This window comes from Xiphophorus hellerii, chromosome 22, assembly GCF_003331165.1.
Source record: "Xiphophorus hellerii strain 12219 chromosome 22, Xiphophorus_hellerii-4.1, whole genome shotgun sequence".
NCBI classification, from domain to species: Eukaryota; Metazoa; Chordata; class Actinopteri; order Cyprinodontiformes; family Poeciliidae; genus Xiphophorus; species Xiphophorus hellerii.
The window spans coordinates 15,320,698-15,464,876 of NC_045693.1; the positions used below are offsets into that span (position 1 = coordinate 15,320,698).

General features: G+C 37.4%; 2 protein-coding genes across 2 annotated transcripts; both read left to right on the forward strand.

The window, feature by feature from the left end:
• Positions 1-439: 439 nt before the first annotated feature.
• On the forward strand, positions 440-17,289 carry sfrp5 (secreted frizzled-related protein 5). The gene is made up of 3 exons (XM_032553841.1): positions 440-1,408; positions 10,607-10,684; positions 15,111-17,289. The coding sequence occupies exons 1-3, from the start codon at positions 859-861 to the stop codon at positions 15,437-15,439; spliced, it is 957 nt and encodes a 318-aa protein (XP_032409732.1). The 5' UTR covers positions 440-858; the 3' UTR covers positions 15,440-17,289.
• Positions 17,290-54,197: 36,908 nt separating this feature from the next.
• LOC116713541 (zinc finger matrin-type protein 4) lies at positions 54,198-119,994 on the forward strand. Its single transcript, XM_032553727.1, has 7 exons — positions 54,198-54,964; positions 75,283-75,399; positions 79,815-79,907; positions 88,120-88,297; positions 92,926-93,171; positions 101,982-102,078; positions 114,746-119,994. Exons 2-7 carry the CDS (start codon positions 75,289-75,291, stop codon positions 114,765-114,767), a joined length of 747 nt encoding a protein of 248 aa, XP_032409618.1. The 5' UTR covers positions 54,198-54,964; positions 75,283-75,288; the 3' UTR covers positions 114,768-119,994.
• Positions 119,995-144,179: the final 24,185 nt, after the last annotated feature.

Below are 144,179 nucleotides of genomic sequence, written 5' to 3' on the forward strand. Positions count from 1 at the left end.
CTCCATGCCAGCAGAGGCTTGCTGCCAGACTGTTTTGAGCTAATGAAGTGAACAGACTTAAATGCCAAGCAGACTTCCTTTGTTGTATGCAAAGGGAGCTTCTTTAGTGTGCAATGAGTTAATCAATGTTGGATAACCTCTATGACATCATCTGCAGAGTGTTCATCTAACCAAAAGATGTGTTTTAATTATATTTTGGAATAAACAGCTGCAGCAAGAAAAACGTGCGAAAAATTGCTGCCTTATTCTTTCTTGTTAACTTGCTTCAGAGGGGGAATTTTGTTGAGAATAAGTAGCAGAGGGAGTGTCCTGAAGACCAGTGGCAGCCTCCCTCTGTGGTTTCAATTGGCTGAGGCTGTTGTGAGTGAGTCCAGGGGAGGCCAGTAGGAAGATGAATGGTCTGGGAGCCTGCTGGGGGGGCAGGCAGCCGAGGAGAGCAGCTACCACCAGCTCTTAAAATCTAGGTACTCCTCTTCACAGCCACACACTGATAGAAAGTAGGAGTGGGCTTCAGACAGTATGAAGAGGGGGTGAAGGCAGTAGAGTAAGAAGCTTGGGGGAAATAAGAGGTCCTACCTGCGTGTTAACCTACTTCTGGCTGCTGCACCCCCTTCAACTAGCTGAGGCTCTCATAAAAAGACAGATTTTAAGGGCTGACTCTCCTGGAAAGAAGAGATTTAAAAACTTGTGCTTTCTTTCTGTTTGCGATATCCATACTCAGAAGAAGAAAAAAAAAGGATTACAGTTCATACGCCTGTCCACTTGTTGCAATCTCTCTGAAGATTGTCTTTTCACTGGGTTACTTTGGAGACTTCTGGATACATCCTTCTTAAATAGCAGGTCTGAACTCCAAAAAGGATGGCATATGGACAAAAGATCCTGAGGTTGGCATTAACCCAGGGTTTATTCAGCCTGGCACCGAGCCTGTTGCTCTTCTCCCTCCTCCCTAACATCGTAACCGCAGATGAGTATGACTACTACAGCTGGCAGTCAGATAACTTCCACAACGGCCGCTTCTACACGAAGCAACCACAGTGTGTGGACATACCAGCTGACCTGCGCCTTTGCCACAACGTGGGGTACAAGAAGATGAGGTTGCCCAACCTCCTGGATCACGAAACCATGCCAGAAGTCAAGCAGCAGGCAGGCAGCTGGGTGCCCCTCCTGGCCAAAAGGTGCCATGCTGACACCCAGGTCTTTCTGTGCTCGTTGTTTGCGCCCGTATGTCTAGACAGGCCCATCTACCCATGCCGCTCATTGTGCGAGGCTGTCAGGGACAGCTGCGCTCCAGTGATGGAGACCTACGGCTTCCCCTGGCCAGAGATGCTGTCCTGCGACAAATTCCCCATTGATAATGACCTGTGCATCCCCATGCAGTTTGCCGGGAACCACGCCACGCAACCTCCAGGTAGGGACCAACCTATGCATCCTCGCACATTTTATTACAATTTAACTAAGCCACCTGTCAGATTCAAGGCCCAAACTGTGGATAAACCTGCCAAAAGTGATTTTGAACAAAACCAAGTTTTCATTCTAACGTGTCTAATACCTAAAGGAGGCAAAAATGTTTTGCAAGTTCTTTATAATTTGTGGCATGATTGAGCACGGAGTACAAGATTATTAGATTAATCAAAGGTCAAAAAATGTCAAAAAACCTTATCTGATTTTTGACACTAAAAGTACATTAAAGAACATGAAGTTGTTGATGTGCTTATTAACAAAAATGTTGTGTTTTTAGTTTTAATGAATAGAACAAATTCAATTCAGATTATTGCAGTAATGGAGAATCTGATCACTGATCGTAGTGCCTGATGCTGCAGGATGACCTCAACCTGGAAAATCGATTGATGGATCTCTAAGAACAACTTTAACAAAAATTCTTAAGATATATTTAACTTTATTTCCGGGTCATAAAGAAGTGTGTTGTAGTTTAGTGTAGCTTTGATTACATATTGTTTTTACAAACAATTTTAACAGTCGAAAGTTGTCACAACATCAGCGCTGCAGTACTGACATGAAAGTTTAAGGCAGAAACTATCCAGAGGAGGTCAGGGAGGAGTGACAGGGGCAGGAAGGTTGTGTGTGTGTGCGTGCAGGGGGATGGGGTGTGTGTGTGTTTGTGTGGTTAGGGGTGGCTAAAGGGGAAAGTTCCCAAGTGGACAGTTTAGATCTCACATGCCTTCAGGGGAGGCGAGGATGGGAGACTCAGAGACTCCAGTTACTAGATTCTTTAGTAAGTTAAGATAAATGTCCTGTGATGACGTATCCATCTCCATGAAAAAAAAGGGCAACACACCCCTGCACATGAACACACTCACCTTTATCAGCAGAGATCCAGTTACACCTAATCAATCAGCCTAATAAATGGGTTGATGAGGAATGTTTAATGTCAATGTGAATGACTCAGAGCCTGGTCTGCTCAGAGTCACTGAATGAACAAATACACTTCAAACATTAAGGAATAAAAGAAAGAAGGTCACAAACGTTCTGATAGAGGTTTCTGAGAAGGTGAAATGTACAGGTCTGACGGGGTGTGTGTGTGTTAGCATTCCTCAAATTGTAAGGTCATTTTTCTGCAATTACTACATTGCGAGAACCTATTGTTTTCTGTTATGGGAGCCAAAGCCCATTCCCCATAAGAATTAGGGCTGTTTTGGGACTAGGGGTTAGACTTAGAGTTAGGCCTATACTCAATGATAAGATTTAGGGGAAGGATTTAACTTTAGAAATGAATGAAAAATGAATGGAAGTCAATGCAAAGTGTTTGTGAAGACAGGAAAACTTTGCGTGTGCCTGTGTGTGTGGGGGTGTGCATGTAGTACCTATGCAACCTCTTCACAAAGCAGTCGGAACTGAGGGAGCCTCAATGAGAAGGGACCGGTCCCCACTGTGTCCTGCTCTGCTCAACCTTTTGTTGGTTCTGGCAGACAGTGGGCCAATTAACTAGAAGGCCAATTACTGAGCTTCGATAATTAGTCGACATGACAGAGCAAGCGGGGTGGGCAGAGAATGGTAATCGCCAAGTATGATTGTTCCTGAGAGAGTCGAATGGAGAGGAGTGAAAGGAGGGGGGAAGGAGGAGAGTGAAGAGAGGCAGATGGAGCATAAAAGTGGAGAAAAGCTTCTTCCTGCTGCAGAAGAATTGTCTGGCTCTCTGCTTTCTTTAAGGAGCTTGAAGAAGGTTCTTTATTTCTCAAATAACTTACATTTCTATGTTGCTCCTGTCACTACATATTGAGTTTTTTGTAGATAAAAATAAACTTTTTTCCATTAGGTTTTACTCCCTAATATCCTAGACTGCTAAAGTAAATGAGCAAAGCATTTTCTTCCTGCTGCTTCAGAGCACATCTTTGCTTTTTATCACAAATGTTCACAGCACTCTGTTATGTAATTGTCAGTACTTAAAAGTGTGACAATTAATGCTGGGTGATCCTTAAAGAGAATTAATGCACAACTAAGTTGTTCCGTTTGGGGGGAAAAAATGGCTGTTCTGTTTTAATAGGATTGCTTTCAGCTATGCAACATTTTGGCTAAAGAGTCATAATTCATCCTTACACATATAGTCTCCAGAAAAAAAGGGAGGCAACTCAGACTTCTTCTGCCACCGTGCTAGGAGATAATCAGTTGTTTGTTTAAAGTAATTAATTAATGAGTCAAGACATCAGTTCAAATTCAGGTGGATGTTTTCTTTATTTCTGTTATTAATAACAATTAGAAATAAATATAATAAACCAGATAAAACACAACCAGGTCCTCAATTAAATTAAAGTGGAGCAGCGTTTAACAATACTGTTTTTGTGTGCATTTTTGTGGCCGTGCATGACTCTGTCTGTCTTTGAAACTGATATTAAACCCCTATCACTTCTCGCCTGAAGGCTCAGTGACATTTTCTTAAGATCCAAAGATTCTCAGGTGTTCCAATGAGGCCATCCCAAGGACAAGTTTTTGACTCCAAAAACACACCCCTACAATGCATACTTACACACACACACCCCCACACACACACCCCACACACACAGAGGCAGCCAGCAATAATAAAAAAGGAATTTCAGCTAAGAACTCTGAGAAGAGGGTTTTCTGGGAACCCTCAGTCACACCGGAGGACACTGACGATTCTCTTCTGTTGGGATCATAGAGGGAATGTCGAGTAATCCAGCCAAATGTCAGAGTAGAGTCAATCAGGGGAATTATGCACTGAGCTACCTGCCGCTCTCGCCAGATTGGAGGCCCAGATGCTGTCTGAGCTATTCTGCAATTACATGATACAGCACGGTTGGAGGGTTCCTGTGGAAACTCACAGCAGAGAGTCAGATTCACTTTCCACCTCAGTGCCACTTCAAAACAATGAAAAAAAAGTTTGAAAAACTCCCAAGACCACCTGAGCTCAGGTTGTCTGTGTGGATGATTTGTTTCTGGCATGTGTGTGTGTGTCTGTTTAAGGAGCCCATGAGGTGTTATTATTTGAAATAAAAGTATGTACATTGTATCAGGGAGGAACAGCAGACTGCTGATTAAATAAAAAGAGCCAGGAACACAAAATCCCAGCTCAGTCTGTGAGCCAGATAACGACTAATGCTACTCCATCAACCCTAGGGTAGTTCAGTTTGTTTGTTTCTTTCTCTCTTTTTTTGAGCTTTTGTTTATAAGCAGTAAATAACTCTCTTAGCATCTACATTTACAGTAAATCCAGATTAGATGGACCTGGAGTGTAACATAAAGTTAGTGTTTGCCATTTTTGTTATGATAAAAGGTTTCTCAAAATAAATGCAACAGTGCCTCTTGTCCAGAGGGAGGCATCATCTGTAATTTCAGACCATCGTGCTCAGCAATGTGCTTTCAGTCTACGACGGCACAATTTCATTAATCTATGTATTTACAATACTGTTACTGAATATTTGGACGGAAATATTAGTTACAAATAACCTACATTTTTCTAACTCTCTTTTTTTTCCATGATTAAAATTTTCGTGAGGTTTTTACATCTAGGCCACTGGAAGTAGGCATGTGGTATGAGAATCAAGGCCATTTGAAGACTGTCTATCTGGTCGTAGGAATTACCGCTATGGTAATGGTGAATGTGCGGTTTGAAATGTGTGTTGCATCCCAGCAGTGCTTTGCAATTGTGATACTGCAAACACTGATTTTGAGGTGATGACTGATGTGATGTAATGTGCAGCTGTAGTAGTGTAGTAGAATCTTGTTAATTTTTACTGCTAGATGTATGGTCTAATGTAAACCAGGAGGAAACAATTATTGCCAAAGGCCACATATACATAAAAGCTAACCAACTTTAATACATGAAGATGCAAAGAGATTTATGTACTCCAGATAAGATATGAACTGATTTCAACATTTCAGGAGAACTTCAAAAACTCAGAACCATTTCTTTAATCACCAGGTAGGTAAAACAGAATAGATTACTCGCAGGATGATCTATTTCCTCTGGTTTTCTCCATAGCCAAAGTTTGCTGATATATATCCTTAAAATATTGAATGCCGCTTAAATGTGCCAACTCAAAGTAGTGCCTGCGCTCTCTTTGATGTGGCCAATTTAGGTTGCAACCACGCTAAAGGAGACAAGTGAAACTGTCAGGTCTCCAGCAACACAATGGACTCTACTCATGTGGCCCTGGCTGCTATATGAAAAGGAAAATGTGATCCAATGCTCCGTGCATGGAAGACCGCCGAGGCCTTTTGAGAACATATTTTCTCGTCTGTATAGTATTCCTTCAGATGCAAGGAGTGTGCTTTGTTTTAGGGCCCTCAAGGGGGTTGCCTTTGGGCCATGTTTAAGCTTTCCTCTGTCTGTCTGCATGCCACATTTAAACAGATGTGAGGCCCTTGGACGTAAATCATATCCTGCATTTCATCTCCTGCACAGTACCATTTTATGTCATAAGTGTTGCTGTTCATAACTTAAAGGGCCCAGATGAGACATAAGACAGTGACCCGAGCATATTTTAAATGGAACATTCTTCTGTAAAAGTCAGTGTGGAGCTCAAGACTGTGAGACACAAGGCTTGAGACGTGTCAGGGAATCCGACCACAACGCCGTTAGATCAGGTTGCCCCTTTTTTTTTTTTTGTGTGACGACATGTGCGTGTTTGCCCCCAAGGAGAGAGACAGAGAGCAGAGTATGCAACATTGCACATACTCTGTCTAAAATGCATTCAGCTGCAAAGCTGTTGTCAAAGAAGCCCGTCAAAAGTTGCAAACAGAAGCTGTGATTTACTATGTTTTTGTTTTCAAATGGGCGTTCGCAGAAAATGGAAGAGATTGTCAAAAGTCATGCAAAGACAAAAAGGAGAACAGATTTCTCTTTTGCATTTCAAAGGCTTTAATGGGGTTCAAGATTTATGGTGTTGTTTATGAAAAATTGAGGTCATTCTTTAAAGTTATTTCAAATCATTCACATCAAATATTGACATCAAAGTGCTCTCAATGCCTTTTGTGGCACAAGTGAACAAACTTCATTTTTACGCCAGTGTACAATGGCAGGTTTGGGCAGTTTTTACCCCAAAAACGATGAAACTTTAAAGTGAGCTTTTAACATTTTGTGCTTAGTATTAAACAGTTTCAATATGTGTTTGCTAGAGATTTCTTTGGAGATATGACAGACTGGGAGAAAGGAGAGGCTGCGTCAGAGAAAGTGATATTAACTTTGGAGCTCTGACTTAGTGAAGTAGTGCAGTTAAATTCTTGGACTCTTGCCGCTCACCATTTCCACTCTGGCTCTCTGTTTGAAGATTAACAGCAGTGCTTTCAAACAGACCACCTCCTTACTCGTACAGCTCCCATCAACCTTTTCCTCTTACCCTTAATCATTGACTCATAGCTCTCTCATCCTCCACTGAAATAGTTCCGCGAGAGGTAACATAGATCTGCCAGAATCACTGATAACTTTAAGGGTTTGCAAAACAGAAGCTGTCATCTCCGTAACCAAATTAGATTTTTCCTCTTCTTTTTTTTTTTTTTTGCACTTAAAAATACTCCTATCTGTTTTGCAATGTTTGCAAAAATCAATACAAGAAATTAGATTCATGCACATGGATTAACCTTTGAGGCATTGATTCCCAACAGAACATGACAGTAATTCCTCTGACAGACTCGTGTTATGAGGCGGCATCCAAATTCTGGTTTTCAGTCTGAGCTCAGAGAGTTTCTTGGAGGCACTGGTTTCTCCTGACACATGCTCTGGCATCAGCACAGCTGGGCATCCTGCCAGCATACCACCCCAGTGAAATGATTCCCCATGGAGGCAAAATAACATGCAACTTCAAGAGATTTGTAAAAAAATAAAAATAAAAAAAAAAGACAGTGGTTTGCAAGAGTCTTAATATCCCTTGAACCTTCTTACATTTTCTGAAATTCAAACCACAAATTTTAATGTATTTTAATGAAGCTTCATAGACAAACACATCAGCGCAGAACTGTGACGTGGAAGAGAAAGGATGCTTGGTTTTCAACGTTATTTTGGTACAAGCAGAAATGCTAAGGGGAAGTCATACATTTATAACCAAGCCCAGTTCACTATAATTTTTTCTACATACAATCCAGTGCAACTAATTTCCTTCAGAAGTCACCTGGTTTGCAAGAATTTAACCATCAGTGCAGCTGTTCTGTGAAGGCCACAGGGGCTTATTAGGGAATAGTATTGAACCAACAGCATAACCAAGCAACATAAAATAAAGGTTTCAAAAAGTTGCAAAAGATTGAAGCACAAGTGGGTTATACTTCCAGGCCTCATAGAAAAGTGGCATTAAAAAGGTCACTGTTGAAAGAAAGGCAAAAGAAGTTTGTAATTCGGGGGACACAGCAAACATGGAAGGAGACAATCCGGTGGGATGACAATTTTTGCTTAAATACAATCCCTGTGTGTGGTTATAAAAACAACCTCATATTACTCTAAAGACATCACATTCACTGTGACGGTAGCACCATACTTTGGGGTGCTTTTCTTGAGTAAGAACAGGGAAGCTGAACAGAGTTCATAGGGACTTGAATGGGGATAAATACAGTGCAATACAAAAAACATGAGTACTGGCAAAAAAAACCTGAGATGGAATTTCACCTGCAGCCTGACAATAACAAAAAAAAAAAAAATACATCAAGATCTAAATTAAATGGTTCATCTCAAACCATTTTTATGTTTTGTATTTGGAAAAAGAAAAAAAGAAAAGAAAACCATGTTGTTGTTTTTTTTCGGTACTTTATTAACATGTGTTAGTTTATGTCTGTCACATAAAATTCCAAATAGTTTGAAAACCATGACACCATATAGATCCATAAAAGTTTGGTTGTGTCTTGTTCATGTTTGTGTGACTGGCAGTTCCATGTTACTACCCAGCCTTCCAGTAAGCAGCCGACAATTAGAAGCTGACCCTGCATGGCTACTTTCTGGGAAAGCATGGACTTCTCTCTGACGAGAAAACTGTCAATTACTCTACAAGAGCATGGTTCAGCTACCCTGGACATGCACACATGCACTCACACAGACTTGCACTCACTGATGGTTAAAGGGGTTCACCTCCCCACGATCCAAGCAGCAAAGCATGCAAAACTTTGACCCTTCTCATTATCTGTCCAGACACTGAGGTCTGGACGGGGGATGATAACCTCTGAACCCTGACTTCTAACCCCGGGCCTCAACTGCACTGCAGCTCTCCCATGAGTATTTGAATGAGTGTGTTTGTAAGCAGCAGTCATGGGGGAACGGAGAGGGAACAGTGAGCTGAAAGCATATTTTAGGTATAGCAATGAGTGAGCGACAGAAAAATGTAGCTCTTGTTTAAGCAGCCCTGTTAAAAAAAAGACTTCCCACTCAGGGAAAGGTCAGAACTGTTTTCCCTTCAGACGAGCTGAGTCGGATCAAATCTGTCTGCCCTGTTAGTGTGTACTGTACTGAAATTAGCAGCCAATATTTTTGGATCATGCGAAGTCTTGTGTTTTGTGGAAGACAGGCGCTAACTTTTCTGCATACAGTTCAAGCGTTCTTGTTATCTGTATTCTCTAATATTGTTTTAATTGGCTGAGCTTAAAAGATATTTAATGTTTAGCATGAGATTGTTAACATAAACCAAAAATCAAACAATTAAGATTATTCTTAGCACTTACACGAATTAAACTTTGTATAAATTTTTAATTTAAGATTTAAATTAGCTATTTTAATTTTTCTGTACTGAAACCATTAAATCAAATTTAATAAAATTCCAGTTTGCCATAAAAAAAATAACACTTTTAGCTCTATGGTTTGTGTTAAAATTCACGTCCTTATGGGAAGCCTCTGATGGCTAAGCAGATGCTTGGTTTGATCATGACTTGGGCTGGCTCTGCTCTTTCTCCAAATTAGTTTTATACTGCAAGTCCTCACTGAAACTGAAAATAACTAAATTCTCTTTTGTCAGTAACAACATCAAGACAGAAGAGTTTGTGGTCAGAGTGAACTAGTTGTGCTTATGTGCAAAACATGTAATGGTGCATTCAATGATCAGAGTAAAATCATACTTTCTGAAAATCGTTCAGCTTGGTTAAAATGACTACAGTAGCAAACTGTTTGGTGTTTTCCGAGGCAAAATGTAAATTCTTTAAAAACAAATTCTCTGACATTAACACATTTTTTTTTTAAGTCACGTATGTCAGTGGTGTTTGGGCTGAGTTTTCTACTGTACAGCTTATCTCTATGTTCAGTAAAACGGAATTGGCATTGTGTTAGTGCCAATTCACACAATGCACTTTGTGTGTGTGTAAACCACATACGCAAAAAAAACCCTAGGGAAAAGGGAATTTGTATTTTCTCAAATTTCTAAAGTCCATAAAAATCCCCATTTATTTCCAGGATAAATTAATATTGTTTAAACAAATGTTATGCTTCCAATTCACTAAGTTGAATTCAGATAATGGATACGGACAAGAAAAGGAGGAGCTCACAACCATGCATGAACTGCCACTGATTAGGAGTGTAGAAACAACTGAGCAGCTGTACTATTTTATTGAAAAAAAATTTATATTTTGGGTCATTTGCTTTTACTCTGTCTTGTTGTGTCTTCACTGTAATGACAGTCACAAAGCTCCATATCAAAATAAGCAAGACCAAACACGTTCTTAAGCACAACGTGCGTGACCATAAATTCTGAGTTCCAGATAAACAGGACTCATTGGTTTTGGTCTGCTTGCTGTTTCACAATGTGTGGCTGCTGTGTGTGCGTGTGTGGGTGTGTGTGTGTGTACTGAATCACTTTTCACCATGTTCAGCAGCTCCTTGCGCACCGTTTACCTTTCTGCACAGCCAGACCACGCCTGAACCACCAAAATATACAAGTGGGTAGAATAAAAACATTTTTTTCCAGTGTAATTGCAGGGCAAACATCAGTCAGTCTGCTGGACTTAGTATTTGCTCCACAGCAAATATACTTTGACAAGAGGACCCAGTGGGGGCTGCAAATATGTGACTCAACAGTGCTCAATGTTTTACATCCGCTGCTTTGGTTTTGCTGACTGCACTTGACTAACAATGTCCAGCTGTTAGATATTAGCTAATCTAGGCTTAAAGGCATCAGACAAAATGTATTTTATTCTAACTGATGAGAAATCATGTTTTTTCCTTCAGTGTCGAAGGTGTGCCCTCCATGTGACAACGAGCTGAAAACAGACAACATCATGGAGCATTACTGTGCAAGTGATTTTGGTAAGTAGGCAATTTTGAAAAAAAGACAAAAAAATACTCATGGAGTACTGCAAAACTGTACATTTTTCTTTATAGATTTATTTTGTTTTTCTTAAATAAATGTTTCACATTTTAAGCTAATGTTAATATAATCTACATATAACATGAATGATTTTAAGAGAAGCAGCTACCCAAACCATCCTTGGCTTGTGAGAATAAGAGATTAAATTATCACTCAAAAGTCATTAATCATATTTAGAAAGATGGGTTCAATTCCACTAAACAAACCCAGAATAAAATAAGCACAAAAGTGGAACCTGTCTGAGATGAAGTCTGAAAATGCAAAACATCAAGCTCCAATTAAGATTCAAATCAGATGTGAAAATATGTCATTAACATACTGTACATCAATCTGGAAAGTGTTACAAAGCAATTTATAAGGGACTGTGACTCCAGAGAACAACAATGAGAGTCAAAATTCACAAATGGAGAAAACGTGGAACAGTGAGGAACCTGAACCTGAAAGAAAACCTCCACAAGCCCTTCAATGACTCATCCAAAAGAGCCCTGGACAACATTTAAAGCATAGAGATTTCCAAGGTGAAAACAGCTAGTGACCAAAAATAACACAAAAGCTTCTTTCACAGGTCCCAAAAAATGTCTTACTGATGCCCCAAACATTTTGAAAAATATTCTGTAGATCAAGGAAACAAAAGTGGCAAAAACTAAGATAGCATTTTAGAAAAATGTCACACTTGTATTGGTGGTAGTAATATAATGATGACGGCTGCTTTGCTGCTACAGGACCTGAACAGCCTACTCTAATTGATAGAACTATGCTTAAAACACTGTGGCTCATTTTAAACAATTGTGCAAAAAAACGGTGCCTTGAGCAATATTTATTTACAACAATGTAAAATGACTAATTGCTAGTTATTGCTTTTAGGCCAACAAGTTATTACAGATAGCTTCCTTTTTTACTTAGTTTCTGCTTGCTGTGTATAGCTTTTTTCTTTCAATAAATAAAATCACCATTTTTAATTACTCAGTTTTCCTTTGACTGACATTATAAATTATCTTATATATATTTGGTATTTCAGAGTTTGTCCATGCTAAGACATTAATTAATAGTTAAGACAAATGTTTGAAGAAAGATTCTTGACACTTGCTTCAAAAATCTAAAAATCTTTTGTGGCATCGTTTTAGAACTTGTTTTTTTTTTTTTTTTTTAGAATTGCTCATATTTTTTTCCTCATTGTGTTGAAGCGTTTCTGTTTCTCTTCAAAGTTCACCGTAGCTTAATTTGTATTTTTGCAGTGTTGTGCACAGCATTTTAACCAAATTGCCTAGTTTTCATGCACCAAACCAGAATACTGAAGAAAAAAGCTAATCTTGAGATTCCTTCTGTGCCTAAGTCTGGTGCATAATTAATCACACCTAAAAAAAAACACTACCTGAACAAAATTATCCTAAGCCATCATAAATAAAACAAGCTAATCTAGAATCTATTAACTATGTCTTCACGCTGAGCTGAAACTGAAATGCAGTATCATCATCAGCAATCATAATTAATTGTGACATTTAACTGCTGAGGAATTGCTGAGGTCCTTTATACAGTTTCAAGAATCATACCACACATTTTTTCATGTTATTAGAATAAAGTAATGGTTGCATTTAAACGTGTATAGACACTCAAGTGAAGATATTTTATTAGTTAAGGCTGCTTACAGGTGATGTGTAACAAGATAAGGTAAGATAACTGTGATATCCTTGGTGATCAAGGGAAGAATTACTCTACAATGGTGTTTCAATGAGCCACAGTTGTTAGCAGCTTGATCTCATGGCCCTAAAACATTTTCACAATTTATTAAGAATCTGCTTTTGATGCTTAATCCTTAAACATTTTTTCTTTAAGATCCAGAAAAAGGGCATGTGCTGCATAAAACCAAGTCTGGCATCTCGCCCTTTCCAATGAGTTTTTTTCTTTGTTTTTTTTTTTTTATTTTGTTTTGTTTTTGCTTTAAAGAAAATCTGCTTCTCCTCATAATGACACTTCTGTATGCTCACAGTAAAGAAACTGAGTTTGTATAAAGAAACGGGCATGGCATGTCACAAAGATGCTGGCCAGGCTGTGCAGAGGGGCCTCTGCATACTTTGTTCTAAGCATGAATGCACACGGGTGGGCATTTAAAGCGAAATGAAAGAGGAAGGGTGGCAATTTAATGCTTCGAACCTGTGCTGAATGCAGTCATTCATAAAAAGACACATATGCACAGGCACAGAATCACATAAACTGAGCATGAGGAGGAGCTGGAGGACAGTCACAAAGTGCACGAGGAGCAATTCACTGAACATTGCTTTTGGAGCATGCCGTAACTTCACATGTATGGTACACGCATTAACGTACTCGGGATTGTTTATGTAACCATAGACAGGCAGACGAGAAGCAACATGGCGATCTTCCAGCAGGCTTAGGCAAACGGAGATGTCTCGTTTCAGCACTGTGCCTCTGCCCAACCTATGATTAATTCCTCCTGTCAAAAGGGGTTACTCTGCAAATTCTCCTTGGAAATAGTTGCCACTTTAATTTTAATCTCCGACATGAGAAAATATGAACCTATAAACACAACACTCAGTGAGGCCTAAAACTCAGCATTTCATCACGCTGACAAACTTGGCTTTGTCACATGTAATCAAAACTACGTGCAGAATTTTTCAGCTCTATTTTTGCACTGCAGGTTTGCATGAAAACACAAGTCTTAAAACAACGCGGATGATGAAATCTAATTGCAGTCCTCAAAAGAGTGATGACAAGTGACCTTAACAGAATCACAGCAAGTGTTGTCTTTTGCTCCACACATGCTTCAGTTTCATCTAGATAATCAAATAATTTCCAGCATCTACTAATTTTGCACACCTATCAGTTTGACTTGTGTGCAAAGTTGGAATATTCACTTAAAAGCTGATGAATCCGTTGAAAAAAGATCAATTGGTTATAGTTTTACTTGCCCATTCCTCTGATTCCATAACAACTAGATAGATTTTTCATACTTTATGGATAATTCAAAAATTTACCTGCATTATAATGCCAGTCACATTCTTGTGTGTCTGCCTTTCATTTAGTGGAGGAAAATGACATGAAGCCTAAGGAAAATAAGGTTTCTACTTCATCTGACAACTTTTGGATTTGTATTGTGATCAACCAGCTATGCCAGGCTACAATGCTGTTTCTTGACATGTTGAAATTCCACTACAGGATTTCCACAGTTCTCAGAGGCCATAAACCACACATGTGTGCCACTGGTTCAGTTCTGACGCAACTGCAACTTATATCTCAGTACTGACCCCAAAATAACATTATTTAATTTTATGCTATGTTATACAACATATTCACTCTCCCCAGTATTCTCATTGCTTAAAACTGAAAGTGAAGGCATCAGTTACTCTCATAGCAACCACACAACATGGAGAAGCAATTCAAGTTTCATTACCATGTCGTTACTTAAACCCCAAATATATAAACAAATTAATTAAAATGTGAAATCTCATAAAAGTAAAGTACCAAATCATGCCTATGCAGAACACTCATTTCCTTCCACACCACTGATCCCAATAAACATACACTGTTTTGAATTAAATGCATCCAAAATGATATTGATAATAAATGTTTATTTAACTATAACATGTAAAAAAAAAATTGCTTGTTTTGGTACTTTAAGCTCTTGGTATTTAACAAAATATTTATTTTTTACATGGTTCTTTCAAAGTAAACAACAGCTCTGTCAAGTTTACTGTTTGACAGAGTAAAATTTGTTCTAGCTGTAAAGGAACTTTAACCCTCTTTAACCAAACACAAAATGATTACATTACTGAATTGTCTTGTTGCTGAATTGTGCTATAAAAATAAACTTGACTTGACATAGTGCATATTTTTTGTTGGCATCTACATTTAGCATTGTTAGCACAATTAGCATGGTAGGATTATTGACTATAAATATCAGCCACTGTGCTTATTCCTTGTGGAGTTGGTATACGCCCACCTTAACCGTGAGATTTGCCAAAGACTGACATTTCCCAATCCAGCATGTGGGAAGACAAATAGAAGTGTCTATTCAAACTTCCTACTATACATTTGGCTTCTTGTTATTGTTTTACTTCTTATATGGATGTTGCAGCTTTAATCAATTGCCTCAGTAAAAAAAAGACAAAATAAAAAATAAATAAATTTTAAAAAAACCGCTGCCTCTAGAAGCAGCTTATAACTTTTTGTGTGAGGACTCTTTACAGAGTAAAACTTTTCCACTGTAGAATATTATTGTCAGCTCATCCTGGAACTGCCTATGTACACTGCAGTTACTGTTCAGAACAAATGTCAGACTTTGTGCTTGAGTGTAGGTTTTATAAGCACAATCCTAAATGAGAATAAATATCTTCTCTTCTTTTCCAGTCCTGAAGATGAAAATCAAGGAGGTGAAAAAGGAAAAAGGTGACCGAAAACTAATTGCAGCACAGAAGAAGAAGAAGGTTTTGAAGCAGGGTGTGCTGAGGAAGAAGGACCTGAAGAAGCTGACCTTGTACATAAAGAATGGAGCAAACTGCCCATGCTCACAGCTGGAGAACCTGGGCTCCAACTTCCTCATCATGGGCCGCAAAGTAGACCAGCAGCTGCTGCTCATGTCCATTCACAAGTGGGACAAGAAGAGCAAGGAGCTCAAGTTCGCCATCAAGTACATGAAATCCCATCAGTGCCCTTCTTACCACACTGTCTTCCAATGACACTGCTCAAAGAATGTTCTGCAGAATTTCCAGTTTCACTCGTATCTCACCCTGTTTAACAATAAATTGAATCATGCTTCAATAACTTAATAAAAATACAAAGTCCTGTATAGTGCTAACTGCATATGAAGAGTCGGTTACGGTCCTCAAACATAAACCCCATCAAAAAAGATAAATCAGCTTGCTAAGGGCTTCATTCTCACTGATTTAGCTGCAGCTCTCTCAGTGAGGAAGCTATTTCATTTTCAGCTTAGCAACACAAATTGTTCAAAACCAAATCAAGATGAGAAGTGAAATTTTCAGCGGTGGCATGATTGTTGAAATGTTGAATGGAATTTCAGGGGAAGTAAGGATTTATTTGTGTGTAAAACAAAACGGACCAGATAAAAATGTTCTTGTACATGTTGGTTGTGCAACACACAACTACACACAGCTCCTTCAAAGCAGAGCAAAATAGATGATCCACTTAACTGCATCTTATAATCATGTACAAAAGTAGATTATCATGAATAATAGAGAATTAGAAAACTGTTTTGTATTTTTCTTCTTTTCTTATCTGTGATTGGAAAGACAGTCGATGGAACAAGGAAGGCATATGGACTGGACAATCCTTCTACCGACATAACAGCACCATTATGGTGGTTTAAAACATGGAAACATGGTTGTTTTTTTTGTTTTTTTTACTTCTGAACTTTTTGAAGAAGGAAAGTAAGTTCCTACAAACAACTGAGGAGTACAACAGAAATGAACAGAGACTGAGACTCATAACAGAAAAAAACATTGGATCTTCCATACAGATGCTTCTGATACTATTTTTTTAATATTCAGCATTATAATATTTCAACTTTTGTACTTAAAAATAAAAAAAATCACATCACTTTTACTGTTATTGTATCAAAGAATAAATCATAATGCAAACATAGCACCTACGTATACTTGCTGTAGTAATGATTTAATTTCACCAATAATGTCTAAGCTATTTTTCTGTAAGTAGTTATTTTACTGAAATAGATATTGGTTTTTGAAAAAGGTAAATGAATAAAATTTATTTGAAATTTTTATAAATAATATGACCCCTGTGAGAGATTTGTTTTACATTATTGTTTACCCCAAAGTGTACTCTTGATGCCTGGAGAGAAAAGTATCACAATTTTACATCTAAAATATGTTTTTCCTTCAATTCCACTAGGTGCAAAATATTATTTTGTTTTAATTGTGGCAAGCGGAGTAGTCAGCAGTATCATATTAAAGCATCTTACACAATATTGAGTTTTGTAGTTATAATATGCATTTTTTATTAGACAAGCTAGGTTTTCTTGCCAGGCAGATTAAGATTAAGACACAGGACCTCATTAACACTCTTTATCAGCAGAGGGAGGCACAAAGTACTGTACTCAAAAATTCCCTTATAGATTGCTGACTTTGGACTTCTTAAAACACGATGGGCAAACACCAGCAGATGACATGGCACCCTAAGTCATCTCTGGCTTTGGCAGCTTTACATTATTATTACTTTACTTTACATTATCCATATGGTTGGATGCAGCACTCTGTCTTTAGCCAAGACGTTTTGTGGCTTACGCTCCTTGTACAGAGTGCGAGTGTCTGTTTTCTGGACAATTGTCAAATCAGCAGTCTTTCACATGATAATAGGGCAATACAAAACAGTAACATTACATTTCTGTATTTATGTAATCATTTTTGTTGGTAATCTGCAATATTCTAACTTTTGGCAACCCTAGCTTTTGGGCTTTTTTTTTTTTTTAGCTGTGAGTCATTGTCATCAAAATGAACAGAAATAAATGCTTTAAATATATCTCCCCTGTGTAATAAAGGTATACATCACATGAGTTCAGTTTTTCTTTCACTCGAATTTGTATTTACTAAGATGCATCCATAACCAGTAAATGATAGCAGTTTTCATAAACTCAGCTACTCTAGCAGAGAAAGTTGTCCAGCAGAAACTCATCTAAGCACAAGACATGATTTGCTTGCCTGAATAAGAGGAGCAATAAGAGTCCCAATGACATCTGAACTTTGATGGCAAATCAGTATGAAATAAAAGCAGATCAATGGAGTTCATCGCCAAAGGCAAATTGTCCAAAAGAGTAGAGTCGTAGTAAATGCCAATAAAGATTGGTCCATTGATTATTGGGATCAGTATAAATCATTTTAGCATGTCCTTTCAGAAAGGGGCATACTAAAATATTTCAACATTTAAAAAAAATCTAAATGAATACTCCTTTATTATTGTTTTATTAATTTTAAAAATCCACTTGTTTTGTTTTCTTTGAAATATAACATTATAGGTTGAATGAAGATAATTTAAAATCTATATCTGCCAACGATGTGAATAAATTTGGGCTTAACTGTATTCATGGCCCTAAATTCTTATCCAAACATGCAGTAGATTGGATCCGCACAGATCCAATCTACTGTTGGATGCATTCCCATTTATTACTTGTTCACTGTAAGACAAAACAATGGAATTAGACTTGGAAAAACAAGCTGTATGCAAATAGGTGCTATGAAGGCCTATTTTGGAATAAAAAAGGTATACTTACTGCCTGCAGCAAAACCACCTGTAGAAATAATACAGAGTAATTAAAAAAAGAAAGCAGGAAAACCCCATTAAAAATCAAATTGTAGGCCCAAAACTTTCATCTAGACCAGATAGTTTCTAATCAACCACATTGTTTCAAACTTTGGTGATTGTAATGATTGTAATATAAAATTGACTAGTAATAACATAACATGATAAAATGCTTACTATGTCCACTTTCATGAAAAAAGGGAAAATTGTGGAAAGACAGCAGGCTTCAATGTATCAGATCAACATTATTTAAAAAATAAAAAACTTTCTTTCAGAGCCAAATTGTCATCGGTGTGCTAACTGTGTTGCTTTACAATGTTTACTATCCTGCACTCATATTTCTCCCGATAGTGCAAACATTTGGAGGCCGCTTGAAGCTTGAATGCCGGTGCAGCAGTGGTGTGTTTCCAAGTGATTGCGGAGATAGTGCCTTGAGCTCCAGACTGAGGCATGACAGAAACAGGAAGGGACAGGCATAGTGGGTTTACATGAGTTGGACAGAGGCGGTTTTCTTGGAAACTCAAAATTCTATGTGCAATTAAACATTAGCTCGAACGTCATCTACCAGAGGGCAAGAGAGCACTCTGCAAATGTCAGCAGACACTGTAAGGGAAATCTAGAGGACCCAGACAGTAAAATATTTAAAATATTTAAACTTTCACACTTTTTCAGGCTCAAATCTTCTAGATTTTCTATATATTTACAAATTACAAAACAATACAATCCAAAAATCAGCTTCCAATTTCTGGTATCCTGACTAACACAGACCAACTTTATATGCAAATCTTTGACTCTTGCATTTGTCAATAGGTCAAAAAATATTATATATGATGTGGCATTTTATCAATCTTCAACTGAACTTAAATCTGTCTAGACGACAGTAAGTCAAATAAAACACTACTGATGGGTAAAACCAATATGTGATGGGGTAGCTCAAAACTGAAGAACAAAGTTAAATATAAATCAACTTAAAACCATTGCATTTAACAAGAATTATGGGTATATTGTTCTTCAGAAAAATGAACACAAAAAAAGAGTGCAAAATAAAACATTTTTCCATACAGAACTTAATTTTCTTTATTCCAATCTTTCCCAGACTCTTCAAAACTATGTAGGAACCCTGAAAATCATAAGCAATGTTTATATTTGGAGTTAAATGTAAGGTGAAAAAAAGAAGGAGGAAACTTGGCAAAGTCCCAAAGACACCAATCAACACTTCCTCAAAGGTCACTTGTGTAGTTAATAAGGGCCCGATGATCGACTTGCAAACTCATGAAAACACACACACACACCCTCAAAAGCACCAAATGCTACAATTTACTTGCTTTCTTCCAGAGGAATCTTGACGGAGCAACCTGCTGAATACAGACATAAACATCCTATTTAACACTGTTGGACTGTACTATAAGCAATAGTTAAAAAAAAATTAACGCAAAAAAAAAAATCACTTCACCCACATCCCCACAGGATCTAGAAGAAAGGCCACATTGTCTGTTTTCATTGCAGTGTGCTGATAAGCAGCACCTTTTCACAGCTGAATAGTGGCTGTCTGTCACCTGCCTGCATATACACACACACACATACGCGTGCACGCCCACACACCGTTCACACCGTTAGTCACACACTTTATTACACTGGACATTCCAGGACTTGCTTGAAAGTTTTAAAAACCCAAAGAGATGGGTGTGATCAGCTTAAAACTGCTTGCTTCAATATCTGAGAAAATATTTTGCTTGTGTGATAAAAGTTCTTTTGGGAAATGAGCTAATGGAGCTTAAAAGTATGTCTCGTAAATTAGATTTATGGTGTGGTTTCACTACTCTTACCAGCCCTGAAACCAGTGGCAATAAAATGTTGATCCTTTTAATCTCTACCCTTTAATGTAATTACCTTTATTAGCTTATAGCTTATGAAAGCACAAATATACAATAATCAGAAAATGGATTGTGTGGCTGTACTTAGGATGAAAGAAGTAACTTTGACTTTAGGGTAAGAAAATAAAAAAATTCTGGGGCCTCTTATTGAGAAATAACATTACTATTACAGAAGATAATGTTTAATTGATATTAACCACATTCCACATGAACAAGTCATACATAGTCAAGCTAAACTAAAAATCGATTTAGATATAAAACAATGCTGCCAAATACATGTTTTTGTGGCAATAAGCGATTGAACACCCTCACAACATTCATATGCATGACAATTGTGTTTGCCCAGTCTACTTCAATGGGAAAAGGCCATTATATAACCCTCTGGAGAGTCAAAAGAATTTCTATTAGTTACAGCAGGCCTCTATAACCACCACACAAGGTACCATTAAAACAGCATTAAACATTAAGCCAACATCCCTCTGGTCTGAACCACAAGACCACCTGTCTGGAAGACGGCAGGATGCAGAAAGTGAAGGAGAAATTTCAAAAATGGCCACACATGAAGCTCTGCTCTAAATTGTAGCCTGCCTTCCTCTCCGACAACGATGCTGTAGCTATTAGATGTGGAACCATTTCACTGTGTGTTTACATATATTATTGTCTGTGCAGAGTTCTTTAAAGGCTAAGAATGTGTGTAAGAAACTGGATTTTTCTTTTCATCCATAGCGCATTAATGTGCTGCTGCTTAAAAGACATTAGATCTCTGCTCTTCACAGATTTCATTCTGGATTTGTAATATAAAACTCTTGCGCAGAATAATTTATTGCTGGGTAAAGCGGAGTATGTCTATTAATGTTGTTTTGTTCATTTATCCCTTCCTCTATCACAGAAAGGTTATTGTCTGAGTTTCACTGTATGAGAAACTATTTAAAGTAGAAAAATGTGCATTTCCTGCAGTGCGAATGTTCCAAGCTGAATATTTTGAGTGAAACTTGCAGAAGCAATTGTGTTTGTAGAAATGTAAGAAATAGCCAGAAGAATAAAGTAGAAGCATGCAAAACACAAATGAAAAAAAGGTAGAGGAGGACAGAAAACTTACAGTCTCTGCAAAAATCCAACAGATGCAAAAATCTGTTAGAAATTCATACAGAACACTTTTTACAAAGGTAATGAGGGTTGGAATTAAACCCTAATTCCAACTTTTCTTCAAAACATTCTTCTAACCCTCCTTCAAACATTTTTTTCCAAAAATAATTCCAACCCTCCATTCCTTCATCTATAAATGTAACAAAAGGCAGGAGCTTATAAGAAAGCCCTGTTTAATAATTTTCTTAAATAAATAATTACAAATAATTATTACTGCATGATGTAGACGACGAGTAACCATTGTCACAGTAATGGGTAATGGAAATCCGAATAAAAACAATAAACAAATAAACATGAGTTGAGTGAAATCTCTAGATTTAAAAATTGTTTCAGATATGTGTTTGTAAAAAACTGATCAAATTATGCATGTTTTAGGCACTATGTCAAACCATTTTAAAAAAATTTTATTAACCAAATTAATACCTTGTTCGAACAGCAGATGAAATGGCTGCAATGATTTCCCAAAACATACTTCATCTATTGTAATATTGGCAACACACACACAGGAATTCCAAAGAAAGCAAGTATCCAAAGTACTTAAGAGCTCTTAGGTTAGGCAACTAAACATTTCACAAACTGAATTTCAGAACTACTTGGTACTGGCTGGTACTCATAGAAGACAAACAGTTGACAGTTTGTTGGGTTAAAAATGTGCAATCAGTCTACAGAAATGAAAAGTTAGAAATATTTCACTGTATATGCAATGAATCATTTATGAGGTTCACTTTCTGAAATGAGTGAAAAAAGTCAAACTTTTTTAAATTTTGAGTTTGTTTTAGATGAATGAGTGAAGCAATGAAGACTCACCTCACTATTTTTTTTTTAAGTACAGCTTACTTTGTAGATTTTAGTACAAAACCAACTAAAACATCATCAGTAGAGCATGTAATGTGCATCTAAAAAAATGGCAACCTCCATTGGTGAAGAATATAACAAAATATATGATTTAAAAATATATATTATTAGTTTTTTGTATCACAAATAACAAATTCTTAGTTAGTAGAAAAATTGCAACATATTCAGGCTAACATGTTCAACTAATCTTGGCTCTCTCTAAGACACTACAGTGTCAAACTATTATTACTGTAAAGACAAGACAGATAACTTTAGTGCCAGATAAAGAAAATCCTACTGCTTTTACACAGAATTGCATCCGAACCTGCAAAGTATATAAGCCAAAATATACTTTGGCTTACAATTGTGTAGTTGTGACAACTATCCATCCACAAAACGTTAAGGTGTTGTTTCATTTCTAGACAGATGATTAAGAGGCTGCATAAATCACAGGCTCAGGTGTGACCACAGGACAAACAAATGTACAACAACATAAACCTGGAGAAAAAATAGCAGGCCACATGGGGGTCTGGGAAAGTACAAGTTAGCAGAAAGGAGCGGAGAAACAAATAACCGGGCGTCTCTCAATGGCAATTAGCACTGGGAAACACTCACAATCACAACGGGCTCCGGTGTCTCATTTACCGTGGAAAATGAATAAATTAATAGGTGGAGTAAAAGGCCTTGTGTGGGCAACATTTCTTTAGCCATCTGTGAAGGCTATCAGGGTGTCCCAAACCTGCTGTTTCCCTACTGAACCAACAAGTCAGTCTGGAGATTTACGGCCACTTGGAAAGCACACACATACACACACACATGTCCACACACAGTAAAACATTGATTCTTTGTGCAGCCAAACCAGCATTTACAGAACAGATGACAGTCGGGGTACAATGGCTTAGACAAAAACAAATGATTGCACATACACATTAGACAAACTAAATATTCATCTACTCTTAACACATATGCTTTCAAGCTCAATCACTTTGCTGGTAAGAAGATTTACACTCGTTTGGAAAGACAAGCATCAGGCGATAAATAATTCCTCCTGCTCGGGTGGACCCTTTTGCCCTTCCTCTCTCTTCTTTATTTTCACACACACAACAGTGGGGGGTCAAGGGCAGGCAGAGATGAGCAGAAGGTCAGAGGGAGGTGAGAGTGTGTCAGTGTGTGATTGTGTGTGGTGGCTCACAGGCTGATAGCTGCATAAAGTCACAGTGGCAAAATGTTTGCAACCTCTGTGAGGTCGCGAACTCTGACCCCTTGGGCCCTGAGAGACGGGGCAGTCTAGCGAGGTGGGACTGTGGCCACTAATTGACATAATCTCCCATCTTCAGCTTGTCAATCTCCTTTCAAACAGACATAATACATTTGTCTGGACAAGAGAAAGCGTGGGTGGCATTCTGCTATTGTTAAATGGAAATATTCCCGGTGCTGTTGTTAGCTAAGCCTTCGAGAGCTCTTCTTCTTCCACCCAAAAGAAGTGAGCACACTGAGTTTGGAACAAAACCAGACTCCTTGGCAAAGGCTTTTGACATATCCACACTTAAGGTATCAAGTACCAAGACACAAAAGAACTTATTGGATAATTGGTGACTGCTTTAAGTTTTAGCTCTGATTTTCAGATACTGAACAAGAAAATATATTACAGTGCAACTTTAAAATCCAAAACTGTTTTACTTTGAACTTCTGATATTAATGTTATTGTTGGTTATATTTTTTTGATGTTCAGGGTGCATCTCACCTTTTGCCCAATGACTGTTTAGACAATAGATGTATGGACGGACATACATTTTGGAAGAATTTCTTACCAATTGTGTAATTGCTTCATGTAGTTAAAATATTTATCAAAATTCAAATGAAGTTTTCAAAACTGTTTTTGCTCTTACAGCAAACTTAAGGACACATTAAATGAAACTCAAGACTGTTGAATGAAAGTCTCTTTAGGAGCCCGAGAAAATGTGGAAGTTCAGATAATTCAACCTAAATGTTGTTGGGCTCAACTCCACACTTCACACATAATAAATGAAGTGAATTCCAATTACTTTGGTAGACAATTCAGCACATACTTCTACACTTGATGTACATTTGTCTGAGAGAGGAAACATCCACATATGGCAAAAGAGATTTGTTGCCAAAAATCACTTTTGGCAACCCACCCCCCCAAAAAAAACAAAACTTATGTCATAATTTTAGGAAGGCAACAATAACATGTACGTACCATGTGAAGCTTCTGATTTCCCTTAACAGTCCTTTGCAGCATCCATCTCTTAATGTCAGGGTTTAAAGGTCAATCTTTTGCAGAAAAGTTCTTAAAATCCCCAAAGCCAGATTAGATGCATTGACTTTGTTTTTCTTGATTAAAGCGGCTTACAAACTTTAACCAGCATGCAGCTATTTCAGGGTCAAATTCTTCAAATTCAACTTTGAGTCTTAAGCAACATCAATACAACAGGCAATACTAAACTTCTTTTACTGTAAATAGTGATACTCATGTCTACATTTGAGTTGAGTTATTGCCTTAAAGGGGCAGTATTATGTAAAATAAACTTTTTTAGCTTTATGTCATATAATGTTATTCTTTCATCAAAAACATACCTACAGTGTTGCTTTGATTCTTTCATATTCGAGAAACAGTTTTTCCTCAAAGCTGCAGTTTCCAAGTTTCTGATCTTCTGCCTCACAGAGTACCCACGACTATCCCATTCAGTTCCTTCAGACTAGCCAGCAGCAATTGGCAAACATCTCATGGAACTGCACATCTGCTAAGCTCAGTATATGAGCTTTTTCTCAGTGCAACGCTGGTAAAACCGCTGTTGAAGGATTAATAGAGATGTCATGTTGTGATGGCTTCCCGGAGGGAGAATTTCAGAAAGAGCAGGAGTTTTTAAAAAGACAGAGGCCCAATTTCATGTTTCTAATTTTTGAAGTTAAATTATTTTTAAATATAGCATTTATATAACATCCATTCGTCAAGTCATCCTTTATCGTACACACTTATCCCTCGCGGGGCAGCAAGGGGTGCTGGTGGCTATATAAAGCGGTCAACGGGCAAGAATCCATTGCAGATTTTTATGACAATTGAAGTTAGTATAGTTACTAGATTTTGCTGTAAAATGGTACTATGTGCATGAAAAATACACATACTGACCCTTTAAAATAGAATGTGAAAGCTTTAAAAACATTTGCATCATTGCACAGGCTTTCTCACATTAATGATGGGGCAATAATTTGAGCATATGTAAACTTTTAATATTGGATAACTTTTATTTCTCTCTCATTATTCAGACATTATCTAATTTACCAAAAACAGAAAAGTTTGGTTTAGTTTGATTTTATTCAAGAGTTAAAACTGTATATTTATACAGTGTGTGTCTACTGATTTTTACTGATCAGTTAAAATCAGTAAATATCTGACTTTAACTGAATATATCAAAAAGACCAAGGGCCACAATTGTTCTGTAAATACATGCTTAATGGCAAAAAGAATAGCGATGAGTCAATTTAACGTGTGCGAATGATGTGCCACTTGGTTGCTTTGACCTTCACCCATGTGAAAGAGCTGCCCTGCTCTGTCATCACACTGAGTATACACAACCTCTATCTCTGTCTGTCAGCACCAGCTTATAAAGAAAGAAGGAGCCATCGCAGGCAGACAGCGCTCACAATTGAGCACTCATTTACAGAGGCAGACAGTAACAGCTTGTAGACAAGGGCCGTTAACTCGGCAGTCACACAGAAAGTAGTTTAGGTGCACATGAATGCTCCTATTTTTTCCAAGTGGCACATTTCCTGATATGCAATGACTGTGAGAAACAAAGGCAAGATTCCTGTCTATGTGTCATTCAAGTAAGAATGGGACTGTGGTAATGTGAAAATGGCCTCCCACTTTTTGATCCCTTTGTTGTTTTGTTGTCCCTTTAATATGCTTTCCTGGAAGTAGGTCTCTTTACTAAGTAAGGCTTCTATGTATTTGACATTACTCACTGATGATTGGTACTGATTGGTGAGGTATGGTTTATTCACCACCCATGGCTCCTGACCAGCTGTTCATGTTGGTTTTGTCTTAAGTGGAACCCAGTGAACAAAGCCTTTGCCTGAAAGGAACAGTGCAAGATCTTGATCCTACTGACCACCCAAAATTTTGCCAGTTGTGAAATAGGTTTTGGAAATACTAACATATCTTTCTAAAACATTTTCTTTGCTAGAGTATTAAAAATACTTCAAAAATAATTTCTAATTGCCAAGTTAATCAAAATTGTAAATAGTTTTAAAAATAATTTTCTAAGAACACGAGTACATTTGTATCATGAAGCTTAAAAAGTTGAGGTGCATCGTCTCATTCAATGTCATTCGACATTGTTAAGTCACATGAATCTGAATTCCAAACTCCTTTCTTCCTGAAAGAAAACATCTGTTGTTTTTCCACCATGTTAAATTCTTGATTCACTTGCATACATGCAGAACATTTTCTGGCTCCAGCATCAATTTTAGCTTTTTGGATGAGTGATCTTTCAAATCATACCATTTTCACTTGAGATCTTGGAAGCTGCAGCACAACCCAAATGAATGATAAATGTCTATGTTGACAGTATAACTTCTGTCCTGTGGGAGTCGGTGTGTGTATGTTGCTCTGTTGATCTAGAGGGAGAAGTCAGCAAATCAACAGCTTTTTATGCCAAACTCATCACACAACGCTCAAACTGTGCTGCCAAATCTCTTCAGCACCAATACAGATTTGCACAGGGGCTCTTGAACTTGCACGCTATGCACAAACCCAGACCATTACAACTATTATTTGGCAATACAAAAATTATTTCAGGATTTTATAAATTTTTTCTGAGTTCACAAGCTGATAAGGTCTAAATATTAAGGTCATTGATGATTGCCTGGATAACACCTAAACTTATTCTTCATAGGCTAAAAATGTACTTTTAGAGCTATCATCACTTCCAATGTAAATATTTTACAAGAGGAAACAAAAGATTCTGGGAGACAAACTGGCTCAAGATAGGTTGGTAAGTTTTGCCATTATTAAAAGATCTTAAAAACTAACTAGAATTTGTGCATTTCCTATGAAAATGAAAGTGTGAATGCTGAATGCTCAATGCTGAATGCTTTTGGTGAAAATGGCAAAAGCGTTTGAACCCAACTGCTGAAGACTTGAAGAAAGGTAAGAAATAGTCCATGCAGTGTGAAAAACCCATGCAGGTAAAAGCCAAAATTAGCTAAAAAGTTAAAAATAGCTCAAATACTAATGATAGCATCTAAGATAACACTAGTATGCTGGATTACAATAATATATTAAATGTAAAAAAAAACTAATGTAAACCTAAAATTCCTAAACATGCCCTTTTCCTTCTGATAAAAGCAGTGGGTGAATGAAATCCATACCTTTTACGGTTCCTGAGACATCAACATTTATTTGGAGGCATTGTTTAGCACGGTGACTACAAAAAAGAAACGTCAAAAGCTCAAATTATTCCCAGGTGTTAAACAGCATAAAAGCTGTTAAACTGCCCAACTTCAAAATGGCCTCTGCTTTGTTTCCTCCATGACAGCCCTGAAACTGGAGGATTGATTGCCATTAATAGACAGGACCTAAAACATCCACTGTGAAACACAAGGGACATTTTATATTGTAATTCATAATTCTGCCACAGGAAGGAGCGGTTTTCACCATGGGGAGAAAAATTCATAAAAAGTATGAAGGTTATGAATACCAAGAGATATTGTCGGCATTAGGAGAGCAAGCTGAATAATATAAAAGTTGAATGGTGAAAATAACACAAAGTATGCAGGAGAAGAAGCGCGGCAAAATTTACGGAGCAACCAGAAAATTACATTTAGGTTTGTGTATAACTAAAGAGTTGACGGATGCACAAATACAGTGTGCAGCACATGTTAGTGCTCATTTTTAATTAAGTTCAGTTCACTTTATTTCCTGGATTCCAAGTAAGATTCTACTGAGCTGGTGCCAAGCTATCAACAAGCAAGACATGGGGTATAGAGAGCTGCATCAGGGTTTCCGCTGAGACAGAGACAGAGACACATCTATGCACATATATTTTAGTTGCCAGTTAATTTCAAATGCTTGTTTTTACACCATGGCACATAGTTGGTACTCATACATGAAAAATCAGAAAACTCCACAAGGAAAGATTCCAGACAAGATTTGGTTTGGCAACATGCTAACTGTGAAGCAGCAGAGCTAACCATCAGAAACACAGGGCAGCCACAAATCAATTTAGTTGCATTTATTTTAGGTTAAGCCTTTTACTTTATTTCAATTTTTGCCAATTTTTAAAGTACCTCTAATGCAATCCATTACAGCATTAAGTCTGCATGTTGCAGTGACCAGCTAGTGGTGAAAGTAAAGAGATTAGCTTGTATCAGAATAAGGATTTTATTAAAAAGAAAGCTGCAACTGAAAAAAGTACATATTGATTTAAAAATGAGGGCTACAAACAATTATTCACCTTGTCACTTCAAGGTTGATGATAGTTTGTTATCGACAAGCTGTCATCAACCATTGACTTTGGAGAGGTTGCTCCATAAGAAAGGGACCTTTGTTCTTGTGTGCCCACCTCCCTGTGTGTTTGTGTGTTGAGACGGCTTAACGTTGATAATAAATGGCAATCAATTAGGGTGTGTGCTGACTTTTTAAGATAAGTTCCAGACAAGGTAATATCTCAGACAAATATGAGACATGTGTCATAAAGTTGCAGAAAATAAAGAAAAAAGTCCAATAAATAATGACATAAAAGCATTCTATTGCCTTAGATGTCTTGTTAGTATCTCATCAAAGATAGCTATGTGTTGAAGGAACAAGCCTTAACCTTAAAGAATAGCTAGTGAATTGTTACCTGTTTGTGAAAGTACCAGCAGGGCGTCTCCAGATCCTAATGACAGCTTATGATAGGGCAGAGACAAGAGTTAACTACAGCACACTAAAGATAATGACTTTTTTCTGCTTTTACCACTTTCTTAACCAACTTTGGAAAAATAAGATGTGAATAAATAATTAAATAGTTCCTTGAGAAGAGTAACAAATTAATATGTTCCAAAGGGATTTCTTAATTTCAGCCTGTTATAATTGCATTGACAATTAAAAAAAAAAAAAAAATGTTTGTAGTACTGTCCCACCACACTTTAGTGAACTTTAAATAAATGTAAAACGAACTGGTAGCATAGAGCTTATTGTCAATCAGCTAACATCAACCTACAGTCCAAGTAGATATCAGGAAGCACAATTATCAGAGGGTTTATAAATTACATTTGAAGTCTATAAATGAATCTGCCTTCTCACTCAGGCCTAACAAAATTTTTAAAAAAAGGTAAGATTGGAAAAACGTTAAAAGTTGTCACCTCATGGCAGTATTTTTAGGAACATTTTGTGGTTGCTTTGATTTGTGGAAAAATGAACAAAACAAAGGGAATCGAAATTCAAGCTGTTGTTTTGTATTAACTACAGCATCAGGGACATTTGAAGCCAATATGCTTAGTTTTAATATTTTTCATGAAAAGTGAGAAAAAAATGTTATGATGTACAGGTTTTAAACTTTGCTGCTGCAAAACCACAAATGGGGAGTTTTCAGAGGATTTGTGGACACATTCAATATACAAAATCTTATAGATAAATGCTTAATCTTCACGGTTTACCTCATCAAACATCAGACTTTAAACTGTTTTGAGGACTTGGGATAGGTACTCAGAGTAATATAACATAATATTTGATTTACTTTTTAGCTAGGAGCAGAATTTCAGAGTTAGGATTCTTTGGTTACAGCTTACATTTGTTGGATCTAAAAAGCTACCTAAAATCTTTAGCTGTTTTGCAGGAAAGATGAAATAAGTCTGTAAGTGATGATGACTTACTACATCAACAAATAACTTCAAAGATAAGTTGGGTCTCTACGCCATAGCCTCAGGGAGACAACACAATCCTAAGGCTAGCACTGAGCCAGTGCCGTACATTCAGTAGATAACATCGTACGTAGATCAAACAAACTGTGGAAATACTACCCTGCTTTTTGTCTACAGAGCTTTTTGTCTACAGAAGAAAGTAGTTTAGGCTTAAACCACATAAAGCTTCATATGGAACTGTACATGTGGAATGCTTTAATAAAAAAAAGAAGCTATGTTTTGGTTTAAAATTTGTATAATCAACACCGGTAGAATCACAAAAAGATTGTGGATAATATGTGAAAAATCTAGTGCCAACATGAAAGCATGCACAGTCACCTTTTTAATCTTATTCTAATATTTTGAATGGGTCAGTAAATACTTCATACTTTGAATACTTAAGTTTTATGGCTCTAAAATACTATGTATTTGTCCTTTAGCTGAATTGACAACAGTTTTGTTAGTAAGGAAAAGAAGATAAAGACGAAACCCACACTAGCAATCTTTTTGCACAACAATGTTGATAAGAGCTGGATTTGATGTTCTACAAACAATGACCCATCAACAGTTTGTGGTGGTGGGAAGTGGATAAACAGGCACTTGAAACATTTAGGAAGATGAGACATGGAGGTGTTACATCCAGCCACATTTATCTCTCTTCAAGCCCATTACTTTGGGAAAGGGTCTAACTATTAATATCCATAAAGAAGCCACTGTATACACTCTGTGTCAGCATACAGATGACGTGTAGTATACACAGACTGCAGACCATTCCTGTTTGTATTAGAAGGGACGTGGCACCAGTAAATCCACATGCCACACACAGTGTCCATAATTCATATTTAGTGTATCAGAAGCCTCTTTGGGAAAATCATGTAATTGTTTCTTGATGGCCCCTTAAACACAAGTAATTTGGTTTACACCGTGTTTCAAATTATTATGCAAGTGATATTTTCTCAGATTTTCCTAAATGGGCAATGCAAATCATGGTCAGTATAATTTTCAAGTCATGAACTATTAGAGTATAAATCAAATTTTACTGAACAAAGTTACCCATGAGAACAGTATTTTTTTCAAAAAAAACAAACTCAAAATGCACTGTACCAAATTACAGTATTATGCACAGCAGATTTTCTAAACATTTTATGGATTATAAAAAAACTGCAAACGGTCATTCTTTGAATGTGCAGCATTAAGTGGTCACATGTACTAAATTCAAAAGCTATTTCAATCAAAAACAACTTAACTCGGTCTGTTAACATGTAACAGACCGAGTTCCATGTTAACATAGGAGCCCTTCTTTGATATCACCTGCACAATTCTGGCATCCATTGAACTTGTGTTTGTGGATAGTTTCTGCTTTAATTTCTTTGCAGGATGTCAGAATACCTTCCCAGAGCTGCTGTTTTGATATGAACTGCATTCCACCCTCAGATCTTCTGCTTGAGGAAACTCCAAAGGTTCTCAATACGGTTGAGGTCAGAGGAGGATGGTGACCACACCATGAGTTTCTCCCCTTTTATGCCCATAGCAGCCAATGACACAGTGGTATTCCTTGCAGCATGAGCTCTTCTTTTTGTACCATGAAAGAAAGTGAACAGTCAGAAAGTCCATATACTTTGTTGAGGTCATTTTCACACCTTCAGGGACTCTGAAGGGGTCGACCAATGATTCTGTCCCCATGATTTCGGCCCAAAAAATGACTCCACCAGCTCCTTGCTGACGTCACAGCCGTGTTGGGATGTGGTGGCCATCCACCACCAATCCACTACTGCGTCCATCTGGACCATCCAGGGTTGCACAGCAGTCATCAGTGAACAAGTTTGTCTGAAAATTAATCTTCATGTACGACTGGGCCCACTGTGACCGTTTCTGCTTGTGAGCTCTGGTTAGGGGTGGCCATGCTTGCGGTGCATGAACCTACGTTCATGCACCGCAAGCCTCTGGAGCAGGGGTGGGCACTCCTGGTCCTCGAGGGCCGGTGTCCTGCAACTTTTAGATGCATCTCTACTTCAACACACCTGAGTCAAATAATGAGGTCGTTAGCAGGACTCTGGAGAACTTGACTGCACTTAGGAGGTGATTCAGCTGTTGGATTCAGGTGTGTTGGACCAGGGAGACATCTAAGAGTTGCAGGACACCGGCCCTCGAGGACCAGGATTGCCCACCCCTGCTCTGGAGGATCCTCCACCTTAAGGTTCCAGAGGCACCAGCAGCTTCAAATAACTGTTTACTGCTTTGTAAGGGCATTTTAACTGCTGCTCTCTTAAACCGATAAATTTGTCTAATAGAAACCTTCCTCATTATGCCTTTATCTGTACAAACCCATCTTTGCTCGGAATCAGCCACAAATCTCTTCACAGTACGATAACGCTTCAGTTTTCTTTAAATATCTAATGTTTTCATACTTTGTCATACGGCACTACACTATTTGATGATTTTCGTCAGCAGAGAGATCCTTTCTCTTTCCCATATTGCTTGAAACCTATGGCCTGCTTAATTATATGGAACATCCTTCTTAAGTAGACTTCCTTTAATTGAGCTCACCAGACAAACTAATCAACCCAGCTCTCTGAAATTAATTGTAGTGACTCAAAGAGCCCTGACAAACAATACCATCTATAAATTTAATAGCACAAAAAATTAAAACTTCATGACACTTTAATCCAATTTGCATAATAATTTGGAACACAGTGTAAATTCTTCACAGATAAATACTAATAATCCAAGAAAATAGGAATAGAACAAGACTAACATAATGGATCTGGCATTGTTGTTTGTATTGTTTGACTGTAGTTTACCATCAATGGTAACCCAGTAAAATTAGATACCTGTTTGCTAATAAACCTACTAGGTTGCTTATAAAGAAGAAAAATTACATGGGTTAGGGTTAGGGTTCATGTGGAGAAATGCAGAAGAGAGAGAGAGAGAGAGAGCAAGAAACGGAGAGAGAGACAGAAAGAAAAAGAGAGAGAGAGAGAGAGAGAGACAAAATGGGGAAGGGGAACAGGAGGGAGAAGGGCAAGGTCTGAGTGTAGGAGACCTAGGAATGTTAATCCTCTTTGTATGTCTCCCAGCAATGATTAAACTTTTCTAATATCAGGCATGACAAGTAAAAACGGGTCAGAAATGGGTCAGCTGAGGAAGAAAAGAAAAAAAAAATCGCTAAAGCCAGTGGTTATGATCACAGCAGTAGAGCTTTAAAAATCACACAGTACAAAGCCACAAAAAGCATGGGCTACCGCCAGCAGGCATTCTTATACAGCAAAACATCCAGGCTGTGTTGTTAGTTACGGTGTCTCAGCTGCCCTGAGTTGCTTGCACATTGGGGAAGTGAATGTGAGATGTCATTAATAAATCCAAGGTTCATTACACTCATATTATGTCGGCCTAGCAATCAGTTTACCGCAAAAGTGAGCACCATGTGTCAAATGAAATGTGTCATGCCCACCACTACTGTGTGAGAAACTGGAAAGCTGAGTGAAAGAGTCACAGAAAACCACTTAGCGGCTACGCTAGGCTAATCAGAGGTGAGAGGTCGGCTCCAAAATGTGTGTGCTTAACCCCTGCGCTTCCTGGAACACCACGCTCTCTGGAGGAAGATGAAGACACGGCGAGTGAACTTTTTCCATAGTTTGGGAATCCCTGAACCCTTGGACTCTCTTTCTTTTTCCCTCTCAGCCTCTCTTTCCAGTTTGAATGGGCTGCATCATTAGTAGCAGATTTAATGGCGGGGCAGACGAAGAGTGAAAGCGAGGGGCACGAGCAGGGTTAAGGAGGTCTCGTATGTGTCAGTTCTGCGGAGGGTGTCGGCAAGGAGACAGATTGAAGAAGTATTTCTTTGAGGGTCAGAGGAAAGACCATGTCACTGGAGAGCTCAGACATCATAAATCCGCTGTGATTCTTTCCATGCTCTTCTCTCTTGGTCCTTCTCCCATCGAGCCCAGATTCTAGTCAAAGTGTTGAAAATGACCTGATTCATAATTTCCCCCGAGTGGTTCTGTGAATCAGCCCCTCAAACAGCAGGCCACGCTTTCACACAGCCTCTATTCATCAGTGTCTGCAGTGAAACAATCCAAAGCTGCATTAACATTCTTCCAAGCTTGATCAGAACAGACTATAACCACCTCCACTGATACCTTATTGAACTTTAACAGCACCGTTTGTCTTTGTTAGTCTGTCATGTCTCGGCTTCTTTTTTTATTATGCACAAATTCTGCTGTATTTCATAGGGACTTTACTGTGAAATACAACAGACACCCACTTGGACACTTTCACACGCTCTCACTCGGCTCTCTATATATATTCTTACATCTAAACTATCACAGCCCTAATCATTAACATTCTTATGCTGACTGGCAGTTTTATCACTCCAGCTGCACAAAGTGGACACTCCCTTTGAAGTTGAGTTATAGTCGGCATCAGATGAGCAAAAATAGTTAATAATTTCGTTGCCTAAAAAGAGAGACAGGCTCTGTCTATCCTCTTCAATATGTGACAGAGGGATTTACACCGTCACCTCTGGACCAGTTCAATCATCAGGCCATTCGCGTTCCTCAAATTCCTTGCAGGACAGACATGAAAGGCTTAGTAAGCAGAGTAAAAATAAAATACTGGCCCTATACATTTTTTTAAAATGTATAAAATACCAAATATAAAGGATGTATCTGAAAAGATGCAAGAGCAAGTTGACTATTTGTACTGCACACATCTGCCCCCTTCTGGTGAAGGCAGACATGTTGAATTTAGAGGAGAACTTATGAATTGCTGCAGCTTTCATTTCACTATAATATTTGTACATCCATCCATTTTCTGTATACCCTTGTCCCTAGTGGGGTCGGGAGGGGTGCTGGTGCCTATCTCCAGCTAACGTTCAGGGCGAGAGGCGGGGTTCACCCTGGACAGGTCGCCAGTCTGTCACAGATTATTGTATTTATAAAACTCTAAATTCTCATGACACTGATTGGAATATGGTGGTAAATACAGCAGCAGTCTTTTCTAAACAAGATATAGAAATGCTGGATATTAGAGTTAAAGATAACTGAATTTACAATGCTTTGTGAAAGGACTCGTATATGTTGAACCTCCATTTTACATTTTGTCACTTTCCAACCATTTAAATAAATGCATTTTATTGAGATTCTATGTGATAAAAATAGGTAATGCATAACTGTGAACTTTAAGGTAAAAAACATTATTTCAGGGCTCAATGAAAATATGTCACTATACTTGGATGTTTGTATTTTAATGATTTTGTTCATTATAGGCTGTGTCGTATTCAGGTAATTTTTCCTTGTTCATTTTTGATAGAAATATATTCCCATTATAACTTAATTCCTTTGTGTTTAGTTTCTTAGTTTAGTCTTGTGTTTTGTTCTTTGTTCATTTGCATTTATTTACTGGTTCAGAACTTGTGTACTTATACAACACACTGAATCATAGCCAAACCTCGAACTTAAATTTTGAACGTAATCAGATAGACCAAAACATGCAAAAAATAAATAAATAAAAAACAATTGTGCAAATGTGAACATTCATTGTCCCTTGAAATGTTCATATATGCATATATGCAGACAATTTACAAACAGAAGTCACAAAATAGATTGTAAATTATTATTAGTTGTGTTTTTATTGCATGGTTTAGTTACACAGGCCTACAGGGCTACCTGTGATTCCACAATGTTTAAATGGCTTGATTATATTTCATAAGTGACAGATATATACTTATCAAGAATCAAAATGAAAAAATAAAAATAAAATGAAAAGACACCAACGACAATGTCAGTTAAAATGGGGCTTAAGACGCCAATAAGCAGACACACAATGGACATAGTGTGTCTATGTCCATTGTGTCTATGACCCTTTGTAGAAATGAAATTGTGTCTATGGGCATTGAAGCCCTTTGTGTCAAAGGGCTTCCTCTGTGTCTAAGGGCTTCAGTGATTAAAATGACAGCAGAAGACACAAAAGACCCCTATAAAAGTCCGTTATGTCAGCAGAACTGTACATGCCTTTGTTAAGTGAAGGTGTTCATAGTACATCTCTGAATTTGCTGGCCCAGTCTTTTGATGGGTGACTTACTGCCCATTGGTTTCCCCCTCAGCCTTAGCTATTAACTTCTTCCTCCCTCAGGTCCGGACAGAAGCAGAAAGAGCGCTCTCTAAGCTGTCCCATGACACATACTACCTAAACAAGCACTCTTCAAAATATTTTTGGTTACCATGACAGTGCTACTGGCCTGAGAAAATAAGAGAGGGGAAGAGACCTGTCCGCAGAAAAGTGGAGTCAGGCACTTAAAAGCAAAGTAAAAAAGGGTTTACCTCCTTACAGATTTTTTTTTGGAGTTTGTCTTTTTGGAACGCTGCATGTTTAAAATCATAAAATAAATATTTAATTTTTAAAGGTCATTAGTCAAATATGGAGGAAATATGGAGGAAAACCCATTTGGCATTCAAGTCATAATTGCCAAATGACGAATTTGGTAATTTGTAATTTGGCTGAACCATAAGTGGTCATGGTTGTACTTGCAACCCAAATCAACTATCAAAGTTGATCTGGGTTGCAAGTTGAAGTCTGCTTCATGTGCAAACTTCATTGATAGGTTTATTTTGTCACAACCTGCAAAAGAATAATATAAAAAGAATAATATAAAAAGAATAATATGAAAAGATAACTTGTAAAATAAACTCATGAGTAAATGAACAGGAGGATAATTTTCCTAACATTCATCTCCCTCAGTTGTGTGTTGATAATGTAACAATTAAAAAAATGTTGGGCAAAAATGACCTACATGGCACACTTCCAACATGGAAACCATTGCTGATAAACCCTCCCGTAAAGAACCTTGTTCCATTTGCCAAAAACATGTTTATTCAAGATATCTGGTACAAAAATATATATTTATCATTAGACAAAAGTGGAACTTCCTGAAAAACATGTGCATCCCATTACATTTGGTGAAAAACCAACTGCATTTCTGAATAGCATGATCATACTGTACACTGTCAAACATGGAAATGGTAGAATAATTGTCACGAGGTGTGTTTTTATTTCAGAACCCGGATGACTTTCTGTAATGGAACCATGGTCTTGGTCTGGTCTTTACCAAAAAATACAGGGAACAATATCTTAACTATGTCATCAGCAAATCCTCAAATTAAAGGTTTACAAAATAGCCTAGTTAAAGTTTTCCTTATATCTGATTTTTATGCTGTGTTCCCATTGGACGCATTTTGTAGGCCTATAATGTGGCTGAATTTAAACAATTACACAAAGAAGAGCAAACCAGACGAGCTACATGCACTCTTCTCCAATCAATGCAAATGTTTTGAGGTCCTTGTTGCATCCAGCTTTATATTTTAGATGAACTTAAGTACTTTATTACATATGGACCAAGTTGTTTTAAATGGTATTTTCTTTTTCTCCAGTTTTCTTTGTCTGATATCAAATACTTTACAACAACACTGAGCGTAAAGCAAAAACATGTACATACACATGCATCCATCCATCTGCTTAACTGGTGGGTCAGTGGGTGTCAGGGTTCAGCAGATGTTCTGCAATGGCTTCTTAAGCTGAACTATAAGTGGTCATAGTTGTAATTACATATTTACTCATGCTTGTTGCAGCTTGTAGAAATGAAATATACCACATCGACTGTTTTCTTTCAATTTCCTCTGAATGCTGCAGTATTTTAAATAGCTTCAAATAAAGTTTTAAGAAAAGTTCAAAGCATCCAATTGTTCTAAAAAACAGTTGGGTCAGCATCAACTAATGAGTCACTGAATAGACACAAACACAATAAGCAAAGGCACACAAGCACACATATCTATTATGACTGACAGATCATTATAGTCTGAGGCAATGATGCTGAAATATCAGGCCATGAGCACATTTAGATTCCACAACATAATGCGCTAGTGTGCAAACACGGACACATCTATGCATTCTGGACTCAAGCACACTCATTTCTTCTCTGGTCCCTCATTAATAACACTCTGCAGTCCAATCGTTATAGCTTGAGCTGGCAAGAAGTTACTCACTAAAGGTCCTTATAAAGATAAACATTAAAAGTCGGGCGCCCGCATTCTCTTTTTCACACACACACACAAGTGGGAGCGCCACAGACACTAGCAGATTTCAATTAGACGCCAATGAAAGACATGAATACACTCAGAGTTTAGTTCTCTTCCATTTCCATCTTCAAACTCAGAAATATATGGAGCCTCCTGCAATTATTTTCAGCCTCATCCCCTTTATTGTGTGACATGTTATTTTTCTTTTAATCGTGTGTGGATGCTGATGTGGGGGGGGACAAGTTCATGTATAGTACAGTTTAGTTGAGTACATTGTGTGGGTACCACAGGCACATTACCAAGCTTTTTTCATTAGATTTACACAATTCAGTGATTAATGAGATGTTTATTGAGACCCAAATATAATAAATTAACTATAAACACTGCCTAGCCAAAAAAAAAAAACATTGCCACTGGAATTTAACTAATCAAATAGGTACAAGCCTCCTACTGGATAATCACAGCAAGGGCAAGTATCTTTCAGCTGGTATCAAGTTATTAAATTGCAATTGGCTTCTCACATTCTCAAACGCTCCTCGAGATCCTGAGAAATTCAGGAACAACTGAGAAGGAAAGTAGTTGAGATCTATCAGTTTGGAAAGGATTACAATGGAGTCCAGCTGAGTCACAACTCAACACAGCTGGTGAAAACTTGAAACAGTGGTGAACCTTTCCAGGAGTGGCTGGCTGACCAAAATTACGCCAAGAACTCAGAGACGACTCATCCAAGAGGTCACAAAAGACTCTAGAACAATATCCAAGGAACCACAGGCATCCCATGGCTCAGTTAAGGTCAGAGGTCATGCCTCCACCATAAGAAAGTGAGAAAAAATTACCTGCATGGCAGGGTTCCAAGATAAAACCCCGCTGCTGAGCCAAAGGAGCATTGAGGCTGGTCTTATTTTTCCAAAACACTTCATAATGATCCCCAACACTTCAAGGAAAACATTCTGTGGAGTGATGAGACGAAAATGTAACTCTTAGGAAAATGTGTGTCCCATTACCTCACACCACCACGTTTTTAGAAAAATAACATCATACCAGCAGTAAAATATGGTGGTAGTGTAATGGTCAGAGGCTGTTTTGCTGTTTCGAACCTAGAAGACTTATTGTGAAAAATGGAACCATGAATTCTGGTGTCTACCAAAAAGTTCTGAAGGGGAATGTCTGGCCGCCTGTCAGAATCTGTTGGTGACCTTGGGAGCTTAGCTTCTGCAGCAAACAATGAACCAAAACGTACCAGAAATTCAACCTCTGAATGGCTGAAGAAAAGCAAAAAGAAGTATTCTTTGGAGTGGCTTAGTCAAAGTCCCGACCTAAATCTCAATCTAATGCTATGGCATGAGCTTAAAAGGGCAGTTTATGACGGAAATCCTCTGAATTACAACAATTCTGTAAAGACGAGTGTGGCCAAAATTCCTCCACAGCTGTAGCAGACTTGTTGCCAGTTATCTCAAATGTTAAATTACATTTGTTGCTGCTAAGGTTTTAGCGAATCAGCTATTAGAATTAGAGTTTACAAACAGCCATGTAGGTTTATACTTTTTTCTCCCTTTTAAAAAGTTGCATTTTATGTTTACCTGTGTTGTCTTTGACTAACATCTAAATTAGCTTGGTGTTCTGAAACAAACATGCAAAACAATAGGTAATTAGGGCAGGGTCAAACAGTTTTTTCACACCACTGTAAGTAATCATATCATGACTTTTTTTAGGTGATTTATGGCACTTTTGGAAATCCATAAAAAATTGTCATAGGAATTGTTGAATACCATTTTAAAGTTTCAGCTTTGATACAATAAAGTATTTTTTTAATAAAACTTGTTACTGTAAGTCCATGTATTTGATTATCTTTCCAAAATCCAATTTCCTTAATAGTTGTTCTTCAAATTTACACCAATCTCTGACATCTAAAATGTGAACTTTATCTACCATAAAGTACCATAAAGACACAATTTATTACTTTAATACTTCACGTCAGTCTGCACTATGTGTCTTTCCAAGTCAGACTCATAAGTTCAGCAAAGATATGTCACAGAATTAAGTTAGCTAGTTCTTTGGTTACTGCTAAATGCACTGAAAACAATTCATAAAACACACCACACTGCACTTTACAGATGCATAAAATGTGGTTCTAACCCCCATTGGGCCGGTTCATTTGCATTTGCATGACAGAACTTTCTGTTGCATCATCAAAAAGCAATGGCAACCCAATCCATCCAACACATGCTTCTTTTTTTTAGATATAACCCAGTGAAGCCCTTACTTTTGGCCCATTGAGGACTCCTGGGTAAACCTTTGCCAAGTTCAATTGGCCCTCCACCATGTGGCGAAACATCCACCATACAAAGAGCACATCTGGAGTTGAACAAGCTGCAAGCTCTCAAAGCCTGAGGGGAGCCAGGGTGTAGCCCTCTGTGGTCAGTGCATGCTGGGTTGCAAAACTTCTTGCAAAAAATGTTCCCACCCCTTAAACCACTTTAAGAGGTGATATATGTTTTCTTTTAAAAGGAAATAAAAGGTTATAACGTGTTGCATGCATTTATGAGTATCTCACTTGAAGGTAAATAGTGGCGCCAGCTTTTTCTGCATTTCTCAATAATGTAATGCAAAGCAATATTAGTATTATTTTGTAAACTCTATAAGTTTGATGGAATTGTTACTATTTTGTCATGCCATTGCCTTCCAATGCAATTCTATTCGATTCTCATCTCCCTTCAGTGCTGCATCTGGGATTTCTCTTATTGACCTTAATTTCTCTGGTAGAATTTCAACCAGCTTAATTAGCAAACAGAAGGACGAATTGAGAATGACTTCAATTTTCTGCTTTAGAATTGTAGCATGCCATAGTTGTTTCAGAGTCATACTTTTTCCTACCATTCCTGAGATTAAATTATACCTGGCTAGATTCTGTTTCACAATTGATTTCTGAAGGCAAGTGGTTGTGCTGAATTTTATTTATGGACATTACAGTAAACAAGGCTAAATTTCCCAGATTTAAAAAAGTAAAAATATGTGTCCTTTATCTCCCACTACATACAATGGACTACCTTGGGTTGGTGTGTCACATAACCCCCCCCTCACCCCCCCCAAAACACTAAGAATTTATAACATGACAAAATGTGAACAAGTTTAATTGTTTCTGCATGGCAATGCATTTCTAATTAAACTTGGTCTTATAGAAGCTTGTGGTAATTTCAACATCTCATAAATCTCATCCCCTTTCCATCCATCTTTCTGTCTTGCAAAATATCTTGATCCAAAAGTTTTTCCAAACACAGTAGAAAAAGAAGAAAAAAACTATTTTATTACAAAAAATTTGTTCTACAAAAAAAGAACAGAAAAAAACAAGCATGCAATACGACCAAGCATGCAATACATCATAAAAGAAGAGTCATAGACTCTTCTTTTATGAGTCTCTGAGTGAACTGAAAGCGGACAGACAGGGGAGCAGCCAAATGTGGAAAAACAAGATGGACAGCAGCTGCCAAGGAAGTCTGCTGGTGTGGTCAGAAGTCTGTTGCACAATGGATCTGTGTGTGATTAAACAAACAGCATGTTATCAGCAGTTGTGATGGATGTACAGTGCAGCACTGTGAGAAGAACGTCCTTTCCCCAGGACACCTTACATCTACACTCACTTGGATAGCAGTACTGAAACATAAACACACACAAAAAGTGGCATTTCAGATCTCTGTATCAGCTGAGATGATTTCCTCAGGAACTGTACAACCACCTGAGAGGTATAAATCCTCAACCCGCAGGGTTGTACGAAGAGGGCCAAACAAAAAAAACACACACAGATCCTATGTAACATATCAGCACAGCTGTCAGTTGAAAGAAAGAAATTTTGAATTTGTTGAAAATGCATGTTCAGTGCAAACACAAGTGGGCACATACCCACAGAGAGGTTGCCCTCACAGGTAATTTTGTATGCCATGTTTTTTCATGTACAAAGAATCTGACTTGAGTTGTAATATTTAGTTGATTAATCTACTGTTATAGGAAAGGCAGTGGAACACCATGGAAGTAGTCAATACCATAAAATATTTTTTTCTCAGAATACTGTTAATTTAGATTAAACAATTTATCTTTAACACATAGAAGTAACTGTTCCTAGAAATTCTGGCATGAGTTACCAGCCAGTTTTCTACATAATCACATTGTCTACCAGAACAATGCAGTACCATAGATAAATTATAATAAATCTAAGTCAAAATAACACTTATGAATAAATGAAACCTAAAAAGCACACAAACAAGAATAAAATTCTCAGCAATAGACAAAATTGCGGTTACACAAAGATCCTGCATCACAAAGTGTCCCCCAAATGTTTTTGTTCTGTTACAACCACAAGAACACAACTTCAGCCTTGTTAGCTGGAAAGCTAAATCTCTTTTGTTTTGAAGAAAGAGAATAACAGCTTGTTGGAGAGGGCTACATTCATGCCAGTGGTTGTAAAGGATTTCTGGGGATTTAGAGTAAAGCCATTTGAGGATCATGGAAACTCGGGGAATGAAAGTTCTCAGGAACTTACAGCTGGTTGAAGTTCAAAACATTAGCAAATTACAATGAAGAGATTTATGTGTAAAGTCAAAAATCAACATGAAAGCATGTTCTTTAGCTTCTATGCAAATTGTTTGTACTTGTGTGCTCATGATGTAATGCGTTACACTGATTGAAGCTCATTAGAATCTGTTCCTGCAGTCCAAAGTCCCTGCACACAAACACCAAAGAGCTCCTGACAACATCTGCTTGACAAGATCTGATGAGTTTGTGTTATGTATTTTTCAGGTACATATTACAATTACCTAACCAATTAACTATGTTACCCTCAGTTGCACTTTACAGACAACACTCCAGATATGTTTTTGATGAGGAAATAACATTAAAGCATGATATAAAACTAGAGCAGCTTTAGGTTTCATTTCAGTGACAATTTACAGATTAGAAGTAAAAACTTTATATAAAGCTCAAAACAGATGGTCATCCTAGATCCCCCCCCCGTTTAGGAATAAAGATTTCCCCACATTGACAGTAAAAATCAAGACGACCTAAATCCGGATTCACACACACCTTTTGTCAGGGAGTCAGTAGGGCTAAAAACAGAACTGACACTGCAGAAGTACAGTATGTTCATCAAACAGAAATGAAACATGAAATATTTATGAACATGCGTACACACACACACACACACACACACATTTACACAGCCATAGGCAGAGACGAATGCACACAAAGTCAGTCAGCACAAGCTTTTTAATTCCAGGAGGACATCTGTAATGAAAACCGAGTCATTTGGATACAATTATAGGCAACGGAGTGGAAAGAATGGAGTAAATAAGTTCAAAGTGATCTCAGTAAAGAAAACTCAGTTTTAATGTGTAAACTCAATTTGCCATGAATTTAATTAATGCTGGTTTAAATAGAAGCATTCAGACATAAAAACCACTGTAGTTTTCATGCGACTCCTGCAACCCCTCTCTATGTTCTCCCTTTCTTTTCCTCGTGCAGTGAAGGAAAGAAAGCAGTACTTTAGCGCCATCTGTTGCCTCTGAATTCCTCCTACAAAATCTAAGACAGCTCTACAGTGGCTGTCAAAAATGTATGCCCCTTTGTTAAAATGTCAGGTTTTTGTGATGTAAAAAAATGACACAATTTCAAAATTGCTTCCACATTTTCTGTAAAGTAAAAAATGACAATATTAGAGAAACAAATAGTAAAATAAAATACCGCAACAAGTTGGTTTCATAACTCATTCAATTTACTTTCATCATTCAGTCTTCTTGATTTGACGTCGTGAAGGGATCTAAAGTATCTGATTAACCTGAAACAAATTACAGCTGTCCCATTAGGATTTTCCTGACATTTGCTCAAATGCATCCTTTGAGCTAAAGCCATAAACTGCAGAGCGGTCGCAACAAATCAAAAGGATCCCACCGGACAAAGGTATCAGTTTGGACAAGAAATGTCCACAGTATTATGCATACAGAATGACAGAGTGAAGGCAGAGGGTTTGGACACTGTTATGTTTATCTCTTAATATATTATCAGTATTTTATTAAGTGGTGTCAGTCTGTTTTAATGTGTTTCTTTTTTCTCTTTTTGAATATGAGTGGATGCGAGTGAGTGGATTCCCTGGAGAAGTCTTCAGCGTATGGATGTTATGAATTTTCTCTAAAGAGCAGTGTTGGTCAATTCCGGTCCTCAGGAACCACTGCCTGCCCTTCATATTTTAGATGTCTGTTCCTGAACACCTGATTCAAATGAGGATTGCATGCCATGAAGTGTAACAGAAGACTTTTAATTATCTACTTATTAAAGGCAGGTGAGTGGCAGAAGAGAAATACCTGACATACATACACAACTCTATAGCAGTGTTTCTCAATTCTGGTTCTCTGACCCTCCTGCCCTCCTGCCTTGAATGCTTTACATGTTTCCCTTCTGCTACACACCTGTCTTGAATTTGTGGGTGATTAATGGGCTACAGAAGAGGTCATGCAAATATTTGAATCAGGTGTTCTGGAACAGACACATATAAAATATGGGGACATTGCAAACCAAAATATTTGAACAAAATTGGTTTAAAAAAAAAACATGACTGAACTTGATCATGGAGGCTGCTTAGAGATGAAGACAATAATATCTTAGAAGCACTGGTTGTGTTTTACATCTTACAGCAAACTTGTGAATTCTCCTCATTGAGGGTTTTTAATGCAGAGTTATCTTTTTTCAAAGAAAACATTCAAGTCTTGCTAAAATTTCCCTAAGTATTGTGTTACAGTCCAATGAAACCACTCTCTAATTTTTGTCACAATTCCAAAAGGCAGGTTTTGCATACAACAACACTACATACCACTGAATACACTATACCACAGGTGTCAAACTCCAGTCCTCGAGGGCCGCTGTCCTGCAACTTTTAGATGTGCCTCTGCTGCACCACACCTGAATAGAATAATTAGTCATTAGCAAGGCTCTGGAGAACTGATCTACACAAGGAGGAGGTAATTAAGCCATTTCATTCCAGCGTTTTGTACCTGTGGCACATCTAAAAACTGCAGGACAGCGGCCCTCGAGGACTGGAGTTTGACACCCCTGCACTATACAGTCATTGAAAGATAGTGGTGTAAGCATCATTATCTGGGGTTACTTTTCATCTGGGTATACTGAGGATTTTGTAAAGATGGATGAAGATATTTATAGTTTCAACTACCTGTCAGTTTGGGCCCAAACCCTTTTCATTTTTCAATATCATGTTGAAACCAAGATTATATGAAATCAACACACAAATGGTCAATGGAAAGAAAATTAATGTTTGTTGTGACAAACTCAAAATTTAATTTTGGTAATCTAAACAGACATTGGCAAGTAAGGGATGTTGGATGCTGTTAGAGTCTAAACAAAAAATACAAAATGCTGAAATTAAATCAAAATTTCATTTCATTTCTATAACTATTTTACAAGAATCATGTATTTATCGATCTAAATTAACTTTCTTTATTTTCAAAACATTTAAAGAAAATAGTATGTTTATTTTCTTAATCAATAAAATGTCCAAGAAATAAGTTACCTTATGGCCTGCAAATTTTTATACAAATTTTCCAGCAATACTCTTTATGAATAAAATAATCCAATTGTATTTATTGAGAACATGACGGAATCACCTTTATTAAACTAAACTGGTGGCATTGTTCTCACGGATATTACTTATTTCTCACAATGGAGCCTAATTTAAATATAAATTCTTTTCATATTTTTGAGCTTTCCTTGCAAAACCAACTATACTTTCATTTGAACAAAAAACAAACAAAAAAAAACAATCCTCTAGAGACCCGATTCAAACCAAAATGCTATAGATGTTTGTTTTTTTTTTGTCTGATCACCTCAGCTTATTTTACTGGGAGTTCTTATTAAAAGTTTGTTTACTGATAGAATAGGAGACTTCAATAAAGTAAACATTCAAAGCAAGCTTCTTGTTTTCTTAAAAAATATTAATTGTTAAAAGAATTATTTTAATCTGATTTAATTTGACTGGATATGACTGAAGTCTGTTTGAACTGGACTTGTTTGGTGATGTAAATTCAGGATTTCTAACTTATTATTGTGAGCGTAAATTATGCTATGCGAACAAAATATAGTTGAAAAATTCTAAATATTATTTTGTTTATAAAATAAATATGATAATCTAAAAAGAAAAAAAAAGCAGTGGTAACCCGCAGGAGCTTTTAACTGCACAGTATATTTATTTCCCGCTAGATGGCAGTAGCTACCTAAGGCAGATAACAGGATCAAAAATGAGGCAGACCAAAAAGAAAAAGCAGCATGCATTATAACCTAATCAGAGAATTTCAGTTTTTGTGAAACAGTTTTATGTATGCTATTTTGTGGGGAAAAAAAAGAAGAAAAAAAATTGTTTTGAAACACAAAATGGTTGGTTTCAGGCAAATAAATGTGAAATGTAAGTTTTGCTTTTTTTTCTTGAATTTAAAGTAAAGAACCTGTGTAGAAACTGAATGACAGGAGTTTATTTAAGACATATTAGTCATGTGATGTGATTGTATCTGATGCATGTCCTGCAGACGCTGTTAGATTAAAAATACTGTGGTAGACATCTGATGATAGGTTTGTAACTTTAGGGCTTACATTGATCTGTCACCTCAATAAATTATTTTGTCACTAGTCACACAAGCCTCGTAAGGATTATTGATGTACCATGATAGATACAATAAATATAGGAGTTTCGGGGGGGAATTGTTAGTTGATAAGAATATGTCACTTCTACATACATTATTCAAACAGTACAAATACTTTGAATTTTTAAAACTGAAATCTATAGGTTTGCATTTTTATTGCCTCAATAATGTGAGGATAATTGAGGAGGAGGCCATTAATCACGTAAAAAGGATACTGCTTAGGAACGAATGCTAAACAGATTATTTATGCGGTGGCTCTTTTTTTCCTGACTGGTATCCAGGCGGGGTAACAAGTTCACATTAATTTTGATTTAGCTTCCTCTATGCAATCTCAGCGTCGCCTGGCCTCTATATATTGCTGTTTGTAAGTGATCTGAGCAGTAATGCTAAGGGTAGCTGACGCTCCTGAAATTAAATCTCTTGCTGAACTCTCTCTCACCTGTCACCAATAAACACTTTATTGTTAAGAACTTTTGTGCAATGTTCATCAATGACCTTGTGTACTTTAATTTGTTTAACTCATTCCTTACAAATAAGCTCCACACATTAGGTAAATGACAAGACCTGTTACTATTTTTCAGACCTGAAGGGTTAAACAATATGTGTCTACCTTCTAATTACTTGGGGGAATTTGACTCTCTGAGGTAGCAGAGCTTCTTATCAAACTACAACTGGCAATTCATCTCACTTGGCTAGTCCCAACAGCAAGTGCCAGCAGACAGCGCCCGACCTTGGCATGACATTAAACTAACCGATCCAGTATCTTAGCAGTCCAGACCGAATAGCACAGTAAAGATTAGAGGCAAAGACGATGTCACAAAATCAAGAGACTTGAAATACCTTCCCAATACAAATAAAGACACTCATGCATTGCTTGAGTGTCTTTATTTACATCTCTGGGAGTAACTTCCACATAGTCATTGCCAAAAAAAAGTTTGGAGACTCCAAATTCGTGATTTGGAGATTTTACAACTTCTATTTTAGGCACATGGTGATAAACATAGTGCATGTGTATCACCAAAGATAATAAAAAGGTGGTTCAAATATTAAAGTCTTGACATTTTGGACTAAAACTAGAAAACTTCTCAATATATTGAGAACTTACTGTATGTCTAGCAGTCAAACAGCAGATGACTACTAGCCAAATCTGGCCCTCCACACAGACACCAGATTTGAGCAGTCATGAGTCATGAACTGCTACACATTTTGTGTTGAATGATTAATTTTTAGATTGACAATGGCTATTTGTGCCCATTGATGGACTGGCAACCTGTTCAGGGTGTACCCTACCTCTCGGTGTACCCCTGACTGCTGAAAAAAAGCACCAGCCCTCCTGTGCTTGAGTTACCTGGGGTTTGATTTCTCCATCCAGGTCAGTAAAAGGTGTTTCAAAGGGCCATGGGAAATTATGCATGTAAAGTGCCAGCCTCGTTGAACTGATTTTCAGATGAGTTACATTAGGTTGACGTCTTTTATAAGCCTACCTGGTTATAATATGGAATTTTGTAAACTTGGTAATTTTTGGGGGTAGACACTCCTTACCCCCAAACTTTTAGAATTAACCACCTGTGTCTTTATGCCTTGCTGCTTGGCCCTGACACTGGATATATTTAAGCTCCACAGGAGCTTTTCCTCCACGCAGTGCTGATTGATCCCCTAAGTTTGAAGTAAGCAACTCTAACATCCAATGTGTAACAAGCAGTGTGCCACAACAATGACCCAATATTATCAGTAATTTCATTAAACACCATGACAACATATGCAAACTGACAGCATGACCTACTTTTTTGATTTATTTACTAAATAATTTTCTGACTACTTGTGGGGTCATCAGAGCACTGAAACTGAATTGCCAGAAGGTCAGGAGATTTTAATTGTGGGGGGGGGAAATCTGACTATGATGCCAAAGGTAACATAAATTTGCTTTACACTCTGACACAGCTTAACACTGTGATCTTCAAGCCTTTGATCCCAATACACTATAGTGCACACTATTCCATCTAGGAGCATATTAAGAGCAACACGCATATCTCAAAAACTCGCCAGGACTTTGTGATCCACAAAATCTTGTTAATTTTCTCTCAGTTAGATCTGTGTAACATTTTCTGGTACAGCAGCACGGACCGCAAGATAGAAAGAACAGAAGTAGTAAATCAAAATCCTGATTTATACCCCTGTTTCTATAAAAAGTGAAAATCAGAACAAATTCAATCATTTAAACAAAGAGATCCAGAATAGTGACTATCATACAGCACTAAATACATCCTTCATTTGTCAAGAATTCAAGACATTTGTAAGATATCATAATATGAATCAAATAGGTGTATATGTGCTGTCAGCAGCTTACTGAGAAAGAAAAGTAAAACATTCAGCACAATAGCCCATATCTGCTCAATAAAGAGAAGTTGTTTTCAATGGTAGGTCAAGATTATTGCGCTCATGTGTGCAGGCTGATAGAGATTTAGCAGATGTCTGGACTAAAGAAAAACTAGCAACTCTATAAAAAAGAAAACCCTGCACACATGCAAGAAAACATATGAAAAAAATACAATTAAATTAAAGAGCCTGTGTGGGTTTTCTTTCAGGAGGAAGGCTACATTTACAGGTAAGGCACTATTGCACAGACCATTCTCAAAACATCATTGATTGAAAAGCGTTTTGTTTTTTCTGAAATTGGATAGATCTTCACCTAAGTAAATCCAGACAGAGAGCTGCTGAAATCTGACTTCTCGCTTACAGCTTTAGGAAAATGTCACGGCTGAAGTTCATGTGTCAAGTGGCTCGAGAGAGATAGTCGACAGATGATGAAATTTAAATCACTTCCCCGAAGACATGTGGGGATAGCATGAATTTGTTAATGATCTGCACTGTGCCAACGATGCGAAACACTAAGAATACATATCGATCTGTTTAACAGCACTTCCTTTTTTTTTTCTGCTGTGCAGCTTTCTAACAGTAGACAGGCTTTGGCAGTCGCAACTATTCTGAAAACAATTGTCGATCCTGAAATTTAATTATATCCAGTATCCTCGCTACCTCCCACTGTTTAGTTCTCTGCCTTCAACAAACTCATGCAGATAATTTCCCTTCTTTGCACCAGGGCACCTGACAGCCAAAAGAGCAACAGACTCATTTCATGGACCCACAATCAGCAGGTGATGCTTTTGAAGTTTGGCCATAGGCAAAAGTGCAAGCTGTATTTGAAGACTTGCTTCACCACATTGCCAAAAGTTATACACACAAACACACGCACACAACATGAGCCCACAACACCCTCTGTCGCCAGACCAATACTGCACTAGCCATCCTCAGGCCTGGCTTGGCTGGTGGTTTGATAAATTGGCCCTTTCATCGCATCAGTGTGAATTGTGTCAGTGGATTAGTGTGTGTTTGAATCTGGGAGTGCATGCATATGCATTTGTGTGTGTCTGCCTGGGTATATTGTCTAAGCTGCATAGTGTTTGGCTTCTTCACTGAGCGCTGCTGTCACAGCCCCTGAAAGCGTATAATAGCCGCCCATTCTCTCGGCATGAATGCACATCCATACACAAGCACAAAAAATGTGGCATTTCAAAACGACCGGGATAATCGAACTGAAAAAAATTATAAAAAAGGGGCATGGCAATGTCATTCTCTTCAGCTAAGCTCTAAATTTGGTGAACATGACTGCTTTACAAACTGGATGCAAATCAAGTTGAATTTATGCCATTATTTGACATACAGTGGCTCTCAAAAGTCTTCAGTGACTACATTTTCTTTCTTCTAAAAAAAGACAGATTGTTCAAAAGATTTGGTGCATAAGTCAACTTTCCCTTAAAATAGCACCTTGCTTTAACACCTTCTGACTTAATTTCAGCATTCAGTCTTTTCTAATTCACACCTACTATATGCTGAACTTGAACAGGAAAAAATGTATGAAAAAATTTATGATCATGACAAGTAGGACATGTAGGACAGTCCTACATGTCCTACTTGTCATGATCATACATTTTATTTACAAGTGCCATTCAGGACACTCAAGGTCATTTTACAACAAAGCAAGCACAACAATGGAAGAAACAAACAGTAGAAAATGAGCATAGTTGAAATGAACAGAGTGCATGCTGTCCTACTAGGGGGGCTTTCTAGTAGGAGAGATTTGAGTATGTATTTAAAGAAAAGAGGGTCAATTTTGTACATTTGTTTGTAAGGAGTTACAGATTTGCTTCTCAACAGCCAAGTAAAGTATCCCCAGAGTTACTTTTCTATTAATGGAACAAGGATTTTAATCAAGATGAAAGAAATGTTGAATAGTTCCAAGAGTCATTTCTCACCCAAAACTCTCAGTTGTCTGGTTTAAATATGAAAATGGAGAGGAATTAAATTTTTCAGCATTACTGTGAGTACAAGCACACAGCTTCGCCAGAGGGAAATTTAAAGTTTATAATTGCCAGCCAGAGCTGATAACTAAATATAACAGGTAATTCTGGTCTCACTTGAAGAGTGCAATGAACAAGAAATGCCGTCAGGCTCTAATAAGTCTGCCAAACAAATACATAGTAATGAGGACAAATATACTTGTTGGGATGTGGGATGCAGACTAGCAAAGACTGAATACTAAAATGTAATCAAAATGTGCTTTAACTAAGTATTAGTTTAAGAGTGTACACACTTACGCACTCAAGTTGTTGCCATGTTTTGTTTTTTCATCATTATTACATCATTATCATTATTACTCTTAAAGGTTTTGGAATGATTCATCATGGTCTCACTATTTACATCAGAAAATGCAGTAATTTTAACAGGGATGGGGACCATTTACTGTATAAAATGGAGAATATTCGTAGCTTTGCAACAACTTCTGGCACACATCCAGATGTTAGAGGTGGACTTTTTGATGAAGCAGTTTAAATATATATATTTTTTATTGAAGTTCCTGAAAATGTAAGTTTTATCATAAGACTTCTATATTCAAATTGTAATCAACTGATTACAATCATTCTACATTATTGTTAGAAAATGATTATGCTCTAAAACAGCTGCAAAGCATTAGGAGACATGTCATGTCAACATAACTTGAGGTTTTATATTGTTACTACCTTTTCTTTTGTCAAAAAATAATAATGGCAACTGAATTTTAATGAGCATGTGTAGAAAATGTGAGCATGAACCATGCCGTGTAGCACCATGGGAAGGGATATCCATATACTGAGAAAAGTCTTGTGCAGATAACTAGCATCATTTTTAGTTAGACAAGCTACATTCTTAGAAATACTCCAACATAGTAGACAAATAAATATAAATATGCTGACTGAAAAAAAATATACATACACACAAATATACCAAACAGGCATAAACCCATGGCAACAATGCACAGATGCACTATAAATTGGCCAATTTGACCAAACCATCAGCCTTAGGAGGGCAAAGAATGTTCAATGACAGAATTGGGTTCAAGGAAACGTACATTATGCAGAACTCTATTTCTGGCTCTCATGTACAACTTCCACCAAGGCTGTTTAACTGTACATTTTATGAGGTGGATGTATTTTGCATGAGTTCAATTGTGACTTTTTGAACCTTTGTACTTCTTCTACCATATCACTGTTAGGGATGTAATGATACCCCCATCTTTTGATCACTTCATGAAAAACTGTAGTGCCTTTAAATGCTTTCAGACATATTTTCTTTTCATCACATAATAATTAAACTTTACAAATAATTCCAGAAATAAAGATTTTCAGTAACAAGTGGTCCCGTTAAAGATGAGATTGACTGGTATATTCATCATGTCATTAAGTCTACTAAAAAACTAAGGAAAACCTTATTGTATAGACTTGCTTTAAGATAGTTTATATGTAAGAATGATTCACTAAAAGACTGTATATAATAGTTTTTTTTTTTTTTAAAGTTTTGGCCATTTCAGACCTGACTTTTGCTGGTGGCAAAGGAACCTTCTTTCAAATGTCTAATACCGACTATTTTTCTAACTGTACACGACAGGAAGTTTTTCTTAACCCACTTTGAGTATTAACCTGAAGTATTTTTTAATAATTTTTTGTAAGGAAATGTGGTTATGTGACTCATTAAATAGAATCTGTCAGCACGATGTTGCTCAGATTCTGGGAAGACGGTGTAATATGAATTCGCCTGGAAATATTACATGAAATTATTCATGAGATTTGAGCATTTTTGTAGATCATCCCACAAATATACTTTAGCAGGGGTATAACACTGAAATGCGAAAGAAAGAGTGTGAAATGAGTAGGTTCAAAATTGCGGTACATATTCGGTCAAGAGATGGGGCTGATGCCGAGCATCATAAAAAGTTACTTCTGAAATCTAATGAAAAAGGCTTAATGTTGTGCTTCATGTTGTGCCTATCTGGTAATATTGCCATATCTGGTTTCTTTCTTTACTCAAGTTCAGAGTTAAAAACTGATGACATGTCTTGCTGGACCAAAGAGATTCTTAAGCAAATACCTACAATACAATTTAAAGTTTTGATTAGGATTTTTTATGCCACTGACACTTGTGTTGCAAAGAGCAAAGTCAGTATAAATTTGGATAATAGTTTTTGATATACAGATACACTGCAAACATTGGTTTGATTGTCACTTACTGTGGTAAGTTGGTTCAGATATTCCTCGTCAAACATGGACAACTTTGTGGCATTTGTCAAATCTAATAGCATCAAGAAACCTTTATATAATATTTACAAAGTGGAGCTATACCCCTAGCTCAGACTGTGTCTTTTATGACAAGACACCAAACCATAGATGTACTGATAACACAACCTTTTACTTTGATACCAGCACATGACCAGAGTCCCTTAATGTCATTAGGTAAATTTGTATTGATTATATTCCAACCACTTTGAAGCTCTGCGCTGTTTTTTAAAACCCAGTGCTCTGAAGATCATGATGGTCTGAGATCTTGTTACAGCCCTGGGCCTTAAGGGCTGGGCTGCAGGTGTTACCTTTGTCTATCTTTGTGCTCTTCCTCTTTGCAGGTGTTTCTGATTGGTTTATTTGGAGCGCAGAGTATTTGAACCTGGCTGTCTCTACCTTCTGTGTCGCCTTCAGCGTCCACTCTGCTGCTTGAGGCATGTGGTGTTTTGTTGTCAGGCCTCAGCTCCCCTCCTATTGCACATTTGAGTTTGTCTTTGTTTTTGCACCTCAACATTTCCATATTCTCTCATACAAAACATCCAAGCATTTGCATTACACCACTGATACTGACATCCACAATCCATTGTTGTTTTTGTTAATAAATATTCCTTTTTATGCACTTTAACCACTGCATGGTCTCCCCGTTTTGTTATGACTTTGAGCCAGTCGTAACAGATCTAAATATTTTTCAGAGTTGTTGAAGCATGAACCATCTAGACTCCTAAACTTATCAGAAACCTGTTTACTCAGTATTTCAGGTACCAGAATTAGAGAAAATCTGAAAAATCCAAAATCTGAAAACCAGTGTTCATTTGTATCATGTTGTGCCTATTTATTTGTTACTTAGAATTATTTAGTAATGCATATGTTATTCTAAATGTAATTACCTTTCCCTTTTCCTTTGATTTTTTTCTCTGTGTGTAACTTCAGTTTTGTGTGCGTCAATGGCGCGCAAATAAGCCCCTTACCTAAACCCTGGCAAAGTGTCACCAAGATGTGTTGCTATCGCCTACACCTGCTACACTTTAGCGTCTGGTTTGCCATAATAGTCCAGATTTAGGAAATAAGGGAAAGTAACAGCGGGAGTTCGTGACAAATACTAGACGCGCAAAATTCCACCTCGGTGTCAGGTTATCGCTGGGGATGTTAGGCGATTTTTCTTTCTGTTTATATGAGCTGTTATTGACGTGGGTGAACCAAGCGGAGACCCGCTCCGCGGACCGGGGCGCACATTCACTCACTGAACAAATCGAGCATTGAGCGTGGACTCTATCGCACACGCCGTGTAAGCCGAGAGCGCTTTGTGTCTTTCATTCATCCCGGTGAACGCTGCCGCTTCCCCTCACACTTTCAAGCTCGTCCTCCTCCTCCTTCCCCTCTTCCCTCACGCCGGGAGAGAACGACTCTCCGTCTGATCTCCGCTGTGGCTTTACGGTCCGAGTTAAGTGGATGATATCAACAGAGCTCGGCGCTCTTCTTACCTCCTGCGCGGCACCGCGGACCAGATAAGTCGCCGGGGGAACAAGCGCAGCACGACGCAAAGCATTGGAAAAAGGAGTTTGTTATTTTTTATTTTTCATTTTCTCAGAAGGCACGACGCGGTTTAAAGCGAGGTATACGGTAGAAATATCTATCTGGATGAAGCGGAGTCTCCCTGAGTTCTGACGGATTTTAAGGAACAGGTGCGATACAGGAATACAGACAGGACAGCTGGCGGATGGTTGTCGGTTTCGAGGAGAGAAGTCTCTGCCTCTGCGCAAGGTGAGTGATGGACCGCGCTGCCCAATACTGGGAAATACTGACCAGAGCACTAACAACAGATGAATTATTGACTAGCTCTTGTATTTGACTTTTCACATATTTCTTGTAGAAAAGCCACACATAAAAAGTTTTGTAGCATCACTTTACAGAAAGACCTTGGAAACTTTGAGCTGTTAGTATATTTAATAAATTTGAAGCGGGTAATTCTGCACGTTTAATATGTGACTCTTAACAACATGCAATGATGACGGATCATTTTAAGGGTATTATATCCCTGAATAGATATGAAATGAACACATGGCACTGTAGTGCCAGAACTGTTTGCCTCAAGTTATTAAACGCTGCAACTATAGCTTTATATTGCCAGCCAGTCCGGGCAGATCTTATTATACATAACAATGCCTATTAAATAGTTCAATTTAAGATCTTAGATGTGTTGATCTCTCACCAAAGCATTAGATTTGAGTAATTAGGATAAAAGCCCAAAAGAAAATGCAATATAAGGGAATGAATGGATGAGTTGGATCACTTATAGATGATCAGCATGGACGGTGAGGCAGTTATATCATAAACTCTGAAAGTCATCCACTTTTAAGTCAAGGTAGAAACTGAATGAATAAGTTTGCTTTTTTGTCATTGAGGATGTTCTATTACACAGTGAACAGGCATGACATTATAACCAGTATGGGGACCATGGCTGTGCATTCTTACACCTTTCCTAAAGATTAACTTCTTATGTAATTTAAACTATTGTTTCATCACACATCGTCTTTGAAGATGATGTGTGATAATGTTCCCTATTGTCAAATACATTCCACCATCTGTGATGACAAGATAATCTGTTGTTCACTACACGTGTTCCTAATCTTAATTTGATTGCTGATCAGAATAGGTCATATTTAATGTCACACTGACAGTGAAGTGTAACATTAGGAAATGAACATTTCTGTCAATAAAGAACGTGATTAATAGATCAAAAAAATGTGGTAGTCAGGTGATATTCCTAACCTTGCTTTTTCATTTGTTCATTTATAAATTTCTGCTATTATGTAATGTAAAATGGATTTGTTTTAATACAAATCCAACCCTGACATCTGTCACTTAGGACTAATATCCATTTAGCATCATACTGGATGTCTGCAAAAGTTAATGCAAGATTGTGTGGGAGTTACTCATCAGGTTGTACCTAGGTAACCAGTGAGTGAGTGAGTTAGTTGAGGCCACGCACCCTGCTTAGCTGGTCGTTGAGCATTCTTGTTAGTTGAATTTCAGTGGTTAAAGCCTTTCCTCTGCCTACATCCCCCAAAATGTTGTGCGATTTTGTATCAGAGATATGGGGAATTATTGAAAATTATACGTATTTTCTTATATTGATCACATGTGTATCGTGATGTATGTTGTCATTAACTTATTGCCCAGCCCTACTTACTCCTCAGATGTTTGTGCATTTAAAAGCACAGGAAAATTGATACCGAACAAAATTGGAGTCCAAAACAAAATAATAACTGAAGGAGGAGCACTCTTGAAGAGTTGTTGAACCATCTTCACTTCTTTAACAGGATGGCAGTTGATTGAGCACCGGTGTTTATGTCCATGGACATGGGTTTGTTTCTTTAAGATTGACAGTGGATTGCGAGTGAGCATGTGTCTTTGTTTGTGTTCTTTTGGAGGAATGTTCCATAGCAACAGGGAGTGTATCGTCTCATCCTTAGATATATATTTTTTGTTCATGGTGTGCTGTGACCTTTCTGCTGACACTGTTGTCTTTGCATGGGTGCATCTTCATGTGTGTTCACTAGCAGGGGTGTGTGAGTGTGTGTGAAAAAAAGAGCGAGAAAGAAAGAGAGATCTAATCTCATATCAGTGTGTGGGCCATTTGACCTTTGATAGTATACTTTCATTAATAGCTGCATGATAACTAATTTGTAACCATTAACTGTCACAGGTGCATAATATCAAGATATCAAAGTGTTCCTATAGAAACATCAGTAGACCTTATTTAAAGGGCTTTTTGTGTAAAATGTTTCTTTCAAATATCACACTTACCTTTTAATAAAATCAATTTTTTGAGAAAATTTTGAGAATTTTTAACATGTCATGCCATGGTTGTCATGTCAAGTCAATGTTAGACTAATAACCAGTTCGATATTTTATATCCAGGCAAAGCAAAAAGAGGTCTTTAGAAATTAATTTTCCTTAGCTCCATCACTGTCTTTTAAAACTGCCATGTTGCCAGATGTGAGGCAGTAACGGAAAGAAAATGTGATATTTCAGATTACATAAGAAAAAAGCAAAATACTTGCCATTATTTTTTTCGCCTTGCTTTAACAGTTGTGCATTACTTTGTCATAGACATTTATAACACTCAATGACCTCATCTATTAATGATGTAGTTAAACAGGGATGGATAGAAACTTTACACAGACTGTTTGCGTAGGCTGTTTTACAAGGTCATGCCCTGTTTGGATCACACCTGTGTAGATCTGTCTGTGCCAATATTTGGACCATGTGTTTGCCTGCAGGCCAAAGCACGTTTATTTATGTAAAAGGCACACAAAAGGTAATTCAATGTGGTTTACAGAATATTTGCTGAAAACATTAAAATGGCAAAAACACTTTTTTAAAAGAACATTTTCAAATCAGTCATTATTGACACTTCAGTAATGAGACTCTTTGATCAAGAATTGCCATAACCGATGCTTTAAACCTGATTTAAAGGAGCAAGCGTCTCAGGTTTTCAGGGAGTTTGTTCAAGAATGGAGGCACATAGAAATGAAATACTGCTTCATCTCGTTTCGTTCAGCTCCTGGGAACAGAGTAAGCCGGTCTCTGATGACCTGAGGGGTCGACATGGTTCATATTTCACTTGTAACTCCGAATTGTAAAGCAGCTGTAAATACCTGTAAAGACACCATCACAATAATCCATCCTAATAAAAATGAAAACAAGCTCCAATTTTTCTGGTCTGGTAGGAAATTCTATATTCTGGTGAGAGTATTAAGCTGATTTAGCAACAGGACTTATGCAGTTGTTAACAATTAGATCTATGCCCAAAACAACAGCAAGTTTTCTTTCTTGTTCTGTGATCTTTAATCTCATTGATACTAGTTTTGCGCTATTCTCTACCCTCACATGTTGGGGACCAAGAACAATGATTTCTTTCTTATCTGGATTAAGCTTTAGGATGTAGTGATGCATTGTATACCATCGGCAAAAGATGGTATGGAACTTTGCAGTCAGTATAAGGCATTCTCAGTGTGCAGATAAAAAAGCTCATGCACATTTTGACACAGCTTCACTTGTCTTTATTGCGGGATCCTACCTGCAGTGAGATGTCAAAAAAGACTTCGCCTTCAGGAAAACCTCTTATAGTTGCAGTAAACACAGTTATCAATAAAAATCCACCAATTTTCCATTGTCAAAACTCTCATCTGTTTTTGACAGCAGCAGAAACATGCATTAATACATGAACTTGAAGAATGATTAGGATTAACAAACAAGTGCAGTTGCTATTTGTAGCTCTCAACTGAGTCGACTTTAGTAAAGTTGGAATATTGCTAATATTGTTTTCTTTTCTTTTCTTTTTTTTGTAAAAATAATTTTGACCCACATTGTCTTGAATTTTGTTTAGTTAAGATACATTTGAGGAAAAGCATTTAATGTATCTAAAAGCAGAAATGACACTGATGAAACCATTTTTGTTGTGCGCACATCCCCTGAGAAACAAAATATATAATTGTCTGTGAGCTGCATTGTACTGAATCTATTTATATTGCTCCTTTATAGTCACACTATCAGACTTGAGTATGTTGGAGTTTATTGTTTAGCATTTGATTTGTCAGTCGAGTCTTTTGTAGTGAAGAACAAGCAGCTTACATCTCGTTTTTGTAATTAGGAAGAGGAGAAAATTCCATATTGGTCTTTAGCTGGTAGCAATCATGTCAGTTCACAGAGAGATTGAGGACAGCAGTATGAATGAAGAATGTTATTAAAACGTATTACTTGTGTCACCTCAGTGGCTCTGGTATTGTAATTATATAGTTGATTTATTGCACACTTCTAATTTGTGTTTTCAGCATTTATTATAAGGTCAAACTGATTCTTTGTTGGTTGTGTTGAGTACCTCATGAAAAGTCTGTTTGCATTTTTATCAATATTAGTCTAATCTAGTAGAATGATATGCACTGCACTTTGCAACACAGTGTGAAATTGATTATAGATGAGTTTTGTTTGGGGTTAGGAGAATGCATTAACAACAATATTGACTTTAAAAGTCATTGCTTACTGTAAGTCCTCTGTTTTTGTTGTTGCAACATCGAGTCCTGTGTACAGAGACAAAGTGTCTATATTGCTCAATGCTGTTAGTTGGTTCACGACCTCAGATGACTGAGCAAATATCTGCAAGTGAGAAAACAAAGATTCTTCAACTGAGCTAATTTAGAATGAACAGAAGTGAAATGGAAAAAATGTTCTTTGTTCTGATGTCAAATTTGAATATTTGTTTTAAAAATTTTAAACACTGTGCCATGTAGGGGAAGTAATCAGCGCATTAACTCCTCTAGAAGGACGTGATGCGCTGATCAAGGGTTGCCAGTTTGAACCTGTGCTCTGTTTGTCTCAGTTGTTGTGTCCTTTGGCAAGAGACTTCACCTGGCTTACCCACTGGTGGTGATCAGAGGGCCGGATGCAGTAGCTCACCGCCATCAGCATGTGAATGTGTGCATGAATTAAAGTGAATGGATCCTGAGGATGTGGTTCCCTTCAAAGAGCCATAAGTCCCACTGCTCGTTGACAGTCAACTCTGGGAAGTGGGGTTATTGCAAAGAAATGTAAATGAGTAGCCTTTGTTAACACCTCCAGGTAGCTGATTAGGTTTGGGGACATCTGACATGAAGCCAAGACAAGATTTCTCCGCCACGTAGAAATGTAGCTAAAGTAGAGCAAACTTCCAACAAACAAACAAGGTTATAAAATGAAGGTAGTAAAGCTCATGGCATTACGTGAGGCATTTGGTGAGGCATTCTTGCCTCATCAGCCAACATTAAGGAAAAGAAGATTCCAAACAAGTCATACATCTGGTCTGTAAAGTTACTTCTGGGCTTTACATCCACGGCACCCAGACATAATGGTATTGTTAGCACAATAATGTGAGGGTGTGCTGGAATTACTATTTTGTCTTGCTGGTCAAAATTGGCATTGCTGGAGAATATTTGCCATCTATTTTACCATTATTATTATAGTTTTTTAATCTTCCAATTATTTGACCAGCCATGTTTTATGTCATTGTATCCATGCGTCCTTCTCAGCATAGTTGTGTTGGAATAATTTTGTGTGATGGTGAGTAATTACTTAGTGACATGAAGTACGGAAACGAGCAAATCTTTGTCAACAAATCTTACTTCAAAACAAACGGCAACCACCAACAGTTGCTGACAAACCTATTGGTTTGAATGACAGGCGGCGTCATGTCGATTGTTTTCAAACTTTGTGGACTTTTTTCTCCCTGATCTTGCTTCCACTGTGCCAACACTGAAATTACTTAATCTTTTTTTTTTCCTTTTATTTCTTTGTGTTTGACATTAAAAAGCTTAGAATTCACACTTTCAGAAAATGTAAAGAGCTCAAAATACCTCAGAGGAGATTTATGCCTAATTAATGGTCAGTCACATATACTTTACTCTGAACGTCAGAGAAAGGTATTCTGCAATCTTCCTGAAAAGAAAAAAAAAATACTGATAGAGTGGGGGGATATAGATAACAATATAGAGAAAACCTCAACTTCAGAACTTTATATGTTCGAACAATGAAAAGAATGTGCATTTCTGTCGTTGGAGTGAAGATCTGGAATAAACTCACTAAAGAGCTGAAGCAAAGTCCAAGCATGAGATATTTTAAGATCTCATGCTTACTATGGTTACTATTCAAAAGTATAAGGATGAACAGGGGTGATGAATTTGGCTGAGAATTACAGCACTGTGCATGCAATTGGGTGCAGGGTGTGTATGGGTGTGTAAATATATGTGGGTGTGTAAATAGGATAATATTATTTATGTATATATGCAGGTAGATGCATATGTATATATATATGGGTCTATGTATTACTTTCATTTGGTTCAGGAAAACGTATTATAGTTATTATTGTTTTATTGTTTTGGAAAGGATACTAGAAATAGGAAGACTACTTATGCTATGAATTAATGAATGGAAAAGGGGTACGATTATATAAGTTAAACTTCATCCTACTCCTTTTTAGACTTACAGTCACCGAATAAGTGGTGTATTTACATGTATTTGAGTATGTAAATTTGATATGTATTGTATTTACACTTAGAAACATGAAAGTCTTTATTATTATTATTATGTTTGTTGGTGATATGTACAGTATGTCTGAAATAAATGATCATCATCATCAAGATCGTCTGAATGCTCGATGCCTTCTGTGTTCAGAATGCAGACTGTAATCTGTCCTCAATGGTAAATGTAATAAACGTTTGTTACATTAACTTTTTTACTGCATGTAAATAAATAATCTTATTGTTGTGCACCATGATTGATGCACTACATATATAAACTAGACAGCTACATTCTGAACTCTGATAGAATCTTCAGTATGAAAATGTTTTGCACAAATTATGAAAGGCCTAGTTTTATTTCTGTGTTTCTGACTATCACAGGAAAGAATAGTTATTCAAATCAAGAAATGTATTTTTATTCATACATTTATTATTTAATTAGGCAGGTTTTCATCCAGGTAATCAGACTGACACTCAAGATCCATAAAGGTTTATCAGGGAAAAAAGAAACACGCAAAGATGTTGAAGCTTGTTTAGAAATGTTCTTTGACCTAATTGTTATATGTTTCTCTTTGAGAGCTAGAATTATGAATCGGAAAATCGTAATAAAAGGATGAAAAACAAGTTGAGATTAATTTAATCGACAAAATGATGTAACTGACCTGAAGTACAGCTGTCTAACAATAGGGACCTGAAATCAGAGATGTTTCTAACGTAATTTTATCAAATCCACACCATCTTGTGGACCAATAGCCCTCTGTTGCTGTAGGTTAAGAATCCAAACATGTGCTGTTTGTTCCTTAGGTGTAAATTATCACAAACATATAATTATGATATCTTTTATATTTTCACATCAGAACTCAAGTCTGAAGTATTTTCATTTTTGGCACTTAACTGTGACTCGGGGCTCTCTCTCACTTACCTCATCTGACTGCATAACATATTGAAGCAGGCCTATTATTATGCATATGGTTGAAAAGCTGGCATCAAGTATGATTTGAGATTGTTTTAGTCCACATTTGGGTTTTTTTTGTTGATTTTTTTCCCCATGAGCATTTGCAATGGTGATATGCCCTGTGAAGTTGGTCTCCAGTGTCAAGAAAGAGCAATTTTGTTAATAAACTCAAAAACTTGCTTTGAGACTTTCCTCATATTTTATTATCAAATTAGTTTTACATTTTAGCGATTCTGGTTGTTGAGTTCAGATGGTCAATTAGTGTTTTAAATCTTTAAATGAAGAAAGAAAGAAAAAACTGTGAAATATGTCTTATGAAGTCACAGATAACAGGATAGAAACATTTGGGGAAAAATAGCTTGTATAAAAACAATGCAATTAGTTGCTAATGGAACAGACAGACCCCTACAGTTCTTCTGCTATCCAGCATAGCATTCTCCATATGTTACAGTAACATAAACCCTCCTCATTAAAACTTTGGGTTGCCTTTTGTCTCCCACCATTAACTCAGTTTGCCTAGAAGTCTCTTACTGATGGGCACACTGGGTTGGAGATGTGCTCAGTTAAACTCACAGAAGCAACTTTATTTTTTTCTTGGAGTAATAGTCTTTAATCTTTTAAGTAAATACTGTGGCCTGAAGCCATTGATCTTTTATAGATAACATTACCAGCTAATAGTGCACAAAGGGAGATTTTCACACATAAAACTGCCAGAGTACCCTCTTGATTTCAATTTTCATGTAAAATAAGGGAACACATTACATTTAAATAAATAATATGCCGTTAAGGGTTGCATATGGTGGTTTATTTGACTGTCCACACTGATCCTCTTTGCATTTCTGCACATATCCAGAGTTTTGATTCTCAGCAAAGTAAAAAAACAAACCAAAAAAAACCCTCATTCATATGCATGAACAAATAAAATCTTAAGATTTCTAAGATGCAAAGCTAACGGTAATGGCTTGTTCAGCAAGAGAAAGCAAATACTTTTCATCAAGTTCATAACACCATTATCTAACGTGTACAAGTGAATGGTCTGAGTTGTAACGTGCATAATAATGTAGTGAGAAGTGATGCTCTTTTTTTCCGCGAAGAGTAAATAAGTCTTGCCTACATAATTCCTTATGAATTATCTCTGGCCTAGGGGGAAACATTTTACCCAGTGAAAAAGAAAAGAAGTGGATGGAGAGGGAAAGGCATAGAAGCTGATGAGAAGCATAGCGACCATATGTCATTAATTTGGATTGTCAGTATTAAGAAGTTGAATCTGCAAAAGACTGAATATGAGCACAAAGACACAGGTATTTACCTACTGGAGAGAACTGAGAAAAAAACTGAATATAAGGTAGATAATGACCAGTTTAACAGTATTGTTGCTGTTGAACTGGTACGAGCCAATAAAGTATTTTTTTATATTTTGGAAAGTTATTCATTTGATTTCTAAAGTTCTTGATTTGTGGCTCACAACCATAAAAATTAAGCCATTTCAAGAACATTTTAGTTATTTAAATCCAAGATTATTTGTTTTAGCTGCTGCAATTTATCAAAATGTGATTATCAAGTTTGTCACTTTTGGTTTTACAGCCCACGCACTAACTTTCATGCTCTGTCTGATGACTAATGAAAAACTACCACACTGATTGAGTTACGCATCAACAATTTAAATGCAAGTTGTAGCCTTATTGTGGTCAGAATAGATTTCTATATATCTAAATATTTTCATTGTCCTTCATTTTGACTGACAGGACCAAAAAATTCCAGTCAGCCTATTTTTAACTATCAATTTTTAAAATGATTACAATGACATATTGAATTGCATTTAATTTTCATTTGATTTTTTTAATATTCGTCAAGGTGAATGGAAAATCTACAGCGCGTCATTACACATGAAGCAAATTAATATATGTAACTTTTTCCACAGTGACAAAAAATCCTGTCTGTGGCACCAAATCAGGGATTATTTCTCTAAGTAAGGTGATCAGAAGTCAACATGACTCTGAACGATGGGTTTCCTTATACCGTAAGCCGTCATTTCAGTGGGAGGAAATCCCACAGCAATGGTTCAGCTTCTCCAGATGTGAACCTTGAAAGGACATTTTTAGTTTTATGTCAGAATACCGCTTGTAAAAGCATGGAATATGCTATTGTTGCTTCCATAAGGTTTTAGAGAAAAATAGCTAGGTGCTGTTAATCAGGTGCACTTAATAACTGATAATGGCCAAATACGATCACCTCTACAACAGCAGGACTTACAGTGGTTTGCTGGAGTGTATCCTCCACATATGTATCAACATGCCAATGACAAAGTGGGCTGATCTCACATAAACAATGGCTGCTACTAATTAATTCAGGAAAGGATATAACAATATGGAGTTCTCAATTCTACATTGAGAAATATTTACATTGTCAAAAATCCTAAAACTATTGATCAGGTTGTGTCCCAAGTCTTTAAAACATGTTAAGTTGTAGAACATTTTTGGCCCACTTGAGTTAGAAAAGTGAAAAGCAACTTGATTTATTTTTTAAGAGAGCACATATAGGGTAAACCTGTTCCACAATTGTTCAGGCTCCCTTATATTTTTATGCATACATTACATGCAATATTTTTCAGTTTAATGAACAAACTCTCCTGCCAATTTTAAAGTATGTTGGAGGATTTGTGGGCTTGTTTATTTACTAAAGGCTATTCAGACCTTGTTTTAAATGCATCTCTGATTACCTTTAGTTGAAAATTGGTCATTGTCCATTTTTTCTGGATAATGATTCAGAACACATAGCTACAAATCAAATCAAATAATTTAACAGATACAAAGCAAGCCATTTACTGTGGCTATCTCAATGTCCAGACCTAAATCTGAAGAGTGCACAGAAGAGGACGAGACTCTGTAACACTTGCGTGATGTTACAAAGGAAGACTTAGTGCTATTCTATTTGCAGAAGAAAATTGTACAAAAAATGAACACCTGGGATTTCTGTAGCATTTGCATCAGTGATTTTGTTAAAAATAAAATTCAATGTCATGATTGTATTGAGATGGAGTTCGATCCAGATGGAGATTATTTAATAGAGAAGATGAAAAAATTACAAACTTGCAAAAACAATGGAAACGCAGAGTCAGAGCAAGAAAAAAAAAAAAAAAAAACAGGAGCCAAGTGAAAAGACAGCAGGGTATAACAGGAGGATCCAGCAAGGAATAAGAGCAGGGCTAAAAGGGAGAGAGCAGAAGGCAGACCGAGGAGAGAGAGAAATAATGCCACCATGGGGCAAGGGAGAGTAAACATGGCAACTAGGAAAATAACTAACTATAATAAAGAACATTTATTATAAACACAAGGAACAAATAAACATAACTAAACTAGCTAGAACAGGGGTCTCAAACTCAATTTACCCGGGGGCCGCTGGAGGTAGAGTCTGGGTGAGGCTGGGCCGCATTCACACACACTGTCTCCTCAGCCGAACCTTTCTGATTGCCTATTACCATATTTGGCCGTAGTCAGGCGCTGTAACAGCCGTAATTGTGTAGTGTCTCTATAAGATACTCTAGTATTGCTAATGATGTCAGAAGTATGCGCCACGGCTTCTCTGAGAGCGTGGGAGAAACGTGCTAGACGGACATGTTAGCTCCCTAACTTTTTAGTAATGTTACGGGTTGTTTGGACGCTGCTCAATTTTCATGTCTGATAATATAGCAGCCGTTCAACCGGGCTTTGTAAGGTTGGTGAAGAGCGTATTTATTAAAGGACAACACTGTGGAATTCCCAGTACCAGTGTGGTTGTGAGTTTTTGACCGTCCTGACGAATCTGCCGCCTCCTAAACACAACCCAAGCGTTACAGCGCCTAACCTGAATTACGTTACACTGATCAGCAACTTCCTGGTCTAGACTGGATGCTGGAGCACGTGAAGCGGGAGCGGCCGTGGAAATTGCGCATGTACCGCATGCAAATAATGACAAATAGAAAATGCAAATAGGCCCGGCCGATGTCCCGCCCCCGAGAGCAATATACTCCACCGTGATTGGTAAGTTCATTCAGCTCCGCACACAACACTGAAAAGTGCCAATTATATCAAACTCGCGGGCCACACTAACATTAAACTTTCATATTAAGGCGGGGGCCACAAACTATCGTCCCGAGGGCCGCAGTTGGCCCGCGGGCCGCGAGTTTGAGACCCCTGAGCTAGAACAAGTAATCAAAACTTGAACCCAAGGTCCTGACAGTTACTTTGGGAGATTTCTTTCTTCCAAACTAAATAAATGTAGTCAAATTTAAGGCAGAATTTTTTAAACATTTATCAACTATTGCTGCTATAATTTTAGCTTCATTTATTTTAAAAATTTTTTTTGCAGATCTTTTCTAGACAGGGTTGCCAGAGAGTGTGGAGGGTGCTGCAAATTCTTAGTAGGATGGTAGATGAAGGGAAGGCAGCATTCAGAAGGAATACATTTCCAAGAGTGAAACAGGGGAAACGTAATCTGGAACTTCAAAGAGACACTTCACAGTGCTCTTTCTGGATAGGGTTCCGTATTATTAACCCCATCTCTTGTTATTCCCGCTTGTGACTCATTAGACAGGTCACCGGCTCACAGGATGGTGTCAGTATTTCATTATCTTTATGCATAATTCGAATGTTAAATCAGGATAGTAATTTATTTCAAGTCAGATAGATGGAAGTGCGATGGAAGAAAGTGAAAGAGAAGAACACAAAGTCCAGTTCGCAGGAGTTTTCTTCCTAATGGAGCAGAAATGAAATGGAGGCAAGAAAGAGAGAGCTCAACACAAGCTTTTGCGGCCAGCTGGTGTTCACTTGTCCTTTTCCATTATTATCTCTTCCTCTAAAAAGTGGGGCAAAATTTCCACTAGCATTTTTCATCACACAGACAAGTTTTGTTTTCTGTCTAATAAAAAGTTGTTCTTGGGGGTCATAAAAGAACTAACAGAATATTATCAGTTGGAATGGTGCCACTGAAATTTCCAGCTGGGATGAAATGGCTAACGTTATTACTTTATATACAGTAGGACTCGCATTTAGCACAAGAACATCTAGTTTCATATAAATTCTAAGCTGGGCTTAGTGTTTGAGTTTATTTAAAACAGGGGTCTCAAACTCCAGTCCTCGAGGGCCGGTGTCCTGCAACTTTTAGGTGTGCCTCTGCTGCACCACCTGAATAGAATAATTAGGTCATTAAGGCTCTGGAGAACTGATCTACACAAGGAGGAGGTAATTAAGCCATTTCATTCCAGTGTTTTGTACCTGTGGCACATCTAAAAACTGCAGGACAGCGGTCCTCGAGGACTGGCATTTGAGACCCCTGATTTAAAACAACAAAAAGCTTCATCGAGTTTAGCAAAAGATGTTTAATGATCGGTAGGCTCGACGCTGTGATTTCAGGGAGAGTGTGTAGTTCACATCTATGTTTAATACTTGATGCTGTCTTAAAAGAGATGCTGTATCCTGCACTGTCTTTAGATGCTTTAGGCTTTTATGGCTTTGGTAAGACACAATCCCTTTTCCTGGTTTAATTTGAGCTTTGCCTTTTCCACATATTAACAATCTATTTCCTTGCTTTTACTTATACTGTGAAAATGTGTTTGTAGTTATATCCCTTTCATATTGTTTACATCTTTCTCAGAAACATGTTGTGGTCTGTTTGAACATCATCAAACAGGACATCATCAGTTTGATGTCCCGTCTTTCATCATCAAACCACCAGATGCCCACAACTTATCTTCTTACTTTTAGTGCACTACATATTACAGCATATTATTGGGAAAACAGGAGAGATATGGGATGAGAAGGGTGCCATATTCTATCTCCACCTATGGGTGGAAATTAACAAGACGGTGGTACTATTCAGAAGGGTTACTTGTTGGATACTCCAGTGATCTGATTGGCTCAAAATTGTTTCCACTATATTCAATATATTTGTAAAGTCACTAATTTATTCAAACTTATTATTTTTTACAGATGATATTAATGTGTACTGTTCTGGAAAAAATTGAAAGGAGCTTTTGCCTACTGTTGAATTGAAATGAGAAAATTTTAAAACTTGCTTTGAAATCAACAGATTATCAATATAAAAAAATCATGGTGTTTGTAAATCAAAAGAAATTAATGGAGATATGATATTAAAATATATGTGATGCTGAAATTAAATGAATAATGGAAAATCCATTTTTAAGGATTGTTGTTGATTATAAATTAACATGGAAACAACACTGAATATATTTTTAAAACATTGCAAAAACAATATAAATTTTGCATAAGTTTAGAAATGTAGTAACAAATTATAACCTTTTGCATATAATTTACTCTTCTCTTATACTTCCTTATATATCCTATGGTGTGGAAATGTGGCATTACACATGTGAGAAAACATGATAGTTTCTAAATGCAAAAATAGTCTACTTCTACAAAAATATGTATTTTTGTGGAGGTCATCAAAACAGCATTCAGGTGATTTGTGAACAACAAGCAGAACCAGCTGTTCCAACCAGGACTAGCAATGAAACTAAAAGCAGGCCAGAAATAACTGGCTTGCTTTTAGTGTTGAAGGAAGCCTGTTAATGGCAGTTCAGGTGTGGCACAATCAGGCTGGCATGCCTTCCACTTTTCTCCCTGCAAAAAAAAAAAAAAAAAACTAAAAAAAAAAGACAAAGACAGAACAACTAGTAACTGGAGGGGTCATGACGTTGGACTTTGCCTTTTGGCTTGTTGGATTGTTCAGGTTGTAGACCTCTGGTGCTGAATAAATTTTGTTCTTCCCCAGCACTAAATTACCAGTGTGGAATTGTTTATTTTTTACTGCATTGAGAAAATGTGTAGCATGAGAGTGACTGAAAACTCTTTCTTGGAGTGCCTGAGTCTAGCCTCTGACTGCATTAGAGTTGAAAGCCCTCAGCACACACATCTTTCTATGTTGCAGATTGTTTCAGAAAAGCAGGAGGAAAGGAACAACCCTCCCCAAACAGAAAAGCTACTTAATTTTTACTTCAACTGCACCACCTTTAGGAGCTGATGGCCTCAGGCAAGCACTTCAGGCTGTCTAAAATACACTTTCAGATTCAGAAACACTCATCTAAGCCCATTTGCACTATAAACAGAAACAAAAACATAGAGCTCGTTGTTTTAAACAATACTGTTAACTACCACATTCTTACAATATCCAAAATTGTATGTTCTCATAAGTTTGGTTTTGTTAATTTCACTGATAGTCCTCCATGATCATGACGCAGTTGATCAGATTTCAGTTGATCAACACAGATTTCATTGTAGTTAGACATAATTATTAGAAAAAAATATTTATATAACAGAGTATGCTTTTGGGGTGTTTTTGGTTGCATGATAATGATGCCCACACTCACATCGTCCTACTCGTTTATAATGAGTTTCAGACTATGTTCTTTCCTTCTTACACATAAATCATTTACAGTGTGTCCAGTCTGGTAGATTTTCAGGGAAAAAAAACAACTAACAATGTAAGTTTAACAAAGGTAACTGGTTTTCCCCCCGCCAATTCAGTGTTGCTTGTCAGTATATGTCCAAAAAGTTGCTATTTCAATATTTGTTTTTCTTCATATCCTAGTCTTTGTAGTGTGAGGCGCTTCGGGCTCCTGTGGAGTAGATAAAGCGCTGTACAAGTACAGGCCATTTGCAGAGAAGAAATGACTTCTACTGTGGCAAAAAGTTTAATATTTTAATGTGCACGTTTATTTTGCGAATAATAAAAACAATTCAAGTCTACATTTTAAAAAAGCTGAGAAGAATTATTCAAGAATCAATATTCTATGTTACACCGATATCATCTGTGTTTCTTTGGGTTGTAGAAATACATTCATCCTGTGAAATTAAGCAAGGTCTTAGAATGAGAGTTTTAATTGTAGAATTGTGGTTCTCAAAATTAACGTCGCAGAAAATTCTTTAAGGTTACCAAACGTACATACATTTTTATAAATTTATGTACGTTTAAAGTCAAATAATTTGGACCAATAATTTCAAAATTGGGCTGTAAAAGGCAACAGCTTTTCTGACGTTGGAATTCCAGTAGGCAAAGCCGGAGCAGCCTTACTGGATCCTCGGTTAAGGAGAATCCAGTAGCTTCAAATTCAATACAGCTATCTTGCATATAATTACCTCAGTAAAACCAGTTATTCAGCATCCTGAATATTTACATCTTCTTACATCTTCATGTACAGCCCGTTAACCTCCTTTGCTGATGATGTTACGGCAGTATTAAAAATAAGGGGCTAGTTCGTGACCAGATATTTTCAAAGGGTAATCCAAGATTAGATAGGCTGGTCCGAGGACAGATTTCAGCCCCACACTGACTGCCTGATTATAAACTCTGGTACCAAAATCAGAGTGCTAATCCCAAATTAACTGACTTACAGTCACACAGCAGTGTCTGCAAAATGTAAAACTTCTCATTTATTTACAGGATTTACAGCATGTCTATAGTGGCACAAAATCCCCCTTTTTTCCCAAATGTGGGATTGGTTTACAATCTATTGGCAAATCAAACAGTTGTTCTAACATCAGAAATTAAGATGACCTTTGTAGAGTGGAAGACAATGGGCGTCTGCAGCATTACCACTTAGCTGTGGTGTGTGAAAGCAGGAAAATCTGTGTGAACAGTTTCTGTATTATTTGAAATGAGAACAGAATAGCTTGAACTTGAACAAACCATGGGTTATAAATATTGTAGTCCAGGTTTGAATAGCCCACATGTAGTGGTACTTATTCTTTCCGAACTCTACATGTGTTCTTTACACCATATAATCAACTGAAATGTCCTAACACAGATTGTTCAGAGGTTGTTAACAACAGGTCAACATCTCAAGAACTCCTTCCTAAGTAATATTCTCAAGCGTACAGCGTGAAGCTTAAATAATTCACCTCTATCTAAGGGCTCATGATAATTGCTTAGAGCAGTGGTTCTCAACCCTGTTTCTCAGAATCCACTCTCCTTTATCTTTGATGACTCCAGCACACCAGATTCAAATGAGTGGATTACCTTCTCAACATGCCATCAAGTGCCAGGTTTCAGAACCACTGGCTTATATTTCACCAGAGAAGGTCACATGCTGATAGCCACTGGAGATGGTCTTTGCTATGACGATAAACACTATCATGCAATTTTGTAAGATCTGGCTCCTCGAGATACTGTAACACCGCTGATGACAATAAATACAATCATATAGTGTTGCACCAAAAGTCTTTTATGAGCATGGGTAATATCCCTGTGAATTTGATTTATTTTTTCTGCTTCAGTCAGGAGTTATTTGTCCCTCAAACTACAAAATTAAAGGTACCTTGAACTGTCTTAATCCAAAAATGATGATTTCTACATGACTTCTTCTTGGACCAGAGCAAGACGATACAAACTTTCATACATTTTTTTTCTTTAAAGTATATTTCCTGGTGTAAGGATTTCTGGATTTATTTATTTTTATTTCCATCTTTAGCAGAAACTGCCAAAACAAGACAACCTTCACCAGAGAAGAGACCTTTTTATTACTCAGATTTTGTATGAACCTTCTCTTTAAATTATGAGCAAACAAGAGATTTTACACACTGATGTAAAATGTCTATTTTTGAAAGAGACTGTTTCAGGAACGATTACATTGCTACCAAACACCTCCACAGTGAAATGAACTAAACTAAACTGACCTCCTCCTGTTGATCCAACTTTAATTATTTATTGTTCTAAAATTATTGCTACACATAGTTTAAATTAGGTTAAATCCATGTAACACACACATGCACTGGGTTTGCTCTCCCCCATTCCTCTATACCCCCTTTCCTTTTATCTTCTTCATTATGTTCCCCACACTCTATCTTTCTATCTTTTCGCTTCGTTGGGCATGGCATTCCATTAATCTCTCCAACAGATTGGCTCTATTAATTAGTCTACATCTCCCATCTTGTGTCCAATAATCAAAGGTAATAGAGATATTATAAAGATATAGATATGCCTTGCATCACACTCACTTTTAATTAGCCTGAAGATTAAAAGATAGAATCGCCTCAGTCTGGCTGACGTCCGCGGGCATTGCAAGGTCTTTTTATCGCTGCAACATTTAGGCGCATGACATATTCTGAGGCAAATTTAGTGTGTCAGTTCTGAATATAATCTCTTATTTAATGCCTCGTAGGGCACTTCATCGTGGAGGTAATAATGTGACATTTTCTAAGGATGAAACATGTTTTCAGCTCCTCATCTCTGCCTTTTCAGATATTAAAATATACCTCACAGGCATGTACATGTACAGAGCAACATGCAGAGGTGATGGTGTCCTTCTCTAGATCAAATGCATTTCCTTTTTATTACTCTGTTGTATAAACATGGCACTGTAAAGTTTAAATGGATAATGAAAAATAATGAAGGATGTATTTGTACACTGTCTGGTGGTTATTGAAAGGTCTAAGGTGGACTAAACAGAAAAGAGCAGATGGATAATAACAAATGTGATTTTAAGCAGTGAGTGTGTGCGCATGAACAAGCCAATACATCAGTTTACATTAATTACACACCAGACCTGTGATCCAGAAGAAGACTTAAAGTCACAAATCTGAGCTCATCACAAAAACTTAGATTTGTCACACACTGTTATTCAGAGGAATATATCACAGTGAAAACTGACCTTCTGAAAACTCAGCTTCTGTGTATTTTAAGCTTCTAAACACTTTACCCTTGTAAAACCTCTGCTGTGGCTTCCCTGTTGAATGAACCCCACGCTGTTTGATAGCTGATGTTTCTGAATCATTTGCTAAAGACTCATTACTCACCCCAGTCCAGTCAGAGCGGTGCCTCAAGGGAACACATAATGAAGAAAATGGAAAATTGAACACAAGACCCCAGAGTGCACCACTAAACCCTTCCTTGTAACATTACCCAGGATAAAAACTAAAGAAAAACATAGCAGCCCACTTAAGACCCCACAGTAATGTTTCCCGGCGGGTAGCTTGGGTCTTCATCGTTTCATTTGTTAAGTGTTTCCCTCACGTTTGAGCCTTTAAGAGATTTTAGAAACTTTTCTCTGAAGAATTTTGTTGATCTTAGTTCAATTTACGTTAGGGATTGTAATTCACAAGAGTTAAATTATAACTGTGCATCACATCTTTTGTTTAGTAGACCTTTTTAATCAATCCAGGAAATGCCCAAACTATGGCTAACATATTGTCAGCATAATTGCCTAAGTAATTTTTTGACCAAATTGAGATATCTGCCTAACTTTACTCTCCTATCACTGATGCATCATCCTGCCTTATTGCCATTGTCCTTGGATAATGTAACTCTTCTTAGAGTCCAAAATCACTGTCTGCCTAAGTCATCTTTTTGACTTAGGCATTTTTGCCGCTACAAGCAGGGATGGCGCACCACCTGAGAAACAGGGCTCTGCTGACCACAAATGAAGCCTTAGTTCTTCTCTTCGAGTCATTTTGTAAGCTAGTTCACATTTCTTCTACTTTGTAGCCAGTAAATGTACTTTCAGTAAATCAAAGGGGTTTGGAACTGTGTGTTTAAACTTAATCACATTTCTGCAACAAGGTAAGATGAAGTTGTGTAAGAGTTTGCCAACGCTAACAAATTTTACCAAGAATATTTTGTCTAATTTCTAGTCCAAACAATCTCTTTACACTTAAAATAATAACAATATCAACAAAGTGTTTTACAACTTGGGGTAGCTGATTAACATTAAAGAGATGCTATGGACATGAAGCAGGACCTAAAATAAGGGACAGGGGGAGGAAGTTCAAACCATCTCTTACATTGATCGTAACGGGCAAAAACTGGCAAATAAGCCTGATGCTCTGGACCCTCTGGAAATGACTGTGCAAAGATTTCTTCATCAAATGAACATTATGGACAACCATGAGCATCCTCCTTATCAGGCTGCTATAAAACAACATATTGTCTTCAGTCAGAGGCTTCTGTACAGCTGCAGTAATACAGATTGCTGCAGCAGAGCATCCTTTTTCACAATGATTACCAAGGTTTGATATTTATACAGGAATAAAAAATGTGTGCTCAGTTTCTGATGTTTGTTTGCAGTACATTATCAGTAAACAGCCCTGATGCAAACACTACACTTCCATTAGTCTGGCATTCGGTGTCATGAATATATAAATTAAACCAATATCAATGTGTTTACTAAAACGAAAGGTTACATTTTCACCCTTTTTTGGAAAAATAAAACAAAGAAATCTTAGTAATATGCCAGAAATGCCCTTATATCACTATTTGCAAGACTACAGGACCAGAGAAAACCAATATGTATAAGAACAAATTTCAAACCTGAGACATATCAATGAGGCAACAGTGTAAACTATTGCACCATAAAGCATTTGTGTGGATATGTATAAACAAACAAGTTATATCTGAAGTTATATTTATTTCCTTTTATGCAGTCTTCTCCTCAGTTGGAGATGAATTAGTCAAAACATTCAAGTTTAATTTATCGAGTTGCATTGCTAGAATCCTTTGAAAGGTAATTAGGTACAGAGGACTTAAACATCACACAAGTACAACACAAATCATGCTAATGTAAATTACATTGGTGTGCTACTATGGAATTAACTCTCAGTAGTTCAGTATGTTACTGAGATTCAGACCAGACTATAAAATAAACTTGCTCACCTTTATAAATTATTATTGCTCTATGTTGAAATGATTGCAGTTTATAGGAGTGTTCAGAATTTTTTTTTCAGTTTTTCCATGTCCTGAGGTTATTGACAAAAGTTTGACACAAAGTCAACAAAATAAAATATAATTTATTGCTCAACAAAATGGTAAAACCAAAGCCTGAGCCTCTGGTTATTGTTTTTAAAGCTGCAGCCAAAATAATCCACTAGAAGATAATCTAATGGAGAGGTTCAACATATTTGGGGCTGAACTTTTGTGATTAATTAGTCACTTTTGGGAAAAACAGTTTTTAAGTTGAGAAATATTCATGCTTAAACAGCTTCTACACACATTGCAATGTTGCCTCACGTTTGATTCAATCGTGCATTTTAATATTGTATATTCATTTTCGTTCTGGTTGGCTGTGTGTGTGTATGTTTATGCAGGTTCAGATGAAGATGAAGTCTGTGGGCGTCGTGGATGGAGGTTTATTCACAGAGAGCTATTGCAACATCTGCAATGCTCAGCTCATCTCCGAGTCCCAGCGCACCGCTCACTATGAGGTGAGCTTGTCTCTTCAGTTTCAGAGTTTTTTTTCAGAGGAATTAAAAGTAGGACGGTCTAAAGCAAAAACTGTTTCTATGATTACTACTACTGCTTTTATTTCTGATTCCTGCAATGCATCTGCTTTATTTGTACCAATTTGTGCTTGTGCCATTCAACACTGTGCTCATCCATTATACATCGGGATACATGAGCATAGTACCGTAGTTACTTGCACCCAAACAAGCTCACTTTGTTTTAATGTGGTCCACTTTTCAGCAGACCCTCTATTAGTATTATAATGAAAGGCCATTAAATAATCAGTCTTTAAATTAGGTGATCTGATTCTATATGCGAGTGCATCTGTTTGTTTATCGGCGTGTTCTTGATTCTGTGCGAAGCACTGAGGTCAGTGTTGATTATATATGGCAGGTTTAGAATTAACAAGCAGACTAATGAGAACGAGGGGCTTTTTTGAGAGACTTAAACAAGGACAATGTCCATGTAGGGGTGTGTGTGTGTGTGTGTGTGTGTGTGTATCTGTCTGCTCACAGGTGTGTATGCTTTATTTTCATTCGATGACAATCTATTTCTGACCTTGATTTTTCAAGCCTGACAAAATAAAAGCAGCCTTTAGATATAGAGGACAAGATGAGTCACACCATGTTGTCGGAGTCAGCCTTTACAAAAGATCTCTGCAGAGGTCAGTGGATCAAAAAGACAAGGCAAGAAATCATTTGAAGGCAGGTGATTTTGGCACATTGCAGTATTGTGAAAGAGTTATTCACCCCTGTCACAGATTATTTTTCTGTCTTCTGTTTTTTGGGGGGTTTTTTGTCACACTTAGAATCTTAGAATGATGAAACTTAATGTCAGATCAGTAACCTAAGTGAATAATAAAATTGCTTAGTGCCCCCATAGCTCTTCTCAGAGTGTGGGGGGCTCAGGAAGGGAAGGGTCGTGACATGCGATAAAAATATACTGGAAAAAGTAATTGAACATTTAGCTTCACCAAACCTATGCCAGAAGCAAAATCAATTTATTTAAGGCACTTAAAGCTACAGTGAGTAAGGAGGCACATTTGGGTCAGGCATCTGGTACAGAGGATTTAGCCTATAAAGTGCTATCCATTGAGGGGTTAAACAATGCAGTGTAATTACATGTTTAATTTCACATATCTATGTATATGTTCCCTGAACAAGTTTACTACTACTACTTGTATGCATAGTAGAGCAAGTTTCCCTTATTTTCTGTTGAGTACTGGGAGACTACCTGTGTTTGGCTACAAAAACATAAATAAATAAAATTTAACAATTGCTTGCATTTTAATTAGTGCTGCAGGAGGGACTTACGCACAACACACACATCGTGCACATGTGAATTTACATTTTGTTTTTGTATCTGTTTTCTGTTTTATGTGCCAAATAGGCAAACAAACTGTTATTGTTTGAAAGAGAAACAGCAAAAACTAACAAAATTCTCTGTTTGTAACTTTAAAAACTTGACTTATGTAGACTTTATTCAACTCATTTCAGTCAACAGATCTTAAATTTCAAAGAAAGATCGAATAAAAAGTCTGTTTTCTTTGATGTACAAAATAACCAATTTTCTTTCACACAAACAAAAATTAGGCCTAGGTAAATGGGGGTCTTGTGACAGGAAGAACTCTTCAAAATGAAAGAGAAAAACATTGAAACTTGCAAAGTGTCAAAATTGCACTAGTATGTCTTCACATATGTGTTTTGATCACCTGAAACACATATGAAGACATGTTTCTGATAATCATAATCTTGACTGTGATCTTTATCTGTGCTGTATGCTGCATGTATACAAAACTCACCATAACAAAATGCCTTTTTTCCTTTTAGCAGTCCTCTCCTCTGTCTCCATCGACTTGATTTGACACAACAACACAGGAAAAGGAGAGAAAAGAAACATGCATAGTCCATTAGAGCAGTGTGAGCACTGAGGGTCATTGCAGGGTAGCCTACCAACTCAAGGTCCAGCTTTTACGGTCCAGATCCCCGAGCCATCAAACACACAGCCATTTATATACCTATAAACACACCGCATACTCTCAAGACACTCGAAAACACGCATATACCCACTGACAAAATGCATTAACAGCCATGTGACAAGTGAGACTGAGGAGCAATTCTTCTGCTGGGGGGGAAAGGATCCAATATAAGCTGATGGGCTACAAGTACAAGTGCAAGTCTTGTCACAGTTTCCCAATTGCCTTCTTTGTATGCTTTTCAGCCGTGATAATCGCCTTGCTTCACTAGAACATTAGCCTCTGTAGAACATGTCCCATCAGCCTCCAACTGCTATACATGTTTGATTTAGATGGTTGAAATCTTTATTTGTATCTCAGCATTTTATCCTGTTTCTCTTTGTTGCTCTGAAGCAGCAGCAGCCCATAGAGATTAGAGACAATCCTAGGTTTTATATAGAGATTGGAAATGAAGGCCTGACTTTGCCAGAGATGTCTGATCACGTTCACATTTACACATCTCTGCCCTGCAGTATGTCCGGTTATTTCCATTGCTCATTATTAAAGTGACAGCTAGCAGCTACAAGGACAGCTCACTGTCTTTTCATATAAACATTTCTGCACTCATATTGCTAGTCTTTATATTTTAAACTCATATGACACAGGAAGCGATTGCATTAGGAGAAGGCTCTAACTATGTAGGGAACAAATAAAAAGACATTTTGCACTAAAAACTAGTTCAGTAGATGTCACACTAACATATGTAATACATTTGTTGAATTTTTATTTTTTCCTTTTTGTTGGGTTTCATATTTATAGGTAACTATGACATTGTTGTTTTTGCGATAATTATCACTTGTTGGACCTAAACTCTTTTCTCACTTCTCTCAGCAATGAAAAGTGTGAATTTGCAGGTGAAGAAATGTCTAACTCCCTAATCACCTTCTTAATGTCTTAATTATCTCTTCAGGAAGCTGTGGGCAACCCATGCCAGTTATCACAATGTGTTACAAAAACACCATTCCTCTTGAACTTCTTTGCATCTCGTCACATTACAACCGCAGACTTTAACATATTTTTGCTAGGATTTTATGGACCAATACAAAATAATGCATAATGGTTAACTGGCATCAAAATAACAAACTGATTCATTAACTAGCTACATATACTATCAAATTAATACATAGTTTACACTATTAAACAATATTGAATAAAAGTAAAATGCTGCAAAGTGGCCCAGTTACATTTGTACTCAGGTTTTACTGATTACTTGCTGCAAAGTGGCCCAGTTACATTTGTACTCAGGTTTTACTGATTACTTTGTAAAACCACATCTCTGCAAATTCAGCTTGTTGTATCGGCATTATATCTCAAAAAGCTTTACATTAATGTTAAGAAGCAATGGGTTTTTCCTTAATTTTAGTTTTACAGTGTGTAAATTAACCTTTTGTATGTGTGGTTGAAATGTTTGTTACCTTGTGGGTGTGTCTTCTGTGGCAGCCATCTTGGAAACCTGCTAAAGAGGAGGCCCGCCTTAACTCAGCTCTTTTACAGAAAGAGCAGTGATAAGAGCTGGAGTTTGATTGGCTGATTTAAATTGAAAGGGCGGGGTTTAACCAGTATGTAAGTGGACTGCTGGATGTAGCAGAAAGATTGAGAGAACTAAAACATGCATACCGGTCTTTGAGGACTGCCTTTGGACACAGAGTTCTGGCTGTCCGTTTAGCATTCCTGAGATAAAGCTGGTGAATCTCCTCCTAATTATCAAGCGTTTTGCTGCCTCTAACTAATTTTCCTTCAGAACTGCATGTTTCTGCCAAAAAACGCATTCCTACAGCATGATTCTCCCACTATTTGTCACTGCGGTCTTTTCAGGAAGATGTGCATTATTTTTCCCCATAGCCTCTTGCCTGTCATGCAAAATGTTTAATTTTAGTCTCATCTGACCAGACCAGTTTGATGTTCTTAACAGGTTCATGAGCTATGGGTCTCTCCACCTTCCCCAGCTTTCCCATAGACCTCTTGGATGCTACTCAGATTAGTACCCTCCTATCCCAAACTAACATTTTAGATGAATGTTCAAGTCTGTCTGGCTTTGCAATTGTGCCATATTCTTTTCATTTTCATATGATGGATAGAACAATGTTACTGATTTATAACCTATCCCTGCTTTATGAGCACACCACCATTTTCAGCATGCTTTTTCTTCAGATTTAGTTATGTGCTACTTTGCGCTGGTCTATGTCACAAAATGTCCAACTGAAATATATAAAAAATTGTGGTTGTAGCATGCAAGTATACAAAAGTTTGAGAATTAATGCTTTCCATCTCTAAACCTTTGTGGGCAGACACCCTCTAAACTAAAAGCATGGAGAGACATGGCGAGATAGAGTGGTGGTTGTGGATTGTCTTTAGATTTCTCACTTTCTGTCTTTCTTGCAGAGTAAGAAACACGCTAACAAGGTGCGTCTGTTCTACATGCTTCACCCTGAAGACGGAGGACCACCTTCCAAAAGACTGAGGCCAGATAACCCAGTAAGCTCGTACTTAATGTTAGTGTGTATTTATTTGTCTTTTTCTGTTTTACTAAACTAACATGAATATGTCTTTTCAAATCAAAGTAGAAGGAATTTATAGAAGAAATTCCTTTTTTTTTTTTAAATAGTTTCTAAATTGCAAAAAACTACACTGACCATCTACAGTTGTAGACCATGACTGCTGTAAGAAAAGTGTTTGCTGTTCCTTATAAATATTCCTGAGCGTGTCTTGTAAGATTTAGTAGACGCAGATTCTGCCAAGTAGTTCTATATCTGACAATTGCAGGTCTTTTCTAAAGAAGTCATTCTATTATTCTGGCTCTCCTGTGTGAATTTGCCCTGGAAATGGCATGATTTGCATCTTTTGCAACTATGGCAATAGCTGAGGTTGCATTTGCATTTGTAGCAAATTGTTGCACATCAGACATGATGCACAGAAGGTATTTTGGTGCTTATGTTTAAATGTGCAGTCATTATTAAGTCAGTTTATTTGGAGTGACCCATGTGGCATGAAGCTAAATAAACAAAAATAATATTTCCAGTGCCTGCTTTGGAGAAACAGCTTTTAAGAAATAATAAAAATAAATAAAAATGCATACCACAATCAAAAAATTTAGCCACAGTAGAAGGCTAGTCAACGTGGAGAGATCACTGACCTTTACTTTTTCTTGTCAGAAAATGTATCACTTTGACTAAATGAGCTGAAGCAATTGTTAATATTCCCATTGTTGGAGATACTAGATAGAGTTGTCTTTGTTTTTAAAGCAAAATTATTAGGACAGACTTTGCTCCAGAATAGAAAGAGAGTAGTGTACTATGGAGTTACTGCTATAAACCAATTGCTTTGTTGAGATAATAACATTCCCTTGTGATATATTGGCCTAGTTTTTAATGTATCCCCCTTGCCTGATAACATGAGATCCTCTGATGTCTTTGTTTTTCTCCCACTGTTTATAGTTGTGCAGACTGTGATTGTTTTACATAATTTATTTCCTCCGTGTGCATCCAAACATTCATTATCACATAAAATATTATATTTACTGATAATCCCATCTTTACCACAATAAAAATATATTTGGTCTAAAATCTGAGATGTACATATCAGGTCTTTATGGATCAATACATATTTAAATATTTTGAGGTCCAACATGCTGATTTGGATCTTGTTTACTCGCACTGTCACACACTTTAACTCGTTATAAGTATTGTATTAATAGAACAATTACGTGAAAAGGCAAGGAATCTCAATGTAAAAAGGAGATCCATTGTAGAATGAAAAATTAAATCAAGAAATGACAAAACTAATTTAAAAATAAATTAAACAAAATAAAGTTTGCCAGTGTCTTGGGGGTTTTAATTAACTAAGAGCAAAAACTGTTAAAGAAAAATGAAAATTAAGGTTTGAAACCACTCTTGATCAATTAAAGTCAAAGCCCAGGAGCAATCATAATAGAATGGGGAAAGCAGCCTTACTTGTTGAGATCTGTGTAACATCCCCTAAAACCAGGTTAAGTCTTTTAGGCATTTCCCCACCTTCATCTCTATTAGCTTGAAAGATAATGAGGTCTCTGGTTTAACAGCGGTTCAGTCTGCCAAGGGTTGATCTAAGCCTATCAGGTGCACTGTCTCTTTTGGCACAGGCTTGTGGATGTCTGGAGGTCCCTTAACCGGATCACTACAACTCAGGTTGCTGATACGAATGGAAAACACTTAGAGAAATTGACTAAGTGACACTAAGTGCATGTCTGAGTTATATAGGGAGACATTTTCATCAATCTATTAGAATTTAGAGCAGCAAAACCTAGAAAAGGTGATTAGTCTTCCATGTGATCTGATTGGGAGAATATTGTTGATAGAAATTTTAGTTCTGTCATAGTCTGTGCTTCCAGAAGACAAATTTTTCTTAATCATCTAGTCAGAACTGGATTTAGTGTAAAGGTAGGCACTCAGCGGTAAGTGGACTCCTCTTTTTTTCTTCTGCTTCAGACATCAGACAGACCTAAGTTTTAAAACAATGTCAACAATCTATAACTTTAGCTGTAAGGTTTTTCTTACAGTCCTGCAGTGGCTCAGTGTTGCTGGGTTGAACCCACTTTCCATCCCTCTAGGTTGCCAGATCTAAAAAAGAACTGCACCAATGAACACCATTTATCAGGTAATCATCCTAATAAGTAAAAAACAAGTTTAGACACTAAATTTGACACTATTAATATTTAAAACTATGACTGATACTGGATTACCTTGAAGTGTTCAGAATTTCTCCATGAAAAGTACATGTGAAGCAGTGCAGCAAAATAATAACACTTCAAAGGAACTATAATATCTATTCACAGGCACTGAGACGAAAGCACTTATGCTCATCAGCTGATAAGCGCATAGTCTTCTTATGTTTTTCAGTTACCACCTGGTTGGATAGGAATTTGCTTTTTATTGAACTTATAGATATACAAGGTCCTTTTAAAGTGATATACAGAAAAGGCTGTTAAAGTGGGTTTTAATTCACATACCTATAACTATCTTTTATTATCCTTGGAAGCACCCAACACCTTATTAAAAAAGAAATTTCTACCCATGAAGAAAAAGGTTCAATTCAACATGTAGCTATTTAGAGAGTCAACTTTCTGGCTTTGACATTTTTCTGTTTTTCTTATGAGAAAAAGTGGCAACTCCTGCTTTTTATCTAACTCCAAATTCATGCAGAAGTCATGGCATTGAGGGAGCCTAAAAGTCAGTTTATAAACAGAAAACTGAAGGCTGCCACAAAGACGTACCTAAAGCTTTTCCATTAGATGGAGATGGAGAATAAATCAAACTGGAATCCAGTATTCTCCATATACAAGATATATAAAGAGAGCATTTCAGGAAAAGTTCAAGAAAAGTTTTGACAAAATGAAATTGGGAACTTAAGATGTATTTAAGCTGGAATTCTGCTTGGGTTCAGCACTGTTCAAATGTGTAATACTTACCTTTGGATCAATTAAACTCTAACATAGTTTCTAACAGAAGTAAAATTGTCCAGATTACACTTATAAAATAATTTGTCAAAAGATTTTGGGTGTACACATACACTGACACGCAGTGCAGAAATATAGACACCTGCGTCTCCATCTGTCTCCCAAGGTGAATAAGACATGACTCAGCCTGTCCTGGCCTGCAACTCATATGGGACAGTGAATGCATATAAACAGGTCATCAGACAAGCACACACACCAATCATCTGCCATACTGTAATGCAGTGCGAGTGATGCATCTAGTGCTTTGTGCTTGATTGTATCAGACAGTGCTGGGAAGCTGATATTAAATGAGCAGAGATGAAATACTCAGTCTGGGTTAAAAAAAATATCTTTTCTCCTTTCATCTATTTTATCTTTCTCCTTCCATGGGAACTTTCACACACATTTTCTCACCTCTGCATCTAAGTGTGTTTTTTTTTTCACTCTATCTCTGCCTCTGATTGACATGCCGCTGTCCGGTGGGAACAGCAGAAAAGGTTTTCCTCAGAGTCAATGAACTGCCAGAGTAAAATGCCATGCCTTGAGGTTTTCTGTGTTTGTGTGTAAGTGGAAGTGTTTGTCACAGAGAAGATGGAGAGAAAGTAGGTCGTAAAGGTGCTCACAAATGTAAGGGATGGTTTGTTTAATCTCCCGTTTTCTTTGTGCAGTTTTCTACCGTTGCACGGGGTGAAAAATATCACATTTTCCCTTCAGCTTTTATTCTTCTTGTATTATGATGCTTGTGCTGTTATCCCTTTCAATTTGCTCTTAGCACTTCCTCAAACTCTGCACTGCTTCACATGTAAATTTAGCAAGACTTCCCACAGCAACTCGGCGCCGAACGGTGGGAGAACCAAGAAGGGGCTGAGAAAAACAAAACAGAAGGAGAAGAAGATAAACATTGCTAATTAGGAGTCTATTGTTAGTTGCATGAGTTGGAAGAAGTCACCCTAACAAAAAAATAATAATAATAATATATATATATATATATATATATATACTGTATATATATACGCAGCAATACAGGCGTCACTGTCAGACAGATAAGAAGGCATACATGCATGTTGACACAAGCACACACAACAATTAGGTTGCATGCAAATCAGTTGCGATAGATGTTTGAAGTGTGACAGGTAACAACAGTAAAATAACAGGGAAATTTGGAAAGGTTGATGACTTTCAGCAAAGACAGAGGATAGAGGGAAACAGTGAGTCAGACATGTTGTTTATTGTTTAAAAGGGTTGTGCAGAGTGGCAGCCATAATGAGATGGCAATTATTCATCTGTCAGTCACCCACACATGCATGAAATTGTTTAAAAACTTTCCCCCTGCTTTCACTAAATCCCTGGTGTGACGTATTTCGTCTTTTCAATCAGATGCCGTCACTGTGGTTTGGCTCCCATTTGTGTCACTGAATCTTTTACTCTTCTCTGAGTCTTGACAGGTGAGACCCCTGCAAGTTTCTGCACTGTGTCATCTTCAAATCTTTGTCCCTAACCAAGAAAAAAATAAGAAAAAAAATTGCTACAGGATGACGGGCTGCTCCAGTTGATTTCCCTCAGCTAAGATTTTGGTTCAGAGAGGTTTGAAGTAAACAATGTAAGCGAGGGTTTAGGTGGAAGGAAGGAACAGAAGGATAAAAAGAGAAGGAAATGTTGCATAAAGTACACATGAGAGACTTTGGAGGAGGAGAGATGAAGGAATGGGGATATGAGAGGAAAAACTCTGTTTAAAAACAAGACAGGATAGAAAGCATTTGCCCTCCAGAGAACTACAGTGTCTCTGAAATGGCACAGAATTGAATATCATATAACTATGGAAAAGCTGATTTTATGTTTTAAAGCGACATAACATCAAAAAAGTGCAGATAATTTTCTGCTATTGGGCTTTATCTGTCATTTATGTATAACATCAGTAAATCAGTCAGTCGGAGGATATAAGTAATTTTAAAATTCCTGTTCTAATGCAGAACAAATCTTTTCAGTCACATCTTTAAAATCGGGCAAGCATTTTCATATATGATGATAGTGGAGAGTAGTATCAGGGAATCTTTCTTGGTAATCACAGATTTCTTTGACAGAAAAATACCTTTTCCATGAATATGACAACAGATTTTTTTGTCCACATGGTTGCTTAGAGCAAGGATGGAGTGAGTACTTTTGCCTCAGACATCATCAATGTAGGAAATGTGGCTTAGCATTGTGAAAGTTAACAGTCAAACACACTGTTTGGTCTACGGTCGCTCAGTTGGCAACAGTTTTACCCCAACTACAGTCTCGGTATTATACCAACAGTAACTCAGGGAACACAGGGAAAAAGACAACAAAGTTCATACGATGTGTAAGTCTGATAGCTGAAGCAGGGAGTCAACAGCCTGACCAATGATTTGACCAAAGCTAAAAGCATAACATTTCACATGTATGTTTAACCTTGGTAACTTTCTCATTATTATTAAATATTTGAAGCAAACCAAACAAAAGGGTCAACATTTAGCTGCAGATGTCATCTCAGTATTTCAGCTTCCCTTTCAACTCTTACATCTGTTGCATTAGGTTTGTGTGACATTCGAGAGCCAAATGACATGTTGTTGTGGAGACTAAATGCAGACGGACTGGTAGACTATCACATGCATAAAATACAGTGTCCTTAAAATAACACTCTGTGTAGTGCAGTTAGATCCTCATGAGTAAAAATGTAGTATTGAAATTACATCACTTAAGTCTAGGGACATTACATATTTTTTATTTATTTTTATTTTTTATTTTTTTGTGACAAGCAGTCATTAACCATTGTGGAGACTGGGCTCACCACAAAGCATATTTGATTTTCTAGGTATTGAATTCAATTCAAGTTTATTTAATCAGCGACAGAGCAGGAAGAAATGTTGTGATAGAAACAAAGCAACCATTGTTTTGTATGAAGATTTTCTAGCCACAGGCTAATTTGCAAACAAAGTCCTTGGTTTGACCTTTTTTAAAAGATAGCAAAATTGGAATTAAAAATTCTACATGTGCACCCCTCCCATGCATACACCCCCCCCCACACACACACACACAGACACACCAAGGTGCTAGTTTGCTAGACTTCCAAGATACTGTTTACAATCAACATTTCTTAACTTCCCCATCCTTATGGAGGATTATCCAAATAAATATTCACTTTATAATCTCACATTTGAGTTGGAGATTTGGGTTTCATTACTTTTGTTTGAAACACATTTTTGGCTCCATTCTCAGCTTTTCTGTGCTCTGTTTTGTCTTTGACACCTTTTTTAAATTTTACATATTTCTATGTAAATGAACGTTATGACCTACCTTTGTTTTAGGACCTACAAGCCAGAAAAGATATATTATAGGGAAAAGTTGCACAGATTATTATATATGCCATTTAAGTCACAGAAAAGGGAATATAAAGCAGCGAGAGAAATTCAGTTTGTTTTATTGATGCAGGGGAGAGGCGTAGGACAGTTGATGGCACGCATTTACACGTCGTTCACAGCAGGCACGGGCATGGAGGAGGCGAAGAGGCAAGGCGGGAGAGGGCAGGGAGAGGAGGGGATGGCGAGGGCCTGCCAATACAGATAAATATTTCATCCCACAACACACAGAGTCACTGAGACTGGGACCCAGAGGGGGAGAGAGGATGCAGGGGAGGAAATGCTAAGAGCAAAGGGAAAGCAGGCAAGACAAAAAAAAAAACAAAAGAAAGAGAAGAGAGTAAAGGAGAAGAAGAGAGAGAGAGAAAGAGAGAAAGCCTGGAAGGTAAAGGTGTCCTTATCTCTCACATCACTGTCCGTGACGCTAACCAGGGATGACATGAGAGAGACTCACACACATCCTCAGAGACACACAGCTTTCACCCACTCATTCAAATATGATGTTCAAGGGACTACACTGTTACTGTATTCACTTATTGTAACAGCAATTTCTTGTAAAAATCTTTTTGTTTTGTTTATTTTTTTCACTTTGACAGCATACAGATAAAAGAAAAATGAAACAAAGAATAAAAAATACCTAGAAAGTAAAACACAAAAATACAAGGATGGATAAAAAGAAAGAAAGAAAGGTGACACTCAAAACAGATTCATCTAATTCGTCTATATTTTAGACTATAAAAGGAAACATACAGCTTGTTTCATTTTTTACTAGGGTATTACACACAAAATCTTTCAAATGTGTTTCAAACATTTTATGATATTCACATATTCAGGGAGCACAGCAGTTGGGTAGACTTTGAGCAGCAGTCTAAATAAAATATCCTCTACACTAGATAGGAAATTATTTGCTTGACGCTGACTGAAACATGTAATGTTTTGTTTCCAAACATGTCCTCCACAGAGTTTTTTTGTTTTTGCTTCTTGTCACAACTAAATATTTTTGATCATCAAACATTTATTTTATTTTATTTTTTTTTTTTTTGCTCTAGTGACCCTTATTTGAGAGTGGAGAGCAGATCCTGAGAGAGATCCGCTTCCACCAGGCCGGGACTTGAACCTGTGACAGTCTTGTAGAGAGCTAAGACATCCGAACATGGGTCGCACGTTTTATCCCTGTGCTGTTCCCAGAGAAATATTTTATTCAGACAAAGATGGCCTAAGTTGGCGTAATATAATCATATATATGAATCAATATATATGATTCAAATATTGAATAATATATAATTCAATATATGATAATTATATTGAATTATACAATACTTTTTTGTTGTTTTTTTCATGTTATTTCTCATTTGCATGTTAATTTATAGATTTTCTTTCAAGGTAACATTTTCAGTTTTGCTTCGTTTGGGCATTTTTAATGACAGCAAAGCTTATATTTTTGTCTGTCTATCTTTGTCTGGTGAAGATATGAACTTGTGTGTGTTTGCACATTTGTGTCAGTCAGACAGTTAGTCTTTTAGCTTGCGCCGTCTCCCACGGGGAGTAACACTGGCTCATCATTAGTAATGAACCAGCAGCAGCAGTGGAGAGGCCAGACCACAATCTCAGCCCTGAGAGACAGATGCATATTTGATTGTCACTCTTTTTGCCTTTGTGTGATTGTGTGAGAGAGAAAACCTACTGAGTTGAGAGAAAAGGTTATTTCTCTTTGTTCCCTATTTTATTATCTGCTACTCTTTCACCTGCACTATTTTCTTTTATGTTTCACCAGAGTTACCATTTTCCTTCCGTGCCATTTAGCTTCCTTTAACCATCTTTCCCACTTCTGTTTTTCTAGGACTGTGCAGAAACAGAAGTAGACAGAAACAAGTGCTGTACCTTGTGCAACATGTTCTTCACCTCCGCCATTGTGGCCCAGTCCCACTACCAAGGGAAAACCCACGCCAAGAGAGTGCGCCTAGTACTTGGGGAACCACCAAACCTACCCACAGCCATAACCAGCCCTAGAAACACAGGTGCATTTTACCTTTGTTGTTATCTGTGCAAATCACTTTAGCAATAATATAGACAACTCGGTTTAAGAACTGAAAAATTCAATATTAATTAATAAAAAAACAAATAAAAAATTCTAAGATATACTGACAAAAGGCAATTACTGATCAGAAACAAACTGGGAAACTCTTATATTTAAACAGGAGGTATTATGCAAAATAGACTTTTTTTAAGCTTTAAATTTTGTCCTAACATCATTTCCTCATCAAAAACAAACCCAGAGAGTTGCTTTCATACCAACTGTGAAAGCACTGAGGTGGATGTGTCATTTTACAGGTATGGTTTCCTCCAGCAGGTCTTGGATGCTACGATGGTGAGCTAGCTACCATGAGTTCTACCAAGTATCAGATGGTGCATGATGAAACTGGGAGACCACCTGTATAAAAGAAACTTAAAGCTGAAGCAGAACTGGAGCCTTTAAGACGGCATTGAACCAAAACATGTTTGTAAATCCTCCAAGGACTGGATATGAATTAAGAAACGGAAAGCTGAAGGCCAAAGCCCAGATCTGTATCCTTTCTATGATGTAAAACTTGAAATGGACTCAATATATGACAATTTATCAATAAATAACATAAGAAAAATAACATTTTTAATTACAGTATATATCTCATTTTTTATGTAGGTATAGGAATGGATATAGTACATTGTAGGCACCTCTCAGCCAAAACATTCCACCTAAAAATAAAGAGAGAAACAGGACACAATAGCAGAGGAAGGCCCAAAGGCAACATTTTGAAAGCTCAAGGCACAAGGTCAAGAATAAGCCAAGAAATGTAATCACTCCAAACAAACTACCAGCACTGCTGAAGCAGGAAAACCAAGCATCTCTGGAGCATTTGTGGGACTGTTTGCTAAAAACAGAGTAAAACAGACTGGAGTAAGCAGTTTTGTGCAACTTCACCCTTAATAAGAGTTCAATTTACAGGTTAAAACTTAAATGCTTGTAGTTTATATTCATGGTTCACCTCCTTAAAAATTTTGAACTTAGTTAAATTCCACCACAAAGTAGTTTAATATAAAAAAATCTGCCCATTAAAAGTACATTTTTATTTGCTGCCACTTTTAAGGCACTTCGAGGTGGGTGTTCCACTTGGAAAAAAAGTTTTATTCTGTTTCCAGTTGTCAGCTAACACAGTCAGAAGTCTTCATTTAAAGAAAACATGTACTCATTTCACTTAGACTTTCCTGTGTGATTGACAAAGAGCTGAGCTAGAAGAGTCTGGATGCATTAGGGTGCAGATTGCGGACTTATTCTTCTGATTGTGTCTGTTTTATCTGCGTACCCAAAGTAGGTCTTACTCCCTGACTGCAGCAGGCTCCAACATTTGACAAAATGAAAGGAGTACAGAAATATTTTCACATAATGTTTTTTGATGTTTAGGGCACAAGCCTTCAATTTACATCATTAGGTTAAAATGATGGGGGAGGCTGGTTCCCAAAGAGACACATTTGTGTTTAGCAGCATGAATTGCACCCACACACAGATTCACACTCTTAGCAGTCAACAAACTCTGTCCTTTGAAAGTAAATGTTGGAGCACTTTTCCACACAAACTAGCTATTGTTTTCCCTCAAAGTTTCTTATTTTACAATAGTGCTGTAAAATATATCATAAATGTATCATTATTGCAATATCACCAGACACAACATGAATATTGCAAAGTGCCAAAACTGCAAAAGAGTATTAAGTAATTATTTAAGTTTCAGGCATTCAGTGTCTCTATGCTAGTAATATATTTGGTGACACTTCTTTAATGCATTATAAAATTTTAAAGAAGCTTAGGTGGTGATAAGCAACTAGCCTGGTTAAAACCAGTGCCTTGCACTACACTTTGCTCCATGCAGAGGGTTTGGGCTCTTGGCTTTTGAGAAACGATTGATTCCTGGAGACGTGAACTTTGTTGAGGTTTTTAAATTGGGTTTTAAAAAACCCAATTTCTAGCGCTTCCCCTTTACCTATGTAATTTGCCAGTTCGACGCAAAGAAACTTACCATAAATTGCCTGTGCTGTAAAAACAACCATCCTCCACTGCGAAGTGAGAAGTGCCAATCTGAACAAGGTGGTTGTTAATGTTAATTCCATATATTTGGAAACATGGCCAACACAGACAGAATGGCTTCATTCACTTCCTCCACTGCCAGTTCTAAAACTAGAAATGGCAGCGGACTACCATTTCTAGTAGTCCGCTATAGACTACAATTCTATAACACTGCAGAAAATCAACATCAACTTTCATTGCTTCTCTTAATGTTTGCTGATTGGCTAAGTTGAAAGTTTACCGTAAATTTACTTAAAGTCTAAAATTTAGAGAGGCATGTGAAAAAAAGGGCTAAACTGAAAAGGTCATATAATTAGCAATACAAAATCTCTGGCAAGTAAAATAATCTCCTAGGTATTTCCTAGTCTTTGTTCATGGGTGTTTGAGTATCTTTTTCTTAAATGTGTGTTCTGGCGAGTTATCTCCAAGGAAGTTTTACATAATGTGATACAAATTGGAGTGAAAGGGAAAATTCACAGAGCTGTAAACACACCATTGCTCCAAAATGGAACATTATAATCAGCCCCCAAAGTGGCTCCTGCTAAACTTTGGCCTACTTTGGAAAACTGTCACTTCTGTGCTGCTGCTGCTGTGGAATTTCTGTCTTTTTATGACAGTGGGACCTGGAGGAAAAGATACAGGGGAAGTAGCAAAAGAAGAGAGGAAGAGTGACCTGGGAGAGAAGGAGAGGATTTCAGGAGAGATTAAAGTCAAAGCTAGCCTTTGTGAGCTCACTGAGATGAGTGCAGCGCAAAAGACGCACAGCCAAGTTGACAGGCCAGGCCGTACATGGGCATCACAACATGAATACACTTACATGATCATCAGAAACACACAAAAGCAGAATGACTGATGCATTTACTTAGAAACCTGGACTCCAACATTCACTGAAGTAAGAAAAAGAAAAGTCAATAGATGCTGTAGAAACTCTAAAGAGGTAGAGAAGAGATACCTGTGTCTGTTCCTCTGTGCACATCAATTGAGCACTTTCTGCACACACTGTCTCCCTCTCTCTCTGTGCCCCTGTCCATGAAAAACACTTACTTCTGCTCCAGTGTACAGAGATCACAGTCAAAAGGGGAAATGGTGGGAAAACAAAGGCAGGGAACGAGAAATTACATTGGATGATCTCTCTCTCTTCGTTTCTGCTCAGTACTTGTTCCACAAAGCTGTCAGAGCTGAGGAACTTCACTCATGCATGGCCACACATAAACAGACAAACATCATCCAGTGCTTTGATGACCCCCTCGTCTTTCACGGGATCAGAGAAAAATTAAAAAAGACATGACAGCCACATAGTTACAGGTTTGTGTTTCAGTAACTGAGAAGATGGAGTGGCATGGCAGAGATGAGCAAAGCGAATGTGAGTGGGTGTGGCGGGTTCGATGAGCAGAGGCACAGCCATAGATACGGTAACTATGTGAACAGAGACTGAAGACACATCAAGGTATCAGTAGCCAATCAGATTGCAGGGCTAGAGTTCAGTCAACACAGGACCACATAGAACAGATCCTCTCAGTAGCTGACCTCAGGGGTCAGTGGTCAAAAATTCATGCATGCTCTTCATTTGTTAGTGGTTGCAGTTAAATACGTGACTCATCCTGGTTCAAAACCATGCATGAGTGGGCTTTTGTTTGTGATATAAAATGTACCAACGTGAGGCAGTGCAGGTTTACTGTCACGATCAGTCTGACTCTAAAGTCTTTGACTCATTCAGGATAGTGAATTGGCACATTTGGAGATACCATCTGGTATCATAAGCTTTCTCTCTCTGTCTGGCTGTGGACCTAGCTCCCCTCCCGGGTTGATGTCTTTCGTACACGTACTGTACCTTAACACATGCAAGCAGGCTGTGCTGGATCTTCGTTCTAGCACACAAACACACACTTTCTCTCAAGGGATCACATATTCAGTCCGCTGCCCAAACACCCACACGCACACACACGCAGACATGCCATCTTTTCTGTGAGAGCCACTACTACGTCCTGTGGCCATATCAGTGCCTGTTGGCTATTAATGGACAATCACCATGGTAACCAGTGTCGTGTCATGAGTAGCAGGTCACCTGGAAGTCTGCCATTTCCCCTTTTTTATTCCCTCAGAGGACAGACAAGACAAGGTGATGTTGAAAAAAGATGAAATGGAAAGGATTAGTAGGATGGTAAATGTGAGCAGAAAGGCAGCTCTTAAAGATTGGACCCCAGAGTGCCGATTGCTTCGGCTCTCTAAAGTGACACTTAGCACAGATCTGGCCAACAAAGTCTAATTTGATCGGTACAACCTACCGTTGTGTAAACGTAAATGAGTGTGCTCAGGACCATGCATTAACAATGTCATCTTGTTTCATGAGTGAATATGAATGCATTAAATTTTATACCAGTATAATAATTTAATGAAAATCTTTTCAATTCATGTCATTTTTGCATTAGGGCTCAATTTGCATTTGAATGAACATTAATATCCACCTTTATTCCCCCTTCTTTTCTTTTTAATCCTGTAGAACTCCTTCCTCGGCTCTTAATTTTTGCCCTTTTTTTCTTTCTCCTTCAGATTCCTCACCTTCCACCCCGCTGCCCACAGACCCCAACACTTCCCCTGCCTTACCCTGGCCAACGCCAGAGCTCAGTGGAAACGGTGGCAGAGAGGCTGGGAAGTACTGCTGCCTGTGCGGAGCCTGGTTCAACAACCCTCTGATGGCCCAGCAGCACTACGACGGGAAGAAACATCGCAGGAATGCTGCCAGGGCCCGCCTCCTGGAGCAGCTAGCAGGCAGTCTGGATGCCACAGAGAGCACAGGTCAGCCAGAGTCCCCCCTCTCAACTTGTTGACAACCGTGGCTTGTGAGGGTGTTACAATGAACAAGGTTAAGTGAGTAATCATATACTTAGAGTGTGCCAGTGTGGGTGGTAAAATGTTCAAACCGTGCACTTGTAAATGTTGTGTACATTTCACATATGTCACATTGGTATAAGTATCACCAGTTATTTTAGTCAACATTCGCAACAGTTACTTTAAAACTACCTACACACCAAATGTGTTTGACTAACTTTGATGTATAAATGAGAGACATTTAATTCAATTTTGTTACCCCAGCCTTTCTGAATTACATAACTAATGTAATTACCTTTACATTTGTATAGTACTGTGTAGGTTTATCATTTTGATAGTTATTAAACTATGAGGTGTATTTTGAGCTAAGAGTAAAGAACAACTTTTACAGTAACTTAATAAAATACAGTGGTCTCAATACAACTACAAACATTGATATATTTTAATAGCAAATCTGAAACCTTCCTCTAACATAAAAAATATATATTTTTTGTTAAAGTAGAAAAAGGCTTCAGATTGTGCACACATCCTTTTACACACCTTGCAAATGTTATCCACTGTTTTCAGACCATTCAGCAGGAATCACATGTAACCTAGCCTGTACTGGAGTTGTTTTCCTGACTTTCTCTATAAAAATATACAACTATCTGAAGACCAGTACAAATAAGATTTGTTGATGACCAGAGCAACCAAGTGATTTAAGAATAGTGAACTTACAATGTGTGTGTGTGTGTGTGTGTGTGTGTTTTTATTACATGCAGCATTAATGCATTTTATTTTTGTTTTGGACAAAAAATAAACCCCGCCAGTCTGAAGGCTTTTAGGCTTTTACACCAAGGAGTCTTTCTCTGGTAGTAGATTACTGGGACAATCCTGTCCCAGAAAACGCACACAGGCCAAGCAAGTGATGAGGCATTTATACTTTACCTCTATGCGGGTGTGGTAAAAAGAGCCTTCATAGAGTGATCATATAAATGCCAGTACAGGTGAACCTGCTCTGCAAAAGCACCTTCCTAATAGACTATTATGAGGTATACGACCAGGCACCGCGACAGCGCACAAGGCCAGTTTAACATCAACGATAAACCTAGCTTTAGCCTGGGATACGAGATAGTGTTCTCCACAGTAGCTAAGGGGAACATATATTTATCTTTCATGATTAGTTTGAGGAATGGTGATAAAGCAGAGAATCATAAAACATGAAACTGAAATAAACATCTGACCAGGGTAACTGCAGAATGATCAAGGTGCCAAAAATAGACACAATTAAATCAAGGGAGAAGAATCAAAATTCAAAATCTAGTAAAAACCAGATGGAAAAAGAACAGCTATAAACCCCATAGAGTACAACATTTTAAATGAACATATATTAGTTCATAGAAATATTTCTCACTCTTTATATAGCTGTGAATCCCTCCACAACTTTGACCTGATATCTTATTAATTCTGTTTGCTACAGTCTAGCTTTCCAGATCAGTTGTCAGGGTTCACAGTCTGCTCAGATTGCAGCGCAGCTTCTACACTTGTTAGTGTTGTATTTTTATGTGCATAAAACCCATGGGCCTTCTGTTGCTATAGCATATCTTAGCTGCTAAAATACCTCATAGTGGAGCAGGATTTTGCAACTACATAAGACTTTAGTAGAAACTTGCAATGATGCCAAATCCTAGCTTTTAATTGTCACATTTTCAGAGCCTTTTTTCAGTCTGTCCCCCATACAGATCCAGGCTGAAGGATAGCAAGAAGAAGCAAGGCTGTCTTAATTGAGGAGTCATATTAACAAATGTTTGGCACAGAGATACCATCTAACGTCGTCCTACTCCACTTTCAAGTTTGGCGCACTCATGGCGCACATTGCACAGCTTCTACAAGCAAATGCTGATTCTCTAAGAGCCTGAGCTGCGCTGATTGCTCTGTGCTCCAGGTGCCATGACACAAACCATCATCTCAAGAAGCCAATCATATTAAAAGCATGAGTCATGTTGCCGCCTACAGTGGCTCAGAGGCTTTAAAAGTGTCGTGTTGGATATCGTCCGCAATCCACACACTGTGACCCAGATCCCACAAACTGAGCTCTTCTTTTTATAATTTTGACTAACGCATTTAAATGTATGCAGTTATAAATATTTAACAGACACCTTTTTGAAAAATATTACATTTGTTGCATTTAAGAAAATCTCTTCCTTTACGGCCAGTAAAATGTCTTCGTTATAACCTGAGACGACACTCTATGATGTGAGTTTAACATTGTTATATGATATTTACAAAGTAGAATGAAAGTGAAACATTGTTTTGTATATTTTATTGATAAAAATCCAAGGCGTGTGTTTGTGTTTTGCCCCCTGAATTCGTCCTTTGTAGAATGAATCACCTTCTCTTTATATTACAGCTGCAAATCTTGGAGTATATTTTACCCATTCTTCATTGTAAAATAGCTTAACCTCAGTCAAATTAAATTGAGATGTTCTGTAAACATTAGTTTACAGTTATTACCACAGGTTCATGTTTAAGTCTAGGCCACTCTAATGCATAAATCTCACTTGGTCTAAAGAAGGCATTCCTAGCTGCAGTCACCGGGAGACACTGTCCCACAACCTTTACATTAATCATGAAGGTGTGCTTCTTTTAATAAAACACACCTGCATTAAATGAAGAACACATTATCAGGCCTCTGTGGAACCATGACCTCCTGCAAAGGTAATTCAACCATTTCATCCAGGTGCGTTGAAGTAGGGGTGCATTCAGGACAGTGGCCCTTTAAAACCAGGGTTAGAAACTCCTAATCTAAATCTTTGCTTTTTATCTCCAACTCTATTTTTAGACTCTGCGTCAGTTTTAAACCTTTTCTTGCCTCAAACTATTTTTTTTCTTGAAGTGTATTGAGTGCCACACATCACCTCTGACCAACTCTTTTGCACTGCTGAAGAAAATTATTCCCACAACATAAACCTGTCTGCTGCTCTGATTAATTCTGTTTGGTGTTCAGTCATCTATAGAGTAAAAAGAACAATTAGAAACCTAACGTGACATGGTCAATCACTTCCACTGACAGGCCCAGTTCTCAGAGAAGTTCAAAACTTGAGATTTGTTTTGTTGCCAAACCCACAACTTTATCTCTAATCTGTTAAGTTTCTTGGTCTACTTGATGTTCTTTGTTGCCTAATGTTCTGCAAAACCTCAGAGGATTTCACAGAACAGCTGCATTTATACTGACATTAAGTTATACACAGGTGAACTTTATTTTTTAGGTTGTTCAAGGTCATTTGTCACATAATATTTTATCCTAAAGGTACATGGGCTGGTTATAAGGCCATGTACTTTTAGCTTTGTATCAATAAAACATTTTAAAACTCATGTATTTTTTCAATAAAACATTTTAAAACTCATGTATTTTACAATAATGTATTAATTGGCACTGTTGTAAATCCCTCCCAAATATGTTAAAGTTTGGGGCGGTTACAGTTTTTTTTCCCACATTTTTTCATATAATGACTTGATCTGATATCAGTCAAGTATTTTTGTTCTAATTCCTTTTAATACAAAATCATTGCATGATTCTTACTGACTACAATCTGTGGCTGCTTGGTTCAGACACATTTCCAGTTTTGGCATAGTTTTCACTTTTGATTGGCTTTTATTATCACCTGTACTCCTTTTCCTATTTCCAATCCATTTTCTCCCATCCTTTCAGCTGCTGTGCTCATTCTCCGATGCTTGTTGCTTGTTCCTGTGCTTTTTTTGGTGTTTAAATGTGTGCACTTGGATCACAAGGAGCTCAGATATGGCGTCACATCTCAACTGTCATCCTTGTTAGCGCTCTGCAAGGTGTGGTGAATTATATACATAATATTCCTCCCCTCTACTAACGGTGACTACAGAGTCTCCCTACTGTTTTATGCTTGTATCCCAATGATAATACATTCTCGTGCTTTCATTAGTCTTTCCTATCCCATCTACCCAGTAGCTAAACTTATCACAAAATAGCATAATATTTACATGAACACCATTTGTTTCTTGGAGACATTTCCAGTAGATAACGAGAGAGGCGCTGTGGGTGTGGCCACCGGCCAGGGAAGGAGGCTGCCTCACTCAGCTGAATCTTAAAATAAATCACAACAGAGTAGAAACCCCTTAAGAAGGCCCTGTTCTTTGTCTTTGTGGCACTCTGGAGATTCAGTATGGAATTAGAAGCAGTGAGATAAGCGTCTGGGATTGGAGAGCGTGTGTGTGTGAGTGAATGCTTGCATGGGTCCATGCGCGGACGATTCGGTTCAGAAAGAATACAGTCTGTAATTGATGGCTCTGTCTCAGTTGTGAGGCGGAGATGACCTCCTGTCCCTGGAGATAGCACTCCCTGACATAGCTGCACATCACTTTCATAGATATCCACAATCAATTCAGGGCTTTGTAGATAAATGTGTTTATCATTGAGTCAAGATCAATAAAATGCCTAACCCTTACAACAGCTATAGGAAATAGCTTGTTCAAATAAGTTTTTATATAGATTTCTCAATAAATTGTCTTGACAACTGTTTGAGATTACTATAATCAGAAGAGATGGCTCTAAATAACAAAACTCTGAAGTTCTTGTTAGCTCTATGCTCATTAGTGTAAACACTAAGCTGTTTCAAAAACATGACATGGCGTTAATTTTGTTAAATATTTTGATGACAAAATCAATTACGAGCAGTCCATATTTTCCACACTGCTTTTCTTCTCTATCATAATGTCCTAATCTGCAATTTCTGATCTTGGCAATTGAGAACTGTCTCATTGTTTGGGTTTAAAGGAAGGTCACAACTTGTGCTTTCCATTAGTTCACACAAATTACTAATGGAAAGCAAAGTTTTAATGCACAATATTGTAATCAACCAAATAATGCAACTAAGCAGTTTTATTCTGATTGCACTACCACACACATTGGTTTTGCAATGAGAACTGCTATTCAGTATATTGCACAGCTCTCATTTATATCAAAATAGCAGAAATACATAAGTAAATTATAAGTCCACAGCATCTTTTTGAATGTTTCCCCTAAACCTCAGAGCTGAATGATAAAAGACACTGCTCTAAACACATGCTGCTGTTGCACTGCTGTCTAATGGACATTTATTTAGGTTGCTGACAAGTAAACAAGTTAATTATGTAAACTGTTGGCTAAAGGGATCAAAATTATTTGAAGTTTAAATATTATATTTCTTTAGAGTTGAAAGAATACCATTGTTCATTTTGTTAGAAAATCTTGAATAAGACAGACAAACATAATTAACAGTTTGCATTTAAGTTATGTGTAATACAATCATTTTAATATTATTAATGTGCAAAGTGTTTTACACTGAAATATGTCTTAATCAATGTTGACTTGAAGTGGAAAACAGTTAAACTAAAACACAAACATCAGTTTAAGCAAATTTCAATTACATCTTTTATTCCTTTATGGCTTCTACTTCGTCCTCTCGGAAACAGATGGTGTTTCCAATTTCTGCCACATTTCCTGCAAAATTAATTAGACTCTCCTGAAGTCCTTGAAATGTTTCTGGTGAAATTCCACTTGGACTCAGACTGCTTCACACGCAACGTTCAACTGTTTTCTGCTGTGATGTGTATGTTGCATTCCTTGGAGACAAACAGTCAGGCCTTTGCATACTGTTAGTTTTGATTGCATCTCAGAGGACTTATTTTGAATCTGCTTCATTTTTAGTCTTGAACAGTACATGGCCCACTCATGGTGTGTCATAGGATTTTAGGGCTATGGGATGGGAAAAGCTTCATAAATCTGTATCCAAGCCAGCAGCACATTAAAAAAATGAATTACAATTGTAAATTTGTTTCGAGATTTTTAACTTTCACTTGCATTTCAAAATATGTTCTAACTTTACATTAAATAAAAAAGGAAATGATAAAAGAAAACACCATTCAGAATTTTGGGTGTGCACCTTTATTTTTCATAATCTGCACACTGGTTAATTGTCCCTCTCTGCTTGATTTAGTGTAATTTAACAAACTGTACTCACCATAAACAAGATTTCATAATTGTCAGTGTTAAATGGTACCATAAATCCCTCTGAGACACATAAAAGGAGTTGAAGTAAGAGCTTGGCAGAGCATTTAAATGGACTAAGCCACAAATATTGTGCCCCTGAAGGGAGCAATAATGTTGTGAGACCTGAATCAAAAATGTTCAGTTGTGTATAATATGTAATATTTAAAGGTGGGAAACGGAAGCAAGGATATGTCAAGGTTCCTCTGCAGTAATGGCCTCATAATGAGCATACAGTGTATTTCTAAATGTTAACATAAAATGTGCTTCATTTTCAAGCAGCATTAACGCATCTCCAAACAAGGGATGGCTGCAGTGCTAGAAGGCTTTGCACATTAAACGACAGTCACAACTCCACACCCACTGCCTTTGCTCATCGCACCCTCTCTTTTCACTCCCTCCCTGGCCTATCTTCTTGTGTAATTAACAAGGCTTAAAACACCCGCACAAATACTGCTCCCACTGACAAAAAACAGCTAAATTCTTAAGCCTGAGCTGCAAGCTGTCATGCACACTTTCCTTGCATGTAATTAACATGGATTAGGTCTTTTGCCAGAAACTTATGCCAGAACCAAAAACACAAAGCGTCTGCTCTTGAGTGTACGTTAATGTCTGTGTGTGTGTGTTTGTATTCAGACCACTGGCGCCAATACAAAGCGGCAGCATATTGCACATCAGTGCTGCTCGGCCACACACTGGGGAGGTGACATCAATCAGGCTAAAAGCAGGGAAGCTGACATTATCTATCCACATACACACGTGCGCTTATAACACACTTAGTCTTATATAGAAGAACAGAAATCTTTGTGTAATCCATTCAGCAGTATAGATTTATTGAACTAAGAAGAGCAGAATTGGGCATTGTTTTCTTTTCAGAGTTATTTCCCAATAAACAAATGGGAATTTAACAATATGAAATTTTTGTTTCATGATTTACGTGTGCAAAAATAATAGTAGCAGCAATAGCAGAGTAGTTCTCAGTACCACCATCAAACCCTGAATGGCTGCTGTATTACATCTGTTTTTAATTCAAATAAAACTGGAAAAATGTCTTAGTGTGAATAAATGCAAACGTAACTCTGTAAAAGCATTTTAGACTTTTTTCTAAAAAATTACATTAATTTCAGCTAAATACAGCATTTCTATTTGGCTTTCTTTATGCCTATATCTCCAATTTATATCCCTTGCCTTCTGCTTGCTTCTTTGGGGATGTAACTTAGAGATTAAACACGTGTACTTAAATGATGATTTAAAGTTAAATTTTGCTGATCATCAGAAATTTTATCATATGAATATTTTCCCTTTTTATTTATTCTATTCTTGCACACACAGATTTAGCTACCAGTTTTAAAAAGCTGCAAAATATCAGCAAGTTAATCTAAGACAGTGTTTACTCCAGGCTACTAATTTGCTCTGGGCTTTTCTCTTTTTTTAATGACTGTATGTCCTTAATCACCCCTGTCACAGAAGGAGTGATTCCTGAGGCAACACAAAGTGGATATGCTACATTATGCAGCTCCCACCCAGTCTGAATGATCTCACATTGCTCTCAACTGTGTTACAACTTCATTTCCCAACATAGTTCTTTAGCAATTATTGCCTCGAAAGGTCAGAAGGTGACAGAATACACAGACCAGTCATAAATCTCAAAGACAGTAATGACAGTGGAGAAAAGGGCACCCACACACAAGCAAACACATCCAGCTTCTTTTGCAGCACAAACTGAATGATAATAGTACACATAAAAAAAACAAACAAAAGAAACCTCTAAAAAATAAAAATGAAGCTCTATCAAGCCTGAGGGCCATAGACAGGTAGATTTAAAGTATCAAGGATTATGACCTCTGATCTTCGTAAAGCTCTGCACTGATGTTCCTGATTATACAACATGTTAGAAAACATTAATAGCCCTTCATTGTATCTCTGACCGAGATTACAGAGCCAATTATGTCACGCTGTTGATCGCCCCATCCTCCTTGACACAGAGAGCATTTCCTCGGCTCCCTCTGCCCTCACAAAAGGCAGACATTTTTAGAATCGGTGCTGCCATGCCAACAACTCATTATGTGTCTACTCTTCTTTATCTGTATATGCATCTTACTTTTCTCTGGAAATTTTCCTCATTTCTGCTAAGCCCCTTCCTCTCCCCCTCCTGCCTCCAAATGTTGCTTCACCCCGCTCTGTCAGTATCTCCAAACTCATCTATTTTGGGGGTGCTCATCCCGACCACCTGCAAACCCTCTAATTAGTTAACATCTGTGTCTGAAGCATGCATTCACTGCTACAATGTAAAATGTGCATTTATGCACATCTTTTCACAGTGGAAGGCAACACAATTAGCTGCTCAGTTCTCTCTGTTCGGTGTCCTGATTCTTGTGTTGAACCCCGCTCAATTTCAAGTTTGGAAGAGACACCCTTGCTCACGCCCACACACACATTGTTTCTAGAAAGTCAGAGGCATTGATTTAAGGATCTAAAACTGTAACTGGTTTTCTGCTAATGATTCGTCTAATCAAATGCTTTTGCAGATGCACTTTAATTAACAAAATTACTTTCCAAAGCTGAGAGTAACAGAATCTTATTTAGTGTCCGTTGAGAAGTGCATTGTTGCCCACGTTGTCCTCATTCCAGCATGTTTGTAATGCAGCTCATAAAGACGGTGGTTTGAATTCTACATATCCAAACTTCTCTCCCCAGTAACCCGTGCGAATACCTGGTTGTGTTTGTTTCTCTCCAGGGCTGCGCAGTAGTTACTCTTGCAGCGTCTGCAGTGTGGTCCTTAACTCCATCGAACAGTACCATGCACACCTCCAGGGCTCCAAGCACCAGAACAAGTGAGTAGAACTGTTGCATATTCACACAAGTTCATTGCAGTAAATTAGAATTATTAGCAATAACTGGATATATTTTTAGCTATTTATTTTTAAAATGAATGTTCTTTTAGATGTGTGCAGGAATGTAGATCGACTGGTTAGTGAACCATCGTCATGTTTACCTAACGAGAAACATGACGAGAAAGCTCATCCTTCTCGTCAAAACAGAACGATACAGCTCCTGAATCATTCCCTCATTCATGAACAAGATACTTAAACTTCTCCACTAGGGGCAGGATGTCCTTCTCAACCCAGAGAAAGCACTCTTGCTTTTTCAAGCTAACATAATAATTGAGTCTTAATTTGGCTTTCAGTGAGTCTCTATTGTTTGGTCTGGCCTCTCTCATTTTCCTCTTGACAGTACTCCATCAATTCTCTTTTGGGGTTCAGGTCTGTCGAGTCTGGTGGTCAGTCAATCATAGTAATAGCACAGCCATTAAAATGGGTATTTGTAGTCATGATGGTGTGGGCAGGTCCCCATCTGGGACCATCATTTTCAAATAAAATGCAATTTCTTCCATCTGAATAGAGGATCTGAACCACTGGTCAACTATCCAGTCCAATAAGACCAATAAAACTGATTTTTTTAATATATATTTGCTATTACCAATAAACTTTAACATTAACAGAAGTAATTATTTTGCATCTAATGAATCTATTTTTAAGTCTTCCTTTTTGAATTGAATTACTTTCCAATTTACTAACATGCATTATGATTATGTTTAAGAAGCAAGAACAACTATGAATGTACATCTCTGTGCATTCTGAGTCTCTGTTTTAGACTCAAAGACCCATTACAAATACCTATGAGAAAAGGCTTTAATACATTAAATTTAGTCAAAAAATATGAATATAGTCTAAGACACTTGCCTCCCATCAAAGCAACAGCATAAACAGAGTGCATTGCTGCTATGGATTCACTGCCTACACTTTTCTTTCTTTTTCAACCCTGAAAGCGCTCTGTCTGAGTTGGTTCGACCGTGCTTTGTACAGGGAACTCTTTGGTCCAGAGAATAAATCCACTCGCATCGAGCTTTATGGAACTTTAATTAAGCCAAAAAAAAAAATACTTTGCATTATGTTTAAACAATAAAAGATCTACTTTTATCTAAAAGCATAATTTTGGAAAAACAAACAGCTATTGAAACAAGGGATACATATATATATATATATATATATATACAGTATATAACTGAATGGAATAGTCGCCTTGGAGATGCCACATCAAAGTGATGTCAGATATTTCTGTACAACATTTTCTTCAAAGTTGTTTTGTCTTATTCCTGTCAGATGGAGTTTAACATTGTTTAGCAGTGTGGAAAGACTACATAAATGACAAATGAAGGATGAGCGCCGAGCTCAACAGCTGTACTGCCATTGTAACCTACAAAATGAAAAATACTTTATATCCACCAGCAAAATATAATCTGAAACAGAACCATTATATTACATACATTTACCATGAGATAGCTCTGAGTGTGGTTGCAGGCTGTGTAGTGATGCATGGGTGAATGCATCGATGTATTCAAAGCTGTGAAATTAACATCAGCATTTTTGCCAGATATAAAAAAACCATCAGGTGTTTTGGCTTTCTATTCATGTTTTCTTTTGTTTTACAGTTAAGGAATCAGAAATGTGTTTTTTTTTTTAATTACTCAACCTTCAACGTTCCTCTCCGGCAAGGGCAATTCAAACATGTTTGAGGAGAAAAAAATAAAACTACCTCAAAATAACCTGTTAAAGAGAAATAACATGATTGTTCTTTAACAGTGGTGTTTAGTTAGTCTGTGTTTTTAATCACCATTAAAATACGACTGCCCACATACCATCAATGTCTCATGTCAACATGTTGGTATAACAATTTGTCAGCTGCTTTATGTACTTGTAAGGAGCTGTTGTTAATTGGAAGAGATTGCTTAAGATTATATCTTGACGTGAGAATAAAGATTAAGTTCTGGACACCAAACAGACCTGTACACAGAGCTCTGGATAAAAAGTAGGATCTAAACTCACAGAAAGTGGGATTTTTCTAAAGTATCATAACTCTACACAGGAAAAATATTGTGGCAAAAGATGACTGTTCATAACTCTCTTGTGTCAGTTTTACTGTCGCAGACTGCAGACACTAAAAGAGTCATGTTTATGACAAAGAGAACATAAGCAAGACTAATTGACAGCATCGACCGCAGACACCAAGAGACAGATGAGACAAGACGCAGGGAGAGGGAAAGAGACATCAGGTTTGAGACGATGGGGTTTAGAGATAGCAAGAGGCCACAGTAAAATTAAGAAATGTCTCTATAGTATTGTTTCTTTTTCACAAAGAGAGGCAACATGTATTGCAGAAAGGGCACTGCAAAGATAATAAAGAGAGAGTGAAACAGAACTGCAGTTAACAATAAATCTTCTAGCCTGGGCAAAATGTTAGAGCTGGAGATATAGAGGAGATTTGGAGTGGACGATGAGGTTAACCCAGCATTGCTGACAGGTGCAGAGCTTTAGGATGGAAAGGATGGATAGGCCAGAGACGGATAGGAATAAATAAGGAAGACTTACAGGGGAGGCACAGGGCTTTAGTTTTTACTGCTCTCACACCAGTCAGCATAAGAAATGGTTACAAAAGGTACAAGAGAAGTATTAGATACATTTTCTGACTCACTGAGTTTATGATGACACCTCAACATTGCAGCATTTGAGGACAGGAGGAAGGTTGCTGAGGATGATATCTTTCACACACACACACACACACCCACACCCATGCCAGTTTGTATTTTTACTCACATTAGGACTTTGTATTGACTTCCAATCATTTTAGTAACTGCAGTTATGCCTAAACCACACCCCAACCATAACCAATACTAGTCTATTCCTAACCCTAAAATTAACCTAAACTCAAGTCACACCTAAATCTAACCCAAAAACAGCACTTCACCTTATGGAGCCTGAGCTTTGGGTCACATTAAGACCAGTTGTCCCAACAATGTAGTATCTGTTTGGAAAATGGTCCTTACAATGCATAAAAAAGAGGTCTCACACACACAAGCATGCACAAACACAAATATGGAGCATGAGAAGAATTTTAACAAGTTCAAACTGTTACTGCATTTCCACAGTTAATTGAATTAAGTCCATTACATGTCAAACTGAAAAGTCTCGAAGCACAGGATGTTTTTAGTGCAACCACTCTGACACATTGCAGGCGTTGAGAGACTGAACACAACTGATTCTGAAACCTGAAGCCTGGCCAGCTCTGTTGCACTGCGGTATCGATCCTCTGGGTAACAGAAAACAAGAGTAAAGGTTCCACCTCATCAGCCTCACTTCCTCTGTATTCACCTAGTCACTTAGGTGAAACACAACACTGCACCAAAAATCTGTCTGACAACAGTTTAGGATAAGCCTCATCTCCCATTGTTCCCACGCCAACAGGCATCTTATTCTATCCTTTATTGTCCATGGAATGATATAATAATGACATAATAAAACTCAAAGGTACATTTTAACCATGCAAACAAGATGTTTTCCAAAAACAACCTGAGAGGGTCCCTCACACTGAAGAAATGTTATTGATTCAGCATCAACAATTGTTCCACAACAGCAGAATCCAGAAGGCAATTATAGAGACTTGATCAGACTAACACAGCATGAATATCAGTTCTACAGCTTTATTTCTACAACATATGAAACTTTTAAGATTTTCTTGCTCCCGACGTTTAATTGAACAAGACGTATGACAGCATTAACAAAACCATTTAAGATACAACTGACTTATGATTGTTTACATGTGTTTGGTTCGGGGGTGTCCCTCTTTCTTATGCTGCCCTGGGCAAATGCCCATATGACCCATATGGAAAACTGCCACTGATGACTGGTTTAAATCTCATAAAGTGGCTTTGAGCTGACTGTTGTTTTTTTTGTTTGTTTGTTGTTGTTTTTTTCAGTATTTCTTGGGTTTTCTGATTTATGAAAATCTAGGACATCTAACATGAGTCACTGGTTTAATTTCTGTTTGCAAAAAAATTAGTCTTGTTGCTTGTTGTGTAATTTAAAATTAAAAGCAAAAAAGCTAAGTGTGTAAGGGTTTAAGTTACAGTTAAAATACAGTACTGTAAAAATTCAACCACCAACAAAAATGTACAAATCTCTGATCAAAGAATACCACCCTGCCGGGGTCATTTCTGCAGGTAGCTGCTAATGTTATTTGGCCTCTTGTTTTGTAGTTGAAATTACTGAGATAAAGTTGAGCAGTAGCTCCAGAAAACTTTGGTCCTGAAAAAGATTACTGCAGTGGAAACAAACCTCGTTAGTCTCTAAGAATTATCTTTGTACATGAAAGTGGCTATATGGGGAGTTCTTTTTATATGTTGTGATTTTTTATTTCTTGGGCAATATTTCGATAAGGTCAAAGATTTAGGTCTTTCTCAGTCTTTGGGAGCATATTCATGTTTGTGTTGTATATGAGTTCTTTCATACTAAGTACGAGCTTTGGTTTGTATAAGAAGCTTTCTGGATGAGATGAAAGCGCGGCTGGCAGTGGCAGAGGATTAGCTTCCACTGAAGAAACATCCATGATAAGTGTGAGTCTGCGTGCGTGTGTATGTGTGTTTTGTGTGGTGATTGGCATTAGGAATCCATCATCCTAAAACAAAAACAGATTTTTCTATCACATAAACAGCTGGACTCCTCAGTCTACCAGCTTCTCTGTCTTATCTAAGCCGGCCATCTGCTTCACAGGCAGCCGCAGGTCACTGGAAGCACTGCACACTCCACAGTTGGTCCAAACTGGCTACTGTAATTGGACCTGTAAAGGATAACAGCAGTAGATATGACATGATAAACTGGCAGAACATTTTTTACAGTTTACACTGTGTGGTGATTAAGCCCATGCACTTAGCTGGCCAGCGGACAAACAACAAAACTGAATCAGGCACATGAACTGGAAAACACAATATAAGTCTCCAACTGAAGCACTCTTAAAATCTAATAACTTAATTGCTAACGTGAAAATGAAACAATGGGAAGTAGGCCCCCAGCCAGCAGGAGTTGAAACATGTTTTAGCTTTGCTATTGTATAAAAATCAAGTATTTTACTTGTAGCATGGTATACCCTACTGTCAGGTAGAATTATCTGTAATATTGTCAAAAAAAATGTTTTCTAGTTTCAGCAAGAATACAATTTAGCAGAAGTCTGACCCGCTATTTTATTTTCTAGCAACAAATTCCAAAAAGGAACCCTAAATATAAAGTCACTTGCACATCCACAGTTGTTACATTTGAAAAATATGTACACCGGAAAATTTTTAAACCATTTTTTATTTCTTTATACACTTTTGGAGTATCTAGGCTTTCATATGAGATTTGGAAGTCTCAATACATTGTGTATAAAGAAATAAGTGGAGTTTAAAGTGGTCTGAAGCAATCAATAGTTCATCAGACTTTCTGGTGCTGTAATAGAGTTTTTCTTTTGACAGAATGAATGAAGAAAGTGTGAAAGCAAACAGACCTTCAGAAAGCCTGGGGAAATATTGCTCAAAACAACTTTGAATAACTTTCAAAGGTTACAAGAAAGCTCTGTGAAAGGCAAACTTTTTTCAATTTTCCTCATTACAAAGATAATGCACTTCACCTAAAGTGAAATATAAATATAATTTGTTTTGCAATTTTTAAATAAATACCTTTGTAAGATGATCAATATAGAACTGAAAATATTGTTTTATTATCCTTGTCTCTTTTCAACAAGTTTTCTGCTGATTCATTTATTCTGCTTTAAAATTCGTCTGTTTGGTTCTGTAGTTTCCCTGTTTAATAACAAGTAGTAATTGATTTAAAGTCATATAATCTACAATAAATGGGTAATTTACTAGGCATACCAACTTCTACCAAGTTGGACCCCCTTCTGCCATGAAACTGTGTTTTCCTTCATAACACATTCCTCAAAGGATTTTTTCAAATCATCTATCTATGATTAACTAGACATGATTTGTATTATGATATGTTTCTAGCATATCATAGATAGGGTTTGTCAAGTTGCATTTTGCAGCCAAGCCTCCCAAGTTTCTTAGATTACAGAATTATTCAAGTTAAGACAGTGCTGTTGTGTATTGGCAATGAAAAATTCACTTTTGACCTTTTGGATGTAAAATGTCATCATTTCATTCTCTGTCCAAGTAGACGCATGTCTCCAAGTTGAAGACATTCCCTCAAGGTGTTCCTGAAATGTCACATTCACAAGAATGAAGAAAATCTAGGTCACAGTAACTTTGACTTTTAGACTTTTACAACTAACTTCAAATGAGTCTTTTTCCGATTCCAACTGAACAGTTGTGTCAGTTTAGAAAAAGTTTCTTACAGGTGTTTGTCCTGACGACCGTTTTCAACTGAAAAGGACTGCAGACTCACAATCTAGAGATAATACAATATTTCAGGTCACATCAATTATCATGTAAAGACATCTTCAAGATAAAAATGGATAGATGTAACTAAAAAATGCAACCACAATCATGCACATATAGACAGTAATACCGATGTAGATGCACAGATGCAGATGCTTAGGGTAGCTGTGATGTTAAGCTTACGTGATGACCATGACTCGGTCTCTGCCCTTAAGCTACTGCTGTCTCCCGACCGTTTACCTGGCAAAGAAATCAGACTCCAAATAAAGGTTTTACAGGAACAATAAATTAGGCTGTTACTAAAAGTAGAATCAAGTCAGCTGAAGTAGGACAACACTCAACCAGGGGATAGCCACTAAGTTATAAAAGATTTCAGTGAGTCTGGTGGCATCTTACCTTTCATAAATAATAAAAAGCACACTGTCTGTTTTCAGACTAGTATTGTTTCCAGTATTGTTTCTGTGCCACAAATAGGCTTTTAGAAGACATACATTTTAGAGATATTCAGAATTAAATTGAAATTGAGATATTAATAATTCGAGTGAGGTGTTGGTGCAAGCAAAGAACAGCCAGATTATGAGTTAATTATTCTGTTTTCTCAAGAAAAATAAACATTTGTATGTTGTGGAAAAACTGATCATTTGTTTTCTTAGAATATTGACACATTTCCTATTAATCTGGAATGTTGTTTTTTTATTATAACAAAATTATTATGGCATGAAAAGTAGCATGTTTGACCATGGGATCTCTGACCTCTCTGTCTCTCTCTCTACTTATTACATGTCTGAATTGTTGCAAATAAAGGTCACTTCCAGAAAAACATGGAAGAAAAGAAGGGTTGTACTGATCACTGACACACAGATGTGGCTAGGATAAACAAAATTATACTGAACTAAGAATAGGAATACTTCAACATGTTTTGACTCAAGAGTAGCCATTATGTAATTACCTGAGTAAAAAGTATTAAAAAAATTAATTTAACTGCCATCTTTTTTTTCAGCTTTTTGCTTCCCTATGACAAAGGCAGGTGTAGTGCAAAGGATCATATTGTATTGTTGTTAGTGGGTGTCACTTTGACCGGCGGAGGCTCTGCGTTTCAAGAAGGAAGTGAGGCAACAAATGTCTTTGAGGTGGATTTATTTGGGAGCTCCAAATCTTCATTACACCAGCACCCTTTTTCAGTGAAACAAAGAAGCTGACATTTATACCTGAGGCAAGTTCCAACACTTACACCAGGTAAAGGGGTGATCCAAAAAGAAAAGACAAACAAACACTACTTACACAAACCTAACAATAAATGATCCAACAAATATTTACATGCATGCAAATTATTAAAATTAAACTAATCTAAAGTCAATCAAAAGTAAATATAACTAAATATAAATCATCAGAGTATTCCCCCTCTTAATGGAAGTTGGTATGCTCCAGGAGCATTCGTCTCCCTCTCTGATCCACCTTGCTGAGACACACCCAGAAAGGCAAATACTCAATTAACTCAAATTGAACTAATCTAAATCAAAACGAACTGACATTTCCTCCTCTCTCCCACATTCTCCGAACAGGAAAGATGGCCAGTCTCCCCCCCACAAAGAATGTTCACCAAATGTCACAATATAACTAAACAAAAACTAATACAAACACATTTGAACTGAAAACAACATAATATCAATAATCAACATGGGATGGAACCCGTGGTCTCCATCACAGTGGGCAAATGCATCTTGAATAAATTCTTCTTTTCTCCTAAAAATCTTGGCCATATCTTCTGGTGCAGTGTACCAGAAATAATATTGTGATTTAGGCAGACAATTTTCACTTTGTTTAAAGATGCAGGGGCTACACATGCTGCTCTTGAAATATTAATAACTCAAGATAGATTACAGTTTTTTAAGCTGAATCAAAGATAATATTCAAAAGACACAAATCAGCATTGCTTTTAGCTTTCTCTGACTGATTTAAATAGACATAGGATGTACTAAACACATTTTGCTTTCAACAAGATTATTTGACGTGTGTACGTCAAATACGTGACGTACACACGTATTTGTGTACGTCTGCAGTACCATCTGGTTTTATTTTCAGAAAGTAGGCATTGTCTGAACATTATGCAACTAGATGATCTGTATAGGCTACATGTAGCATATTGTGCACGCATATTGTAAAGATTTGAAGAAAAAAGGGTTAAATATTATAATTGACTACTAATAATACTCTGCAGTGCACCCCTTGAACATCCACTTGCAATAAATTATTAATTACGGGGATGATTTTCAAATGACCCAGGCAACGTGTAACATGCAATGTGTGCCTGCATAATGAAAGCCCTACAACACACTAAAACATATGCTAGAGTTCAATATAACCTTTTCTTAATTGCAATGAATAGCTGATTAGATGTATACATGTTATGGATCTCTAAAGAAATCCACCTAAATCAAGTTAAGATAAAAAGGATAAAATAAGATAATACTGTATTAGTTCCAGAGGGAAATTCTTTGTTACCCCTGTCATTTCCACTACATAAACTAATGCCTAAATGAGAGTTTTGTGGTGGGAGGATGATAAACATTTATTAAAGGTGATATTTTCACAGCATTTGATTTAAATCATTCCCACTCTAAACTCCTTGGCCAGGTAAATCTTCTATTAACGTTTAGCAGGAGTAATTTCATCTTGGTGCAAACAACATCACTTATTTTGAATGTCATCAGGTTTTTGAATGCCTACACTCAACTATTCAAATAATATTCACTAAGGTTATTTGGAAATTAGTTCATTTAATAAATTTTTATCTATTAAATTAAGCAGGCTTTTGCTTTCAGTGTTTGTGGAGGCGGGGAGAGTAAACAATCTTCTTAAACCAATGGTGTAGCTAAAGATCTTCTGCTTACCTTTAAAGTAGAGAAATACTAAAGTCTTCTACTAAATCCAAAGTTTATTACAGTTATATTTCAAGTGGGCTTTCAGTGGTTTGCAGTAAGGTATAAACTGTAATCACTGTGACAGAATTATTGGTTGGAGTTTATTGCTAAAAATAGGGGCCAATGAGAACGTTTTGGGAAAATTATGTCTTTCAGAGAATAAATGTTAGGGCTGCATCGTCCAAAACCACTTTTAGTTGTAATATTCTTACCTGGGTAAAACAGGTCCAGTATCAACCTTGCTGCTGGGCCTGAATGCTTATAAAAGCAAATTGCTTCAAACCAAAAATGTACTCTTGAGATTTTTCCCATAAAAAAATCTAATTACTTCACATAAAAATAATGGAGTTAACTTCCACTCTCTCGACTGGTATTTTAAGATTTATCTGCTGTCAGCTTCTATACTTGTCAAGGTTCAGCTCAGAGAGACCCCGGGACGGCTTAAGTGACATTTAAGTTTATATGATAGAAGAATATTGTTGGTCCAGTGACATCTGAACATGGGTGACCAGTGCAGTTTTGCAACCTTCACCCTCTGAAATCTCTCCATGCTCCCATCTATTGCTTATAGCTACTTGGACTGGAAAAGTGATAAATGTGAAAATCACTACTAATATTTCTTCAAGGTGCATTTTCTTGCAAGTTTAACCAAATGTAAATTCTTCCTTACTCACACAGACGGGGTTTTTCCTTGACTTCCATTCATTTTTTGTTCATTTCTGTTGCCTAACCCTAACTGTAACATAAACGCAATTCATACCTTGAGTTTATGTTACCTAACCTTTGACCCAAAAAGAGCCCTTCTCCTTGTGGGACCCAAATCCTGGCAAACATGAGTATTTGTCAGAACAATGGGCCTCACAGAGTGAGAAATGTTTGCATTGTAACCCATATTAGGACATTCTTTGCATTTATGTCTACTTCTATAAACGGGGTCCACTGGCTTAGGACCAGGCTTCAAGGTTTCTTGAAGGTTTCTTGAAGGTTTCTTGAAGGTTTCTAAAAGGTTTCTTCAAGGCTTCAGAAGGTTAGTAAATACATCACAAAAGGTCCTGGGCTCCATAAATGAGTACACACTCACAGCATGCAAAAGTGACCTTCAAATCTCCACAAACACCTCCGGTGGTTATTAGAGGCGCATGCTCTCTCTTTGAACCCACTGTCACACTCTCCTCATATATCTTACATCGCACACATGTGACCCAGAGACAGATGATTGGATTAGTCCATTAACAGCCTGTTCATTCACAGACCATGACCTTTTTTCTGCCTCCTTCCTCAGCTTGACTTATATTTCCGTCTTTGCTCCCCATGCTTTAGTATTTTTTTCTGTTTTTCTTTGTGTAATTCTTTTACATCTCAGATTATTTGTGTTTATTTATGATTGTGTTGTTGTTGTTGTCTTCCCACTTTAGGAGATGTGAATAGTTTTTTGGGCCAACGCTGGTAAAGCTTTTACAAGACAGTGAGACTAATATAATTTGAACTTCAGCTATATACTGCAGATTTATAATGCTAAAGCAATCTTCTGTATATCTTATTTTAAGACAAGCAATGATGTCCCCATAGAAACAGAGAAGATACAGAACATTTCCAGGCAAATGTGAAACAAATAACAGTGGTAATAATGGCTGATTTGTTTGACATAAAGCTAAATATAAATTTAACTCCATCTGTACATATGGAAGTGTCTTCACAATTTCTGTTCATGAATTTATCTTGCTGATGAGTAAGTCTGCAGCGTTGATCAACCTACTGCATCACTTTTCTCAGGCAAACACAGTAAACAGTCAGTAAATAGATCTACCAATATTACAAATTTCTTTGTTATATATTTATTTGTTATTTTGCCCTTTTCAAATACCACATACTTTCATTAGAAAAACAAAATAATTGACAGTGTCAACATATGAATTTTTATGGTTCGTGGTACATAAAATGTATTGCCACTGTAATTTAACTAGTCATTCTCTTTTCTGTGTTACTTTTTTTTTCTCTGCCTCTCTCATCTCTCAGCCCTTCTGGCTGCTACCCGTCCCCTTCCAGAAAACAAAACAAGCTTCCTCACTCAGGCCGTCCCTCTCTTCTGAGACTCCAACAGATAGGTCCTGACAGAGCAGACAGGCTGCAGGAGCCAATGTTTTAACAGCCATTACCGAGATGGGCGCTGACAGGCTGGTTTGCCTGCAAATTTTCCTTTCTTTCTCAAAATCTGTCACTGTGTTTGCACAAACGGTGATTATGAAGGTACACTGTGAAGGGGTGGCAATTTACCAAAGACTGTGATGAAAAGAGTGGAATTGGTCATGCTGTCTGTGGTTCATGTTTTCATTTTAGGCTCAAATTGGCCGCAGCGTATGGAGGAGACTTTTTTTTTTCCATCTTGTTTGTTTGTTTCAACTAAGGTAAAGGGTGAGAAGCATAAGCTCACACTGAGTCTAAAATGATCCCAGAGCTGTATAATAAAAGAAATGATAATAGCATCCCAGGCTGAATGGAGGATCTATAACACAATAATTCTTAAGAGATAAAGAAGATATTATACGTTTGTGTTATGACTCCGTACAGCACGCATCTCTGGCTCACGTTTGTCATCTCACTGATACAGATCTGCGGCAGGATTTCCCAGGATGTTTGTCCTCTATAACTCTTCAAAAATAAGGCTCACTCAGTGTGGTGTGAGATGGCTTCTATGATCTTCAGTCCGACTTATCGCTTTTGTTTTAATTGAATACGGCTTCCTTGCCTCTCCACTTGTTTTATTTCATAGTGATAAAGCTGCAGAATGCAACCGCAGCGGCTGTCATCGAGAAAAAACAATTAGCGGTTCATGATAAAGGCCAAATCCACAGCAAATATTGCACTTTAAACATGAGGGTTTATGCTCCTATCTATTTTCTTTGTTTTAATTTGGAGCACTGCCAGATAGCGGGCATAACAGATGACTGTAATTATGGGAAGACAGTGGAGAAGGAGTATTGGTTAATGTTTCGCATATTGCCGAGCTGTACTTCGCAGTAAAGGGGATTTGTTTTAAGTGGAGCAAGTAATGAGAAGTAGCAGCAATGCAGAATTACAGTATTATGTTGCTGTATGTTTGTCTTGTTAAAATACTAATGATGACTGTGTTTATTGTGCCATCTGCTCTGGATTTAAAATGTCAAATGGCCTTACAGAAAAATAGGATTAGTTCAAAGGGACCAGGTAAGATCTTTCACTCCACTGGGTTTCATGCTCCCTGTGGTTAAAAAGGCCAGGTCCTGTCAAATCTGAAGAACAAGACTAACATATTCTTTCCTGTGTTTTGTTTTTCAGCCTAAAGCAACACCAGCAGTAAGTCAGACCACACGGGATAGAAGAAGCAACGAAGACAGATTGGGATAAACAACTTCAGAAAAAAAGGACTTTGTGCCAGAAAGTAGTGCAGATTAACTGCAGTGTCTATGCTTGCGTGCATGTGTGGGTGCGTGTGTGGGGGTGTGCGTGTATAGGTGTGTGTTGTGGGTATCTATGCACATATCTAAAGTAAGTGTATGTAGGGAATAACGGTGTGTTCATTTCAGTATTCGAGGTACATTCAGCACATTGTGTTGGATTGTTGAACGGTCTGAACGATCGTCAGAAGACTTGCAACTGAGGATTACCACGAAGCTCCTCTGTGAACCACAATCATAAATTAAACTGATGTCACTGCATTACCCAGACTGGTAATAATCATTAAGTTGATCGCCACATTACAGGAGTACTAATAACTCTGTGACTAGTGGTGACCCATGTGTTCTGACAGTGATCTGAGTCTGGATACGATCCTTTATGTCTTTGTGTTTCTAATACAGTGCCTTGCAAAAGTATTCATACGCTTTGAACCTTTTCAGATTTTCTTACATTAAAACCACAATCACAAAAGCATTTATGACAAGTTTAATATAATGTTGTGAGTTGGAGGATCTCAAAACTCTGACATCTTTTTCTTCAGCTCTATTGACTCTATACCTTCCTCTACAGTAACTACTTCAAGTCCTGTGGGTCATATCACTATCTGCACATCCAGAGGGGGAAACCTTTACTCAATTTTGTTTTCTAACTAGCTCAAGCTCAGTCAGATTTGATGGGATGAAATTGAACGTCATATTCAGTATATTAGAAAATGTCTTCTGATGTGCATCTGTTGAAAATAACATTGAAGCGTCGAACATACTTTTCATTAAGTCCACATTTCTGTATTAAAAATGTTTTTTCTATTGGTCTCAAGTACATTTCTAAAATGTCATGTTTTAATTAGTTAAAGTCATACAAAAAACTCTAAATAAATAGAAATAAAAGCTTGGGAACATCAGTATGTGTGTAATTAATCTACTTTTTTAGTGAAAGTTACTACTACTAAAGTTTGCTACTGAAAAAAAATTAACTTAAAAATGTTCTGATTTATTGGATATGACTGTATTTATAAATCTTGACACAGGTACAGTATGTATGTATATGTGCATGCCACACTTCTCAGTTTTATTTGCAAACAATTTTGAAAGCCATCCATTGTTTTTCTTCTACTTCACAATTATGCAGTACTTTGTATAGATTAATCATATAAAACCTCAATAAAATGCATCGAATGTTACAGTTCTGACATGACAAAACACGAAAAGCTTGAATGTGTACGACTGCTTTTGCAAGGCACTGTAATGCAGCGATGAGTTTGATGATGGTCAGGCTGTATGCACGGTTCACTTTCAGACCACTTGAAACTTACTCAGGCCCAGACTTTAAAGTCTAAGAGCAAGAAAATCCCCTGTGACCTCAGCCACGACTGACTGCATGACTTGCCATAGCTTCAAACAAAGAAATGTTTTTGTTTTGAACATAGCAATGCCTGTCAGCGTGGTGGATTGGTCTGTTTTCAATATATGTCTCCCTCCTAATCAGAATCTGGAGAAAAAGGGTAAACGAGCAAAGAGACTCTGAGTTTTACTGTTGATGAGAGTCTGTGAATCATCTACTGTTGAAAACATTCCCACTGCACTAAGTATTGATGTCAAATGCAGGTTGGAGGTGACAGAAGCTCTCTCTGTAAAGGGCAACATGTAGATAATATTTCTATATTTTTTTGGTTGCTATAGCCAGAGGAAAACAAGCTTCCCTCCCTATTCATGTAGCACCTAATACAATGGGGATTGTTTTCGATGCATGCAACCATTGCATTGATTTGACTTTTTTCGAGCCTACGTATTGCGTGTTTTGACTGTAGTGCTGCTTTTTAGGAATCGCTTTGTAATGCATTACAGCACATGCTTGCAATGGAACTTAAAGGTCACTTTCAGAAGTGATTTATTCATCCCACAAAGAAAAACAGTTTGATACTTGGATATTAGACCTGTCACTGCAGCATAATGGCCTTGTGTTGTTTCTTCTGCCTGAGAGTTTTAATAGAGGATTCAAAGCTTCTTTCAGTGAACAAAGATGGGATGTAATAGCAAGGAGAATAGAAGTCACTCTTATTTTTCTATCAGCTTATGGAAGAACTAAGAAGAAATATTCTGAGCTGTCACAGTTCCAGGAAAACGTTTACATACACTCATCATTGCCATCTTTTCCCCTTTAAAATCTATATTTAAGCTGGACTGATCAAACTAAATTAACGGTACACGGGTGAACAAATTTACTGTTTATTGTGGATTTTCTTAGATCCAGATATTGACAGATTCAAAAATATACATTTGATTTCATTAATATTCGGTCATATTTTGGTTAGAATATTGCACTTCGAGAAGATCCTCTTTCTAGCCATCAACAAACTTATTGCATAATTCTCGCTTGATGTTGGGCGTCTGTTTTTTTACAGGATTTTTGGATCAGCTTGAAAAATAGTCTGTTCCTGTTTGTCTGTTTTATCCACTTAAAGGATAGGTATGATGCATATTTGGTATATTTGTTGAAAAATTGCAGGGCAGTCTTCTTCACTATTTGCACTGATTTCTTTTTTTTTGTATGTTTGTCACACTTCAGACCAATTTAAATATAGTCAATGACAACACAAGTAGGCTTTAACACAAAATGCAGTTTTTAATGGAGAAAAAAAATGCAAACCTACATGGTCATGTGCGAAAAAGGTTTGGTTTTTTTCTCCGTTAATTCTATTTCCACCACAGCCGAGACTGTGTGAAGTTTGAGACCTTCACAATGACTCCTCCAAATGTTCGCACCACTGTAGTTAAAATAGCTTTGTCTCTGTCTCCTCAGACCGCAAAACTTCAGAAGGTATTATAGAACAGCAGTGTCTTTCTTGGTCGACATCTATTCATTGAATAGATGTAAAACTCCCTTTAGTGAAACTGGTGCTGCAGTCATTTTCAGTTCCAGTTCAGTGAATATCCAAACAAAATTATGTCAGAAACGTGTTATTAGCTAGATAAAGCCTGTTGTCAAGATACAACTTGTTAAGGAATATTTGACTGTGTGCATATTATTAAGCCCGTGTCTATAATTTTGACAATTTTCAGATTAGAAAAATAAAATCAAAAGTTGTTCACATATTTCTTGTTTATAAAATATAATAGTTTGTTCATAATCAGCAGTGGTTCTAGCATGAATGCTGCACTTCGCACCCACGTGCCCACAACAATTTCAGTTTATCAGAAAAACAAAGATTAATTAGTTAATCTATTTGACACCAGTTTGGTACTTTACATGTGACACAACTAAATCAGTAAGTACATTAGAGATGATTAAATATGTGTCAGATTCTTTAAAAAAAAAACTGTAATAGCTCTGTAACTTAGTACTAACTTTGAGAGTTATTGGTCAGCAGTGTGACGCAACCATATTTTATCGCAGTTCTTCCATGATGTAAAACATCAGGGGATGCTCCTTACATTACTCACATAGAATTGGGGAAAAAGGGAAGTCGTTTGACAATATTTTCTTTTCCTCTTTTTAATGTTAGCGTTGCCTGCCTCCAGGTCACACCGTCTAGGTGGGGACAAGCGATGAACGACGTTGATGCTAAGATAAGTGTATGTAAACTTAAAAGACTGGATCTACATTTTGGTTTTAACGGTGTGAAAAAAGTTTTTAAAAAAATTGTTCTTTTTTCCCTTTTACAATGAGCAGCGTTAACCACTCTGAACCTTTTTTGGAAAGATTTCCATCTGAGATGTGGGAGAGTTCCAATTTTTTTATGCAATTATGCCGTAAGATTAACCACCGTAGAGCGTGGGCTTGAAATGAGATAGTTTATTTATGAAAAAAAGCAGTGTGTGTTCTTTAACAATAGCAGCAGGTGAAACTTGTGTTTTGAAAAGAAGAGTTTTGTATTTATAGTGTTTATCTGCACTGAGCCAAGAGTGGTAATGTTTCTTATTCTATTAATGAGAATTATAATATGCAGGCACTGGAATAAAATCATTTGATGAGTCGTGTTTTTATGTTTTTCTTTTTTGTGGAAATAATAACCTGAAAAATGTGATGAAGGACCAAAAGGCAGCAAGTAGCTGTGTGTTTGCTAGTAGGATTTATGCTGGGAGATGTTTTTATCATGAAATACGCAGTCCTCATGATAAATATACCCGCATATAATCAGAAAATGTTTTTTTAAAAACAAAAGATTCAAGATACAGCTGGATTTTTTTGTTTTTTTATTATGTGCATCAGACTGTTTTCATGTATACTTACTGACTGCTCTCTCCTGCACTGGTTTACTCACAATAGATATGTGTCAATATCTCAGCCCGTGCAAAAGGCCAACTGTGCCATGAGTCACATATTTTAGTAGATGTTACATAATATGTGAGAGAGCTTTATCTATGAGTAGGAATTGTGTGATAAAATGCTTTTCAGTGGGTGTCAGAATGTGAAGCTTTTAGCTGCACTGACAGTGAGAGACTCTTTGTTAGATGTGTACTGTAAGCACATTTGTAAACACACCTGATGATGAATACAATGAAACTGACATCTATATCTGTCATCTCTTGCAAAATCCAAACCTGTTTTTCTTGTTTGTTTGTTGTTTTTTTTTTGCTCCACTAGAAGACATTTAACAAATATTCCTAACACATGAATGAACAGCCTAACACTTTTGCAGAAATTACTTAATTTTGTTCTTTTATAACTTTTATTTTATTTTTCATGGAATCTTGATAAAAAGCATTTTTACACACAGAGACCTTAATACTTAATTAACATTATGCAGGCACCGACTGGTATGTTGTGACCTATATCAGATCGTATTTCTTTTTTCAAGCTTTGACCCACTGTACCACTCTGAGTCAATTCTGACTCACTTTAAGACCCAAAATATTAGATAAATGTATTAGACATATGGCCAATTTATTAGGTACAGTTTTGTAACATTGGTCTGGACACTCCTGCCTTAGGAAAAGCTTTGATTTTTTTGTGGTGTAGATTCAACAACCTGTCAACATTATGCAGTTTATTTACATTTTTCATCTGGACGTCCATAGTGCAAATTTTCTGTTCCACTTCATTTGAAAGATGTTCTGCTTACACTGAGATCTGTGACTGTTGGAGTACAGTGAACTCATCGTCATGTTCATAAAATCACTTTGAGATGATTTGGTCTTTCATTACATCATGCATTATCCTTCTGAAAGTAACCACCATGATGTGGGTACACTGTGGTCATTAAGTAACGCTGCAGCTTGCATACCCGGCATCCTGCAGTGGTTAAACGATGCTCAAGTGGTGCTATGGGTACAACATGAGCCAAGAAAAGATCCCTCACACCGAAATGCCACCTCAACAAGTCTGAACCATTGATACATGACAGGATCCATACTCTCCTTTCATCTGAATTTTATTTCAAACGAATTTACCAGAAAACACTATTTCTAATGTGTTTCATTGGAGTTCATGGGAAGAACAGCCTTGATCTCCAGTGAACAGGAGTGGCACCTGAACTGGTCTTTATTAATTGTAACCCTAATACTTCAAAGTTAAGGGTTGAAGTTTAATTATGTGTCCTCTTAACTCAGTAGCTGCATCTACACTTAAGAGTCTAGCTCATCAGTTGATTTCTCTGTTTATCCATAATTAAAACCTTACTTTTCTCATGCATGCAGAGAAATAGAGCTGAAATATTATATATATTTATTATCAGTTCATGGAGCCAGGCAATGAAATTAAAACAGATATCTTAAGAATGACTTTATTCATCTTAGTTCTTAAGAGAACTAAAGTAAACAGACACCTCTATGTGTATGCTGAAGATTTTTATTTTTTTAAAAAAGAAACAGTTATAATTTGATCCAAAGTTTGTTGCTCATTAGTAGTTGCTTTACCAGAGCAGAAACATTTTTGAAAAAGCTTTAGGGAGCAACTGCCAAACGCTTACACAGTCACAGTGACTTCAGCACTTGCACTTGGACATGTTTATTTTTATGACATCATTTTTTCTGCCATAGCAGGTATTTGAATAATTGAGTATAATTTCTTTCAAGACGAGTGCAGTCAAGCTAGAGCCGTGTGAAGTTTTTGCAGGGGAACAAAATATTTGACGTATTTCTTGTGATTTTACTAATTGGGAGCCAAACTTATTATTCACAAAGACCAGAGCGGTAATTGCATGAAAGAAACAAGTGGAAGCTGGAGAGGAAGGAGAGCAGCAGGAGTGCAAGAGGAATCAGTGCAAACAGGAGGTGTTGTGCACTCTTAATAGCTTATTGTAGTGAACAGGAGAGGAGCTGAATAAAGCATTAAAGATGGTATTATGCCATTTCCACTGCACCATCCAACCTCCATGTACTAGAAAACAGTAGGTGTGAGAATATAGGGCCATCACCTCACTTAGCTGATAGTAGGGGATGTCATCTCAGTTCATCCATATTCATGACCAGATACTTGAAAATCCCTGAATTCTGCTGGGATGTGCTCTTGAAAAGGCAATCTTTTTAGGCGCACACATCGTACAGTTTTCTTTAGCTATGTCAAATGCTAACATGTGAGCATTTTAAAACACATATATGACTAACAATGAGTCATGATGGTGATGGTTTCTGGAGAGTAGATTTCAAGTTGCAGTTTCCTTTGCGTTTTGCTGCACTGCTGTATCAATAAGAGCATTGTTTTATGAACATGTCACCTGTGGGATATATCTCCTTTTAAAAGATGAATCTGGCCCAGGAGTCTCAGAAAACCGTGCTTCAAAAAAAAAAAAAACAGTGCAATGAAAAACCCACTTTTGAATTAACAAAGAAGAATGGTCTTTACAGAGTCCTTGTAATTACAGTTTCTGAACCTTCGTTTTATTTAGCTGTAGTTTCATTTTGACAATCAGTAAGAACTGCCTGAAGAATTTAAATCCAGTGGCAGATTCTGCAAAAGAAAAAAAGCCTTTTACTATCTAGCCATGCACTGCAAACAAAAAGCAAGGGCACACAGGGAGCAGGGCAAGAATTTTCTGTTTGTTTTGTTACGAATGCATTTCTGTACAACAGTGTACTGCATGTGATTCAACACACAATCCTGCAAGCCAACGACAGATTTAAACTTCCCTTCTTCCCCAATGTGTCACAGACTGTATCTGCATGCTCCAGTCTAACTATCAACAGAGATGATGTAACCCCCCACACACCACAGAAGCACAGATTTTCTTTTCCCTGCTCTGCTTCATGCAGCAAGCTGTTCATTGTTAGAGCTTGTCGGAGCTTCACTGTCAAAAATTATTGTTGTCATCACAATGTTGACCCCCATGCCCTTTGCTGGGATCTGAGATAAAGCATCACAGCCTGGTGGGCGATGTAAGTGACCATATTCATGCATCCCAGCTGAATGTATCTGCTTTGATTCTGAAGTCACTGGCATCTAACAGTCTGGAACAGATTTCAAATCCATTTATTAGACTTTGGGAAAAATAAGGGTCATAATTCATAACTGAAGAGAAAATGCAACCCTGGTAAACCAAAAATACTCCAAGAGTACATTGATGGTTCATCCATGAGGTCACAAGAAGACCAGAACAACATCTCAAGCTCTGCAGGCTTCACCACCTGAGTTAAGGTCAGGGTTCAATATTTAGCAATAAAAAAGAGACGGTGCAAAATTGCCTGTTTAAGAGAGTTCCAAGATCAGTGCCACTGCAGATCAAAAAGAACAGAAAGATCTGTCTCACATTGGCCTCCCAAAAATCTTGATAAACTTCAAGACTTTTGGGAGAGACAAAAGTGGAACCTTTGAATGGTGTATCCTGTCAGCTAAATCTAGTTTAAAAACAGTCCAGATTTTCAGAAACCTACTGACAGTCAAAGATGCTGGTGTTAATTTGAGCTATAGGGACTACTTCATGATCTGGACAACTTACTATAGAGAATGACATCATGAATTTTGATTCTGCCCAAAAAGTTTGCTGGAGAATGTCAGTCCATAAGTACAGGACCTTACAGCTTGGGCCACAAATTTCCAGTGGGAATACAATTGGGGTTTGTGGAAGATGATTCCATCAGTTTAATGGTAGCCTTCCTTACCAATTCCCAAACCAGTTATGAAATACTGCATGTTCTAATTTCAAACATTTAGCAACATAAGGTGAAGTTTATTACTTTCACCTCTCAATATTTTACCCATTTTGTGCCATGCACCTATACGACTGATTGAATAAACATCCACAACGTGACCCTACAATCATCATGCTAGAGTTAGTCAAAAGTTGTTGGTTTTGAATTTTAACTGCTCTTCTTGTGAGTCCAAACTGTTCAGTCTTTCTCATCTGACCATGAAACTTTTCTCAAGAAGAAACTGGCTTGTTCCAGATTTCAATTAAACCAAATCTGTGCCGGGAGCCAATATCGATCAGCGCCGCCAGGTGAAATATTCATTCTGAATTATGTAGAAGGTTCTTGACGGCTTCAAAAGCTGCTTGTTTTCTATGTGTGCAATTTTCCAAGGGGCATTTTTTCCAGATATTATTGGGACATCTGTATATAGTTAAGCCTGTATAAACTTTTGTAGATTTTTTTCATTCCATCTGTTTGTAAGAACAAAACTGAGCCGACGCTGAATGCTAATTGCAGTCAGGGTTAGCCTAAAAAAAGACCATGGTAAAAGTCAAGCAGACACATTGTTTGGCTTCTGCTGCAATCTGTCTCCTGCTGTTTTTTTGTAAAACGAGGACACATTGGCAAGTGCCAAACACAGCACCAGTAAAAGCTTTTTGTTGTTCCTTCTCTGCAGCTGTCCACAGAAACTGAAATCAGTGCTGACTGTGCCAGTGCTGATTTCAGGGCTTTTGTTTGAGCATGGAAAATACAAGCGTGCATGTGCATTTCATGTGTATGTGAGAGATGTGTTTGTTACATATTTATGTATATGTAAATGTATCTGTGTGACAGATGTATGTGCAAATAGCTATGCTGAGTGCAATCGCTCTTAAAAATTCATTACAAGCTTGCTCCTCCTAGAATCTATTTCTCTGTCACTGAACCTTTTGTAACAAATCTGTCTGATTTCTTCTGCATGCTTCACACAAGCTCGCACAAGTGTAAAAAATATATATATTCAAAACGTATATCCTAGAACTGGGTCCTTTAAACCAGGTTGTGTGCATTAAACCATGTTAACAGAAATTTAGGCAACAAATGGCCTAATATTGTTTTTATGTGGAGAGCAGCCAAAGCAATAAGGATGTCTGTCATCTAATAGCTACGTCTCATGGTTCCCTGCCTGTGACTGATGTCATCCTGAGATTCTGCTCTAAGCCTGCAGATATCATCCCAAACAGGGATATAAATCTGTAGCCACCACACACACAAACACACACGTACAGATAAGCAGCTAAAAACTGCGGTGTCTGAGCTAACTGGCAGCTACAGTAGTCAGATGCTTTGTGTCCCTGTCAAGCAACCTTCCTCTCAGATCCAACTTTAATAACAAAGAATCAAAGCCCTTGTGCAGTGCCATTTTTTACTTGACTGATTCTCCTGATTGTCTGTCTCCATGTGTCAGTCGAATCTCTGGACAAACAAGACCATGTTTAATTCACACAGAGCAAGCACTTTATAATACTTTTAATTTAAGCTGTTGAAACGGAAAACATGACCATAAAAATACCAAGACCCTCTTGGTTGTCTGGGCAGAGAAGTAATCAATGTCAGGTAGCTAAGATATACAGCCAATGTCAAAAACAAAAGTACAGCAGTCTCTTAAATGCAATTGTCATTCTGCATGTAGACTTTCAGATGTAAACAATCCATCCTATTATCCAAGGTAGGAACACTGAGAAAAAGTGTTCCTCACTGAATCGGTGTTTTCAGGTGCTCATTTTTAAGAAGTGAGCACCGAGTTGATGCTTCCAGTAAGGTAAAGTACCTTCCTCCTTGTTAGGTTTCATTCTTGATAACTAATGTCTGATTCAGCTCTAGATGAGTTAGTATAAGTGTGTCTGAGTGTGTCTCCATTGCAGCGTGTTCCTCACAATTTCAGGTGTGAATATGAGCAGGAGCGTGGGTCATTGCTCCAATAAAATCATTTGCAGCAACACTCAGCAATGGAGAATAGCGAGATTGTGGTTCTGATGGACTCAAATAAACCTACATATCTGTGTCTTAAATTCAAACAGCCAAAAGTGTCAAGTAGATAAGATTAAAGCCTAAAATGATGTTTCATCTCAATCTAAATCTGGGTGTTCTTACGAATATTTAATAGTAAGAAACAGATTGCAATGGAGACACACCCAACTTGGCTGGAACCGAACCAGATATTAACTGAATAGAGTGAGAATTGACAATGGAGAGCCACAGCATGATCAATACAGTATATCCTAACTTGATCAGCTCAGTCGGTTGGGTGCCTCCTCAGCATCTGGCCTCTGAACTAGTAATTATTAAGTATTTATAACCTTTCATCAAAGGTTAACTTACTGAAAACTGAACAATATCTTCCATGTCAGTGCATGAGAGGAAAATATGGACAATCTCAAACTATAACAATTGCTCAAAATAAATGGATCTTTATACTTTCTCTAAAATTCATACCAATAGATGAATCAAACTGTTACTCAAAATAAATAAAGACGTTACCTCTGATGCCTCAGACAGATACGTCTGTTACGGTCATTATCTAACAAAGGGCAGCAGTGACTCCATGCAGTTTGGGTAATAATTTGAAAACAAATGGTGTAGGATTACTATTACTAAAATTATTCAAAATTGCATGTACTCCTTTCTGCATGTGCCTTTAAGTGAAAAGAATTTGCTAACTTAGAGTCATTACTGATATCTTACTGTAACTAAGACAAGCTAAGCCTGTGAAATTGGAAAGAGAACTCAATTTTAAAAGAACTTTAAAATATGGGTTCCATTTCAGCTACTAATTAAGTTCATATCTTTCACATTTACCTACAATTAAAGTTTTGCATAATGTATATTTACATAGTTTAAAAATACCCTAGTCCATTTGGGGGTTTATTTTTTTTTGTTTGTTTATTTTGTTTTTATTTCTTGCAGTATTTGCTGCAAAAAATCATGTAACTTATCCTTAAGGAATAAGTTATACGATTTGAAACTCTTCAATTAAGAGTTTCAGCTAAGCAGAAAATTGCCTTACAGTCCTAACACAAATCAAATCAAAGGCATGTGCAGAAACAAAACAGAGCACAGGCGCTTTTTTTTTTTTGAAAGTATCAGCATTACACTATTAGAAAGAGATGGAGGGAAAAGGAGGGTGAACATACGAAGGAAAAAAAAAATTTAATTTCTTTTTAAAGCTGCTGAGTGCTGCACAGCACAGTCAGTGACACATTTCCTACTGTTTTGTCCTTTGTTCCAGAACATGTGCCCATTGTAATTAAGGAATGACTAAAGTAAAGTACTGATTCAAAGCTTTTAGAAAGTTAAATGCCATTAACATTTCCTCTGGTTGAATGCTGCGATTTCTTTCTGCACTTTTATCCTCTTTTATGGCCAGTTCTCAAAGTTAATAAAAAAGCCTCCTTTGAAAAGAGCAAATAGCTGAAGACCTTCGTTCACCACAGAATTTATATTTAGGTAAGTTTGAGGTTGTGGCATACTCTTTTTGTTTACAGACACTGAATAGAGCAGTGAGTTTAAGATCGACAAAGCTTCGAATATTGTTTTATAAATATCTCCACAGCTTCAACTTTGACCTTTCTACTGTGTACTCTCATTTTTATATCTGCTTGTTCACTTATATGATCAGAAAAACATTGTCACATACAACTCCAATAAAATACATTAGGTGTTTAGTAAAAAAAAAGGGCATAAAGAATTTTAACTGGGAAGGAGAAACAAAAAATATGAAAAGAGTCAACACACTTTTGCCATGTATCTTTTACTGTAGTTAGATTTCAGAAAATTAAATATATTCTATTATATTTCCTTCATCCATGTACTTTTTGTTATTATTGTAACCTCTGACAGTACAAACTCAAGCACTTTTTCCAAAATTTGTTCTGATACTTTCTTATTCTAACCTGTATTAGATATTTTTCCTCAAAGTTCTACACAAAAACACCTCATTATAACAATGTGGATTTTTTCTTTTTTAGTTTCTTTTAAATGTATAAAACATAAGAAGCCAAGAAATCCTTTTAACACAAATGCTCACAGTCTTTGCTTAACACTTTGTTGATGAAAAATGAACTCTTTCCACAGTTCTCCTTTGAAATGTTTCTTGAACTTAACTGGAGTCCACCTATGGTGAATTCAGTAGATTAAACTTGATTTGGAAGGACACACACCTGTCTATATAAGGTGCCACAGTTGACAGTGCAAACACCAGGCTTGACATCAAAGGAATTGTCTGTATAGTTGCACACTAACTCACAAATGTCTTTTGTAACATAGCTTGGCTTTAAAAGTTGCTATAAATGATTAAACTGTACTCATGCTCACTATGTTTTTACTTGCCGAACAAAATTATGCTGGTAGCCTAAATGTAAAAGGCAGGGGAGGTAACTAAGTTGAACTCTTCAAAAAGAGAGACACATAATCCTTCAGGTCACAAACCAGAGTGTGGCTGTCATCCCAGTGTGTGGGGGATGAAAAACACTGCAAGGGCTTCTATGGTCTCCTAATGCCTCTCACATCCTGAAGGCTGATGCTGCCATTTGTCCTAAAATCTGAGCTTGTTTTGACGTCTGTGTGAAAGCAGTCGACAGTTCGCTCATGTGAGTCACAGGCGTTGCTTCTTCTCAACAAACCAAAACAAGAAAGTTGAAGCAGTTCAGCTCCGGGTGTGGAACAAAAGAGAAGAACAAGAGTACAAAGTCTGCAAAGTATTTTTGAAAACTTTCAAAGAGCACCGATCAAGAGCTGTCTTATTGTGCAAAATGTGACTGTACATTTAGAGCAGTTTGATGATTAAGCCTGTGTGAGCTCACAGGCTTTATCATCCTCTGGCTTAGTAAAATCAGAGTCAAGTTCCTCTGACTCTCACAGCAGCTTCAGATTCAGAAGAGTTTTTGATTTGGGAAACATGGCTCAAGTTTCAGGTTTCAGGTTTCAGGACGGCATGAGAGCAAGAAAAGGCGGAAAAAAGATCAGAATAAATTGAAGGTCTATTTTAGTATTTTTAAAGTAATCTGCACTGTATTTAAATTTAGTTAATCACTGCAAATGATATAAGTAGGAAAGGCAATTATTGTTTCACATAAACACAAGTTTGTTTGGTTACATATTATCCCTTAAAAACTGAAAACATCTTTTGATAAGTCCATGCTGGTTATTTTTTCAGATATATAAACTTTTTTTGGATGATCCAAAACATTTGAGTGTAACGGGGGTAAAAAAACATAAATAAAATCTCTATTGAATGGCGCTTTGGGCTTGCCTAAAAAAAAGGGACTGCCTCCATGCAGAAGCATTAGAGTTAAATGAAATTTCATGCGTGACTGTGTTTAAAATCTCCCACAAGACAGTGCCGCTGCCAATTTTAATCATTTATACCATAACAATTAAGCAACAGCTCATCAACAGCAACATTTATGTGATTGCATCCTTCTTCTCGCACTTAAACCGTAATTGCAAACATATTTCGCAAATCAGCCTATTCATTTGAGGATAACTGTTTGCCGACAAGCGGTAAACAGAAGCATTCATCTGAAAGCGAAACGAGACACTTTTGCTTTGACTTTTCAAATGCAGTTCAATCAGAATATTTAGATTAAACCCTCCTCGCACAAACAGCCTCCAAGCGACTTTTCACCCTCTGCTTACTTTAGATTCAGATCACACAGTTGAATTTGAAATTGCATCACTGTTAAACGCGTGACAGGTGATGAAGCTGCACAGAATGACATGGAAGAAGGTGGATGGTCGGGACAGAGGTGTGACTGTTGGTGATTGGACCAGTTACCCTGTGGGTAAAAATAGTAGCAGAATGTAAGAGTGAGATGGGTGGGAAAAATGTATTTTTACATTTCAGTCTCGGCCACACACAGTTTTCTATTAGATGACAGATGACACGCTTCGCACCCTGCACACTGCAGATATCACTCAGCGCTTTTTCCTTCCCTCGTTTCTCGCTCACCTCTCCATCTGGCTCCCAATTTTACCACCTTCCCATCAGCACCACCCCCCACGTATACCCACAGTGCATTGCCTATTTCTTTTCTCTCTCAACACTGGCACTCCAGCCAGGTATGTTAATGAAGTTGTCACCTGAGGGGTATCAGCACAACTTCCACAAACTTCTCGCTTAATTTTACTTTAATTTAATCAGCCACTTCCCATCGTCTTCCGTTCTGTGTGTGTTTCTGCATTTGGAAACTTTTTTTTTTTTTTCCACTGAACCTCATCACCAGTTTCATATTAGCTAGACTCCCTCTCCATCTGCCACAAGCATAAATGTGGGACAGAATTAGCAGCAGGTTTCTCTGTGGTTATCCAACATTTGTGATGCATCATTGCAACATGGTGAGAATCTCAAACATTCTCTTAAATGTTCTATAAGGAACAGAAAACATAAGATCTGATGTAGTTTTTAATTTGTTGTTTCTGTTGCTGTCACCTTTTTGAAGAACAACCGACAAGCAATTACCTGTACCTCCATTCATATGTATCATTGTTTCACCATCGTCTTCATCGTGTGACATAAATGCTAACTGTGGGTGTTTGTGGAGACGTGACTAAGGTGTATCACATCATGCCAGCAGTTTTCCACATCTGCATATACTCTTCAAATGACCTTGCTGTTTCACATATTGTCTCCTTCTGCTTGAACGTCAGCACTGTCAATCACACAACTCTCCTCAGCTGCCTGCGGTGTTGCCACTGGGCTCCTCTAACGAGCAACACGTCAGCGTTATAGGACAAACGCCACAGGCCAAACTGTCCGACATGAAGAAAAACCTTGACCACATATGAGGGAAGTATTAAGGAGGAAAGTTAATAGGTTAGCTTAAATTTTGGAAAAAGCATGGCTCTCCTTTTCCTCCTGGATGCCCGGGTCCCGAGCGGATGTCGTCACGGCCGGCAAGGAAACGGCAAGGCACGATGACGTCACAGAAATACAGAGTTTAATTCAATAGAAAACACCGTATGAATTTAACAAGAAACTTCAGAGTACACAGAAGTACATTCTTTACCTGAGACAAAAGAATTAAAAGAATAAGAACAAAGGCGCCTTTGGAGACAGCTGATGCTTAAAAGCAAAACAGGGCAGTTGTCTGAATTCTTATTATTGAGCATTCCCTTTTCTAGTGAAGGCGTTTCTCTTTGTTAATATATGCAAATAGGGCGTACCCCTGTTTTGACCAACCAAGAGCTACCTTGAAAAAAAAACTTAGACCTTCCCCTGAGTTTTAATGACAGATATCAAGAGTCATTTTAGTTATTGAAATTATAAGTTATTTTCACAAAACCTATCTTGCTCCTCTGCAGTCAGCTTCTCCAAAGATTTGAATCTTTACTTTATCACAAACAATAATGAGATAGAAGTCTTTTCCAACCTGTAAAACATAACATTCAAACCATTCTCTTTTGATTCCGATATTGTCATAGTTAGTACATTTTCAAATACATTCCATTTATTAGATTAGTACTTGTAGTTTTGGTAATATACTTTAATCTAACATACTATTGCTATTAATATTAAGAAGGTATATCAGAAATTAAACCTAAGTGTTTCCAAGATTCCTAAGTTTGTGATCAACTCCAGATGTGATCAACTCCAGATGCAACTCTGAGCTCCTTGGGAGCCGGGGAAGATATTCTTTATGGCCTACTAATTTAAAGCCTTTCAGGAGCATGTGTTTTATGGCTGCTTTAAATTTACAGCCTTGCCAGGAGAATGTTTATCTAGGAATGTTGATCTACTTAAACACACATGGCATTAGCTTAACTATATTAAACAATCAAAAAATAGCCATATTTCCTTAACAGAAGACAAAAACAATTCTTGGTCTTTTCTTGGTAGTTTTATTTAGAGGACTTCATAAGAAGGTGTCTGTATCAAAAAGCATCCGTTGCATCATTAATTTGGTGCCATTCTTTCAGTGATCATTGTACATTACTTAAAACTTGGGTAGAGTAAAGGTATTCCGATCTGCTCTAAAGCAGCTTTCTAAACTGAAGGGCGATAGGTATTTTTGGACTGAATCTTGAAACTCTCTTAATTGTGCAACATTCTAAAAACTAGCGCATATAAATGAGGTAAAATCTGGTGTGAAGTGAAAATAAACAATTGCAACAGTCAAGGTTTGGAACTGCACAGTAATGTGGCAAAGTGCCCAGTAGGCCTCAGTTGCCTCGGTTAAGGTCAGCGCTCATGCTTTAAAAATAAGAAAGTCAAAGGGCAAAAAAAGGAGCAGGTATAGAAGATTCTCAAGATGACAAACAGCTGCAGACAAAAAAAAAACAAAACACAAATTCCATTTGCAAAGAAATTATTGATGATCCACTTGACAATTTGAAGGATGTATGTTTCATATCATCTGGAGGTAAAACTACCAAGATTTCAAAAACAAACAAAAAAAACCATTCAGCATGATGTTGGCAGTGTAATAGTCTAGGTCTATTAATTAATTGATGGATCCATTAATTCTGCTCTTTGGCATAAAGTCCTAAAGTAGTTCAAACAACAGTGCAGTAATCTGAACCACCAAGTCCAACCCTGATTGACTCAGAATATAGCAAATTATGTCACAATTTGTGCTCTAAAATTTTCTGTATTTAACCAAATTAAATGAATTATTTAAGCTGGAGTACCCAGGGAGAACCAAAACATGCACCGGGAGAACATGGAAACTTCATGCAGAAAGACCCCAGGTCGATATTTGAACCTAGGACCTTCTTGTTGATGGGCCACAGTGCAACCAGCTGCACCAGTCTGCCATGTTCGTCTGGAGAAGCAAACAAGATCCATTCCAGGTGACCATGGTGTTCTGCAACACACACCGATAGATACAGTTGATTTACTGCTACATTCTCAATCCTGGCTTCATTTTATTTTCTTTCCTTATTTTTCTACGCACACAAGACAAGTCCCTCTCTTGCATGCTCACACCCAACCCTACAGTAAACTGCATCATAAGGTGGTCGATCAAACATATAATTTTCCTCCTGTGCTGACAGAGGTCTCTCACCAGTGAACAGAGACAAGCCGCTTTATCGACTGGCGTCCAGAGGCCTCAGCAGCTATAATAGCAGTAATAAGTGAGTGGCCCAGTCAATAGAGTTTCTATTAGTGCACTGCTCCCTCAGCTCAGCGCCAGCACACACAGAAAGCATGAGAAAGAAAAAGAGAGAGAGAATGAAGGAGAGCCTTGGGATCCCTATGAAGTTCAGGAAGGAGCAACAAAGTCCTGGGGGAAATTTGCTATGCGGGAGCAAGTGTGTACAAGAGAGAGGACCAACAGGGGATCAATATCAGGAATAAATAGGCACCGACACACGTCTCAGATATTAGTTGTAATATCTGATGCAAACCACTGCTAAATAAATGAACATCACAAATATGTAAAACATGCACATTACTCTGTTGCTGATGGATTGGTCATAAACATGTCATGTTATCCACCTGCAGAATCATGTTAGCAGCAGTCTCAGGCAACCACATTCATGTAGATAGATAGATAGATAGATAGATAGATAGATAGATAGATAGATAGATAGATAGATAGATAGATAGATAGATAGATAGATAGATAGATAGATAGATAGATAGATAGATAGATAGATAGATAGATAGATAGATAGATAGATAGATAGATAGATACACACACCTTGGTGCTTGCTCGAGGCAAGATGGACTCATCTAGGCGAGGGCCAACATACTTGTGCTGCTTCGCTCTAACAGAGGGGGTAATGGCCAAAGGAATCACCCCGATTCATCCCTGAACATCTCATAATACCACCTTTTACTAAATTAATAATGCTACACTGCTTAAGGAGACAACTATTAATCTGACAGCTCAGGAGCTCGCAAGTCAAACAGAAAAAGAACAATGGGAGTTTCAGCTGAGCAGTTTGAGGTAAAGAAAATATGAAAAAATAGTTTTATCTAGATGCGGCAATTTATATTTAGTTATTACAACTTTGAGTATGTAATTTAAATCAAAACTTTACAAGAGGCTTGTAGTCAGCCTCTTCAATTTCCTGAACTAAAGAGGTACTTTTTGAGCTTTGAATCATGCTACAATGTTATTCTCTCATCAAAAACACACATGAAGTGTTGCCTTGATTCTTTCAAGCATCTTTGAGAAATTCTTTAATCTCCTGTGGCAATGATCCAGCTGGGCAAAACACGTGGGGGAACCAAACAGCACCTATTCACACAAAGCTCCTCCTCAGAGCTGCAGTCTCCGAGTTTCTAAGCTTCCAGCTCACAGAGCACCCTTCCTCCCACCCAGCTCCTTCAGACTAGCAGCAGCAGCAATTAGCAAACACCTGGTGGGACTGCTTATCTACTGAGCTTATTGTATGAACTATTTCTTAGGCTTAATGGAGAAACATTGTTGTGATGACGTGTTGAAGGCAGAGTATTGGAGCAAGAGCTGTTTAAGAAGCTCTTGCTCTGTCTGTTTAAGAGCAAGAGCTTCTTAAACAGACAGAGGCCCAATTTCAAGGTGTTACATTCCAAAATCAAATGTCCTTGATATATACAGCATTTTTGTAACAATAGAAGGTAACGTATTTCCTTGATTGTGCTATAAAATGGCTCTATGTGCCTGGAAAATACAGAATACATCCCCTTTAATTCTTTAAAACAGAGTTTCAATTTATGAAACTTTATTTGATGTATGAAAACAAAACAATTGTTGCATTAGGACAAGTTTATAATTAGGCAAGCATAAAAACCATAAAATGTGGATTAGTCAAATCTGCATCGAAACTTCTATACAGACTGTTTACCGACCATTTAAAACACAGTTAGTGTAAAATTACTATTTATAAGAACATAAACATGGGGAAATGTTTCTAGAAATATCCCTTTTTTTTGTGAACCCAATATCAACCTGGGTGTATCATGAAAACTCATCCTAAATAAGCCAAAATCTTTGCAGAAACTAGAACAATAAAAAATTTTAATTTGTGTGTGCTCCCAAGTGCTAAAAACAAGAAATATACTTGACACGGAATTTTAGATGGGAAAGTGCCACATAAAAATGTGCACAGATTGAAAAAGTTCCATCCCTATAGCCCATCTGAGTCAACATTGTGGTGTGCAGTTGGAAAAAGAACTCAAATTATATAGCAAAGCAAATAAGAACAAAGGAAAGGACTCGTGTTTTCAGCTAGAAAAAAAAAAGAGTCGCATTTGGAGAGTCTGAATCATTTTGAAGCTGCCATCACAAAGGACTCTTGATCTTAAAGTGTTGAAAACAGATGACCAAAGTCTGCCCAGTGCTGTCCGTCATCAGTTATTAAATGTCAGCTAAGATACAAGTGAAACTTTTCTATATGTGAAAAGCAATGAGGGGACTAGGATGTGTCCCTAAAGCACTTTGCGAGAAGCAAGTTATGTTTTTTTTTTATGCCATCAGTGGAGTCTTTAGGTCAGAGAGACTATAGAAGCAACGCAGTACTTTTTATTTTCATAATAATTGCACTGAATTAGTATTTTCCTTCAAAAGCTGTTTTGTGTCCAGATTACACATAATCCGAGTGGGCAGCAGTGCATCTGAACACAAACTTGAACTGAAAAGGGGGCAAAATCAGGGAAGGCATTATGAATAACATTTTCACGTCGGTTTGAATTGATACTGACAGTCACTGAGGCCTCAGATGCTGCATATGGGAAGCTGTAAAGAGGAAAAACAAATTAAAACAGAAATGACTCAAAGTAATGTCCCAAAAATAAAAGCGCAGCCAACTGTATTGAAGCATGCCCTCCAATGTTACACAAAACATAACGTCTGCTGAAAATAACAAAGCACAAACAGCACAGTTCATAAAAAAGTTCCTGAGACACCAAGTGCTGAAAAAATGTCTTGGGCAAAATCCATCCACCCTTTAATCGATCCAGTGCTTTACATTTGCAAAAGCTAATGCTAATGCTAACTGACCTAGATGGAAATTAATATCAAATACACTAACATATCCTTGACCTGATACTTATGTCTAGTTTAGGGAACTGAATATGACAACAGAAGTGTGAAAAACAATGTTACAAGTATAAACATTGAGTGTTTTGCCGAATCAATTTATTATTACATCATGATGCATATTTTTAAGTATCCAGAAGCTCTTCTCTCTTTTTCTCAGACTCACACATGTTTGGCGTGCGTGTGTGTGCATAGGGGTGAGTTTTCTCCCCACAGACAAAGACATCAGCAGCCTAATCTTGCAGTTAGAAATGGAAAAAGCTCAAAATAAGACAGACAACTCAAAAACACTGACTTGGACTTTTCTCTCAAACTCATTATACGTTTTTTGCGAACATTTAGAGCTCGGATTAATTGTCTCGTCATTTTACAGATGGTTAAGCAGAGTCTTGTCTTTTTATGTTGACTTAAAAAATGTAAAGTGCTGTGGCATAATTGTTTTGACAATAAACTTCTTGCATTGTGAGACTAATGTGTAAAATAAAAGACACACAATTGAAAAATAAGCTGAATACACAAAACAGAATGGAGGAAATGAAATATTTTTTGCTGGTTGGCTTTCTGACAGTTTTTTTCTCCCCATCTCTGAGTATTGTACCTGGGAGCTCAGTGTACAGGTCTTGTTCCAAAACTTGCCAAGTCATCATTACTGATGCAAAGCTAGCTCGTGGAAGAAAAAAAAGAAGAAAAAAAACCCACAGTCTACAGATTCTGTGGACTAAAATCGGACTGAGTTTTACTGAGTTGTAAAATAACACTCAGCCACTGCAGATAGTGGAATGCATGCAGTGTTTCACTTGCTTTAAGCTGTCTACTGAAAATATTGCACCAAAAATATGAGCAATTGTCTATTCAATTATAATCCGTTTAAAATACTCTTTCATTTTATGAAAAAATGTCTATAATGCTACCTTCTCTATTTCTTTTAAATACACTTACAAGGCAGTAAAATGCAGTATAGTTTCAAGTATTTCTAATTTACATCCAGATAAAGGGATTAATCAGATTTAGATTCAGAAGCTAATCTTTCTCTGGAAATGGTTCCATAATACATGTAAGAAATTTTGGAGTCTTGCCTAAATCAGAATTGAGTAAAAATTGAAAGCGATTATGAACCACTATGTTGTTCTGCTAGTTAATATGGTTTTCTTTTGTGTCTGGTCGATTACACCTGTGCATGTCATTAGAGTTTCCTGTCTTGTCCAAACGCCACCCCAAAGTAAGAACTTTGCCACATTTTGTGCGTCACACTTGAGCTTGAAGAAATGCAACTTGACCACTTTTCTTCTCTTGTGATCAGGTGGCTTGGTCTGAACTTCAAGGTTGGACTCAACGTGTCAGAATCAACATTTGAGAAATTCTCATTTGTTGTGGCACATTCATGTGCACCGAGGAGCACAGCTGTGTGCGGCTAATGAAACACCTGAGCCCACCCACTTGCTTGATCATATTTGCTATCAGGGAGCAAATGCAATAACAAGAGAAGGATCTTAAATTCTAAGTGACAACCAAAGCCCCAGGGTGTTTGGATAATGAATGTAGAGGATAGAAATCTTTGCAGGAAAAGAAGAGGCAGAGAGAGCGAGCATGTTTATGACCAAAGGACCACAAAGCTGTCTTTTGAGCTCCATTGTGACCACAGAACAGTTTACATCATTGACAGTGTTTTTCTGGACTGGTCAGAGAGTCAAAGTCCACCATAAATAATCACAAATCCCATCTTAGCAACTCTGCAGCTCTCTCATTATGAGGCTCTAGCAGCTGTTGGGCCCTGAACAGGAAAGTTGGGGCTAATTGTTGTGAGTGTGAGGGTAATCCTCGCGCTTTTGAGCTTCTTCCCAAAACCCAGATTGGCTTGGCAAAGAGATGGAGACACTGGGAGTAGCAGGGGATTGTGTGAGATTTTCCAAGTGAGAGTTAAAAAAAAGAGAGGGAAAAGAAAAATGGGAGGATGGGAAGATGGGTGAAGCACAGCCTGGAGAAGATAGGTGGAATAACAGAAGGATGGACGTATGAGCCAGATGGAGAAGAGAGAGAAGAAAAAAAAGATATGAACAGGAAGAGCATGCCAGTTCATGTGAAGTGTGTGTATGTGCGATTTCTCTTGTATGCGTGCACCAGACTGGGTAAGCCTCCCTTTATTTGCTGTAAGGATTAAGCACACGGCTCCAACACATGCACATTCTCAGGCTTACCGTGGTGCCAGACTCTGAGGCACACTCACAAGGGAACGCATGAAAAGGGAAAAAAAAAAAAACTGTGAACACAACGGCTGCAGAAATGATGAGCACATTCAACAACTCCAGTTGAAGGCTTCACCACAAGAATGGATGTGAGGACAAGGACAGTTTATTATGCGGTGTGGGAAATTGTGAACGCCAAGACATGCTGTTGACACTTCAAGAGAGCTGTTCTGTGATTGGAATTGGTGCCCTGGAGAAATTTCGCATCTTTAAATTTGAAACTGGGAATTTCTTCCATTATGTTTTGTAGTTTTTGTGCCTCCTGAAGGCAGAGCCAGGTGCTGCTGATAGATGAAGCAGCTCAAACTATAGGGATGTCAAGCAGGTCAAATATTGTCATGCCAGTTCCCTAGGTCTGAGTAACATTTAATCTTAGCTGACTCAGAAGTAGATTATCCAAATAAAAACTAAATTCCCTAAATCCTTCAAATGGATGAAACAGCAGCAAGAACAGATGTGCAATTGCTGCCATACAGAAGATAAAAGAGCCAAGATTAGCTCTATGAGTAACCTAGTCAACACTGGGAGGACTTCCAGTCCTTTCTTTACTGCACTAGATAAATTTATTCATATTCATATATCAAAAGCTCCCACATACAATAGTTGGGGATACTGTGGGCATTCTGTGACCTTCGTGGACTCTACTCACACTGACGGTTGGTATTTCATAGTCGAGCATACTGATTGCCTACAATTTTTGTGATGAAATTACTTAATTTCCTAAGTGGACAGTACCAAGTCCAAGAAATGGACATCTGCCCCCCATTTCTTCACCACCAGGGCAGCCACTGCACACCTGCGAGTGCGGCACAGAGTGTGAGTCAACTTTTTATGCCAACTTCCAACCTTACCGGCTCGGTGAGGTCAAAAAAATTTACCATCCGTCGGATGTTTGAGTCCAAATTAAGTTCACTTCAGGTATGCTTCTGCAGAGTGAAGTATGCCCAACTTTATGTGGGTCTCAAGAGTTTCTTTTGATTTTGTTTATGATTCACTGACTGTAAGTCGACAGCACCGGCTGTGCTTGTTCTCAATTATTTGATCAACATAAAGTTTTCATTTTAATAACATTTTATTTTAAAAATCACAGTCTTTCCAATGATTCGCATCTCAGCCGCTGCAGGCCTTGACTGAGCACTGATGTTTGTTTACTGCTTTCACTTCAGAGTGCTAAAAGATTCACCCAATAAAATTCTGACAGGCACACCCGGAGACTCACAATATCTTCACATAGACACATACTCATGTCCCTGACCTACATATGAGCAATTTGCCAGCGCTGCGTCTCTCCCACTTAAGATTCCAAACAGAGTCTGCCTCTTTTCTGTTTCCTGCAGCAACAGTGTTTGTGTTTGTAAAACACTTTGTGATATTATAATGAAAAGATTTGATCAGAAGTGCAAAAGAGTGAAAAAAAAAGTCTTAATCTTACATTGCTAGAACTGGTTCAATGCCTGGAGAAACATTTGCTTTCAAGTGAGTAATATGTATGTTTGGAATGAATTATTTTGTGCAAAAATAAACCTCTAATGCAATAGTCCTTTTGGCAATTGTGGTATGTCACATCATAATACATGTGCTACAGTAGGTGCAAGGGTGCGGAAAAGTATTTGAACTCCTTACAGATTTTTAATTCAGTTCAGTTTCCATTCAGTTTATTTATATAGCACCAATTGTCATTTTGAGGTGAGACAAAAACAGTGTTTTTTTTATCTTGCTTGTTTTTTTGATACACCCTACGATGTTTAAAATAATCAAACAAATTTTAACATCAGCCAAACATAATCTGAGTAAATATAAAAAGCTTTCCAAAGATGACATGATTTATTTGTGGAGAAACTTATCCAAACTGTCATGATCTTGTGTAAAAAAAAAAAAAAGTAACACTCCACCACCTCTTCTTGTTAAACTATGATTAATGTTAAGTTTAATTTTATGAGCTGCACCCAGAACCTCATTCCTGCTAGACATGCAGAATAAAAAATGAATGAAATATTATCTGTGTGCCAACATAAAGTAGGCTCATCTGAAAAAGCAATGTGTCATGCCCAATCTGAGCCAATTGAAATACAGATGTGAAACAAAGTCAACAACCTTAATCAGTTTGAAAAGGACTACATAGTTATTTCCAAAGCTTTGGGGATTCCAGTAAACCACAGTGAGAGTCATTATCAAAAAATGGAGGAAACACCAGGGATCTTTGCCAGGCGCGACCAACCTACCAAAATTTCTCAGAGTGCAACAGAAACTCATCCAGGAGGTCACAATAGAGCCCAAGTCTAGATGACTTTTTTTCCCTTAGTAAATAAGATCATCATTGAAAACTACTTTTTGTATTTACATCGTAGCTACATTTGATGGTGGGAAGCATGTAGGTGTCATGAAAAACTAAAAATATTGTGTTAGCTGACCCTTTTCTCTCAGTGCTGTTTCTCCAAAACTAAATAAGTGTTTTTAATTCTCATTTCTCACTTTGTCCTGCAGGTGAATCTCTATCCAAAATTAATCAAATCAATAGGGCACTCCATAAAAACATTTTTCTCCATTTTTTTGTCATTGTCTGATGTGCTGAACTTAGCGATAGGTCCCAAATAAAGACATGCACCCAACAATGGCATTAGTATGTTAAAGTAAACCTGGCCAGCCTGTTCATCTGCTTCAAATAAATTAAATCAAACAAAGATTTACTTAAATAACATCTCCTGTGTAGTGCGGCAGGCATGATTTCCTCCACAGCTTTTCCCCTCCTGAGACACAAGGTCTCATTTCTTCATTGCCGACATCTGCCCAGTTCTTGTTATATTTATTGCAATGACATAAACAGGTCAGCTCAGATTTTATCATTTACTCATAACTGTGTGAACTGACATGAATATGTTGCCTCCTCAGCTCATCTGTCCTAGAAAAAAAACTATTTCTAGAGGTCAGACAGAAATGTCTTATACCAGCTCTTTACCAATAGATGTTAATAGTCATATAATGACCAAAAGTGTGTTATTTTGGCAGAAAGTTAGATTCAAAATTATAGGAATGATCATAGAAAGAGTAAATTAAATATTTCTTCGCTGTGGAAAGAGAAATAGTTTTTTAGTGATGCTGTCGAAGGTGTGAGTGTGTTAAATGTGGTTACTCTACGTGATGCAAGCAGGATGCAACTGAGGCTTTAAAGAGTCCTCTAATCCAAGAGCTTCCTGACGTTTTTATCAAGCAGAACGAGGAGACGCAGAAGCGGACAGGGACAAGAGCCAACTGGCAACCAAGACAACACAAAACAGTAAACAATCTACAAAGCTTTTGTCTTTTCGAATGGATTGGATGTGATTTCTTCTCTCAGTGCTGCCAACTCACACACTTTTTCCAAATTTTCAAAGTCACGGCGAGGTTAATATCACAGCTTCAGCGGATGGATTTGGATTCTAACTAATCATCAGGTAATTTTTTTTGTGGAATCATTGTGGATTTAAAATACAAACAGAGACAGGCCCACACATCTGCTTCTCTCCAGGTTACTCTGGGTGTATTCAACTTAAACTATAGGAAAACATTGCATCAAATAAAAACTCACTCCAATCCAAACTCCTGCGATTACTTGTATCATTTTGCTGAAGGTCACATTGCAGAAAGTGTAACAAAGCCCTGTGTAAAAGCACAAGGAATGTTTTCTCTATTTTCGGGGGTCATTGCTTTTATGAGTGCAGGTTTTTGGCCTAGAGATATAAGAGCCATTTGTTGAAAACAAGTGAGGAAGGAACACGGTGACAAATGAATAGAGGAGCTGAATAATTTAACTTAGAGAGCAGAAATGTTCTCTCGGTGTGGCCTCAACACCTCCATGAAAAAGCCAGGCAACTGGCGGCTAAAAAATTGTATAAAGAGGAAAAGGAGAGAGAGGCATGGAGAGAGCAATTTGCCTCTTGCAATATTGCATGAGAAGTTTTAGACGAGCTAAAAGAGAGAAGGGCTTGGGGGTAAAACAAAACAAACCTCTCAGACTTGTCAATTTCAGCTCACCTTCTTGTTTCAGGTTCATGGACTTAGACACTTGTGTCTCGTTTTCTAGTGCTGAACCTCTAATGGGTGGAGGGTTTTGTTTGTTGGTTGGTTATCTTTTATGGGCAATAAGGCTCACCACTGAGGGCATCATTGCATGAGGGGGCAGCACTTGGCGTGGGTATGTGGGCAGTTTTCTCTCATCTGGGTTCATACCTGAGGATTGAGGAGTTTATTCCCTCTGTTTGTTCAGTTCTGTCTCATTTGAGTTTTGGATTTGTTCCTTTTTTTTCTCATTTGGAATTTATTTTTTCTGACCTGATTTAGTCGTTTTGTTAGTTTTGTCATTTCTTCTTTTAGCTGTTGGATTCATCTTGTTAGATTTAGTATTTTATTTATTTCTGTTTCAGTTTGGTCCTATTGAGTTTGACACTTGCTCTCTTTCCCCAGCTGGTCATCTCCTCATTAGTCTCACTCCCAGCTGCAGTGTGTTACTTGTAATTAGTTACTTCCTCCTTTTCTACTACACTGCTTTTTTTCTGTTGGACCGTGTTGCTGGGGCCTCCATGTTGCTGGTTGTCCGTTGCTTCTCTGAGGCGTTTTATAAGTTCATTAATTCATTCATTAAAGAAAGTATTTCATCCAGCTCTCACCCTTTAAACCTGCATCGTGAGAGCCAGTCTAAATCACTTCACAGGTTTTTAAAAGACAGGCTTGGTGTGAATCATTTTTGTGAAAACAATAATTGGTAATATTTAGTTTTCTCAAACATATATTTAAAATCTCTTCACATACCCAGTATATTCTGTATTCAGATGGAAGGGCTCACTCAGGGCAACATTCATGCAAGAACAGCCACCGCCTCCATTTGACACATTCATACTGTTGTTGTGTCTATCCACCTGTCGCTAAGCTTTCAGAGCCCTTTAAAGGATTCATTGTTGCTAAAATGAGCAAAGCAGCAGAGAATGAGTCATTTTATTAATGCACCTCTCATCCCTGCTCTAATCTTTGATTCAAGCACCTGTCAAAACACAAGGTTTTACTTAAACCTCTACTTAAATCATAACCAGAGGTGCATAAAGGACTGCAGCTACGAAGATACAGAGTTGCACAAAAAATAACACCCCTAGATTAAAGGCTTTGTATTTCAGAGAACGCGAAAAAACAAAGAACTCTGAATCCACAGAGTTCATCTTAATGTGTCAGACTAATAGCTGTTTTGTTTTTTTCTCTGACCCCTTAAACATGCACTAGTGCTTTTCATTACCCTTCAGCATGTAGTACATTCTCACATTATGAATAAATATTGACACATTTATTTCCAGCAGTCAGTATCTTGCACACATCAAGTAGAGCATCACCCATGTAGGCATGGGGCAAATCCTAGGCTCTGAGGCAGATTAGTGGCAGGTTATGTTGGCACCTGGGTGAAAAGCTACATAAATCCGAATCTCTCCCCATCCAGCTGATGTAAGTTATGTCAGCCGAAGCCAAGCACAAGATTTACTCTGCCAGTCACACATGAATCACAGCCTGGCAAAACAACATCACAACAGTGACCTATTACTTCAAGGCTGGACAGGATTGTGTCAGCACACAGGCCTAGGAGACAGACTGCAGAGAGTGAAGAGTGTGTGATGTGTGCTTTATCCTCGAGCGCTGCTCTTTTGGAGTTTTGTCACCCTCAACCCGGAAATATGGGAAACCATGAAAAAGCTTTGAAAAGCAATCAGGCGTCCCTGTGTCAAATAAGGGAGTGGATGACCTCACCAAAGTTTTCAGTGAAGAATGAATATTCAGCGAAGAACATGAAGTGAGCATCATCCTCTCTGGTGCTGCGTAAGTGCGGCACATAAACTGACAAAAATATCAGGGCTTTATGCAAATCATGGCTGCTGGGTTTGACGAAATAATGCTGATGATGAGTCTCATCTGCATCCAAGGTAAAAAATAATTCTGAACAGAGGCATCCGGGCAGCACTGGGGAAATATCAATCTCTGACAGACATGTTGATATTGTTTAAAAACACAATCATGAAGTGTAGTTTCTTTTCAAGCCTTGATATTTTCTTTCTTTAGTATCTTAGCATTAAATAGTAATTTATGATGGACATAGCAATGGGATAAAGGTAAATACCTTTTGACCTTTTCACACAATAGAATGCACAACATTTTAGCAGCAACATGAACTCACTGGTAACAATCTCCTATGCAATCTAAAACTTTCCATACCTCTTGAACATTTTCTCCTTTTGTCTCAATACAACAATAAACCTTAATGGTTGTGTATTGTTTTGATTTATTTTGTTAGAGATCAATCTCAAATAGTGCATAAAAGTTAATTGCAAACACAATATCCAATTTTTTCAATTAAAAATCAACCCCCCGAGTTAATACTTCGATTATAAATAGAGCTGCAGGTCTTTTGAGGAATGCTTCTCCCAGGTAAGCTTGAAAAGAGAGTAACCTGATTGCTCTGTTATTTTTTGCAAAACTGCAAAATTTGATAATCTGACTGGGTTATCTATCCAGTCAGATTGGATGGACAATGTAAACATAAAGTCTCACCACAGGTTCTTAAATGGATTCAGCTGGAGACGGTGAGTGAAGGGTGAAACACATGATCATGCTTTAATCTAAACCATTCTACTGTAGTTCACTGAAATTTTCAGAGCTATGCTTTGGAAGGTAATTTATGTTGATTATATTTTGGGGCTTATGATTGGTTTCAGGAAGCTGATAAACAAACGTAGGTTACATTTTCAGATTTTCAAAAAGAAAAAATTTCAAAATATTCCACTTCGCATTTATGCTTTAAGGGATGAAATAAAATCAGAAAGCAGAATGTGTTGCTCTTCTTATTAGCAAAAATTTTAACTAATCAGATTAGTCCTTATTCCTTAAACAAATAAAAAGGATAAATACCTTGGATTGAAGTGAATCAGAATTCTAAAGTTAAGGTTTTGAGTCTTCCTGCTTACTGTAATCCATTAAAGTAAAGTTTCCA

Excerpts from the sequence above, each read along its gene's own strand:
- sfrp5 (XM_032553841.1), top strand. The coding sequence starts at position 859 with ATGGCATATGGACAAAAGATCCTGAGGTTGGCATTAACCCAGGGTTTA. Across the intron at positions 1,409-10,606 it reads CCACGCCACGCAACCTCCAG|TGTCGAAGGTGTGCCCTCCA; the intron begins GTAGGGACCAAC and ends TTTTTCCTTCAG. Across the intron at positions 10,685-15,110 it reads TTACTGTGCAAGTGATTTTG|TCCTGAAGATGAAAATCAAG; the intron begins GTAAGTAGGCAA and ends CTTCTTTTCCAG.
- LOC116713541 (XM_032553727.1), top strand. The coding sequence starts at position 75,289 with ATGAAGATGAAGTCTGTGGGCGTCGTGGATGGAGGTTTATTCACAGAG. Across the intron at positions 75,400-79,814 it reads AGCGCACCGCTCACTATGAG|AGTAAGAAACACGCTAACAA; the intron begins GTGAGCTTGTCT and ends TCTTTCTTGCAG. Across the intron at positions 93,172-101,981 it reads GGATGCCACAGAGAGCACAG|GGCTGCGCAGTAGTTACTCT; the intron begins GTCAGCCAGAGT and ends GTTTCTCTCCAG.